The following is a 144179-nucleotide window of genomic DNA, read 5'->3' on the forward strand; positions in this document are numbered from 1 at the left end:
TGAGCCCTGACCCTGGCAGGGACCTGGCGATAAACACTAAGGCGGCTGTAATTGAGCCCCGACCCTGGCAGTGACCTGGCGATAAACACTAAGGCGGCTGTCACGGAGCCTAGACCCTTGCAGTGGCCAGGAGATAAACACTAAGGTGGCTGTCACTGAGGCCAAACACTTGCTGTGACCTGGCGATAAACACTAAGGCGGCTGTCATTGAGCCCAGACCGTTGCAGGGACCTGGCGACAAACACTAAGGCGGCTGTCATTGACCCCAGACCCTTGAAGTGACCTGGCGATAAACACTAAGTTGGCTGTCATTGAGCCCTGACCCAGGCAGTGACTTGGCGATAAACACTAAGGCAGCTGTCATTGAGCCCCGACCCTGGCAGGGACCTGGCGATAAACACTAAGGCGGCTGTCATTGAGCTCAGACCCTTGCAGTGACCTGGCGATAAACACTAAGGCGGCTGTCATTGAACCCAGACCCTTGCAGTGACCTGGCGATAAACAATAAGGCGGCTGTCATTGAGCCCAGACCCTTGCAGTGACCTGGCGATAAACAATAAGGCGGCTGTCATTGAGCCCAGACCCTTGCAGTGACCTGGCGATAAACACTAAGACGGCTGTCATTGAGCCCAGACCCTTGCAGTGACCTGGCGATAAACACTAAGGCGTCTGTTATTGAGCCCAGACCCTGGCAGTGACCTGGCGATAAACACTAAGGCACTGTCATTGAGCCCAGACCCTTGCTGTGACCTGACGATAAATACTAAGGCGGCTGTCATTGAGCCCTGACCCTGGCAGGGACCTGGCGATAAACACTAAGGCGGCTGTAATTGAGCCCCGACCCTGGCAGTGACTTGGCGATAAACACTAAGGCGGCTGTCACGGAGCCTAGACCCTTGCAGTGACCAGGAGATAAACACTAAGGGGGCTGTCACTGAGCCCAAACACTTGCTGTGACCTGACGATAAACACTAAGGCAGCTGTCACGGAGCCTAGACCCTTGCAGGGACCTGGCAACAAATACTAAGGCAGCTGTCATTGAGCCCCGACCCTGGCAGGGACTTGGCGATAAACACTAAGGCGGCTGTCATTGAGCTCAGGCCCTTGCAGTGACCTGGCGATAAACACTAAGGCGGCTGTCACGGTGCCCAGACCCTTGCAGTGACCTGGCGATAAACACTAAGGTGGCTGTCACGGAGCCCAGACCCTTGCAGTGACCAGGAGATAAACACTAAGGTGGCTGTCATTGAGCCCAGACCCTTGAAGGGACCAGGCGATAAACACTAAGGCGGCTGTCATTGAGCCCAGACCCTTGCTGTGACCAGGAGTAAAACACTAAGGCGGCTGTCACTGAGCCCCGACCCTTAGTGTTTATCGCCAGGTCCCTGCAAGGGTCTGGGTTCTGTGACGGCCGCCTTAGTGTTTATCGCCGGGTCTCTGCAAGGGTCTGGGCTCAATGACAGCCACCTTAGTGTTTATCGCCAGGTCCCTGCAAGTGTCTAGTCTAAATGACAGCCGCCTTAGTGTTTATTGCCTGGTTCCTGCCTGGGTCTGGGCTCAATGACAGCCGCCTTAGTGTTTATTGCCTGGTCCCTGCCAGGGTCGGGGCTCAATGACAGCTGCCTTAGTGTTTATCGCCAGGTCACTCAAAGGTCTGGGATCAATGACAGTGCCTTAGTGTTTTTCGCCCGGTCACTGCAAGGGTCTGGGCTTAATGACAGCCACCGTAGTGTTTATCGCCAGGTCCCTGCAAAGGTCATGGCTCTGTGACAGCTGCCTTAGTGTTTATCGCCAGGTCACTGCAAGGGTCAGGGCTTAGTGACAGCTGCCTTAGTGTTTATCGCCAGGTCACTGCAAGGGTCAGGGCTCAGTGACAGCCGCCTTAGTGTTTATCGCCAGGTAACTGCTAGGGTCAGGTTAAGATTTCAGCGTGACAAGATTGGCAATTTCCTTTTATGAACTATCTCCTTTCATTGTGCCACAAGGCTTGATTTTGCCCTTCATCTTCTTCACCATAGACAATAAAATGCTTGTTATACTTCTACAGAAGCGTGGACACTCAGTCCACCGTTGCAAGAAGGAGATGCACAAACTCGGCTGTGCATGGAAGGAACGTAGGTGAAACAGTGTTTGAAAATGTGCCTATCTGCCCATGTCAAATCCAAACTAATAAATACAAACCCAGAATCATAAGAGGAGATCCAGGAAACTTAAAGCATGATTTAGAGCTCGGTGGACGGGTTACTCCATCACAATGGTGACAGATTACAGTCTGCAGAATTATATATCCATTTGGGATTGATATAATTCGGCAGACGGGATTCCGTCATGCTTGTGACGGAGTAACCCGTCCACCGAGATCTAAATCAGACCCTAAGACCAACCCAAAGTCATTTGTTAATAGAATGAGAAAAATTGTGAAGTGCACACTACCCGCAATAGGACTCTTGGTGTGGGTATAAGGATCAAAATAGCTAACAAGTGGGTTTTGAGTATCTTCCTGCAGCTACAGAATGAGGACAAGAACCTTATTTTATGGGGAAAGGAATTCCAGACTAAGAAAGCCTCTCACCCTTAAATTAGAGCTTCTAGTGGGGACCTGAAGCATCTTTTCTTAGCTCCTCAGTGTGTGTTTTGGAAGCTCTAAACAGATCCTGTCTGCCAAGGACAGACAGAATCTTTTACAGCTTAACAGTTCAAGAAATGTCTGCGTAGGATATGCGGTCCCTCCTGCTTAGACCAGTAATCAACTGAATTGCTGCCTTTTGCCCTCTCTGTAGGCTCTGGGGCCCTCCTTTACTATCTTTTGATGCACTGCAGCGCAGCAAGCCTTCCTGCTGTGCTGCCGTGCGTCAAAATAAAAGGGCAAGAATGCGCCATTTCCTCAACTTAAAGCGCATTCCTGTCCTTCTCCTCTGTGTCAGCGCACAAACAACAGCCGTGCACCAATGCTGACACTCTAGCGCCATGGTGCATGGGTTCCTGTGTTGCAAGCATGATTGTTTATGTGCAGGCAGGGACATATTAATCATTAAAGGTGACTTGCTCCTTCTATGTGTGCTGAAGAATGCAGCACACAAAGGAAGAGCAAATAACGGGGAGAAATAAAATAATTTCTCCTTGTTGCACCATTCCAACGCCCCCCTGGGGAGGCGTAGGATTCTGATGCATTCCCAGGTGTACAACTCTTTGTAAATATGAAAAATGTTCAGGTTCCCTGGATGTTGCATGGGAACACCCACAGCAATGCCCATGGAACCGCCCCTTTCACGCAGAGTAATGTGTGAAAGGGGCCCATATTTACAAGGCCATGAAAAGTCATGCAGGGTGACTTTACATGGCCTTTTAAATATGGGCAGGCCCATTGCGTTGCTGGTGCATCAAAAAGTGACCCACTGGTGGGGCAATGGGCTTGTGAATGAGGCCTTGTATTTGCAAAGATGTGGGACAGATAGACCTTGTTAACTGTCTTCGGCAACCCACCACTTGAGCCTTTGAAAGGTAGGTTTCACCTCTTAATTCTTTTAAGGGTAGGTTTAACTCTGATGCACCACTCATCACTGGAGCAAATAAATTTGACCACATTGCACCTGTAAGGCTGATGGAACTGATTGCCTCTTGAAGAGAACGTACACTTTACAGCCCTAACCTGGGTTTTGTGTAGGTTCTTGATGGTCAGACAGGAAGCTACCAATTATCTCGGAAGGGAGGGGGTTGTGCTCCAGGAAGAAGATAGCAAACACAAGGAGCTGATGGACGGAGCGCTGAAACTTTTCAGACACTTACCCCTAGTCACAGATCTGGGTTGAATCCATCATCGTTCTTCAGCTCACTTCGTCACCCCAGTTCAGACCCAGCCATATGCAAATCAGTCTTGACCCGGTGCTTCATGGGAACAGTCCAGCCGAATTGCCAAACCAGGTCTTCCCTGGACCGGAAACAAGCATCCTGGGACCAGTTTCGGGGAAACACCCCTCATCAGCCAGGTTAGCTTGAATCCAGTGGCAAAGGGAGCAAGGGACCCAAGTCTGGGCATACCCTGCCAACTTAGGACGAACAAAGCAAACACAAAGAGATCGATCGACGGAGAGCTGAAACATTTCAGACACTCACCCCCAGTCAAAGATCTGGGTTGAATCCATCATTGTTCTTCAGCTCACTTTGCCAGCCCAGTTCAGACCCAGTCATATGCAAATCAGTCTGGCCCTGTGCCTCCTGGGAACAGTCTAGCCCGAACTGCCAAGCCAGGACTTCCCCTGGACCAGAAATAAGCATCCCGGGACCGGTTTCAGGGTAACACCCCTCACCAGCCAGCTATCTTGAATCCAGTGGCAAAGTGAGCAAGGGACCCATGTCTGGGCATACCCTACTGGTGCATCCTGCACCAGTCTAGCTAGAGAAATCGCCTTCCTCCTGAGAAGATGACGTAGCTTCTGAGCCACTGTTAAAAGGTACTATAGCAAAATTAAAGGCTTTCTTTGATGTGGTAGAATATTTATTCAAAAGACTGTTTCCACCCTCTCATCATATACCATTGCAGGAATACATTTAAAGAAAATATGCATGGTGCATTAATAGAAGGGTGAGCAGCAGTCTGTAGTGTATATTGTACCCAATTCGACAAAGTACAGTTTAGAATGTATGATCTAATTTCAGCTCTTTCATGCCCTCTTTGGCCAGCTCACTGAGTGCACAGACACACTCATCCAAATTCTAAATGTGTTTCCATCTAATTTTCAAGGATAATGATATGTGTTTTCAATATTGTGACACAGCAAAAGCTCACTAATATTACTGTAAATAATCTCTGTGACACCCTCCCATTTCTTATATGTGAAGTTCTATTCTGATCTAAAATAAACTTTTTATGGATATTGCATTAAATATAAACACAGCATTTCTCTGCATTATAGGCTCGCACACATCGCCCACATTATAAGTAAATTAAAGTGGGCTGTGTAGGCACTCTAGAAGAAGAAGCAACTCTGCTGGCACTTGACGCCAAAATGGCGATTGGCGATTGGGATTACTTGTTCGCAGTTCTTGGCCGCATCGGGTTCGGACCCAAATTTATGGGATGGGTCAAACTGTTATATGCACAACCCATGGCTCATGTTTCAGTGAACAATCATCACTCTACTTCTTGCCCCCTGTGCCGAGGAACAAGGCAAGGATGCCCGTTGTCACCGCTCCCTTTCGCCATGCTTTTGGAGCCGCTGGCGGTGTGGATAAGGGGAGACCTGGACATTAGAGGCCTTAGATGGACGACTTAGCACGAAGACTGCATATCGTTATATGCAGACAATATTGTGCTTTATCTTGCCTCACCGACGCGCTCATTGCACCGTGTACTCCATATTGTTCATATTTTCGGGGGCCCACTCTGGGTATCAAATAAATTGGTCGAAATCCCAGATGTATTCCCTTTGAGGACACCCGCCGCGGAGTCCTCGAGGATACGATATTCCGGTGGCCTCCCAAGGCTTTCGGTACTTAGGGATTTTTATCACTATCGATGCCACACTGTTTTTTGACCGGAACCTGTTAGGGCCGTTGCAGAGGTTTCGCTCAGACGTCAGGCATTGGAAAACACGCCCCCTTACCTTGTTGGGACACGCATCCTTATTTAAAATGCTCGTACTTCCACGCTTATTATACGGGTTACAAAACACTTCCATTCCGGTGCCCAAATCTTGCTTCTTGCAGATCGATGCTGCAATACAAGATTTATTATGGGACAACAGACCACCTCGCATTGCCATAGCCAAGCTTACGATGGGATCGTATGATGGGGGTATAGGTCTACCAGATCTACGCCTCTACTATCAGGCTTCACAATTGACAGCCATCAATCAATGGGTGTTTGGGCGACATGACGATCCCAGCTTTCACACTGACCACTGGTTGCTAGGGAAAGGAGGTTACAATAGAGCTCTGTACACGAACCACAGGAAATTGGGCTTGACCGGCCCTACAGCGCGTACGGTGGAAGTAGGGCACGGAGCGCAAAGGCGGATGGGCTGGCAGGGGCGCCTCACGAAAGCTACCCCTCTATGGGAACCTGATATCCTGGGACGGCTTAGCGCCTGTGCAGGATTTGATAAATGGAATATGTTAGGGATCTCAACAGTAAGCGATTTGTGGGTCAAGGGCAAGAAGGCGCCGTTCTCAGACCTCCAGACTAAATACCAGCTAGCACCGACGGACAAATTTTGCTACCTCCAAATCAGTCATGCCATTGACTCTGCCCTTCCTGGGGATACCCCCCTTCCGGACTCTTCTCCCCTGGAGGACCGTCTCTCTTACATATAGGAAGTTGATTAATAATCGAGTCGATCCAATGTTGAAGCTGAGGGCATCTTGGGAGGGTGACTTGGGAGAATTAGCTAATGAAGACTGGATAGCAGCGTTATCCTCACCTCGAGAGGTCGCCATCCCGATGCGACTTCGCCTGGTGCAGCTTAAAATTTTCCATCGAGTATACTTTGATGCCACCCTACTACACCGATTAGGTAGACGCCCTGATGCTCTCTGCCTCCGACACTGTAACCAAACGGGAACATTCCTGAATATGCTATGGGGCTGCCCTCACATACAGCAATACTGGATGGACGTGACCAGACAACTGACTAGGACATGTGACAAGTCCATCCTCCCATCTCCCACACTATGTCTTCTCAATATCTGGGAGGCAACGGACCTCTCGCAAGCCGAGCCAACATGGGCCACGATGGGGTGGAGCATAGCGAAACGAAATATATCTCAGAAGTGGAGCGTAGACACCTTACCGCTGCTGAGAGATTGGGCAAAAGATATAGACCATGCCATGGTCGCCGAAAAAACAGTTTATAAAGGCAGGTGATGTCCACGTAAATGGGATCACAAGTGGGGGCGTTGGAATAAGTATAGGGGGGAGATTTGTGTCTCTCCGACAGTTGAACTGAGGAGGGAAAGACTTCTGGTGTTGGAGGAGGAGGTGGATGAGACCGCGGCGCATTCTGTGGACAATCAGCACTAGTTATGCTTTGGTTGAATTTCCTGACCCGAGAACATGTAAGTGACCCACCCTGGATGATCTTGTCATTGTAGAATTATGCTACCATGGGCTTCTGCCGGATTAATGCAAAGTAAGATAATGCCGTACTCTCTTGAAAATCTTCTCATAAGCTGTCAATGTACTGTCTTTATTGCTGCTTTTGTTTCTAATAAAAACTGTTTAAAAAAAAATAGTGAATTAAAGAAAACAGTATTTAAAAGAAATTGTTAAAGAAATAATCAAGTTCATCAGGGCAAGATTCTCTGCGGGACACAGCTGGCTCCATGATGGACCCCCTCTGTCTGCCCGGTTTCCCAGGTCTATGTGTGATGTGCTGCATTTATTGAGCCTCCTGTCTTGGCTTACCCCACAGCTCACTGATGCAGGTGACCTCACACTCAGTCTCTACAGCTGTGGGGTGACATCTACTTCTAAGAGTGTTCTCCTCTCCTTGAGCCTCAGGTCCCTAGTCTTTCAATTCTATGTCAGGACCAGAGGCTCCGATTATGCTTCTCATTTTATTTGCTTTATTATGAACACCTTGTACTCCCTAACCATAGAGACTGAGTCCATATAACACCTAACCAAGGCACACACGTCCTCTTTCTTTGCTGCTCCGCAGCCAGTTAAGTGCCTTCTCCCTTACTACTTGTGTGCTTGTGGTGTATGGGTGAAGGGCACCGCGATATGTTTGTACATTAATGTGTGGGTTAAAGGATGTGTATTCACGGATTTTAGTATCAGTAATGCTGTGTTGACAATGCCTGCGCTTGGTTGTTCGGCGCTCTGGCGGGCTCGCTGCTGACGCGTACCTGAGCTGCATGGTACCGCAGCCCGAGCCCGCTCGCTCGCTTTTCCTCCGCTGTGCCGCCTCCGCTCGAGGCGCGATTCCAAAGGAGCGCGTCAGCCTCCCCGACCGGGCGCGCGTCGCCCACATCTCTGCATCAGTGGAGCGAGAGTATCGGGGCTCGGGGACGGCGCGTTAGTATCGCGCTGAGTCCTCTTTCCATTACTGGCGGGCGGCCGACTCCGCGCATGCGCGGTGGCCATTTTGAGGGCCAAAAGTTTCCTGCGATCATTTAGTAACGATCAGAGCGGGAAAGTCTCAAGATTTGAATAGTTGCAGCCCGTACAGTTGTGCCCCAGTGACGCCCTAGGTTGTTGATCCTACGGGCTGTATCTCTATCAGCATAGGCACTGCCTAGAGAGGCTCCTTTATACAGGCAAGCCCTCCCTCCACTCCTGAATTATTCTTTTGGCTGTTTCGCCTGGCTTGCCTGGGGTTGTGCCTCTCCCCCATACCCCTCAGTGATTATTCAAGCAGTTTCACGACTGTTTTGTCAGGTTTAATATGGCGGAATACTGCTTTGAGGAGGACGAGTATTATGAAGAGCCGTCCGGCTCCTTTGAGCAAGACCTTGTAGAGGCCCTGGACGTTGGTGTACAGCAGTCCCTGAATTCTGCCCTGGTGCGGGCTATTGCTCCTCTTAAGAGGCACCTCAATAAATACGCCATTCAGCAGGGGTGGCTACCGGCTGCGTCCGGACGCAAGAAGGCTAGAGAGGCCAAGATGGCCAATCCTCACGCAGAGGACTTTGCAAGGCTTTCTAAAGCTTTGGCCAATGATCACGCCTATGTCTCCACAGCGGATCATTCGGAAAATATACTTGGCGATCGAGGTGACACCTCACCCTCCCCCAACACCGACACGTACTCAGGTGAGGAGATATGCCCTAAGCCCGCAAAGAAGAAGCTAAGGAAAGAGCACCATGTAGAACCTTCGCCGCCCAAAGTGTTGACCTTTGAGCCGACGGACATCGTCCACCCCAACTCCACGGCGTGGCTCCCGCCGCGGGAAATGGCGGACTATGTCCAGTCCCATCTCCGCCAGCCTTTCAATAAGGAAGTCAGGGCCCGGCTGCGTTCAGAGTGTCCCAGACCGGATCTGGCAGCGCGGGTCGCGGACACTACAGAAGTAGACCCGACGATGCTTACGTACCTTAAAAAGTACGCACGGGACACTAAGAAAGGCATAGACCGTGCTTGGCGGTCCTGCCAAGATAAGTTATTGGACCTCTCAGGGCCCCTAACGAAAATCCTAGAGATGGGGTATCAGGCCAAGGAAACAGGGTCCCCGATAAGTCCGGATGCCCTCATTGTTTGGGCGCAAAGAGCGATGTGTCTGTTAGGCAACGCTAATTGCGCCATGTCCAGCGAAAGGAGACGCTCTATTCTCCTCAAGCTGGACCCTAAATTGCCAGAACTTTCCTCGTCAGAGGCAGGTCCGGTGGCTCAGGGTCTCCTCTTCGGCCAGCCGTTCTTAAAAGAGCTCACCAAGTTTGTGGCCACTTTTAGTGGTTTGGACAAGGCCCAGGAGTCGCTACGCAAAGCTTTTAAACCGGTTTTCACCAGGGTCGAGGTCGAGGGCGCTCGTTCGGCCGGGGACACAACCAAGGCGACCCCCGTGGCCAGCAGCACCACAGAGGTGAATACAATGACAATTCAAACAATCCAAACTTCTACCCGTCTCGGAGAGCCAGGAATCGGTTCCGCACGGGACGTTTTGGGGACAACCACGGAAACCACCAAGAGACAGGATCTGCAGGTGAGAATTATTCCATGTTCGGAAGTGGTTTTGGGGGGTCATGTCCAATTATTTCTGCAACAATGGTGCGCCCTCTCACAAGATCCTTGGATCTTGGAGACGGTGCAGGGGTACAAGCTAGAGATGTACAAGACACCGTCACAATCTCTCCGTTCCCCTCCCCTATGTTTTTCCCAACTAGATCAGAATTTTATCTCAGAGGAGATAAGTACCCTTCTGCAAAAGGGGGCGATTGCGATCACTCACTGTCATCCTCAGGGATTCCTCAGCAACATTTTCCTGGTCGAAAAGAAAGGGGGCGGGCCCAGGTTAGTCCTCAATCTCAAAGAGTTCAACGGGTGGATCGTCTACCGCCACTTCAAAATGGAGGCCGTCCACCTGTTACACGATCTATTGCAGGAAGGGGACTGGATGGTCCGGTTGAATCTAAAGGACGCGTATTTGTCCGTTCCCATCTACGCCCCGCATCGACGTTTCCTCCAGTTTCTCTGGCAGGGCGTGTGTTACGAATACACGGTCCTTCCCTTTGGTCTTTCGTCAGCACCCTGGTGCTTCACGAAACTCCTGCGACCTGTAGGGGAATCTCTGCGCGCGCGAGGGGTGCGTCTAATTGTCTACCTAGATGACATCATTCTCATGGCGCAGTCCCCTCAACTGGGGGTCACGCAATTAGAATGGGCCATCCTTCTTCTGCAGAGTTTGGGTTTTGTGGTGAATTCCCAGAAATTGGTCCTGATCCCGGTACAATCCATAGAGTTCCTGGGGTTCCAGGTGGACTCCCGCAGCTGCCAGCTTCTCCTACCCTCATACAAGATCAGAGCGATCAAGAGAGAGTTGAAATCGATTGTGAGCAGGCAGACTGTGTCCTTGAGGTCCATTGCCCGAGTAGTGGGGTTACTGGCCTCTTCGATCTAGGTAATCTTCCCAGGCCCCCTTCACTACCGTGCGCTTCAGCGCTTGAAGATTCAGCATCTCTGCAAAGGCCTCGGTTACGCCCAACAGATACCTCTTTCGGAGGACGCGAGGTGGGATATGTAGTGGTGGTTAGATCACATGGAGTCATGGAATGGGAGAGCCATCTTCGGCTCGAAACCCGAGGTGGTGATCGAGTCGGACGCCAGCCGGTGGGGCTGGGGAGCCCGCTGCGGTCTGATCTCAACAGGGGGACGATGGTCTTCGGAGGAGCTCTCCCTCCATATCAATTGCCTGGAGTTGCTAGCAGGGTCCTTCGCCATCCACAGTCTTTCCCCACAGAAGACGGATTGTTGCATCCTCTTACGAATGGACAACGTATCGGTGGTTCGATACTTGAACAAACTGGGAGGTACAAAGTCCTGTATTCTAGCGGAAATTGCCAAGGACTTTTGGCATTACTGCCTGCACCACAGACTGTCAGTGGTGGCGGAGTGTCTCCCGGGACGCAAGAACGAGGTGGCCGATTGGCACTCCCGTTACCTACGGGACTACAGCGACTGGAGGCTCCATTCCGGATGCTGAACCTCCTATGGGGTCCTTGTCAGTTGGACCTTTTTGCATTGAACAAACAGCTGCCGAGGTTTTACAGCTGGCGCCCAGATCTGGAGGCTCTGGCCTCAGACACGTTTCTCCATACGATATTCTGGTGGCCTCCCAAGGCTTTCGGTACTTAGGGATTTTTATCACTATCGATGCCACACTGTTTTTCACCGTAACCTGTTAGGGCCGTTGCATAGGTTTCGCTCAGACGTCAGGCATTGGAAAACACTCCCCCTTACCTTGTTGGGACACGCATCCTTATTTAAAATGCTCGTACTTACACGCTTATTATACGCGTTACAAAACACTTCCATTCCGGTGCCCAAATCTTGCTTCTTGCAGATCGATGCTGCAATACAAGATTTATTATGGGACAACAGACCACCTCGCATTGCCATGGCCAAGCTTACGATGGGATTGTATGATGGGGGTATAGGTCTACCGGATCTACGCCTCTACTATCAGGCTTCACAATTGACAGCCATCAATCAATGGGTGTTTGGGCGACATGACGATCCCAGCTTTCACACTGACCACTGGTTGCTAGGGAAAGGAGGTTACAATAGAGCTCTGTACACGAACCACAGAAAATTGGGCTTGACCGGCCCTACAGCGCGTACGGTGGAAGTGTGGCACGGAGCGCAAAGGCGGATGGGCTGGCAGGGGCGCCTCACGAAAGCTACCCCTCTATGGGAACCTGATATCCTGGGACGGCTTAGCGCCTGTGCAGGATTTGATAAATGGAATATGTTAGGGATCTCAACAGTAAGCGATTTGTGGGTCAAGGGCAAGAAGGCGCCGTTCTCAGACCTCCAGACTAAATACCAGCTAGCACCGACGGACAAATTTTGCTACCTCCAAATCAGTCATGCCATTGACTCTGCCCTTCCTGGGGATACCCCCCTTCCGGACTCTTCTCCCCTGGAGGACCGTCTCTCTTACATATAGGAAGTTGATTAATAATCGAGTCGATCCAATCTTGAAGCTGAGGGCATCTTGGGAGGGTGACTTGGGAGAATTAGCTAATGAAGACTGGATAGCAGCGTTATCCTCACCTCGAGAGGTCGCCATCCCGATGCGACTTCGCCTGGTGCAGCTTAAAATTCGCCATCGAGTATACTTTGATGCCACCCTACTACACCGATTAGGTAGACGCCCTGATGCTCTCTGCCTCCGACACTGTAACCAAACGGGAACATTCCTGAATATGCTATGGGGCTGCCCTCACATACAGCAATACTGGATGGACGTGACCAGACAACTGACTAGGACATGTGACAAGTCCATCCTTCCATCTCCCACACTATGTCTTCTCAATATCTGGGAGGCAACGGACCTCTCGCAAGCCGAGCCAACATGGGCCACGATGGGGTGGAGCATAGCGAAACGAAATATATCTCAGAAGTGGATCGTAGACACCTTACCGCTGCTGAGAGATTGGGCAAAAGATATAGACCATGCCATGGTCGCCGAAAAAACAGTTTATAAAGGCAGGGGATGTCCACGTAAATGGGATCACAAGTGGGGGCGTTGGAATAAGTATAGGGGGGAGATTTGTGTCTCTCCGACAGTTGAACTGAGGAGGGAAAGACTTCTGGTGTTGGAGGAGGAGGTGGATGAGACCACGGCGCATTCTGTGGACAATCAGCACTAGTTATGCTTTGGTTGAATTTCCTGACCCGAGAACATGTAAGTGACCCACCCTGGATGATCTTGTCATTGTAGAATTATGCTACCATGGGCTTCTGCCGGATTAATGCAAAGTAAGATAATGCCGTACTCTCTTGAAAATCTTCTCATAAGTTGTCAATGTACTGTCTTTATTGCTGCTTTTGTTTCTAATAAAAACTGTTTAAAAAAAAATAGTGAATTAAAGAAAACAGTATTTAAAAGAAATTGTTAAAGAAATAATCAAGTTAATCAGGGCAAGATTCTCTGCGGGACATAGCTGGCTCCATGATGGACCCCCTCTGTCTGCCCGGTTTCCCAGGTCTATGTGTGATGTGCTGCATTTATTGAGCCTCCTGTCTTGGCTTACCCCACAGCTCACTGATGCAGGTGACCTCACACTCAGTCTCTACAGCTGTGGGGTGACATCTACTTCTAAGAGTATTCTCCTCTCCTTGAGCCTCAGGTCCCTAGTCTTTCAATTCTATGTCAGGACCAGAGGCTCCGATTATGCTTCTCATTTTATTTGCTTTATTATGAACACCTTGTACTCCCTAACCATAGAGACTGAGTCCATATAACACCTAACCGAAGCACACACGTCCTCTTTCTTTGCTGCTCCGCAGCCAGTTAAGTGCCTTCTCCCTTACTACTTGTGTGCTTGTGGTGTATGGGTGAAGGGCACCGCGATATGTTTGTACATTAATGTGTGGGTTAAAGGATGTGTATTCACGGATTTTAATATCAGTAATGCTGTGTTGACATTGCCTGCGCTTGGTTGTTCGGCGCTCTGGCGGGCTCGCTGCTGACGCGTACCTGAGCTGGATGGTACCGCAGCCCGAGCCCGCTCGCTCGCTTTTCCTCCGCTGTGCCGCCTCCGCTCGAGGCGCGATTCCAAAGGAGCGCATCAGCCTCCCCGACCGGGCGCGCGTCACCCGCATCTCTGCATCAGTGGAGCGGGAGTATCGGGGCTCGGGGACGGCGCGTTAGTATCGCGCTGAGTCCTCTTTCCATTACTGGCGGGCGGCCGACTCCGCGCATGCGCGGTGGCCATTTTGAGGGCCAAAAGTTTCCTGCGATCATTTAGTAACGATCAGAGCGGGAAAGTCTCAAGATTTGAATAGTTGCAGCCCGTACAGTTGTGCCCCAGTGACGCCCTAGGTTGTTGATCCTACGGGCTGTATCTCTATCAGCATAGGCACTGCCTAGAGAGGCTCCTTTATACAGGCAAGCCCTCCCTCCACTCCTGAATTATTCTTTTGGCTGTTTCGCCTGGCTTGCCTGGGGTTGTGCCTCTCCCCCATACCCCTCAGTGATTATTCAAGCAGTTTCACGACTGTTTTGTCAGGTTTAATATGGCGGAATACTGCTTTGAGGAGGACGAATATTATGAAGAGCCGTCCGGCTCCTTTGAGCAAGACCTTGTAGAGGCCCTGGACGCTGGTGTACAGCAGTCCCTGAATTCTGCCCTGGTGCGGGCTATTGCTCCTCTTAAGAGGCACCTCAATAAATACGCCATTCAGCAGGGGTGGCTACCGGCTGCGTCCGGACGCAAGAAGGCTAGAGAGGCCAAGATGGCCAATCCTCACGCAGAGGACTTTGCAAGGCTTTCTAAAGCTTTGGCCAATGATCACGCCTATGTCTCCACAGCGGATCATTCGGAAAATATACTTGGCGATCAAGGTGACACCTCACCCTCCCCCAACACCGACACGTACTCAGGTGAGGAGATATGCCCTAAGCCCGCAAAGAAGAAGCTAAGGAAAGAGCACCATGTAGAACCTTCGCCGCCCAAAGTGTTGACCTTTGAGCCGACGGACATCGTCCACCCCAACTCCACGGCGTGGCTCCCGCCGCGGGAAATGGCGGACTATGTCCAGTCCCATCTCCGCCAGCCTTTCGATAAGGAAGTCAGGGCCCGGCTGCGTTCAGAGTGTCCCAGATCGGATCTGGCAGCGCGGGTCGCGGACACTACAGAAGTAGACCCGACGATGCTTACGTACCTTATAAAGTACGCACGGGACACTAAGAAAGGCATAGACCGTGCTTGGCGGTCCTGCCAAGATAAGTTATTGGACCTCTCAGGGCCCCTAACAAAAATCCTAGAGATGGGGTATCAGGCCAAGGAAACAGGGTCCCCGATAAGTCCGGATGCCCTCATTGTTTGGGCGCAAAGAGCGATGTGTCTGTTAGGCAACGCTAATTGCGCCATGTCCAGCGAAAGGAGACGCTCTATTCTCCTCAAGCTGGACCCTAAATTGCCAGAACTTTCCTCGTCAGAGGCAGGTCCGGTGGCTCAGGGTCTCCTCTTCAGCCAGCCGTTCTTAAAAGAGCTCACCAAGTTTGTGGCCACTTTTAGTGGTTTGGACAAGGCCCAGGAGTCGCTACGCAAAGCTTTTAAACCGGTTTTCACCAGGGTCGAGGTCGAGGGCGCTCGTTCGGCCGGGGACACAACCAAGGCGCCCCCCGTGGCCAGCAGCACCACAGAGGTGAATACAATGACAATTCAAACAATCCAAACTTCTACCCGTCTCGGAGAGCCAGGAATCGGTTCCGCACGGGACGTTTTGGGGACAACCACGGAAACCACCAAGAGACAGGATCTGCAGGTGAGAATTATTCCATGTTCGGAAGTGGTTTTGGGGGGTCATGTCCAATTATTTCTGCAACAATGGTGCGCCCTCTCACAAGATCCTTGGATCTTGGAGACGGTGCAGGGGTACAAGCTAGAGATGTACAAGACACCGTCACAATCTCTCCGTTCCCCTCCCCTATGTTTTTCCCAACTAGATCAGAATTTTATCTCAGAGGAGATAAGTACCCTTCTGCAAAAGGGGGCGATTGCGATCACTCACTGTCATCCTCAGGGATTCCTCAGCAACATTTTCCTGGTCGAAAAGAAAGGGGGCGGGTCCAGGTTAGTCCTCAATCTCAAAGAGTTCAACGGGTGGATCGTCTACCGCCACTTCAAAATGGAGGCCGTCCACCTGTTACACGATCTATTGCAGGAAGGGGACTGGATGGTCCGGTTGAATCTAAAGGACGCGTATTTGTCCGTTCCCATCTACGCCCCGCATCGACGTTTCCTCCAGTTTCTCTGGCAGGGCGTGTGTTACGAATACACGGTCCTTCCCTTTGGTCTTTCGTCAGCACCCTGGTGCTTCACGAAACTCCTGCGACCTGTAGGGGAATCTCTGCGCGCGCGAGGGGTGCGTCTAATTGTCTACCTAGATGACATCATTCTCATGGCGCAGTCCCCTCAACTGGGGGTCACGCAATTAGAATGGGCCATCCTCCTTCTGCAGAGTTTGGGTTTTGTGGTGAATTCCCAGAAATTGGTCCTGATCCCGGTACAATCCATAGAGTTCCTGGGGTTCCAGGTGGACTCCCGCAGCTGCCAGCTTCTCCTACCCTCATACAAGATCAGAGCGATCAAGAGAGAGTTGAAATCGATTGTGAGCAGGCAGACTGTGTCCTTGAGGTCCATTGCCCGAGTAGTGGGGTTACTGGCCTCTTCGATCTAGGTAATCTTCCCAGGCCCCCTTCACTACCGTGCGCTTCAGCGCTTGAAGATTCAGCATCTCTGCAAAGGCCTCGGTTACGCCCAACAGATACCTCTTTCGGAGGACGCGAGGTGGGATATGTAGTGGTGGTTAGATCACATGGAGTCATGGAATGGGAGAGCCATCTTTGGCTCGAAACCCGAGGTGGTGATCGAGTCGGACGCCAGCCGGTGGGGCTGGGGAGCCCGCTGCGGTCTGATCTCGACAGGGGGACGATGGTCTTCGGAGGAGCTCTCCCTCCATATCAATTGCCTGGAGTTGCTAGCAGGGTCCTTCGCCATCCACAGTCTTTCCCCACAGAAGACGGATTGTTGCATCCTCTTACGAATGGACAACGTATCGGCGGTTCGATACGTGAACAAACTGGGAGGTACAAAGTCCTGTATTCTAGCGGAAATTGCCAAGGACTTTTGGCATTACTGCCTGCACCACAGACTGTCAGTGGTGGCGGAGTGTCTCCCGGGACGCAAGAACGAGGTGGCCGATTGGCACTCCCGTTACCTACGGGACTACAGCGACTGGAGGCTCCATTCCGGATGCTGAACCTCCTATGGGGTCCTTGTCAGTTGGACCTTTTTGCATTGAACAAACAGCTACCGAGGTTTTACAGCTGGCGCCCAGATCTGGAGGCTCTGGCCTCAGACACGTTTCTCCAGACTTGGCCCGAACTACTTTGTTATGCGTTCCCACCCTTTGTCATGATTACCAGCGTCCTGACCCAGGCCAGGCGACAACGGGCGGAACTTTTGTTAATAACGCCTTTGTGGAGAGCGCAAGCATGGTTCCCGATGGTCTTGAGAATGTCTTGTGCTGTGCCGGTCCTTCTCCCTCACAGATGGAATCTGTTGCTGGACCCTCACAAGACTCCTCACCCTTTAATGGAAGAGGGCCAGCTACCACTAGTGGCGTGGCGAGTTTCCGGGACAGATGGCGCGTCCCTGGCCTTTCGGCAGACGCTGCTGAATTCATCAGCCAGGCATGGTCGTCCAATACCCATAAGCGGTATTCATCTGCATGGGGCAGATGGTGTAGCTGGTGTGTTCGACGGGATATCGATCCCACTTCAGCAGATGTCTCCGTGGTCTTAAATTTCTTAGCCTCTTTGGCTTCTGCGGGCTCTGCTTACAGGACAGTCAATACTTTTCGATCAGCGATTTCGGCAGGGCATGCTCAGCTGGAGGGCAAGCCTGTGGGTGAGCACCCCTTAGTTTGTAAGTTGCTTAGGGGTATTAGGATGGCTAAACCACCATGTTCAAAATGTTCATTCCTGTGGGACGTGTTAGTTGTTCTTCGGTTCCTAGAAGCTTGGCCGGCGAACAAGTATCTGTCGCGTAAGCAGCTTTCAGCCAAGTTGGCTATGCTTTTATGTCTAGTCTCTTGCAAGAGAGTTTCGGACATCAGAGCTCTAGATCTGGCTGGACGTCGTTTCTCCCCGGAAGGGGTCACTTTTACCATTACTAGACGTACCAAATGTAATTCTACCTCGGTATCCTATCCAGCGTTTCCAGAGAACCCCAAATTGTGTGTGATACAATGCCTAAAGGCGTACGAGGTGAGTACTTCTGAGTTCCGTTCTGACATGCAAGGTCAATTGTTTATTGCATTGCAAAAGCCTTTCAGGCCTGTGACTCCTGCTACCTTATCTAGATGGGTGCGTTGGCTCATGAATGAAGCGGGCATTGATATCTCTCAATTTGGTGCCCATTCCGTCCGAGGTGCAATGGCCTCCAAATCGTTTGTATTGGGAGTGAGCCTTTCTGACATCATGAATGCGGCCGATTGGTCAGCGGAATCTACCTTTAAGCCTTTCTATTACAAACGTATTGTGGATGTTGCATCTGTGGTGGTGGCTCGGCTTTAAACAAGCATAATCGGAGCCTCCGGTCCTGACATAGAATTAAAAATTTGCGAACAGTCGTGACAATAATTTTCAATTCTATTAAGGACAACGGAGGCGAGGATTATCCCACCCGACAGTTATGTTTGACTTATGTGGTTCATAGCAATGAAAGTACGAATAATGTATGTTTTATACTTGGTGATATTACGTGGATTTCTCCCCCCCCCCTATTGCATGAGTTTGCCGTGGGCACATAGGTCATGGATAACCGTTATTACGGGGTCTCTTTAATCTTCTTTTGTTTTCAGATTCCAATGGCAAGTGAAGCTCGCTCACCCTGGTTTCGGCCTATCATGGAGAGTGATCCTCTTCTGCGAAGGTGGTGTTGTCTCATCGGAGTTGTCATGCAGGAGTTGCTCCGTCGCACCCCAAGTTTTTCCTGTTGGTCTTCGGACTCGTTCGTTCATTGAAAGGTTTCATCAAGGCCTATATGCAAGAGAGTGTTAGGGAACAGTGTGGGACTTACTTGTTGCAGTTTCGCAAAGAAAGAGGACGTGTGTGCCTCGGTTAGGTGTTATAAGGACTCAGTCTCTATGGTTAGGGACTACGAGGTGTTAATGGGACTTGTAGTTCATTACATTAAGTTTAATTAAAAAAAAAGAACGTTTTTTATTGACTGCTATAATAAAGCAAAGAAAATGAGAAGCATAATCCTCGCCTCCGTTGTCCTTAATAGAATTGAAAATACTTGTCACGACTGTTCGCTAATTTTTAATTACTCTCGTGGTCCTTTATTTGTTTCTCCGACAATACGGTAAAGCACCATAAACTCAGACCACGAAGTATTATACCCTGCCTCGGTGCCGCTCTGCGCATGCGCTTCCAGTGAGCGTCCTCACAGGCATAGCCTCTCTCGGTGCCGCTACGCATGCGCTGATGGTAAACGTCGCCAAAGCCATCGCGTCCCTCGGTGCCGTGCTACGCATGCGCTGATGGTAAGTGTCCCCACACACATTGATTGCCTTGGTGCCGCTCTACGCATGCGCTCGTGGTGGACGTCCCGATAAGTGCGCATGCGCAGAGGACGACACGCTGCTTCATCCTCTCACCCTAGGGATATTGAGCCATTGTCCTCCTTTGGGGTCGCCCCTGTGGCAATCCCTTCAAGGCAGATATTCGACCCCTGCAGCCGATCACAGGAGAGCCGTCACACCAAAGACATGTCCTGGCTGGATGGAACCGAGGTGAGCTCTGTAAATGGGGGTGTTTGTTGGAGAAGAGCCCTGGTGTACCGACCGGCCTCAGGGGCGCCACTGGCTTCACTCCTAGGGCCCTGTTGGTTCCACTTCCCACCCCTCCCGTTTCACACCTCGCCCCCCCCCCCCCCTGCTGGTTCCACCTCCCTCCCCTCCTGTTTCACACCTCGCCCCCCACCCCTGCTGGTTTCACTTCCCTTCCTCCCGTTTCACATCCATCTTGGCCCACCCCTGCTGGTTTCACTTCCCATAGTCCCGTTTCACACCTCGCCCCCCACCCTTGCTGGTTTCAATTCCCATCACTCTTGTTTCAAATCTTGGCCCCCACCCCTGCAGACTGCTGGTTTCGCATCCCATCCCTCCCATATCATGCCTCGCCCCCCACCCCTGGTGGTTTCACTTCCCATCCCTCCCGTTTCACATTTCAACCCCTCCACCCCTGCTGATTTCACATCCCATCCCTCCCGTTTCACATCTTGACCTCCACCCCTGCTGGTTTCACCTCCCTCCCCGTTTCACATCTTGACCTCCACCCCTGCTGGTTTCACCTCCCTCCCCGTTTCACATCTTGACCTCCACCCCTGCTGGTTTCACCTCCCTCCCCTCCCCGTTTCACATCTTGACCCCCACCTTGTGCTGGTTTCACTTCCCACCCCTCCCGTTTCACATTTCAACCCCCCCCCCACCCCTGCTGATTTCACTTCCCATCCCTCCCGTTTCACATCTTGACCTCCACCCATGCTGGTTTCACCTCCCTCCCCGTTTCACATCTTGACCTCCACCCCTGCTGGTTTCACCTCCCTCCCCTCCCCGTTTCACATCTTGACCTCCACCCCTGCTGGTTTCACCTCCCTCCCCTCCCCGTTTCACATCTTGACCTCCACCCCTGCTGGTTTCACCTCCCTCCCCTCCCCGTTTCACATCTTGACCTCCACCCCTGCTGGTTTCACCTCCCTCCCCTCCCCGTTTCACATCTTGACCTCCACCCCTGCTGGTTTCACCTCCCTCCCCTCCCCGTTTCACATCTTGACCTCCACCCCTGCTGGTTTCACCTCCCTCCCCTCCCCGTTTCACATCTTGACCTCCACCCCTGCTGGTTTCACCTCCCTCCCCTCCCCGTTTCACATCTTGACCTCCACCCCTGCTGGTTTCACCTCCCTCCCCTCCCCGTTTCACATCTTGACCTCCACCCCTGCTGGTTTCACCTCCCTCCCCTCCCCGTTTCACATCTTGACCCCCACCCCTGCTGGTTTCACCTCCCTCCCCTCCCCGTTTCACATCTTGACCCCCACCCCTGCTGGTTTCACCTCCCTCCCCTCCCCGTTTCACATCTTGACCCCCACCCCTGCTGGTTTCACCTCCCTCCCCTCCCCGTTTCACATCTTGACCCCCACCCCTGCTGGTTTCACCTCCCTCCCCTCCCCGTTTCACATCTTGACCCCCACCCCTGCTGGTTTCACCTCCCTCCCCTTCCCGTTTCACATCTTAACCCCCACCCCTTCCGGTTTCACCTCCCTTCCCTTCTCACATCTCGGCCCCCACCCCTGCTGGCTGCCAGTTCCACTTGCCATCCCTCCTGTTTCACACCTCGGCCTCCACCCATATCATGCCTCGCCCCCCCACCCCTGGCGGTTTCACTTCCCATCCCTCTCGTTTCTCGTTTTTTTTGTTTGTGTTTGTCCTCATTTCACCATATAGCGTCTGCAAATGTAAGCAAGAAACCAACCTTCGATCTTGAGCGCCCCGAGTTTCTGCTATTGCATTGGCTGTAGGCCTAACCAGGCAAGCTTCTTCGTGTGAAACTTGGTGTAATCGTTGGACTTGGGGGCATTAGATCCAATCTAATTTCTTTGCCCCACTCTAGGAGCTGTGACCAGATGTTACACCCATTGTCATTCAGATGTCCGAAGTCCAAACGGGCCATACCCAGAGCGGCCCTCAACCAGTTCTCATAGAGCGGGGGCAATGGGTCCTTCCATAGCCTACAGATCTCCCTCCGGGCAATGAGGATCTGATACATTAGCAGGCCTTTTTGCATTACTGACAATATAGTCGCAGATTTGTTATCAACACCAAATATTACCACAAATGAATTCAAGTTAAAACTGACCTTAAAAATGGCACCAAGCGCGCGTTCCACATTCTGCCAAAACCCTTTTAGGACACCGCATTCAAAAAATATATGTAAATCGTGAGCCGGGGTGAAATCGCATCTAGGGCATTTTGGAGAAGAGAGGGGAGCAAATTTAGCTATTTTCTTGGGGGTATAGTATAACCTATTGATTACATAGAAATGGTTCTTCTTTAGCGAGGCGGGTTTAACCACCTTGATAACATCTGGAGGGAGGGTTCAAACAATTCTACGGCAGTGGTCTCCAAAGCTGACATGTTCCAAACTACATGTTGTGGGGGAAGAACTGTATCTTCAGCTTCCAGCATCTTCCTATACCAAAACCCGACCTCCTTTCCTTTTTTTTTTTTTTTTTTTTTTTTTTTAGGTCTCGCTCTCGAGGCCTATTGTCGCCGAGATGCCTCTCAAGGGAGACAGACCAGACTGGGGCACGCGCAGTGTTGGGGTTGTGGTGATTGCTGTCTGTGAACGCGCTTCACATGAACAGCATTTGCGCGTTGAGTGCTCCTCTCCGGAAGACCTGCTGGCACGCGCAGAGTGTTGTGATTTGTGATTGCTGTCTGTGAACGCGCTTCACATGAACAGCATTTGCGCATTGAGTGCTCCTCTCCGGAAGACCTGCTGAGTTAATTATAGGTCTGCAGCGTGGGGCGCCTGTCGGCATGCTGTGATAATGACCTTTTTTTCGCTTAGTTGCTTGGTCACTCTGCCCATAGACCGTGGAAATTCAACAGGTGTATTATCCTACGGATTTAGCACATCCTACAAAAATTCAAGAATTTTCCATTACCACTCAATTCTAAATTATGTCCATAGCCTAGATGTTTGTTTGGCCAAAGGCCACGTCGAGATGCCTCTCAAGGGAGACAGACCGGGGCACGCGCCGCAATTGGGGTCTGTGGACGCGCTTCTGAGACGCACACACCCCGCCGCTGCCGACCCCCCCCCCCCCCTCACCGCATCCGCGGCTGTCTAAGGAACGCGCACACACCTCGTACTGACTTGCTTCTGAAGGGAGACAGGAGATGGGCACGTGCAGGGCTGACTGGAGGTTGTGAACGCGCACGTACAGACACGTGATGTGCACATCTCCTGTCCCCCTTCCGTCCTCGCAAGCCTCATGCAATTTTTTTTTTTAATGCGCACGCACGCTCAAAGCTCGGCGCGCTTTACACGTACAGCATGCTCCACTTACCGGCTCCTGTACATTGGCGCTGCAGATCTGGACGATGCAGTTGAAACCCCGGGACGGGGAGCGCTGCGGGTCCAAGTGCCCGTACATGGCGGCAGTAGTGTCTTTTTCTCGCTGCTGTGAAGGCTTCCCAGGTGCTACCTCCTTCGATCCAATACAGTGATCTAACTTGCCCCGGTACTGCTCTCAAGCCCTCTCCACTGCTCCTAGTGTTAGGTCCGCTATATTCGGGTCTCTGAACCTGCCCCAACTGTCAGCTGTGTACTCAAACACCCATACCACACATGCGCCATGCGCAGAGCAAGGCACGCCTTACGGCGGGCGCACTTGATCCTTGCGTGCTACGTCACAAGGGCTTGTTGTCAATTGTGATGAGTAACCTGGGAGATGGAGTGGCCTTGCACATCTACAAGGCCTGGAGCTGCTGTCAGACGGTGACATGGGCAGAGACCCTCATGCAGCCTCCCTGCCAGGGTCCCACGGTCTGTTATGAGCCGGGTCAGCAGGGAGCGTTTAACCGCAGTGAACACAATGTGGAAAGACCGCCTCGGTTTAAGATTATACAAGCTCTGCTGTCCCTGACTGACTTCAGACCATCAAACAACAAAGGTTTACATCTAGCAGCAGCGGTTGGAGTACAGTCCACTGCCCCCCCCCCCCCCCCACCCCGTCACTCTCCTCCCAACCCGGCTGGGCCTCCACGGCCCTGGCATCTAACTAGCGCTCAGCCCTGCTCTAAGCGCTACATAAAAGATTTGGGGTGAAAGGAGTCGGGGGTTGGTGGCGGGGGGTTGTTGTATTATTCAAAGTAAAGAAAGCCTATTCTTTACATATTATCTTCTTTTGGGGAGTCGACACATGCTGTGTAATCCCCCAATGCCCCCACAATACACACGCACCGGCCCGTCACAAAAGTGAGTGGTTTCAGCCTCCGCCAGGGTGTACAGTAGCCCTGCTTGCGTCTCCTCGCGGGGGGCTCTCACTGCTCCCCCTCTTCTTCCTGAGTGACTCATTAGGGTCCGGAATGTGACAGCTCCTTTGTGCGTCTCTGATAGCAGAGGAGTAATCGCCAAACCGGAATGTGGTTGCACACTTAGACAATAGGTAGGCTGTTCCGTAACGAAATGGCAACCACATGACAGTGGAAGGATGAAAGGCTGTAACAGCCCTGCCAACATTAGGACCCGTGCCCTGTATTGTACGAAGCTCCTAGGCGACTTGTATCATGCTAAGATAAAGGCCAGTGGGAAGGAATCTAGGACCCTGCACGTGCGAGTCACCATACTACTTTTCAATACCCACGGGCATTTTATTAATACTCAACTCCCACGGGCCGCGAAACACTCTTTCCAAATTGCCTAGGCGCTTTACAAACGGTGCTGCAGAGCTACGCTCGCATAAAAGACAGAGCACTCGTTTTATGGACCTCCGAAGGATGAAAGGCAGAGTAGACCTCAGTGGGATTTGGACCTGAAACAGTGCAGATGTTGACAGCCACAGTGGTATCTCTAGAAGTGATTTCTAGGGGCTTGGGGACAGGGGAAGGAGATGCAACTGGCCACAAATATAATTGGTGGAGTCATCTATAATGGGCAATCGTGAGGGGTGCTTGTGCACATGTGTGTGTGTGTGTGTACACACATCTGTACTCATGCACATACAAAGTTATAGTAATCGCATTCACAAAACACTGTCCGTTACTGACTCATGTATTTCCTTAGTCACTGATTTACAGTGAGAGGTACTTGGACAACATGGGAAAGAACAGATTTAAATTGTTTTTCACCATCACTGATGCTAACACACCGAGTGCCAGCTGAAGTGCACAGCCTTTCAAAGCAACATTTGCATTCTGTAGCTTGTGCTCCAGTGAAAGTTTATATCACTGTCGCCTACTCAGGCTGACGAAACGACACTGGAAGCAACTGGAGCACACACGGAGAGTGAGCCAAAATCTGCAGACAAAGATGTTTAAATCCACACTAAGATGCGACCAGCAGCAAATCCGGAAGACCAAGCGCACAGCCCCCCAAGGCCGCATCAATGGCAGCACCAGCAAAAACAAGCTTTTGCAATGCAATAGGTCTCGCAGTTACCCGAGTTTAAGCTAATGGCATTATAAATGGCAATGCCTTTTATTTATGTTTTAAAAATAAAAGGCATTTCTATTTGCAATGTCAATAGCTCAAACTCGCATAAATGTGAGACCTATTGCATTGCAAATGCTTGTTTTTTATGAGATGTGTGTTCTGACATTGAAGCTCAATTTCCGCCTATGGAGGATTTCTCTGCAGTACACCAGGAGGCCAATTGCAAATATTTAAATCTGGAAAAAGGGTCTCCTATTTTTAGCCTTAACACCTCCCAGGGGTGAATCCCATCCGCGGATACAAGATCGGACCAAATCCGGATACCGACTTTCTTGATGGGCAATGCCAGGCTATCCTCTAAACAAGCAGGTAACCCCGGTGAATCCCAAATGGGAGCAAAATCAGAGTAATAGCCTATCCCCCATATTTTCCTGACCCTGTACCACAAATTCATGGATGCTTTTAGAACTTTCAGGCGAACCTTTTTGAAGAATCTGGGCGTGCCAAACTTATATAAGAAACCCTCTCCACCTCCCTCAAAAGCAACCATTTCACTTAAAATCTTCCCCCAGTTAGATTCCCCCCCGCCATACAGAGTGATACCCAAATATTTTTGAACTGAAAAGCAAAGGAGTACCAAAGTATGTCAGGAAGTGCAAGACCCCCTTTCTGAAGCTTGCGCCTTAATTTTTTCCATGAGAACCGAGCCGTTTTTTTGGACCAAATAAAACTTCCTATGTATTTTGCTTATGTCTCTATGTGGAAACTTGAGGGGGATGGTGCTAAAAAGGTAGGTCAACTTTGGCAAGATGACCATTTTTACCAAATTTACCCAACCATATATTGTAAGAGGCAAATTTGCCCATCTTAAAAACAAGCGATCAATCTCTCTAGACACCTTCTTTAGATTAATCTTAGGGATGTCCTCTAAGTTGTTTACTATTATTATTCCTAAGTATCTGAATTCTCTACTTATTTTACCCGCCCAATTGTCAACATTCCAAATCATTACATCTGTCTTGGAGGGATTTGCAAGGTACCCTGAATACGAGCCAAATTCTTCGAGAAGGGCTTCCACTCTTGGGAGGACCTCAGCAGGATTATCCGTATACAGCAGCAAGTCATTAGCGTCAAGGGCTAACTTGCTGCTATAGAGATGGACTCTGAACGGAACAATTAATTTGTCCAATCTAATTGCTTGGGCAAGGGGTTCTATGTATAAATCAAAGAGTAGGGGCGAGATGGGGCAACCCTGCCTCGTTCCCCTTGCAATATTGAAACTTGATGTAAAAATGCAGTTCAGTAAAAGCACTGCTGAGGCCCCCTGATAGCAGTTAATCAATGTCTGTATGAAGACTGGGCCCAAACCCATTACTCTTAATACCTCCCACAGGAAGACCCAACAGACACGGTTGAATGCCTTCGCTGCGTTTAATGCTGCCACAGCCAAAGGCATCACCCGCGTCACGGCCAAGTCAATAATACCAATCAGCTGCAGGGTCTGTTCCTGTATAAACCTCCCTGGAATTAATCCCTTTTGGTCCGTATTTACCAGCTGTGGAACGAGCTCGACCAATCTCCCTGCCAAGACGGACATAAAGATTTTATAATCGGCGTTGAGCAGGGAGATTGGCCTATATGAGTCGGCCTTGAGGGAATCTTTTCCTGGCTTTAGAATGAGGACAATCGTAGCTTCCTTCCACGATTTAGGTATTCTACCTTCTACACTATAAACACAGTTGAGTAGCTCACATAGCCTTGGAACCAATTCGTCCTGTAGGGCTTTATAAACTTCCCCTGGGAGGGCATCAGGCCCAGCAGCCTTGTTGTTCTTGATCTCTTTGATATGGGTTATTACCTCACTCTCTGTAATACGGGCATCCAAAGCTGCTTGACTACCCTCAGTTAAAACTGGTAATTGTTTGAGTCTCAGCCAATCTTGAATGCTCTCTGAACTGGGGGAGATCTCTTCCCTCTATAAATCCGAAAACAGAGAGAGGAGACTGTTTTGCATGTCTTCATGCTTACATGAGGTTTCTCCATTCTCATCTATAATTAATTCATTTGTATTGTTCTTGGCGCGATTTGCCCGCGCCTTCCAGGCCAGAAGGGCCCCTGCCTTTTCCCCATATTCAAAATGCTGCATGTTATGGGCAGACCACTGGGCTTTGATTTTTTGATTCGTGTTTCCCCCTATATTCCTGGCGGAGGCGATCAAGGTCTTTATTGATACGCGTCAGTTCTTCAATGGGTGGCTGAGGGATACTAAGCCTCACTTTCTCCAATATCTCTATCTCTTTTTCTAGCTTCTGAAACTCCAGTGACTCTTCCCTATTTTTGGAGCAGATCAGACTGTAGCTGCCCCCGAAGATTAGCCTTAAAAGCATTCCATACAAAGTCTAGGGAGGTCGAACCGATGTTATTGGCAAAAAAATCTGTAGTGGATGTTTTAAGTCAACTTATTAGATCAGGATCACAGAGCATTGCCCTCTTCAGAGTCCATCTGGAGTTTTCTGCAGAAGGAAATGGGAGCGTGGTCAGAGAGAATGCTTCGTAAGATAGAAATATCACCAACCCTCTCTAACCCCAGCTTGTCCTCTATTGTGAACAACATGTTCTGAAGAGCAGAAAAGCTCAATCCAACGATATTTAGCAAAGACAGTTTGGCACTCAGAATTACTCAGATGTGTCTCCTGAAGAAGACAGATCTGTGCAGAAGATTGTTCGAGATATTTAAGTACTAATCTTTACCTGCGTGGACACCTGAGCCCATTGATGTTCCATGATATTAGTTTAATTTTACTGCTCATTAAGGCTTTAAAGTCTGTCCATTTGGGGAGACAACATTCGTTATTCTATGGAAGGTGTAGTTTCTAACGCAAATCTGAGATTGAGGATATTTTTTTGATTTTCTCCCAATGCTCCCCCACCCTCCCACTGCCCCCCCCCCCGATCCTCCAGGCATAAGCCCTATGGGCGAGGTCCCCTTGATGCTATCAAAACAAAAATGATTGTATTAACCATAGTCCTGGCCTCTCTGAAATACCTGCGAGATACCATTGTAGAAATTGCTAAACTAAAATAAAACCTTCAAACCACCCATCCCTGATCTACACCTCACTCCCCCCACTAATTTTATCAATGAGAGCATCCACCTCCTCAGTCTGTCAGATGGTATACATGTTGTTGTTCCACATAATTCGGAGGGATGCCGGGAACCTTAATTGGGCCTTAGCCCCTAGTGAAGTCAAAACTGTCATCCTTTTACCCAGCTCCCACTGTTTTGTGGCAGTAGTATGTGAAATGTCGGACCTGATGGAAAATGAACTAGAAAAGGAACTACATTTTATCGAGCCAGCTTTCAGAACTGAGGATAGGATTTCTTTCTTTTAGCGAGTACGTTAAAAATTTTACCAGAATTGTGTCCTTTAAGAGAAAGATCACAAAGTTTTTGATATCCATCTCCCCCCCCCCCCCCCCCCCCCCCCCCAAGTCTTCAGGGACATTTAGTATTCTTAGATTGTTTTTTCGGGCGTGATTTTCGAGACGTTCAATATCATCCTTCAATTCCCGGTTCACTGTTGCTAACTTGTCCACTTCCACACATGAGCTAACTTGTCCACTTCCACACATGAGCTGTACAGGGCTTCCTTAATTTTTGGGATTTCAAGTTCCAAAACACCCGTTCTCCGAGTTACTACTTCGACGTTTTGAGCAAGTGCTTCACATGAGGACTGAATAGCTGCTTGGTTAGTTTTGGAGATGGTGAATCTTTTCCCTATATCATCCCTCAGAGCCATCAAGATATCTGCCAAAGATCCGGCCCCGTCGTAGAGGATGCATCCCTTTCGGGAAGATCTGATGTACCCGGCGTATGTGAAAGGCCCGGTAAGGCTGAAGGAGAGGGGCAGATGGGGGCTACAGAAGGGGCAACCAACCCCGCCAAGGCCATATCTTGCGAGGAGTCCGACCTGTTGCCTTGGTCGGGACTGCCGGGGAAACATGGCGGCTGGAAGCTAAACAGCCGCGGACGAGCTCCCCTTCGATACATACCTTTGGACCACCCATTGAACCCTGCAAGTGATTCTAGAAGCGAGAAATGGAAGTTTACCTCCCTGATCTTCGTCTTTAACTCTCCTCCACCCCCCCACTCTCCTTCGTGTGTCTTCAGTGCTACAAGCCCCTATAACTCTTCTTCTTTCCCCCCCCCCCCCCCCCCCCCCGTCGTATTCCTAAGTGAGACTGCAAAAGGTGATCACTTGCGTTTCTTTTCTTTCCTTCCCCCCCCCCAGTGGTTTCCACGGGTCGTCACTGAGGACGCGAATGGTGCTCGGCTGCACGGCAGAGTCCGCACCTGGGAGTACGGGGCGGAGGGCAGCAAACGGCTGGGGCTGAGAGCTCGGGAGCTGCTACAAGGTAGGAGAAGACCACCGATTTCCTAGTATAGAGCATGTTCTAAGGTACAATCAAAGCGAGTCCCTCGAGGTCCAGGGGCCCTGTTGGATGGAGCCAGGACTGTTAGACTCTTGGGTGGTCGCTCCTAGCAGTGTTGTTTATGCTCCTGTTGTTCAGCTGAATGAGAGTGATTTAAGAAAGACGGTGTGGTCTAACCAGCACGGGGGGCCCCGAAGCTGCATGGAAAATGTTAGCAGCCCCCAGTGTAGTGCCCCCTTCAGTATACAACGCAGCCTTAAAACAACTGTGTAGGTACACTCTCCGTAACAGGGTGGCTAAATTCAATGCAAACGTCGATCACTTCTCGCATTTCTCCTCCTGTTGCGGAGGTTAGAGCTACATCTAGGCAGCGTAAGGAGAGAAACGCAACGGAGTCTACACCAACGGGGGGTAAAGGGAAGGGAAGGGCCAAGAAAGTTCTATCTTCAACAGTCAGAGTAACTCTCTCCTGGAAGACCTTTTATAAGGTAATAGCTACCTCCTCTGACAAGGGATTAAACATAAAATCCAGCATGGCCACTCGGAGCATACAGACTGCTCAGTTGGAGACCCTAGTGCGTCAAGAAAGCAATTCTCCTCCTCCTTTGCCATCTGAGCCTTCGCCATCTGAGCATGAGACAATGGGGGGATAAATACACAGGTAGAGCAACCAGTCATTATTCATCCCGCTATCGACCTATCTAACAGGTATAAGGGCGTGGAGAGTCAAGGCAATCAAAGCCGTCCTTCTCGTTTCAAACCTCGTCCCACCCCATGCTGCTTTCACTTCCCTCCCATTTTACATCTCGGCCCCCACCCCAGCTGGCTGCCGGTTTCACTTCCCATCCCTCATGTTTCACACCTCGACACCCCCCCCCCCCCACCCCTACTGGTTTCTCTTCACATCCCTCCCGTATCATGCCTCGCCCCCCACCCCTGCTGGTTTCACTTTCCTCCCCTCCCATTTCACATCTCAGCGCACCACCCCTGCTGGCTACCGGATTTAAATCCCATCTCTCCTGTTTCACACCTCGGCCCCCACCCCTGCTGGTTCCACTTCCCATCCCTCCTGTTTCACACCTCGGCTCCTGCCCCTGCTGGTTTCACTTCCTATACCTCCCATTTCGCACCTCGGCCCCATCCCTAACGGTTTCATTTCCCATATGTCTCGTTTCACACCTCAGCCCCCACTCCTGCTGGTTTCCCTTCCCATCCCTCCCGTGTCACACCTTGACCCCCACCCCTGCTGGCTGCCAGCTTCACTTCCCTTCCTCCTGTTTCATGCCCCGGCCCCCACTCCTGCTGGTTTCACTTCCCATCCCTCCCGTTTCACACCTCTGGCCCCCTCCCCTGCTGGTTTCACTTCCCATCCCTCCCTTTTCACATTTCGACACCCCACGCTGGTTTCACTTCCCATCCCTCCCGTTTCACATTTCGACCCCCCCCCCCCCCCCCCCCCTCACCACTGCTGGTTACACTTCCCGTCCCTCCCGTTTCACACCTCGGGCCCCCACCCCTGCTGATTTTACTTCCCATCCCTCCCTTTTCACATTTCGACCCCCCCTTCCCACTGGTTTCACTTCCCATCCCTCCCGTTTCACATTTCGACCCCCCCCCCCCCCTATCACCACTGCTGGTTTCACTTCCCGTCCCTCCCGTTTCACACCTCGGGCCCCCACCCCTGCTGGTTTCACTTCCTGTCCCTCCCGTTTCACATTTCGACCCCCCCCCCCCGCACACCTGCTGGTTTCACCTCCCTCCCCTCCCCGTTTCACATCTCGGCCCGCACCCCTGCTGGCTGCCAGTTCCACTTGCCTTCCCTCCTGTTTCACACCTCGGCCCCCACCCCTGCTGCTTTTACTTCCCATCCCTCCCTTTTCACATTTCGACCCCCCCCCCGCTGGTTTCACTTCCCATCCCTCCCGTTTCACATTTCGACCCCCCCCCCCCCATCACCACTGCTGGTTTCACTTCCCGTCCCTCCCGTTTCACACCTCGGGCCCCCACCCCTGCTGGTTTCACTTCCTGTCCCTCCCGTTTCACATTTCGACCCCCCCCCCCCGCACACCTGCTGGTTTCACCTCCCTCCCCTCCCCGTTTCACATCTCGGCCCGCACCCCTGCTGGCTGCCAGTTCCACTTGCCTTCCCTCCTGTTTCACACCTCGGCCCCCACCCCTGCTGGTTCCACTTCCCATCCCTCCTGTTTCAAACCTCGGCTCCTGGCCCTGCTGGTTTTCACTTCCTATACCTCCCATTTCACACCTTGGCCCTATCCCTAACGGTTTCATTTCCCATATGTCTCGTTTCACACCTCTGGCCCCCTCCCCTGCTGGTTTCACTTCCCATCCCTCCCGTTTCACACCTCGGGCCCCCACCTCTGCTGGTTTCAATTCCCATCCCTCCCGTTTCACATTTCGACACCACCCCCACTGGTTTCACTTCCCATCCCTCCCGTTTCACATTTCGACCCCCCCCCCCCCCCACCTCACCACTGCTGGTTTCACTTCCCGTCCCTCCCGTTTTACATCTTCTTGGCCCCCACCCCTGCAGACTACTAGTTTCACTTCATTCCTCCTATTTCACACCTCGTTCCCCACCCCTGCTGCTTTCACTTCCCTCCCCTCCTGTTTCACACCTCGGCCCCCACCCCTGCTGGTTCCACTTCCCTCCCCTCCTGTTTCACACCTCCGCTCCCACCCCTGCTGGTTTCACTTCCCGTTTCACACCTCTGCCCCCATCTCTACCAGTTTCACTTCCCATGCGTCTTCTTTCACACCTCGCCCCCCACTCCTTCTGCTTTCACTTCCCGTCCCTCCCGTTTCCCACCTTGAACCCCACCCCTGCTGGCTGCCAGTTTCACTTCCCTTCCTCTTGTTTCACGCCCCAGCCCCCACCCTTGCTGGTTTCACTTCCCATCCCACCCGTTTCACACCTCGGCCCCCACCCTTACAGGCTGCTGGTTTCAATTCCCATCCCTCTCTTTTCACATCTCGGCCCCCACCCCTGCAGTCTGGTGGTTTCACATCCCATTCCTCCTATTTCACACCTCGGGCCCGACCCCTGCTGGCTTCACTTCCCATCCCTCCCGTTTCACACCTCAGATCCCCACCCCTGCTGGTTTCACTTCCCATCCCTCCCGTTTCACATCTCGACCCCCCCCCCCCCCCTGCTGGTTTCACTTCCCAACCCTTCCGTTTCACATCTTGACCCACCCCTGCTGGTTTCACTTCCCATCCCTCCCGTTTCACATCTCGACCCACCACCCCAACCCCTGCTGGTTTCACTTCCCATCCCTCCCGTTTCACATTTCAACACCACCCCCACTGGTTTCACTTCCCATCCCTCCCGTTTCACATTTCGACCCCCCCCCCCCACCTCACCACTGCTGGTTTCACTTCCCGTCCCTCTCATTTCAAACCTCGTTCCCCCACTCCTGCTGGTTTCACTTCCCTCCCCTCCCGTTTTACATCTTGGCCCCCACCCCTGCAGACTACTGGTTTCACTTCATTCCTCCTATTTCACACCTCGTCCCCCACCCCTGCTGCTTTCACTTCCCTCCCCTCCTGTTTCACACCTCCGCTCCCACCCCTGCTGGTTTCACTTCCCATTTCACACCTCTGCCCCCATCTCTACCAGTTTCAGTTCCCATGCGTCTTGTTTCACACCTCGGCCCCCACTCCTTCTGCTTTCACTTCCCATCCCTCCCGTTTTCCACCTTGAACCCCACCCCTGCTGGCTGCCAGTTTCACTTCCCTTCCTCTTGTTTCACGCCCCAGCCCCCACCCCTGCTGGTTTCACTTCCCATTTCACACCTCTGCCCCCATCTCTACCAGTTTCAGTTCCCATGCGTCTTGTTTCACACCTCGGCCCCCACTCCTTCTGCTTTCACTTCCCATCCCTTCCGTTTCACATCTCGACCCACCACCCCAACCCCTGCTGGTTTCACTTCCCATCCCTCCCGTTTCACATTTCGACACCACCCCCACTGGTTTCACTTCCCATCCCTCCCGTTTCACATTTCGACCCCCCCCCCCCCCACCTCACCACTGCTGGTTTCACTTCCCGTCCCTCTCATTTCAAACCTCGTTCCCCCACTCCTGCTGGTTTCACTTCCCTCCCCTCCCGTTTTACATCTTGGCCCCCACCCCTGCAGACTACTGGTTTCACTTCATTCCTCCTATTTCACACCTCGTCCCCCACCCCTGCTGGTTCCACTTCCCTCCCCTCCTGTTTCACACCTCGGCCCCCACCCCTGCTGGTTCCACTTCCCATCCCTCCTATTTCACACCTCCGCTCCCACCCCTGCTGGTTTCACTTCCCATTTCACACCTCTGCCCCCATCTCTACCAGTTTCAGTTCCCATGCGTCTTGTTTCACACCTCGCCCCCACTCCTTCTGCTTTCACTTCCCGTCCCTCCCGTTTCCCACCTTGAACCCCACCCCTGCTGGCTGCCAGTTTCACTTCCCTTCCTCTTGTTTCACGCCCCAGCCCCCACCCTTGCTGGTTTCACTTCCCATCCCACCCGTTTCACACCTCGGCCCCCACCCTTACAGGCTGCTGGTTTCAATTCCCATCCCTCTCTTTTTACATCTCGGCCCCCACCCCTGCAGTCTGGTGGTTTCACATCCCATTCCTCCTATTTCACACCTCGGGCCCGACCCCTGCTGGCTTCACTTCCCATCCCTCCCGTTTCACACCTCAGATCCCCCCCCTGCTGGTTTCACTTCCCATCCCTCCCGTTTCACATCTTGACCCACCCCTGCTGGTTTCACTTCCCATCCCTCCTGTTTCACATCTCGACCCCCCCCCTCCCTCCCCCAACCCCTGCGTGTTTCACTTCCCTTCCCGTTTCACATCTCGGCTCCTACCCCTCCTGGTTTCATTTCCCATATGTCCTGTTTCACATCTCGGCCCCCACCCCTGCTGGCTGCCAGTTCCACTGGCCATCCCTCCTATTTCACACCTCGGGCTCCACCCCTGCTGGTTTCACTTCCAATCCCTCTTGTTTCACATCTTGACCCCCCCCCCCCACCCCTGCTGGTTCCACTTCCCATCCCTCTTGTTTCACACCTCGGTTCCCACCCCTGCTGGTTTCACTCCCCATCCCTCCTGTTTCACACCTCGGCTCTCACCCCTGCTGGTTTCACTCCCCATCCCTCCTGTTTTACACCTCGGCTCCCACCCCTGCTGGTTTCACTCCCCATCCCTCCTGTTTCACACCTCTGCCCCCACTCCTGCTGCTTTCACTTCCCATCCCTTCCGTTTCCCACCTTGACCCCCCCCACCCGTGCTGGCTGCCGGTTTTACTTCCCTTCCTCCTGTTTCACACCCCAGCCCCCACCCCTGCTGGTTTCACTTCCCATCCTTCCTGTTTCACATCTGATGTGGACCATCAGATGATGGGATACAGTGATTATAGCCCGTAGTGTGAACAAATGTTTTTTGCTTTTGTAAAGCAGAGTCTATGCAGGAGGTAAAGACGGTGTGGACCACAATAGTGCCAGATTCCAAGGGCAAGAGGGCTAAGAACTTTGGCACGGTCCGAACCATCGAGAAATAAGTACCAGTAACTGACCTGATTTGTGGGTATAATGATAAATCCGAATCAAATTTGATACCATAATTTCTATTGTCAGCTGCGGGTAACGAAGGTTGAGCAAGATCCCTGGGCCACCATTCCAAGCTCTGAGAACAGGAGTATGTCCGTCTTGTCAGTATTGCATTTCAAATGCCTCTTTCATTCATTCGCTTACTTTGGTAAAACAGGCATTCTAGTTATGTTGTGTCCTAATAGATTTTTTTTTATCAAGTGAGAGAATTGATTTCCTGTGTATCATCTGCATATGATATCTCTGACTTCAAATAACTCAAGGCTGCTAAAGGCGCCATATAACCATTGAACAACAGAGGGCTCAGAGAAGACCCTGTGGAACTCTATAGTTCAATGTTTTATACTCTGAGCAAAGCGTGCTGTGTGACACTGCCTGTTTTGTTATTGCCAAGAAATGACTGCAACCATGGTAATGCAAGTCCGCAAATTCCCACATTTGCCATCTTTTGTGGAAGCAGGGCATGGTAAACCGTATTAAATGCCGCAGACAAATCTAAGAGACAGGGTGGTGGTGGTTTTCCAGGAAAGGCACAGTGGTAAGTCATTGAAAATCGGCATGAGGACGGCGCAGAGGAGCTTGTGTCCTTAGGCGTAGGCACAGTGTGGGCAAGGGAGCGAAGGTGCTTGCGAGTGGCTAGAGGGCATGGTAGTGGTGGTTTCCAGGTTGGTGGATGTTGGCCAAGAGGTCACAGTGGTTTCTAGTGTATTTTCTTTGTTGTCTTGAAGGGTTGCAAGAGTGGAGGGGGTTGAGTTTGGATGTGAAGTAGTTGTATACTGTGCTAATCTTGTTGCTGAAGTGGTGAGCAAGCCAAGAGCAGAGTTCCAGTAAGGGGGTGATGGTCGTAGAGCTAGCGGCAGGGGAGGTGAATTCACTGTGGAGAAGATTTCTTTCCAGTTGTTGGTACTGTTAATCCATCAGGGCGCTCTGTACATCTGAGTTGCTGGTGGTAGTGCCAAAGGGTTGATATGTAGGTTTGTCTGTTATGGGTATGATCCCATTGGCACTTCAGCTGTTTGTAATGATGTTTGGTAATTTGTAAGTCATCTGTCTACTAACATGCTTGAAGTCTGACTTTGAGCGGGACCATGGTGTCTCGGCAGGAAGTGATCCCATTGTTGAAGTTGCCGATGGGTCAGGAAAGGTCCTTCTTGATGCTGCAGGCGGTTGGTATGGAGTACTGCAGACCATAGTTGCTTGACAATTGTGTTCGAGGTGCGTTGGGTGGCCTTGGTGGGTGTGGTCCTCTGTTGAAGGGTTAGGTGTATGTCAAAACAGACAAGGCAGTGGTTGGTCCAGAAGAGGGGAGTGGTCTTCTCCACCATGATATTAGAGAAGTTGGTGAAGACAGGGTTGTGTAAATGTCCACTGGTCTGGGTGTGGACTTTCACTCGTTAAGTAAGTCCAAGTGTCTTCAGAACTTCTAGGAGTTTGGCGTTAGGGTTGGTGTGGTAATCCAAGTAGAAGTTGAGGTCACCAAGGAGGGTGAAGGAGCTAGAGATGAGCATGAATGGGGTTATGGTGTTTGCAATGGTGTTTCTGAAGTCGGCTCTTGGTCCGAGAGGCCAGGAGTAGGACTTCTCCTGGGTAGTGTTGCTCAAGAGGCTGAGTTTGAAAGCCAGATGTTTGAGTTGGTTGCAGGAGTTTGCCATAGTGACAGAGCAGTGGATTTTTTCCTTATAGATGGTTGTGATTCCTCCTTTTGGTTTGCTGGTTCTGTCCAGTCTTGTCATCTTGTAGCTGGGAGGGATGGGTGTTGCTATGTCTGGTGTGAAAGTAGGTTGAGCCAGGTGTCCATGACCGAGTAGGTCCGGGGAGAGGTCCTTCTGGAGGTCCCAGATTTCATTGCTGTGTGTGGTAAGCAAGTGGTGGTTGAGGAGTGCACGGGTGAGTGTTGCACATGGTAGTATCCTGTGAAACAAGTTTGCACGTATGGGCTGCGGGTAGAGGGGTGATGGGATGAGAGCTGGGAGAGGCGCAAGATAAGCAGCAGGCGGCACAGACGAATGCACTTCAGTGCTGGCCGAGGAAGCCTGGCTGCAGCGTGGGGGTGGGTGTCCAGGGTTATGAGCTTGGAGAGCTGAAGCAGACTAGCATCTTTGGCAGCGATGGGTGGGGAGGGGACCAGGAGTCCTGGCGCAGGGCAGAGATGGGAATAGAGGGGCTTGCCTTGGTGCCTCTTTGGTGTCCCTGCTGCGTATGACCATGCTGCAGCCACCATTAAGAAGGTCTGCGAGGAGAGAAGGAGATCTTGGTGAAGGTGGGGTACGAGCATGCAGCAGGAAAACGAAATAGGCGGGAAGCAGTAGCAGGAAGGGGCTTGTGACAGCACCGCACTGTAGGCAAAATGGAGCAAAAAAGGCTATAGAAGGTGAAAAGAGGTAAAGAAGGAGCGAAACAGGCTGAGTCTGAAAGAGGTTAAGAGAATAAAAGTGTGAAAAAGGAGGCAGAGTGCCAAAGTGAAAACGGAGGCAGAAAGATGTGGAAAGCGAGGCAACAGGAAAGCTGAAGTGAGAAATCTAGTAGAAAGCGGTTTGAGTGGTAAGAGTGAGAAAGACAAGACAAAAAAGAGCACAAAGTGAGACAAACCGAGGCAACAATAGCAAAAAGCGCGAAAGAAGCTAAGGTGAAAAGTTGCAAGAGAAAATGCAGAGCGCAAACAGACAAAAGGGAAACCGGATGCAAAACAAGAAACTGAGGGAGACTGGGGCTTCAGATTGATGCAGCAGAGCAGAAGCGGGGTCTCAAAATGTCAAGCCCGGTCCGAGGAGGAAGGCAGCAGGTAAGGCTTTCAAGTAGGGCCAGGCAGCGCTTTGAATAATATTTTTTACGTTTGCTGCGCTCTGGACCTCTGCTCTGCCTTTGATACAATATATGACCCTGCTTTAATTCATTGACCTCGGAGTGCAAGGCATTGCTCTACACTGACTCTCCTCATGTCTTTCCAAATGCTCTCACAAAACTGCCTCCCTCCATTCTTGACCTCCCCGTTTCCAAAGGTGCCACCAGCACTCTTACCTCATCTCCTTCCTAGATATCGCAAGTCCTTCAACTACATCTATGCTAATGTCCTCGGATAACCTTAAACTGGAAACTTTCTCAGACCTGCGCTCCCATGCCCTCTTCCTTCCAGTGGCTTTTGCATACCCACCTAAAACCCAGCTGTGCAGAATCAAAGATGAACACCCACTGAAGCTGGTCCACCCCACACCTTATGTCCTCCAGAACAAGGACCATCAACAGCATAATGAGGAACCCGGGGTGGGCCATGGACTCCGATCACTCCGGTCTTTCCCAGGAACAAACCTTCCTTCCCAATGAGCTTCATGAAACACATTTTACCACAGTTTAGTTACCTCAAAGGTTACAGGCCCTCATCGCATTGTCTCGCACTCATCACGTAAAGATATTATTATTTCTCGGAGCACCACATCTTTGTCGTTCACAGATATCTGTCCTCTGCTGCCTGGCAGCTGCATTCTGCATGTGCCAGAGAGGGACCTGGTATCTTTTACTTGTTAGCATCTGCCTACCATCACCCCTGCCATTTAGACTCTACTGGCTGCCTGTTGCCAGAGGCATCTACTTCAAGGCGCGCTCCATTAGCATCGGGGTATCAACAGCGCCTGCTGGATTTCCCTGCACCCCAGACTAGACACCTAACTCCCACGAAGGTCCTTCAGATCAGTACTGGCCCTGCTCCTGACCATCCCCAAGTTCAGAAACTCCTGCCTTGGTTGGACCTGGTTTGTAGTCCAAACAGCTAAGTTGTAGAATTCTCTTCCAGTATCAGAACCCTTGACAGACACATCGATTGCTGTGGGGCTTCCATGCACTAAGATTATCTAACAGCGAACACTTGTCCTACTGTCTGATGGTGAGTGCTCGAACCGTCGAGAGCAGTGGATATGATAGTATCAACAAGCGCACATTGGCAGCAACATTGCTAGCCCAGCTTTGTCCTTTACCCATGGCACGCAATGATTGTTACTTGGGTCATACTAGAACCACACAGCAGCACACTCTCCTAGTCCTGCATGGGAATCTGGATGACCACTTCCCAGATGGCACAGGAACATTCAGATTGCCACACCAGTGGTAAGAAGCTCTTTACAAATGTTTGAATACAAGTGACATTTTGTATCTGCAGCAGTAAGACCTGTCTGTGCCCATCCGTAGTGTGTGTCTGGTAGACAGACTGGACGTACAGTAGTGACATGTTTATCCCATGCTCGCATTGGCGCCTGTCTGATACTTCTGCTGTATTCTTATTTCTGCAGGATGGTGGAGTGCACCGCTACTCCTGGGACTTTGCTCATGTGAGCAAGCTAATGGGGGTTACAAATCTGTAATGAAGCCCCGGGCAGTGTGAATCATGGCACTCATTCCTCTACCATCACCGAGAACCTCAGTCCATCACGCTGAGGGCAGATAAAATCCTTGTTACAAAGAGTCCTCCGTCTAATGCACTCCAGCTTTTGGGGTCAGGAGTCCTCATGTGCTCCTTCCTGTATCCGATGTTACTGCAAGTAATCGGCAGAGCCTGTTTTTTTTTTTACCTACTTGTTGAAACAAGTCAGACATTTGGAATGCTTTAAATGGAGAGATGAATGCTATTGTGTGTATCACTTTGCTAACCGAGAACCTGCTGATTTGACAAAGCCATGCAGGCCTGAAGGGCACAGCTGGATGGCGCCTGATGCCCGACATCTGCAGTGTCATCATTCAGTGATCACCTCTTACACACCATAGACCAGCTAGTCTCCTCCTGTTAGGATTTACCAGCATGTCTGCGTCTCTGTATTTATTGAGGCTTCCGCCTACCCATGTTTGCTTGGAGTTCATCACTTGTGCGTACATAGCCTTTCTAGGGGGAAGAGTCTAGGCTCGGTGGGTGGTAGTGATAACCAATGGCTGATTTTATTTGAAATCGCACATGTGATGACAGTATATTATACTTTACTATATGCAGTAAGTAATGTAACTTTTTATATTTCAGGCTCAGATTATCGTTCAAGATGCCTCTGCCTATTTCTCTGACGAGGAGTGGAGGCTTCTACAGGAGTGGCAGAAAGAACTCTACGGGAATGTGATGAAGGAAATCCACCTCGCCCTGATGTCACTTGGTAATGTCCTTGTTATGTTGATTTAATATCGTGCACACATCGCCCCGGGAGGGGTATCTCGCCGCTAGGGCAGATCATAGGCATGAAAATAAGAACTGTAAGTAAAAATAACACTGTCTAAATTAGTTTTCTGAATTTCCTGTGGTCAGTACGCGTTCGGATGTGATATTCCAGCAAGAAGGGGCCAGATATGAGAGACCATCTCCCCAGTCTTATCAGGAAGCTTTTCAGTCTATGAGAAGCCCAGCATCACTGCAGTGGCCACCACGGGTTTGCGTCCAAGTAGGTCTTTGGTCTGTCCTAAAGATGAACAAGATCATATCTTCCTCTTTCTCCCAGTGATACGATTTGTTCAGGTGTACCCACTATCCGTGCTTAGAAGGCCATCGTGAAAGTGTGAGGGGTAGAAAGAAGGGGTGGGAAGTCACTGGCTGGAGGTGTCAATAGATCCGGTGATATGGATTCGTCTGGGGAACAAGACGGCTGCAGGCTTGCGATCGCCTCTATTGGTACATACATGTAGACAGCAAATAGACTGTAAATGATATTTCAGAAGTATCCGTGTGATGTGAACAGGTGGCTGTCACTCCTCATCAAAATGAAAGGCTTAACATGGAGTCAGTACCAAGTCTTTGGTCTCCTTAATTGTAGCTGCCACACATTTACCTGAATCAAGTGATATCATTTATAGGGCCACAGATAGGGGTATTTACGTACAAGTAATGCTCGTTCCAGAGGTGGAACAGCGCATTTTTTAATGCATGAGCAGCTGTATCAGTTCATTCAGTGTACAAAATAGTCAAATGCCAACACAGCGGCAACTAAACAGAAGCAATATTTCATTTTCTATGATGTAGTATCTTCATATAATTCGATAAATATTTTTTTTACATTTCCATGTATTGTGTTTATATTAAAAGAGAACTATACAAGTTCTGTAAATTACTGGTGAGTTATGGGGGATGTGATTGTATCAGATTCTAAATTTTAGGACACAATAAAATTGCATAAAACGTGTCAGGACCACAAGAACTTTGGAAACAAAACTAATCTTGTGCTGGTTGGTCACAAGCACAGGAACCGTGTGCAGAGGGTTTTTCCTGCCCCAGGTTACTGTGTTCTGCTGTAAATGCCCTGGATAGGGTGCATTTCTGATTATTTGGTGTGGGTGTGTGCACACAGTTGGGGCCCTGCACCACACCCTTAATCTAAGTGAATCTAGGGTCAGGTATAGGTTGTTTTTAAAAATGTACCACGGGTATTCATTTCTGAAAGTTCACATCTGTCAATTGTGAAATGAGCAGACGCTTCTCATCATTACTAAATAATGAATGTTTTACTTTATTGACAGGTCCACTTATTACCAGCACTGCAATTTCAGTAAGAGCGAAAGAGAAGCAAACGGTGTGTCCCACTGACAAGCAGGATCTTGTGGGAAGACACATTAATAACTGTGCCCTGAGTAAGTGGCATGGGCACGCGTTGTGACCTGACCGCTGTAGTTATCTTATTATATTTTACTAAATGCAGTTGAGAAGTAAGAACATTCTCTTTCTACCTCTGTTGTCAAATCCCCTTCTCACTCTGTCATTTGTTTGTTATCTTTGCTTTGTCTCTTTTTCATTCTTCTCTCCCTTCCCCATAAATCACCCTGCAGCATTGAGGATGTTCAGGAAATTCAACACTAAATCACAGCTAGAGACTGGCTTGGGTGAAACCCCTCCTCACAAATAGCCTCAAAAGCCTTCCTCCAAATGTGTTCGTCACTGATTTCCAGTTTGAGCGGTGGGAGTTTAGAGAGCCTGAGGGGGAGTTTAGTGCCCATTTGGTCATCCTCCTAATCAACACAAAGCTTTCACATAGCACGGTGACCAAGACTCAACAGCTCAGCACATGATCGAGTAGAGTCAGGTATTCTATAGAAAAGGAAAGGTTTTTGTTTCCTGAATGTTAACAAATTCCCCTTTTGTCACATGGGTAAGGAGGGAAGCCGTGCTTAATTTGAGAGGGTGGTTTCCGGTGCTCGACACCAACACTTAATTGTCAAAGCTGCCAAATGGTAGTGGTGTCTGTACGATTAACAGGTGACATAACAGTTGTTTATTAATTCAATATACATTAAAACCACTACATCAGTTTCCCAAGCCATTATTGTAGCTGTGGGGGCCTTGAACAGTCTGAAATACCACATTTGTAGCAGTGTCAGGGAACAAATAAATGGATCCAAAACACAAAAGGGCAGCAGAGAGACCTAAAAATACAGAAATGCCAGTAGAATAAAAGACCAGAGCTATCAGTAGAGAAACACTCTTGTAATGGGCCCATTTAGAGAAAGAAACACTCATGTAACAGGTTCCATGGAGAGAATTGAGAGAGCAAAAAGTATATAACGTGGTAACTAGACAGGAGAGACATAGGGGATCAAGTAACCAGGCATGTGGGGAGAAGGACAAGAGACTCCATGGGAAAGCAGGAACAAGGCACATGCGGTACCAACACCTGGGAGCAGGAATAGAAAGACACTCTTGAGGGAGGAACGGTGTCAACGACGAGCAGGTATAGAAGAACACGAAGGAGGAACCAGGCACAGGAGAGCAGGAATAGAGATGCCCAGGGTGGGATAAAAGACAGAGGAATTAGACAAACACTGGGGATGGGGAATATGAAATACAGAAGAGAAGGAAAAGGGAAAAAAAAAACTAGGGAAGGAAGAACCAGGGAGGAATAATGAACAAAGGAGTGCAGGGATAGAAAGAGATAGAAGGGAGAAACAAGGCACATGGAAGAACAGGAATTGAAAGAAATGGGAATTAGGAACAAGGCACATGGTAGAGCTGGCATAGAAAGACGGAGGAACAAGGCACATGGGGGAGCTGGCGTAGAAAGACACTGTAAGGAGGAACAAGGCACAATGGAGAACAGGAATAGAAAGATGAGGAAGAACAAGGCACTTGGGAGAGCAGGTATAGAAAGACGGGGGGAGGAGGAACTAAGGAGACCAGATATAGACACACAGAGGGAGGAACAAGTCATATAAAGGAAAGGGAGGAACAAGGCTTCCAGAAGAGCTGGAATAGAAAAAGCATGCACAAGGCACACATGAGAGAAGGAATGGAAAGACACGGGGAAGAAAGTAACGAGGCACGCAGGAGAGGATTAAAAGACGCCCTGGAAGGAGGAGGAACAAGGCATAACCAGGGGAAGGACTGTAGAGGGGATGAGTGAAAAAAAAAAAACCAAAGACTAACCAAGTGAAGGAACAGAAGCGTGAGGGAAGGCAAGAGACATGTTAGAATGAAAAGGTACATAAATATCTAGAAAAGAAAGAATAAAGGGCCATGCTGTGGAAGTAGAGAAAAAAAACAGGATAAGGGTTTCATGGCTTGGAAAGAAGGTAATGCACAAAGAAACAAATGTTAAAGCTGAGGTGAAATGCTGGTAAAAACAGGGCATGAAGTGATGAGACATGTACACAAAGACTCCTACTTACCAACACAAGATCACTTGAAGATATTTATAAGATCAGACGAACATTACCTCAATACGTGTGGGAGCGCAAGCATATAAATATTTGTGGCTAAAAACAGGTGGATAATCAAACCGGGTCAGTAGAATTCATAGTTTTGTCTTTACACAACAGGGGACTCTGGACCCAATCCCGAGAGGTTACTTGGCATCAAAAGGGAGGAAACGCCACTTCTGGAGGATCATCTGGACTCTGACACAAGAGAAATACAGAAGAGTCTCAGCGCAGGTGAAGAATTGTGGCTGTGAGATGTTGATATAAGCATTGCAAACACTCCTGTCCTGCTCCTATCATCTTTCCCCTACATCTCTCCAAACCGGATAGCATTTACCACCAAAATAATGGACATGACCAAAAATCTTAATTCCTAGAAACAAAGCGACTGTCCCTTCCATTATTACCTCTATGGGAGGAGGGGGCTGAGTGGCTTATTACTGGCGACCCAAGTGACTAGTGAGGCATGGTCGAAAGCGAATAGATGTCTGGGATGGATGCATAAAAACACACAAAACTGCTGTGGGTGGGCAGCTGCCTTAAGGAAATTGTGGTGATGTGAGGGTTCAACACATGGGATTGTATTATCTCCAGGGTGGGAGACTTGTTTGATGGAGTTGCCCTGATATCTTTTATGACCCTCCAAAGTGAATTTCATTTAAAGGACACGCATGGTTGCACATACTTGCAGCTTACATATGCCTGGAAAGCAGAAAACATCCCTGAAGATCTCCCAGAGTATGCACCCCTAGAAGGGAGACCCTCGATGGAGGACGTAACACAGAAGGCGGACTCCTCCGTATACAAGACCATTGATAACAATATACCGGACACTTTACTCCAACTGAAAAATAAATGGGAGAATAGTGTGGCGGAGCTAGACGATCTAGATTGCGCTAATGTTCCCACACGAGGTGGCGATCAAATCGAGGTTGCGACTCATCCAACTTAAATCTTTCACCGGATTTATTATGACAGAGCTCGCCTAATCATAGGAAGGGCGGCATCATCAGAATGTCGGGGTATCATGGGGAGAACTGTTCTCACACACTCTGGACATGCCTAACTATACGCTCTTACTGGCGAAAAGAAATCTGGGAACAGAGTACAGTAATAGGGATGACGTTGCCCGAAGACCCCAAGTACATACATTCAGGCAAACCCAGTGAGATTGACCTCCCACATATGACATTACTGTTTTTGGGCTTAATCATAGTGAAAAGGGCCTATCACGGGGGGTGTAATTTTCCTCTAGGACTGAAGGGAAAGCAAGTATGGATCTATATGGCAGCGAAAGAGCTCTGTAATAGATATGGGGTTGCCCGCGTAAAGTTTGCAATATATGAGGTAGCTGGATCAACCATTATGGACTTGAGCTGCAAGAAGGTGTTAATGGTATGTTCCAAACACAAACCACCTAATTTGTGTAACTTGATTTGTCATGCTTGCTGAATGGTTAAAGCCTTTCTATCTTCTCTTCTACTATCCTCATTGGTCGATGTGAAAACATTTGCAGTACTGATGCCCTTCTGCGCTCTATTTGTTTATATGTGGCTCTGGGTTGTGCTCCATTTGTTCTAACTTTCAAAACCAAGTAAAAATATATTTTAAAAAAAATCTTAATTAGACTTCCCACACAATGTTAGAAGGACATTGTAAGAAGCTGGGGCTCTGTATATGGTATGTCACTAGGCGATTAGACCGTGCAAAGAGTCCAGGGATTCCCCAAAAGTATACAGGGCTTAATGTAAAACCAAAAGTGCTCTATTAGTGGTAGTTGTAGTGATAGTGTGGGCGAGCAGTCTTAGGCCTAACACAGAGCAGTATAAGACATGTATTGCACAACCTTACCCGGCAATAGACACACGACTCAAAAAGACAAATAAGCTTTGTTTGTATTTTTTTTTTAAGACCAAGATCTTAGCAATGGGGTAGGTACATTTTGTTAACTCTTTTTATTGAACTTTGTTTAGTTGTACAGCATCTAATAGATTATAACAGCATTTATCACAACTTTCAGCGTACAGTATGCTTTCCAGAGGTCCGGTTAGACTACAAGTATCCCATTACAATCCAATGCCACTTCCCTCTAAAGCAGTCCTTCTGAATTTAGCTCTACCCATCTGACTGGTGAGGGAGACACATATAACATCTGTTAGACGGACCGGGAGGGTCGGCCGAGGACAAGGGGAGAGGTCTCCGGGGAGAGCCGTCTCCAGTGATCGTACAGATGAGTAACTTCCCCCCCACAGATACACACCACACAAGGATAGGATTTAACGTTCTTTATAGGCGATTTCTTAAGGTACGATGAAATGGTACAAGGAGGTCTGGACTCGGGGGTCCCCTCGATTCTAGTCTCTTGGTTTGGGAAAGGGGGTAGCGGGACAGTCTGGTTACCAATCTGGTAGCTGAGATGGTATGGTGGATAGCTCACAATCCTCGAGCTCGGTGTTCTAGCTTGGACGGGCCGCGGCAGCGCCAGCAGGTCCCGGTGAAGGTGGTCGTTACACGGTCCGCGGCAGCGCCAGCAGGTCCCGATGAAGGTGGTCGTTACACGGTCCGCGGCAGCGCCAGCAGGTCCCGACGAAGGTGGTCGTTACAACGGTCCGCGGCAGCGCCAGCAGGTCCCGACGAGGATGGATGATGCAGAAGGCCGCGGCAGCGCCAGCAGGCAGGACGATGATTCACAAGGCAGGGCTACGGCAGCGCCGGTAGTCCGTCAAGGCTGAGTTCTCTCGGTGTCTCTCGACTCCAGGATACAACTGCCTTCCTGCTCTGGAGCTGCCCTAGTTATAGGTCTGGCGCCCTTTGATGTCCGGACCCTCGCACTTGGAGGTCGGGGGGTCCGGGATGAGGGAGTTCAGACACCCAGCAGGGGGTGGAGCCAGCGCCCGGGGGAGCTGGAGGGCGATCGGCACCTGGCGGGGGAGAGCCATCGGCACTTCTTTCTCCCATTGACCTGCCAAGTGGTCCGTTCACCTCCTGGGTGGATGGTGGTGCCGGGCTGTCGGGGCCGGGCCAGGCCCAGGGTTAGGGTCGAGCTGAGGCCACGCGGCCTCGTGGCGCAGTGTCCAAGATGGCGGCTGATCCGGCCGGGGGAGCCGGTAGTGGTTCGGCCCCATGATACATGGATGTCCGGGGGCAGGAGTTCCGTCGGGAGACGGGGTGCGGGTTGCTCTTGGGGGTAACACCTAGGAGTCCGGGGCTTGGGCCGTGTCATGCGGGGAGGGAGCGAGCCCTTCATGTGGCCTGTCCAACATGCGTCCCCCCCCAGCTGAAGGCGGGGAGAGTCACCCATCCTCTTGGGGACTCTCCTCGTCGAGGCGGAAAAAGCGTGACAGGCCATCTGCGTTGGCGTGGTCTTGGCCCGGTCGATGTTCCACAGTGAAGTCCATCCCCTGCAGGGAGATGGACCAGCGCAATAGTTTTGGGTTTTCCCCCCGCATCTGCATTAGCCACTGCAGGGGTCGATGATCGGTTTGCACCCGGAAGTGGGTACCGAAGAGATAGGGCCGGAGCTTTTTGAGGGCCCACACCACTGCGAAGGCCTCCCTCTCGATTATGCTCCAGCGCTGTTCTCGGGCCAGGAGGCGTCTGCTGATGAAGGCCACCGGCTGGTCAAGACCCTCGGGGTTCAGCTGGGAGAGAACCGCCCCGATGCCGTGGTCGGAGGCGTCCGTTTGCACAATGAATTCCCGACTGTAATCGGGGGCCTGGAGCACAGGGGCGGTGCACAGGGCGGCTTTCAGCTTCTCGAAGGCCGCTTGACAGTCGGGGGTCCAGTTAATCTTCTTCGGTTGGTTTTTGGACGTGAGACCCGTGAGGGGCCCCACAATGCTGCCATAGTCCCTCACAAACCGCCGGTAGTAGCCGGTGAGTCCCAAGAAGGCTCGGACCTCGGTCTGCGTGACTGGGGGTTGCCAGGACTGGATGGCAGCGATTTTGAGTTGCAGAGGGGCCACCAGACCGCTTCCCACCTGGTGTCCGAGGTAGGTCACGGACCCCTGACCAATTTGGCACTTGCCGGCCTTGATTGTGAGGCCGGCCCGCTGGAGGGCCTGCAGGACCTCTCGGAGGTGGTCGGACCAGTGGCGGCTGTACACAGCGATATCGTCCAGGTAGGCGGCGCTGAACTCTTCGAGCCCCGCCAAGACCTGGTTCACTAGGCGCTGAAAAGTAGCTGGGGCATTCTTCATGCCGAAGGGCATGACCTTGAAGTGGTAGTGGCCATCGGGGGTAGAAAAGGCGGACCGTTCTTGGGCTCGGGGTGTGAGACCGATCTGCCAGTAGCCCGCTGTCAGGTCGAAGATGCTGAGGTAGCGGGCAGCCCCCATGCGGTCGATCAATTCATCCGCTCGGGGGATGGGATGAGCGTCGGTCCTGGTGACAGCATTCAAGCCCCGATAGTCGACGCAGAATCGGAGTTCAGGAGTGGTGCCGGGGGCAGCGGCTTTGGGGACCAGCACGACCGGGCTGGCCCAGGGGCTGTCCGAGGGCTCGATGACCCCGAGCGTGAGCATCTTGGACACTTCCTCTTGGATGCAGGCCCGCACCCGATCTGGTACGCGGTATGCCCGGTGTCTGATAGGGGGACTGTCCCCTGTGTCCACGTCGTGCAAGCACCAGGGGGTGACCCCTGGGGTGAGGGAAAACAGAGTAGCAAACTGCAGCAGGAGGTCCCGGCAGCCTTGGCGTTGCTCTGGGGTGAGGGCATCGGAGAGCCGGACCCCGTCCACGGAACCGTCTTTCTCCTGAGTCTTCAGGAGATCAGGGAGAGGCTCGGAGTCTTCTTCCGCCCCACTGTCTGTAGCCATCAGGAGGCTGAGTTCCGAGCGCACAAAGTGGGGTTTGAGTCTGTTGGTGTGGAGGACCCGGAGGGGGTTCCGGGGAGACTCCATATCGATGAGATAGGTGACGGGGCTCTTGCGTTCGACCACTTTGAAGGGCCCCGTCCACTTGTCCTGCAAGGCACATGGTTCGGTGGGGGACATCACCCACACTTGTTGACCAGGTTCGAATTCGACGGAGGAGGCATTTTGATCGTACCATTTTTTCATGTCCTCCTGACTGGCCTCAAGATTCGCTTTTGCCATTTCCCTGAATCGCCGGGTCTGATTGCGTAGTGCCAGGAGGTACTTGAAGACGTCTGGAGGGGTCCTTAGGGGGGCCATCTCCCAACCTTCTTTGACTAGGCTGAGGGGCCCTCGCACAGGGTGCCCGTACAACAGTTCGAAGGGGCTAAAACCGAGGGACTTCTGGGGAACTTCTCGATAGGCGAAGAGGAGGCACGGAAGTAGTACATCCCACTGGCGACGGAGGGGCTCTTCCAATCCCCCAATCATTCCCTTGAGCGTGCGGTTGAATCGCTCAACTAGTCCGTTTCCTTGAGGATGATAGGGGGTCGTGAATCGGTAGGTGACCCCGCACTGTTGCCAGAGGGACTTCATATATTTCGAGAAAGTTTGTGCCTCGGTCGCTGACGACTTCTCGGGGGAAGCCCACCCGGGAGAAGATCCCCATTAAGGCCCGGCCGACCACCGGAGCTGTTACAGTTCGCAGGGGCACAGCCTCGGGGTAGCGGGTGGCGTGGTCCACCAGTACCAGGATGAACCGATGTCCTTGTGCTGTGCGGGGGTCCAGGGGCCCCACAATGTCTATTCCCACCCTCTCGAACGGGGTGGTGACAACTGGGAAGGGTTGCAGAGGTGCTTTGAGCTTGCGGCCGCTCTTCCCGCTGGCCTGGCACGTGGGGCAGGACCGGCAGTGGTTGAGGACGTCGTTTCGCATCCTCGGCCAGAAAAAGTGGGTCACCAGGCGACTGTAGGTTTTGTCCTGGCCCAGGTGTCCCGCCAGAGGGACATCGTGGGCCAAATTTAGCAGGAAGTCTCTGAAACGGAGGGGCACCACCAGCACTCGACTGGCCCCTAATTCCGCGATTCTCTGTTCACTGTATAGCAGGTCGTTATCCCAATAGACCCAATGGGCTCCGTTGGAGTCCCCTGCGCTCTGGGCGATGGCTTGCTGGCGGAGTCCCTCGAGGGAGGGACAGGTCTTCTGCTCCTGGCAGAACTGTTCCTGGGTGGGCCCCCCTTCTTGACGCCACTGAGCCAGGCCGGGAAGGTCCTGGGGCTGGGCGACCCCTTCGGGGGTTTGCTCTGGGGGGTGGGTATGGTCGGTGTCCTCTACTGGAGCGATCGGGGGAGGAGGTGCAGGCCATTCTGGTTCTTCTGGTCGGGGGATGGCACGGGCGGCCATGGACCGGGTGGTTACGCACGCCCAGTCCGGGAGGCCCAGCATCCCCAGGTGCTCTCTTCTTTCGACGGCGGCCCACGGGGAACTCTCCAGATCATTCCCCAGGAGACAGTCCACGGGGGCATCATCCCGGACCGTCACCTTCAACATGCCGGAGACCCCTCCCCATTCGAAGGGGACGCAGGCCATCCGACATAGACTCTCGGAATTGTCGGCTGAGCGGACGGGGCAGAGAATATTCGGCAGGATCTGCTCTGGTTTTACCAGGTGACAGCGGACGGCCGTCCCACTGGCCCCTGTGTCACGTAGGGCTTCGGCCCGGCGCCCATTAATGTTTACCCACTGGCTATATTTTCTGGTGTTGGCGGGTAGGGGGGCCCGCGGGACCATGTCTTTTCCCCCTAGGCACGCTAGAACCATGGCGGCCGGTTCCCACTCTTGTTGGGCCTGCTCGTATTCTTCTTGTTCTTCGGAGATTTGTTCTCCCCCCAGGGCGGCGGCAGCTACCTGGCGGGGTTTTGGAGTTTGGTTCTGTGGACAGTTCGGGTCATTGGCGTAGTGGCCGACTCGCTGGCATCGGTGACACGTGACGTTGGCTCGGAACCCCGGGCGCATCGGGGGGTTGCCCCGGCTGGCCGGGGGCGGGGTGCTGGCAGCGGGAGCGGCCGGGACGGTGTCTCTCCCTCGCCCCTGGCCTCCTCCTCCTCCTCGGGGACGGTGCTGACCTTGGTTGTTCCGGTTCTGCTCGTGTGGCCCTCTCCGGCCCACTCGGGTGCTTTCCCACCGGTCAGCTTCGGCGGCGAGTTGCCGTGGGTCAGTCAATTTACTGTCGAGGAGGTGCTGCCTGAGCTCGACGAAGCAGTTGTTAGACAGGTGCTCCCACACCATGAGATTAAAAAGTTGCTCGTAGGTCGTTACGTGGCTTCCCTTGATCCAACCCTCGAAGGCTCGGCTGAAATAGTTGACATATTCCACCCATGTTGTACCCGGGATCCGGGTGCAGTCCCGAAACCTCTGGCGGTACATTTCGGGTGTGAGCCCATATCGGGTGAGGAGGGCAGCCTTCATGTGGTCATAGGATGACATCTGATGGTCTGGGAGCTGCAGTAGGGCATCGCGGCCTTCGTTGACGAACCTCCCCCATAGGCCGGCTCCCCAGTCACTTCGATCGATCCGGTGGGAGGTCATGGCGATCTCGTAGGCCTTGAACCACTGTTGTATGTCGTCCTCTCGGACATACTCTCGGACAACATCCTTGGGGATGTGGACCTTCTTTTCTGTCGCTCCCGGGGTGCGCGGTCGCTCGGGCACCTCCGGTTCTTTGTTCTGCTTCCGTAGTTCTATTTCTGCCAGTTTGCGCTCGTGTTCGAATGTTAGTCTTTTTTCTTCGAGCTCTCTCTGCCTCTGTTTTTCCTCCCGTTCTTCTCGGAGCCGCAGATGTTCTAGGTTCAGTTTTTGCTCGGCTAATTTTAGTTCACCGTCCATTTTGAGTCGTGCCATTTCTAACTCATGTAATCTGTTTTTTCCCTTTCTTGGATCTCTTCCTGCGAGAGGCCCGTTCCTCGCTCCTCGGGAGCCGTGGCGTTCCTCTCCGATGCTGCACTGTTTTGGTCTGGGGATCCGGCGACCCCGGTTTCTGCCCATGACTCAATGGCGTGCTTAAAATCGTCTTTGGTACTCAGGCCGGTGGTAGCAATGCCTAGTTCCATGCAGAATTGTTTCAGTTCACGATGGCTATACTCTTCCAATTTATCCATCTGGAATTTCTCGGTGGATCCGCTCTCTTTGGTTGACATCGTGGTTTTGTCGTGGGGTGATCTACTCTCTGTACGATTACGTGTTGATTCGGATCGCGCCGCTGGCCACCAATGTTAGACGGACCGGGAGGGTCGGCCGAGGACAAGGGGAGAGGTCTCCGGGGAGAGCCGTCTCCGGTGATCGTACAGATGAGTAACTTCCCCCCCACAGATACACACCACACAAGGATAGGATTTAACGTTCTTTATAGGCGATTTCTTAAGGTACGATGAAATGGTACAAGGAGGTCTGGACTCAGGGGTCCCCTCGATTCTAGTCTCTTGGTTTGGGAAAGGGGGTAGCGGGACAGTCTGGTTACCAATCTGGTAGCTGAGATGGTATGGTGGATAGCTCACAATCCTCGAGCTCGGTGTTCTAGCTTGGACGGGCCGCGGCAGCACCAGCAGGTCCCGGTGAAGGTGGTCGTTACACGGTCCGCGGCAGCGCCAGCAGGTCCCGATGAAGGTGGTCGTTACACGGTCCGCGGCAGCGCCAGCAGGTCCCGACGAAGGTGGTCGTTACAACGGTCCGCGGCAGCGCCAGCAGGTCCCGACGAAGGTGGTCGTTACAACGGTCCGCGGCAGCGCCAGCAGGTCCCGACGAGGATGGATGATGCAGAAGGCCGCGGCAGCGCCAGCAGGCAGGACGATGATTCACAAGGCAGGGCTACGGCAGCGCCGGTAGTCCGTCAAGGCTGAGTTCTTCTCGGTGTCTCTCGACTCCAGGATACAACTGCCTTCCTGCTCTGGAGCTGCCCTAGTTATAGGTCTGGCGCCCTTTGATGTCCGGACCCTCGCACTTGGAGGTCGGGGGGTCCGGGATGAGGGAGTCCAGACACCCAGCAGGGGGTGGAGCCAGCGCCCGGGGGAGCTGGAGGGCGATCGGCACCTGGCGGGGGAGAGCCATCGGCACTTCTTTCTCCCATTGACCTGCCAAGTGGTCCGTTCACCTCCTGGGTGGATGGTGGTGCCGGGCTGTCGGGGCCGGGCCAGGCCCAGGCCCAGGGTTAGGGTCGAGCTGAGGCCACGCGGCCTCGTGGCGCAGTGTCCAAGATGGCGACTGATCCGGCCGGGGGAGCCGGTAGTGGTTCGGCCCCATGATACATGGATGTCCGGGGGCAGGAGTTCCGTCGGGAGACGGGGTGCGGGTTGCTCTTGGGGGTAACACCTAGGAGTCCGGGGCTTGGGCCGTGTCATGCGGGGAGGGAGCGAGCCCTTCATGTGGCCTGTCCAACAACATCCCTATGTGCATTCCATTTACCCCATATCTGGTCCAACCTCTGCCTTCGTAGACCTTTTCGGCTATCATAGACCAGTCTGTCTCTTTCCCACTCCCCCAGCATTGGTGTCTTGCTGGTCCCCGTTTTCAAGCAATGATCCGCTTTGCAATTGTCACTCCCAAGGTGACCCAGAGCTGCTCCTTGCTGCTCAAGTCTGACGGTTCCCATATGTTAAGAAGACACAGTTTGGGTGTGGGTTGAAGGCCCCTCCCGCACACCTCTTGCATTTGAGACGTTATAAACTCCCAATATTGTTTAATAGCTGGGCATTCCCATAATATGTGGTAGAACGTACCCTCCTGTTCGCAAAGTCTTCTGCACTTAGAGTCCTCCTTCCTTCTGATTTTTGTTAGGGTGCCAAAGGAAAGGTAGGACCTGTGAAGTATTTTAATTTGGACTGGCTTAAGTCTTGATGATATGGCTAATTCACGTAGGGAGGCTAATGCTATCCTCCTCTTCTGGGGTCTCTTCATCTTTCTGCCAGAGCTTGGAAAAATGCAGGAGAGGGTCAGGCAAATTAAAGATTCGTTTTTGGTATGTCATGGAGCTTGCTCTTCGGCCCATATAGTTAGTCAGAAGTCTATGCTCCAGTGGGGACGTCTTGGGCAGGTCTATGTCTGGTCGGATGGCTGATGTAAGGGCATGTCTTATTTGTAAGTACCTGAAAGTTTCTGTAGCCGCCATATCATATTCTCGCTGTAAGTCTGAGCATGGGATTACCCCTCCCTTCGACCACAGGTCTCCCACCCTCGAGGTACCTAGGATGTCCCATTTTTCAAATCCCAGGCAGCTACTTAGCCTACTAAGTCTTTCTGCCTCCCATAGGGGCATAGCCTGGGTCACTCTATAATGCCATCCCAGCTTCTTGGTCACTGGGTGCTAAAGGGTGATCATGTGTTTTGGTGGGCCCGTCAGATTCTGTAGCCCCGGGACCCATGAGTAACCTGTCTATCTGGTATGCCGGCTCGTCATGCTGTCGGTGTACCCACTGGTTGATGACCACCAGTTGGGCTGCCCAGTAGTATGCCTGAATGTTAGGTAGTGCAATCCCACCATCGCACCATCCAGTTGTGAGTTTCTGTGTTGCTATTCACGGGGGCATCCCATCCCACAGTAGTGCTCTTACCTCGCTCTCAATTGTTTTAAAATAGGCGTCGGAGACCTTGAATGATGTGTTTTGTAGGGCATACAGGAACCGCCGCAATGCGAAAAACCAGTGTTGTATGTCACTATGTAAGCGTGTTAGGGTGCCTTGTAGGTTGCAGGTATAAAAGAAGTCCGGGTCCGCTGTGGCAAAGAGCCCTAAATACAGAAGCCCGCTGTTACCACCCCCGCCCGCAGTCCGATGGTAGCATTGGAGTTGGGCCGTGCAGAATAAATATTGTCTATTTGGACCAGTGTGTGGTATAACCTGAATTCTTTCCGAAGTTGGTGAAAATCTGCAGGACTCTATTAATGGAGGAATGCAGCGATGCGACATACAAGAGTACATCATCCGCATATAAGGAGATTCTATCCTTCAGCCCAGCGTAGTCCCCCAAATCAGTGGGTCTCTTCTGATCCAAGGGCTCAAGCAGAAGAGTGAAGATTAGTGGCGACAGGGTACAGCCCTTACGTGTCCCTCGTTTGAGAGGAAACGTGCTTGAGATATGGCCATTCACCACCACTTGTGCTAAATGATTTGTATACAGCAATTTGAGCCATACCAAATATTTTGGGCCAAATCCCATTTGTTCTAAGACTGCAAATTGAAAGCCACTAATGGTGTCCAAAACCATGCAGGCGTTTAGAGAGACTTTCACCACGTCTTCCTTAATCATACCTATTCTTCCCTACACTTCATGAAAGCGGCGCAAGTTTAGTGCTCTATTGCGCCCCAACATGAAGCCAGATTGGTCTACGTGGATCAATTTGTTGATGATGTGGAGCAGCCGAGGCGCCGGCAGTTTGACCAGAATTTTAGCCTCCGCATGAAGCAGTGAAATGGGCCAGTAATAGCTGCAGCACTCCACCGGTTTGCCCTGTTTGTATATTACTGCAATGGGGTCCAAGCTTTGATCTTTCAGCGAGATACCTTTTTGCCTACTTTCCGTATTGGATGCTGCGGAGCACAGAGGTTATTTTGTCCTCCGTTCGGTCGCGTTCTAGTGATCTATCTTCCAGTGCAAGGGGATGGTCTGCCAGTATTTCCCTAAAGTTGTCCACTGTGGTGGATGTAGTGGGAGAGTACAAGTGTGTGAAGTGGGTCACAGAAGCTTCTGCTTTCTCCTGCGGGTCCTTCAAAGTCTAACCTCAGTACGGCTACCCAACGGTCCGCCTGTTTGGGTCTCTCAAGCCAGGCTAGCAGTTTCCCAGCCCTGTCTCCCATCTCGTATATTTTGTGCTGTGTTGCTATGTATCTGGTCTTGGCTGCCACTAGGCTTTTATACTCTTGCTGCCTTATGTTTAGGGTGTGTCTGGCAGTTTTGTTGTCCATGTGCACGATGTTAGTCTCCTCGTCTAGTGTGTCTATCTCAGCTCTTCCAACGTCTTCTCCCCCCCCACCCCCCTTATATTTTTTGTGGCTTACTGTAAGCAAGAGAGCCTACCCTTTGATTACGGTTTTGAATGCTTTCCAGAAAAAATCTGCAGAGACTTGATCGATCATTCCTTTTCTTTGAAATAGAGATCCGTGTTCTGAATTATTCCCTTTCTTATGTGCAGGATTTTCAGATAAAAGGGATGTAGGGAAATCTTTTTCCGAACCGGTGGGGTGCCCAGAACATAGCAGGCACATATTGGGTAATGATCATAGATTCCCTGTGCCAGATGTCTCACCTCTCTAAAATTCGGCTCTCGGTCACCCAGTGCTAGCAAGTAGTATATTTGTGACAGGCTTTTGTGAGCTCCAGAATGGAATGCATATTGCAGTGATTGTGGATTACGTGCTCACCACACATCAGTGAGTCCCAAAGCCATTGGGAAGTCTGCAAGAACTGAATAAACACATGGGTGACTTGGGGGGATTGCGATCTTTCTGATCGCACAATACCGTATTCAGATCGCCATTAGGTAAGTTAAGTTTTACTTGCTAAAGTCTGGCAGGGTTAATTCAGAAGAGCTGGCGGGATGTGAGCTGACAGGATATTAATTGGTCTTCCTTCCAATGTGCCTGTTATGGCCGCATATCTGCCATGCACGTTCGTCCAGGTCTGTTTTTTAATAAAGGGAAAGTGCTTACGTAAAAGTATCCCCGTCCCTCTGGACCCCAAGGTAAACCCTGCATGTGCAATTAGTTGGTATCCCCATCTATCCAAGGCCTTGCGAGTGGTACCCACCAGGTGCGTTTCTGTGGTACTGTCAGTCATGGTTGGTTCGGTGAAGCCTATTTATTTCCTCACCATCTAATGGATCACTTTAAGGACAGAGGCCAAGTCAAGTCTCCCTTTAGCCGTCTTGTCCCGATCACACCTGCTGCCCTGGGATGCTATTGTCTGTTCCGTGGGTTGTGTCAATGCTACAAAGTAAGAACGGACGACCCCCCCCCCCCCCCCCCGCTAACTGAAGCAGAACTAAAACTCCCCCCAGTAACTTGTTTTTTGCACTTTCATGGCGCAGTCTGGAAAAAATGTGATTGTGCTGTTGTCGTACTGAAGGGGCGGAGCACTGCATGCGGTTTGCAATATGACGTCTCTGTCCCGGAAGTTGAAGACTCTGGCCAATATCGGGGGGGGGGGGGGTGGGTGGCTTCGGTCTTCCTCCCGGTACTCGATGGGCCTTTTTAATACAAAAATAGTTTGAAAGTCCTCGCGCAATAGGTGTTTTAAGACCAGTTCTCCCACAAATAGATCTGCTGCAGGCCCATTGCTCGCTCCGGGACTCTGATAATTCGGACATTGTTCTGCCTCGATCTGCCCTCGTAATTGTCTAATCATAAGTGTTTTGGTCGTGGCTTGCAGATCACTGACTTGTTGCTTGAGGATTGTTGTATCGGCCTTCAGACTTTGTGATGTGTCTTCCACATCCTTGACTCTTGCATCCATTTTACGCAAGTCTGCCCTAATTTTCAGTCATTACATAGTCCATTCACATTTCCAGAGAAATGTGTACATTGTTGAAAGCAGCCATGATATTGTGTTAAGTGACGTCCTCTTTTCCATTGTTGGTTGTGCCAGAGCTTGAGACCGATCCGCCGGGTCCCCAGTTGCTTGTTGGCCTTTTTGCCATGTATACGTATCCAGTTTAGTCTGGTGTGAGCCGCCCCTTCCCTTTCTGCCTGTCATATGCGCTTTCTACTGTGGGCTGACTGAGAGATGGAGACCACGTTGGCAGTCCACCAGGGTATTAACCCACCTGCCTTGTGGAAAGTCTGTTTTGTCTGGGTGCAACTCCTCCACCACCACACCTTATTGTTCCCGTTGAGGCACCACTTGTGGTTCAATCGCAAAGGCCGACGTTTGTTTCAGCGCTGCGGTGCTTGCGTCAATTCATGCCTGTCCGCCAAGGAGCCGTCTTGTACTTCTGGCACACTGTGCCGATCCGCAGGACCACTGTGTTGTATGGCATCCACTGGTGAGTGCTGTTGTCTATCCATGTGACCTGCCCTGCAAGCCCTGGCAGCGTCTTAGTTTGTACCCTTCACCCCCGGAGGATCATCTTTCCACCTTCCAGGGCTTTCTGCCGCCCTACCAACCTTCAGGGCACCCCGTCTGGGGTGACTTCCTCTCAGGGGGGCTCGTTTACTGGTGATCCTCTGTGGTCCACCACAGGTGCAGGTGGCCCCTCCCACTCCTTTTCATTGCCTTTTGTTTCTTGTCGGCTCATCCGGCTCTCAAATGCTGGGCCCAGCGCTGGTCATTGCTCCCCGTTGCACGTTTATGTTGTGTGGACTGCCTGACTCTCCCTTCACTTGCCTTCCTTGATTAGGCGGCCAGTGTATCTGGCCCAATTATAAACTGGCTTCTGCCGTATCGGACCAGGCTAGTTCAGTGCTGCTTCTACGGTCGGACGATGAGCCCTTGCCTGTTGCTTGTTGAGTGACCACTCTGCTAGTTTGCGTTGTGTTGGCAGGCTTTGCTCCATGTACCTGTGTGCGCTGCATTAGCTCCACCATTCAGTCTGTACTGGTGCAGTACTGCTCCGTCGCTGTGTCACTTCCCCAGCGGGTGGAGGCCAGGGGACAATAAGACGTCCCCCTCGGAGCTTTTTAGGCAGCCCCTCCCCATCTGCTGCAGTTTTCAGTCGGGCGTCGTGTCCTCACCACTCTGACCAGGATGCTTGCTCTCTCCAGCTGAGCCGGCAGCGACTTGAACACCGGTGGTTGTACCTCGTCAGTTCCACCCGTGGGGCTTTTGCATGCTCACTTCTGCGGGAATGCTCACAACTTTACTGCCTGGCTTTACCTCGCGGCCAGGCTCAGGTCCGATCCCGGCCTTTTCTACTCTAAGTTTTGTAATTTTGTTGTACGAGGCCGTATTGGTCACCAAAGTTTTTACTGAGGTTACAGCACCATTCATGTAGATTATTGAACGGATGGGACATAATGTTGGGTTGGGCAGGGGGGTCACCGGAGCCTCGCTAGTGTGCGGCCATCTTCGTTAGCTCCTTGCCACGCTCCCCGGGTAAGTACGCTTCTAAATATGAATACTTTTTCCTTGCAAAAATCTACACTTCAAACAATTTCTGCATAGTTCAATGTTATCCTATGGGGAAAATATTATCACAGTTAAACAGGCAAGTGTCATACTCCCAATTCCAGTCTTTGGGACCAAAGGTCAACAGGGGGCAAGGGTCAGGCAAGTACTAAAACTGCACCACCAGCCTCACAGGGGTGGCTGGGTTCAGAGGTCGAAATCTGAGTTCGTCCCGGTGCGTTTCAGTGGATAAGGGGGTGCTCTAAGCCACACTGCTTGAGGGTAAGTAGATTGGTTGCAAGGGCCAAGCTTTGGGGTTTAGGATAAGCACGGGGGGGGGGGGACAAAGCAGCACCAAACATATATTACCTGTGGCACGAAGGCAGGGGTGCCTCCCGACTTCAGAGTCTTCTTATTGAAGCCTTGTTGCGGTCAGGGGAGCCTCTGGATTCACACTGTAGGCGACCTGTGGAGGCCTGGCGAGGTCAGCCAACACTAGATTTGAGGTCAGTATTGCTGGGGAAACTTCACTGCACCGGTGAGCCGCTCAGACTCGGGCCGTGGGCGTCTGGTGCAGAGTGGGCAGGAGTCACGGTTCCAGCTGGATGGGGAGCACTTGGAGTAGTTTTCTTCTGGATATGTACGCTGTCCACGGGAGATGGAATCTTTTTTTGAAGGCATTAGTCCTCCCAAGATTTTCAGATGTCGCAGCCTGCAAGATAGGTCACAGGTTTGTCGAAGCTGGAGACAGACCTGTAGGGCTGGGGCCAAGACAGTTGTCTCGTTCCGTCTTCTCTGCAGGGATATTTTCTTTCCTCTTAGGTCATCGCAGATCTACTTTCCTGTCTGGGGAGCTTCCTAAATACTAAATTTAGTGGGTGTTTAAGGGGAGGAGTCGGTAAGGCCAATGGGCACCTTATCTGGGGTGACTACACCCACTATTAATCCACCCTTCTGTGGGATGGGGTATAGACCTAGCCCTGATTGGAGGCGTCCCCTTATCTTCAAGGTAGAGGAGACTGAAAAGGGTGCTTAACTTCGCCTCCTTCACCTGAGGGGTGGAGTTTACAAAGGTGGGCACAACTCCTAAGTTTTCCCATCCAATATATACAGCGAGTAGTAATCCATCCAAAGTGAGGCTGTAAACTGGGGGCTGCCACCTGCTGCTAGCAGCCAAGGCTGGGTGTCACATTACAAAGGTGGCAGGCCCCCCAGGGATCCAGAAACACATCTGTGTGTGGCATGCTGCCTAAAGCCAATCTGTGCCCACACCAGGATCGGTAGGCTTTCAATGGGCACCTCTGAGTACATGTTACAATAGATCCCACAGTGGCATCAGTGTGGCTTTATTGAGAGGAGTCGTTTGGTACCAAACTCTCTTGTGTTCCATGAAGCCATCATGGTGCTGTGGAACTCGAGTTGTTGAATTTCCAGCCAATGTACTCTCTATGGCTTCCCTGGCACATTGAATTTTAAGGAATAGACTCCAATGTTGTAGCGCCAGATCTGCTCCTGCAGATATACCCACACCTGGGATATAGTGCACTGCCTTAGGGCTGGTAAGGCCTGCTAGAGGGGTGACTTACCTATATTTTAGGCACTGCTAGCTGGCATGGCATACAGGGAATGTGCCATGTCCACTTTGTTTTTTTTCTTTGCGCCAGGCCATGCATGCTGCAGTGGCAGTCTACAGGGCCTAAGTGAGGGGCCCGTAGGGGACTCTCTTCAGTCCCAATGCCCTTGGTACCCAGGTAACCTTCACTAGGCACTTACAGGGGGCCTGAAGGGCCAACTGGGGCATCGTTTGTAGGGAAGAAGCATTAGCACAAGAGACCTGCTTGGCAGGGACACTGTGCACTACAATCGAAAACCACATCAAAACCAGGCAAAAAGTGGGGGGGCTAACCATGTAAAGAGTCACTTTCTCACAGACATGCTTATTCTAATTTATTTGGAAATGGTTGTGCCTTTTAACTACATAGGATCATCTGTAAAAACAGAGCATGTTGCCTCAAAAAAAGTATTCTGTGCGCATGTATGTACAATGCCCTGGAAAGTAAAGTGCCATTGTTCTTTAAATATGCTTGTTTTTGTTTTTCTTGTTACTGTAATCGCTGTATACAGTACATGCGGACGTGCCACCGTACAGACTGATTCGATGTGTAAACAACGCATACATTTGTGATGCTTTACATTTCAAACATCATCCACTTTTACAGGCTCCAATTGCGGGTCTTTAGCTGATATCTTTGTATACAGGTTTAAGCAATGAGCAAGTGAATAAAACCAGATATACAACTCTAAACAGTGCACTCCACTGCCTGGAACACTTACAATTAATCCCTGCGCCGTTGTATGTCCTACATCTATGGCCCACGTCTGCACCATAGCAGCCCGCCCAACTAGGACTACTCTAGTGTCCTGCGCTCACCAGTGTATTATGACCACGTCGCAGGTGGTGTGTTGCTCGGGGGCTGAATATATATCCTGGCAAAGAGCAAGCTGTTTGCTAGGAAGAAGGTGGGAAAGAGGGCGGGGGGGTAAACCAGCAGGTCTAAACTCCATATGCAGAAGCTATCATACCAAGCAGTCGCACGCTCCTCATTTATCTGTGGATTGTAGGTTAGTAGCTACTGCTCAGCCGGTATCCGCCACAGGTTCGTCCACCTGCGCCTCCAAGCGGTCACACATTTACAAATGCTTGTTTGTGCCACCGAAGGCTGGCCAGGTATGTATGGAATGATGAGTACTAAGGGAGAAGGGTTTCTGTGCTCATTCCAAGCAGCGCTGTTGCCCTCCACTGACCTTATTTTATCCTTAGCTGTGGGCCAGAGCCTGCTTACTGTGATATGTTTCAATAATGAATGCAAAGTCATTGACATAAATATACCAGGGCCATATCTTGGAAAGATTTATTTTCAAATTAAATCCTGTGTAAGCTTAATTTTGAAAGCAAAGATCAGCTGTCACCTTATTCTACATATTTTTCTTTTTACAAAACTGATTGTGAGTCGACCAAAGGCTGTGAATCACTGCCAATGTTAATTGATCCAGTTGATGAGGTAATAGAAAAGAGCAGCACGGACCTGAGCGCAGGTGAGTTGGGAACCGGGACTGTTGCAGACACCAATTAGAAACTGACTACTTTTCTAGGCTTTATTGGAGTTGAGCAGTTGGGGACGTCTTTAAGCTCAAATGTCTCTTCAGTTTTATTGCTGGCGTTTGACTAGCTTTTGTTTATGAAGAAGTCAGATGACCGTATTTCTTCATGTCTCCTTATCTGCGTGTCCCTGAAAAGATTTTCTTTTTGGCTTGCACAAGTTGATCAGCTCTCCTAGTATCTGTCAGCTCCTGCTTCGGTTACGTGATAGATCTGTACATCTTGATTCTTTCTCTCCATTCCTGCTGGATCGGATAAGATTTGTTGGTAGATCTGCTTGTGTTGATCAGATTCCTGAATGAGCAACAGCTCTTCATGGCTGAGTTACTTCCCCATGGTGATTACATTTCTGGTGGATATTTTTATCTACGTGCAATTTCCTCACCTCATGGCTGTCTCCATGTGCCAGACTGGATCCAGAACCCGGGGACTCGCAGTTCGATCCCCGGTGCCGGCAGCGGATGAGCCCAGCACCATGTGACTCTGGGCAATAGCTCGCGTAATCTTCCCGACGGGCCCCCAGCGCCTTGACACCTTCGGGTAATTGTTTGCGCTTTACAAATACTGGACATTTACGTCTGAACAAATGAGAAACAAATGCAATAGCGCCTCCAAGTCGGTGGGTGGCACCACTGCCTCTCTCGCAACTTCACCTGGGTATCGGACATGATGCATAAAGGCACCACACTGCGTGTTGATATCCGTTTAATTATCATTCATTTCTGCGCCCATAGAGGCATAAGAAAGTGTGACAGATTAAATTGCAGTTTTCTAAATCAAGTGTGGAACCTGCTTGTATCCCTAAATTTCACCCCACAGAGCAAGTAGGTGGTGAGGAATCTGTGGTTAGATAAAGTATCCACCAGAAAGAGTATTCCCGCAGGTAAATAACTATGCACTGATTACTAATTTGGCGGACTGGTTACTACAACACAAACGTGACGGATATCCCTTCTGGCAAATTGCAATTCAATTATATCCTGTGGAGCTAGTGATACTGCGGGTGGGATATCTGTCACTTTTGTGCCAGAGTATCCCATCCGCCAAACTCCTAATCGGGCCCTTATTCTTCTGGTGGAATCTTCTAACCATAGATCCCTCACTTCGGGAATCGATACAAAAGCAGTGCCCTCCAAAGAGGTAGGGCTGAGAAGTAGCCTTTTGACTAGTAAGACCTTCAGACCCAAATGCTCAACATGGCCTTCCATGAGTACTTGTGAATCGATGCAGCAGAGCCTGGGGAAAGTATAGATAGATGGCTACATGGAAGATGTCAGAAACTGGAAAGCCCTGCCCTAGGGCAGTATTCAAGTCTTTTTCTCTGGTGGAATGAGCTCAAAGGCCTTGGGGATTGTTCTTGACCAAGGTGTAGCACACCTTATTGGAGAAGACATTCCATAATGAAACGGTTCTCTTCTGAGTCGCCTTTTCTTTGTTTACTCTACTGTGCATGACAAGCAGCGGATCTTATAGATGGTATTCCTTACTCCTATTATTGTAGAAGCTATGGACACAGCTTGGATCTAGCTGAAAAAATAATGCGTGGAGCATCATGGACTACCCCACACGGAAAGGGGACATCACTTTTTGGAAGAAAAGACGCACGAGTCCGAAGCTCCAACATTCCAGGGAAGATGTTAGTATACAGAGGCTGATCTGCAGTACACTGTGACGTGCTGAAGTAATTGGAATGAGAAACACGTGTTTCTAGGTCTTAGAGTAGCGCTGTGAAGAGACTCGGAAGGAGCATGCATCAAGATTGTTGGAGCTGTATTGAGGTTCCACATATGGCACAGTGAAGTGCACCTTAAGTCCAAGTGCCTTTTATTTGTATGTCTTGGACTCCTCCAAAGCCGTATCACGGAAGGAACTGTCATCTTTTCAATCCACTAGTCTCCTGTTTAACTTAGTGGCCAGAAAAAATAGATTCCAGTCAAATTTGAGTGGCACTTTTAAGATGTTACCCGTGTCTTAAGTCATATCCTGTATTGATCCTGGTGGTACTGAATATGTGCATTAGTTCTGACAGAATTGAGAATCGGTCTCTATTCTTGTCCTTCTTAGGGACCAGAAAATACAGCGAGTAGTAATCCATTCACATCACCCTCTAGTATGAGCTGCATCGCCGCTTTGGTAGCAACATCAGCACTTCATCGGACAGATTGTTGGTGTGATTTGCTGACATCTTACTGTAAGCTGGGACAAATGCTGGGAGAAATTTCCGACAAAGGAAGGTGATAGCCAAATTGGACAATTTGAAGGGCCTCGAGGTCCAATGTGATGGAGCGACAGTATCGTAGACAGTGGTGGACTATGTTGCCTTCCAGCCTCAACGGATGATGGCAAATGAACTAAAGAGGTTTGGGAGTGATGCCAGGAGAAGGGAAGGATGAGGGCTGTTGCTGCTGTGGTTGTTCTTGTCTTTTTGTGCCACATCTCCACTGCGGCCATGAAATGTGGCACAGGCTGAGAGGATTGTTGCTGGCACTACATGAGACCCACATGTATCCTCTGAATCTACTGCTATTGCTGATAGAGCTGGTGAGTGGGTTGAAATGACCCCAGGAGCTGGCTGCAATGCTGTTTTAAATCTCTCTATGGCTGCATTGGCTTCCTTGCCAAAGTGCCTGGACCTAAGGTGGGCATCTTTGGCAGCTGGGCCACATTCCCTCCCCATGTCCTGTGAACTAACCATTCCAAAAGAGGCACATTCCTTTTGTATGGAGTCCCAAGGGTGAATCAAGGACAGACTCCTGGGATGTATCCGAGCCACCGGCGTTTTGCAAGTCAAGCTACAGGCCAGCATCTGTATTACGAGGAGGGACTAAGGTATCTGCCTCCTCATTGCGTGGAACATATTGGAGACCTTTTAATGCGTTTAAATCCTATCCAAAAAATGTCCTCCAGTCTCCAGAAGTAATGTTGTTCAGTGATAGGGACTGGTGGAAAACCCTCATCAGCTTGGGAATTAGCTTTGGTTATAGTGTATCCTGGCATTGCATTGGAAGAGCCCTTCCAGGAATTTACCTGGATCTGAAATCAGAACCTGGGATAGAGCTGGAACCAGTGTCCACAGAGCACCAAGCGATGAGGCCTGCAACAGAGGAGTTGAGGTGCAGCACAGGATCCGGTCGGGCCAGGGAGGGGCTGTTGGCAGAAGCTGAACTGGAGCACTGACAGGTCAGTGCAGTAAATGTAAATGGTGAAGTCAACAATGCCCTAAGAAATTGTTCCACATCGGTATCCATCTCAGACCCTGTTCCTAATCTGAAGTCGCAGTTAACGTTCAATGCTATGAGTGGCAATTGTGTGAACTCTCTCTGGAACAGGAGCATCTGGAACTTCTTGTGCTTCTTCTGTGACTTTTCTCTGATCTTGGCTTTCGACATTTTCTTTGACCTCTGTGATGAGGGCAACCTCGACCAAAATCGCCCTGCTTTTTATGTTCTGCGATGTAGACCTTAGTCTCACGTTCACTGATGGCCTTCGGGTGCATTAGGGAACGGTTGTCAAAGGACGTGGTATTGCTCTTGGTGCCAAAGCACCATAAGCAGCTGTTGTGGAGGTCCATAAATGACATCTGCTTTCAACATGTACGGCCCAGCTTGAATCTTGTCGTCCCCATGGTTGTGTCCCTATACACTGCCAGAACATGATTTTAAGAGATTTAGGGTGAAAAGAGGAACTGAGGTCTGCATGCTAGGGTGGCGCCTTTATGTGGCTCCATATTTATAAATCCAGTGATAGGATAGTGTCGCGACAGTGGCTGCGGAGCCACCTGTTGTGCCGGGCCTATTGCAAGAGCGTCCATATGCAGTCTGGTGCCTGGGGAGGGTCACAAGATGAGAAATCTGCAGTTAGAAGTATTCATCAGAAACAACTCTTTAACAGCCATGGGTAAGTAGTTCCACTCTTCCATCAGCCCATTAGAACATACTTTTACTTTAATTGCCACTTTTAATGTAGGCCTTTATATCACCCTCCTGTCATTTCTTATCCGTGTGAAAGTGTTAATATCGCCCAGTTTATTGATACAAGACTTTCCAACCCCGAAAGTATGAAATGCTGAGTTTGCTTTGCTGGGATTCGACCTGTGACCTGCAGATGTCAGTGGTACACATTAAGTCACTTATCCACACTGAAAATTGAGATCAGATCTCAGCGCTGTTAAGAGTTAAACTCCTTTCTTGAAATACACTCACTCACTCGCTCATTCACTCACACTCTCTCTCTCTCTCTCTCTCTCTCTCTCTCTCTCTCTCTCTCTCTCGCGGTCTTTCTTTACAGTATAGACTCTTGCTTAAATAATCAGCATGTCTCGTTTACTTTTGTTTTTATTTATATCACAGGGCAAGAGGAGATTCTTTTATTCTGCATAAAAGAAGAACCAGAGACCTATTACATTGATCATCTGAACAGTGTAAAAAAAGAATGCGTTGAAATCTCGCAGGGTGAGTAAAGACGCTCAGTTGCTTGGGATCAGAATTAATATATTCACAATAATGCACACGACTTGCATACTTTCAATATGTGTACTCCTTGTGGTGTCTTACATTTGTTAATGAAACAAGTTTTTACGTTAGTTTTTGCTGAGTGGAAGACTGTGCCAGTCTTATTTTGTTTGTAGTATGACCTATATGATCCCCTTAATGCGCTTGCTCTTCGTCTCCAGGCAAACGGGGGATAGAAAGAATGTAGGTTTGAAAGTGAGTGCACTAACATTATTGTAGTTTTCCTAGGAACAGATGACTCCTTTGGTTCTGTTACTGCTTCTGTAGCCTCCAGATCCCCTCTGGCAAAGGAGAGTCGCCCTGTAGTTTGGGGCGTAGCTTTGGGGAGGGTATCTTAGGTGTAATACTCCCAAATAAATGCATTCTTACCCCGGTAACTTGGTATAAGACCAGGCCGATCAACAATGAACAATATAGTCCACTTAAAATTACTGACTGACAAAACGTGAAAAGGGGCCTAGGATATATTTATTTATTTTGTTTATTTATGTAGTTTTATGTAGCGAGAACATGACCCACGAGGGTATCAGATCGCTTTACACATAAACAGGATGCAGGAGGTAAGCAAAACACACATTGATATGCAATACTAACCTGTAGTGGTGGTACGAGGATATGGGGTGAGGAACTATCTCGGGACCCAAAATAAAGAAACGGATACGTAACAAACTAAGGTGCCGCGCATAATAGGGCAATTATATAATAGTCATGGTCGATGCCCCAAGGACCTGTGAGCTAGGGTAGGTATTTGTTCATCAATTACAGCTTTACTTGTGCTTTGAAAGGCGCAATTGATGGATTCACTCAGATTTCAGAAGTAAGGGAGTTCCAAATTCATGGGGCAGCACCAGAGAAGGCCCGGTCATAGGTTTTCTTCTTCTCAAATTTCTGTGGTTTCAGAAGTAAAGATGTATTACTTTTTGAGGATCTAGCTCCGCCAGATAGATCCAGTTTTTGTGCAAGGTACCTGGGGGTGTTGGAGTGTAGGGCTTTGTGTGTCATGCCTGTAATTTTTGGTTGAATTCTTGCCTCAAGAGGGAGCCGGTGTAGAGATTTCATATCTGGTGTGATGTGGTTGTAGCGTTTGGATCCGGTAATGAGCCTCACAACTAAATTAAGTGAAGCCCTGAGGGAGGGTCAACTTTGATCTTTTGAAGGCCTGAAAGTGATGCATTTCCATACTCCAGCCTGGAGAAAACTAGGGTTTGAACCACTGGTAGTGGTAGTATTTATTTGTTGATTACTTAAAATCATTACAATCTGCAGAGTACACATACAAGATAAAATTAGATTAAGAATATAACATTCAAATAAAAAAGATTCATCTTCCCTTCATAATTGTTTTGCGGCTACAGTGTACAATTGTATCCAAGCAAGATCTACAACTAAGCCTCAACATAGTTCGTTTGGCTGCAAAGGATCAGCAAGCAAAAATAAAGTGCTTTGTGCTAGCAGCTATAGTTTACAGTATACAATACATTTCTCTAAGAAAAGCATTTAAAACCATGGAAGCTGCATAAATAAAAACGCCCGTAATAAAATTACATTTAGAGCAACATTAGCTATAAAGTGCAATTGTGCTAGTAAACGTTTAGCAGCGCAAACTACAGTGCCTTGTGCTAACAACTAAAGTTGTCAATATACCTTTTATTACTCTTAAACTTTAAAACAGTAAATGCATGAGAAAGAACCGACCATAGCAAAATTGCATTTGGAACGACATTAGCAATAATGTGCATTTGTGCTAATAGACTTTAGCAACAAAAAATAAAATGCTTTGTGCTGGCAACGTTAGTTTACAATATACCGTACATCGTTCTAGAGCAGGGGTACTCACAAACTTTCTCTCGGGGGCCAAATTTACAGTGTGGTTTGTGGCTGAGGGCCGTACCGGTGGAGGCGGGGGGAGGGGCGGGGCTAAAGCAAAAAAAAAATGTGACCATGAGGTTGAACACAGGTCCCTGCAGCAGACGCCTTCGTCCACTGAGCCACCAGACCCGGCAAACACACATCTCTCTCTCTCTCTCTCTCCCTCTCCCCCTCCCTACCCTCTCCCTCCCCCTCTCCCTCTCTCCCCGTCTCTCTCCCTGTCTCCCTCCCTCCGTCGCCCTCCTCTCTCTGTCTCCCTCCTCCCTCTGTCTCCCTCCTCCCTCTCTGTCTCCCTCCTCCCTCCCTGTCTCCCTCCTCCCTCTCTGTCTCCCTCCTCCCTCTCTGTCTCCCTCCTCCCTCTCTGTCTCCCTCCTCCCTCTCTGTCTCCCTCCTCCCTCTCTGTCTCCCTCCTCCCCCTCTGTCTCCCTCCTCCCCCTCTGTCTCCCTCCTCCCCCTCTGTCGCCTCCTCCCTCTGTCTCCCTCCCTGTCTCTCTCCCTCCCTCCCTCCATCTTCCTCCCTCCCTCCCTCTCCCTCCCTTCCTCCATCTCCCTCCATCTCCCTCCATCTCCCTCCCTTTGTCTCTCTCCCTCTCTCTTCCTCCATCTCCCTCACTCTCCCTCCCTCTGTCTCCCTCCCTCCCTCTGTCTCCCTCTCCCTCCCTCCGTCTCCCTCCATCTCCCTCCCAAAGAAAGAAAGGGGTCTGGGAGTTATTGGACCTCAGTTTATAATAAATGTGAGATAACGTGTGCCTTGGTGCTTTCACTGTATCCGGGAGACTCGAAATGGTGTCTGCATAAAGCAGACGATGTGAACGTGAAATCGAGCGCAGTTAACGGCGGCGTGTTCCAGGGTGACCAAGGGTGGTACACTTATAACATCCTGGGCTCCTCGCCCAGTTGACCGGGGGCGAGCGGTCCGTGTGACTACAATTGAATGGATGGACACGAAGACAAAGGCTGACCGAAGCGCGGGCTTCGGCTCCAACGTACATCATCCAACCGGAGGGTTCCCTTTTCTCCACAGCTCATTGGAGAGACAGCCTGCAGCCTCCAGTTGAGTAGCCAATCGTTGCACACTGCGGGCTATTTTCGAACGTGGGGCGGGAGCTTCAGCCAACCAGAGCAGCCCTCCGTCTTCGAGTGCATAATAGGGCTCTTGCCTGCCTGAACTCCATTCTTCCTCGCTCGTACACCGGTACGATGTCTGAAAGGTCCGCGGGCCGCCAAGGAAGGCTTGCCGGGCCGCTGGCGGTCCGCGGGCCGTACTATGAGTAACCCTGTTCTAGAGAATGCTTTATAACAATGTAAGCGAGAACAAAAGATAAGTCGTAGTAAAATCCAATTGTTCAAACCTCGGAGATGATGTGCGTTTCTGCTAAGCAGACTTGAACTGTTTTAGTTTAAAGGATGCCAGCACTACCCCTAATAACATTTAATAGTGATATAACAAACAGCAACAGTGCACTTGGGCTAGTAATCGAAATAAAGTACCATTCTACTAGCAAACCTTAGCAACTATGGTTTAAAGTAGACCGTGCATAACCCTAAGAATACATTACAGCATTATAACGGTTCATGTCGTAAATATCTTCACTTCAATTGTCAATATTACAAAGTTTCTTTTCAACTATAAATATAAACTTAACAAATCGGGAAATAAGACGGGCAGTGGCACCATTTAGACAGAAGATGATGGCGTTTCTACAAGATCTTACCCCCAATTCATTAAAAATAGACTTTAATATAGTTTTCCGCTCTTCTAACGATTTGGGGCATAAAGTTACTATATGCATTAAGGTTTCCTCACAAGAACCACATAACCTACACAATTTAGGAGGCCACTTGTTTTCCCATTTTGGTAGTCCATCTTTAATCGGATATCTCCCGAACCGTAGTAACATAAATTTATACTTAATTGAGGGTTTTAAATGGAACAGCAAATATGGTTGGCGTGCCAATTTACCAAAAGAATTTGCAATTGACCATGAGTGTTTTTTTTCCTAAGTTAATCTTTATCTATTATAGTCGACAATAAAATAGCTGATTGGTTAATTGATTTTTTTTTTTTGTGGATTTTTTTATAAACCACTTTACTCCTGATTTCGTCTTCTAGGTTTGGACAATCAAAAGTACGTAGACCCTCATTTAGATATGTTTGCCGGCTACTCGCGTATTCGCTTCTCATCATCTCATGCCAACACTGGTTTGCAAGGGAACCCTCTCCAGCACGAGACAATGACCATAAGGTTTTTAAAAATGTGGATTGTCGGGCCAATGTTTGTCTTTTTAGGCCAAATTGTAGTCTTATATTGGCACGGCTAATATATCTGGGAATCCTAAAAACTGATTTATATGTTCTTATTTCAGTGTCGTCAAGGGTTTTCGCGTCTTTGACTTGAAGTCCTTGAAGGGGGAGAAAGGGTTTAATGTCCCTTAGGATGCTCATTTGGAAGTTCGCTCCTCTGGCAGCTGCGCTGATGTGTCCCTGCATGTTGAAATTCTTGTCGAGTGTTCTCCCTAGTGATTTCATGGAGTCAATGACCTGTGGTATGCAATTGAGGGCTACTAGATTTTTCAACCATTCTGCAATGTGTAGTGAGGGTTTGGGGGTGAAATTAAGATGAATTCTGTTTTGAGGGTGTTGAGTTTGAGGTGATTGCTGGTCAGCCAATTCTGAGTCTTTTTATAAAGTTGCATTAAGAAAACTTATATTTTTCAGGAAAGGATATTTTAAGGTAAAGTTGGGTGTCCGCGTACATGTGGTGCTTGATGTTAGATGCTTTCAGAATTTCAGTTAATGGTTCCATGAACAGGTTGACGAGAGTGGGTGATAGCAAGGAACCCTGCGGAACACCTAGTGTGACAGGTGTGGGGTTTGATAGGGAGTGGTTGATTTTTATTATTTGGGATCGATTGTTGGGGAATGAGGCGAACCAGTCTAGGACAGGACCAGAAAGTCCCATCCTACGTTCCAGTAAATTAAGAAGGCTGTCTGGTTTGACCGTATCGCATGCTGATGAGAGGTTGAGGAGGATTAGGAGGCAGGATTCATTATGATCAAGCAATTGCAGCACGTCATCCATCATGTGAGTAATGGCCGATTCAGTGCTGCGGCCCTGACCGAAGCCAGAATGGTGTTGGTCTAGGACCTGGAAGTTATCAATGTGATTGCATAGTTGAGCGTGGACGCATTTTCCAAGGAGCTTTAAAAGCGTCAGGAAATCGGAGATATGGTGCTAGTTATTTAGGTCAGTCTGATCTGCCGTGGGTTTCTTGAGAATGAGGGATCTGTCCAGATTTGAGGCAGTCTGGTATAGAACCTTGCAGTAATGATGCATTTACTATTTTGGTCCAAAGTGGGAGAAGCCAGGTTTTAATCTCCTTGAAGTTTCGCGGGGAGCTGGTCACTGAAGTAGTTGGAAGCTTTCAGTGTTGATAGGATTTTTAGAATGGTAGTTTCATCCACGGATTTGAATGAACTCCACAAGGCATTATTTTTGGGGGTGATGCTGGACGCTCTGACCCCAAGGGTGGAGGGTGGGGGAGGGGGCTGATGTGTGAAAGCACCAGGAGGAGAGACAAGTCAGAACGTATCACTTTCAAACTTTCCTGTCTTTCCATGGAAGAAAGGGGCCATTTCTTCAGTTAGGTAGCAAGGTAGATCCAGATAGAGGGTTGGGTGGCCTCTTAGATTGTGATTTGACAAGTTCAAACCGTTTTTTAGGTCAGTTCCTGGCATTGTCTAATTGATTCCTGAAGAAGTTAGCTTTAGCAGTATGAATGAGTTTGTTGTAGATACTTCTCTGCTGTGATCTTAGGGGCTTGAGGTGATCAAGAGTGGGGGAGATTCAGTCTTAAATTGCGTCTATCCGTGTTTAGGCTGCCATTAAACCAAGGCTTTTTTTGTGGGCACTCTTTTTAGCTGCAGAGGTGCCATATCGTCTAAAATGTTTGTCATTGAATTGCAATAATGATCTGTAAGGTTCTGGACATCTGACATGTCCTCCGGAGAGTTTAGCATGTGGTTTCTAACCGATGTTAGTTTGTGCAGGTTTGTGTTTCTAATGTTCCTTTTCCAGTGACTCAGTTTTTTAATTTGTGCCTTTACTGAGAAACATCCTAATTTTAAGACTTTCGGTATTCACAGAAGGCATTTAGGAGTCCTAAAGTTAGGACTCCTAACTTCTGTGAATACCGAAATGAGTAAGTGCCTTCTGTGAATACCAAAATTGTAGTAAGTTTAGGATTTTGTCTTAAGTTAGTTCTGTGAATCGGGCCCATCTAATCTGATGTCATATAAAGGGGGCATGAGGATGTCAAAAATTGGTGTGGCGGAAACATTCAACCATGTTTCAGTCAGAACTATGAGGTCGAGCTCATGCGTAAGGACAAGGTCTGCGATATCTGCTGTGTGTGTAGAAGCCAAACGACAATTGAGTAACATACGCTTCAGTTGTGGTATGAAGCCAATGAAGGACTCGTGTGTGTGATGGGAATTTGCATAAGGCTGAACTTGTTTATTAGTCTATTATTAGGCCTAGGTTCTCTGTATGGAGTGGTGAAATGGCCTGAATTTGACCAAGGCGGTATGGGGTGTAAAGTTTTGTATGAGGAGGAGGGAATAGATCTCGTTGTCAGAGTAGCGATCACCCTATAGGGCCGGCTGAGGGTATTCGGATAGGAAGTGGTTATCCAGGATAGATGGGGAGGTGTAGAAGAAGACGAAGAAGTAGTAGTAGAGACCCCTAGAGGGGAAGGAGGAGAGCTCAATCTAGAGCGATTGGTGTAAGTGAGGGGCGGGGTGTATATTCTTGCCAGGAGGCTTGTTGGTACAACAATAGTTGGCTAGATCAGAGGCGATCGATAGTAGGCACTGCCTGTTGGCCTTGAGTTGCTGAAGCTCTCCAGAGAGATCTTAGTCAGTTTGGAGCTAAGGGGGGGTGTTGGAACAGGAGGGCGAAATGGGGGGGGGCAAAGGGCCTAGAGAAGAGGGAGTGCTACGGTGTCTGCAGTTGAGGGGTGGTTGGGAAGGGAGGGCTCTGGGAGTGGAGCAGGGGATAGCTGAGGATCCAGGATAGCTGACCCAGAGAACGGGTTTCTTGAGCCGGTTGTTAGACAATGGAGGGGAGATGAACCCGGTTGCTGGTCAGATTTGGGGGTTCCCCATTAGCAAGTGATATCCTTAGAGCCACCGGTAGAGTAGTAGGAGCATCTGTGTAGACATTGTGGGTATGTTTAGCAGATGGCGACAGAAATGGGGTGCAGGTGTTGATTTAGTGGCAGCGTGATTCAGTGTTCTCTGCATCCAGGGAGGGGAGAGGGATCATTGATTTATGATGACCCATGTGGAGAGACTCAAGGATGTTGTTGGGTAGGCTATCCAGAGAGGCGGGCATTGGGGTGTAGACAAGCCAATGGGTGGGTGGAGAAGAAACCTCTAGAGCAGTAAGAGATGACTGCAGGGTTAGGCTGGGTGTGAGTCACAAGAGCAGTTTTATTAATCAACGTATTTTTGATAAGTGGGAATATTTTGTCAAGACGTTCTAGGTTGCACTAAGATACTTGGAAGAGGATAGATTTGTTATAGATGGAGATGGTTGCCTCTGCTCAGCAAGCGATTGTGGGAGCTGTTGAGAGACTAAGCCCATGTTTTTTTTTTGGTAGATGTGGTGATCAGAGTGTATGGTTAACCTCCATTGGGTACGTCTAGTAGTGTAGAAGATAAGGTTACTAATGGTCTCTCCCTTTTTTGAGCAGAAGTAGGGGTCTGAAAGAAGGGTTTCTGGGTGAGACTTAAGGGACCTGTGTGAGAATTTCTTGGCAGCGTTCTTGGATAGATTAGGGGGGTATATGATAGTGTACGCATTAAAGCCAGCTGGAATCAGTTCGGAGTCACATGTGGTTCTTGGGAAGTGATCCATAGCACAGAGTCTAGAGACCAGACTTGAAGAAGAGAGAAACCAAGGGTATCAGACACTCCTAATGTGTGTGAGAGGAGAAGTGAGGTCCCACTCCCGGCACCAGGGCAACATAAGCAGTCCAAAAAAAGATTCACCATATACATCCAAAGAACTTCAGATCCGTACGCTTTAGGAGAGCAGGCAGGGTGTGATACATCTGTGAATCTTCAAGCGCGGACCCTCCGGTCCCCTCTCCAGGCTCAGGGAAAGATGACGGGTAACTACCGTACAGGTTGGCTGATCTCGACTGTCCAGAGAACAGGCCCCCCCCCCTCTTATGACTCCGCGCTCAGCGTGGAAATGACTTGCTGGAGGTTGGCGAATGTAGTGGTGCAAGCACGATATGCCAGCTGCCACGAAGATGGTCACCTCGTACTGGTATATCCCGTGAAGGAGGGTCGCAGACGAGAAAGATGGGATCCGCAGTGCAGCGAAGTACATCTGTTCCTCAGTCTGCAAGCTGCATCCGAAGGTAAGTGGGTGTGGGTCGGGGTGCCCTTCCAATGAGTGCAAGAGACCAGCTACATCAAGGATATTCACCAGATAGATGATCCCAAGCCTGGAGCCTCTTACAGGCCCCGACAGTCCGGCGGCCATCTTTATTGCTTGGTATACAAGCGTTGTCGACTTTTCACCGGCTTTAGGCAAAGTGAAACAAATAAGGTTATGGGAAAAACTCTGTCAATGGGGCATTGATCAAACATTGCTACATTTCCTATTTATGCTGCATGAAAACACCCAGCTCCAAATTAAGTTGGCAAATAATACTCTTTCTCCAAGGATGACCGCCAACAAATGCCTGAAGCAAGGATGCATTTTAGCCCCTTTGCTTTTCCAATTGTATATATCCGATTTAACCTAATAATTGGATCACCCAGGTGGTCTCGCTCCTAAACTGGGAAAACAGCCCATAAATACTGAGGGGCATATTTATGAAGGTTTTTGATCGCCCTTGCAGAGCAACGCATGGCCGACGCATAACCAAAGTCTGATTCATCAAGACCGGCAAGGCCACTTTGTGTGGCCCTGCGTGGCTTGATAAATTCAGAGTAACGCAACGCAGTGCAAACCACTGCATTGCATTACTTTGTCCCAGGGAGGCGTTCCATGGGTGGAGCGTGGGTGTTCCCACGCATCCACTCATGTTTTGGCGCATTCCCAGTTACCAACACTGGGAAACTGGGTCAAAATGCTAGGAGAAGTATCTTTGCAGCACCCGAAGAAAGAGGAAAAAGCCTCAAAGTATTGTTTTTGTGCAGGAAAGGAGTGGCTGATATTGAGGGTGGAGTTCTTTTAGAGATTATCGGCTGTTTGCTAGGACTTGCGTCATCTGCGCAATCTCGGAGGCCCTGCGACTGATCGGCTTTCGGGTCGTCCCAGACAGTCTGTGGTAGAGTGACCTGTGCTTTCTTGGTAATTGTTCTATCAGCCAGCTCTTTATCTATTTTATTCATATTGGACTACTGCAATTCTCTGTTCTCCGCGTTAAAACTCCATATGACTGTATGGCTGTAATTTGAGTAGTAGCACAGTACATTTTTGGTGCAGTCATCCCAGCAGATGACAAACTTTGACAGTGGTAGGTTTTGAAAGGTGTGCCTGTCTCAGGTTTCCAAGAGTATTAATGGCAATAAAACATACAAAAGGTGATGGGACAAGTGCTTGCAAATAGTCTAACCACAAGTAGTCCCTTGGGTAGCCTTCTAGCCATTGTTTTACGCCCATGGTTTCTCTAGACAGCGGGCCTGATTCAGGGTTTAGCAGACCGAGTAAAAGCACACGGTGGTGGAGGGCTTTACGTCCGGCACCCTGAATTGAATCTGCTCGCCCACCCTGCCTAATCTCCAAACATTGACAAGAGCCAATGTCATGGAAGCTTTTGTCATTGAAGAAAAAGTTTGACTTTCCGCCAAACATGACCGCTAGCAGTCATACTTTTCCTAAAACAAATACCCAAAGCTTGAGTTTGATTTTGAGAAAAAAAATAAAAAAAATAAACTAATGACCACCACACCATGGACAATCTCTCCGAAGGTGTTCGATAATTTTCTTTTTTAAATGTCTTTTTATTGGACAGCTGCTGGTACACCTTTACAATAATACAGAGACAGGGTGATTTCAGCGGTGGCGAAGAGAAGAGAGCCACTTATCACATACAACAGAGTGTTACAGCATCTCATTTCCTAGTCCCACTTGTGCTTGTATCCCTCCATAAGGCCATGAAGTTGTCTTCCGACTTAGTAATTTGAATACCCAGCTACTTGAATTCTTCCCGTTGGGGCCAGGGCCACACATTCGGATGTAAGGGGCAGGAGCACTCCGGCCAGAGGGAATACTAATGACTTGTCCCAGTTTATCTGGTAGCCGGAGTAGCTGGCAAAGAGCTGGAATATGTGCATGAGTATGGCTGGGTTAATGGCCATAAAGTAATACGTTGTCAGCATACAAAGAATATGTTCCTCCCAGCCGCCCCTAATATCTATACCGTAAACCAAAGGATCACCGTGCACCCACACTACCAGCGGCTCCAGTGCCATCACAAAAATCCTAGGGGAGAGTGGACACCCCTGTTGTGTCCCCTTGTGTAGCATGAATGGTCTGGACACTGTCCCATTTAACTGGACTCTTGCCAGCGGGTCGCAGTACAGGAGACCGACCCACGCGAAAAAAGTGGTCTGAAGCCCAGTCTGGTTAGAACCGCGAAGAGGTATGGCCATTCGATACTGTTAAATTCCATTCGAGCAACTAATGAGTACCGCTGCTGCCTCTGATGTTCGGGCTGCTGATTCATGCATAACTCAGTGTAGGCACCGGAGGATCAGCCTCGTGCTTCAGTGCGGCATGAATTCTGACTGGTCAGGGTAGACTATTGTAGAGCGTATCAGATGTATCTGGTTTGCTAGAATCTTCACTATAACCTCAGCTTCAAAATTAAGTAGGGAGATGGGAATGTATGAGCTACACAGTGCCGTTCTCAGGTCTTCCAGCAGTCTCCTGTCTTTTAGCGCTTCTTGGAACATATTTAGCATCGGCTGGGCCACTTTATCTGCTACTCACTTGTAGAGTTCAGCAGGTAGTCCATTCGGCCAGCTGCCTTTCCAGACTGTAGATCTCGGATGGCCCCCGCTATTTCTTTGACTGTCGGATCCTTATCCATGTCCTCCCTATCGTCCTTCGTTAGTTCCGTGAGTCTGAGGTCTTTTAGCAGTTTGGCGCAGTCGTCTCCAGTTCGAACTGTGACTGATTGGTACACTGTCACATAGTAAGTTGCAAAGGTTTCAGCAATTGCCTTACCTGACTTTTCCAAGGAGCCGTCAGGCTTCTGTATTTCTAGAACCCAATTTCGGTCTCTGTCTCTCCTCTCTAACCATGTTATCAACTTGTTTGCCTTATCTACCACATGATATAGCCGTCTGTGCGTGGCTATTGCATCGGACCTAGCAGCATTTTGCCAGCTCTTTGAATTTGCTTTGCCGTAGCCAGTTTGTGGCCGATGGCGGGGTTCGATGTCCCCACTCGTCCTATTTGTTTCTTGAGTACCACTATCTCCTGTTCTAACTTTTCATATTGAGCGTATTGTTCTTTTCTTTTGCCCCCGGCCAGTGACTGAACATGGCCCTTAACTACCACTTTAAGTGCTTCCCACAGGGTGCAATGGGATCTAATGGAACCCGTATTTTCTTCAAAATATTGTTCTGTTTTTTCCCCTGAATTTGTCCGCAAACTCTCTGTTCTTAAAGTGCCAGGGTTGCACACGTGGTGGGAGAGTATATTCCCGAGTGGAGCTCTAGAGCACCACCTCTACTGGTGAGCGGTCCAATATGCCCCAGGCTCTATGTTGCGCATCCCTGAATAGCCTCACATGCATACATTTGGTAAATATGTACTCTAGGCGGAACCCACTACTGTGAGCCACCGAAATGTGTGTGTATTGCCTAGTGTTCGGGTTGGGTATCCTCCAAAGGTCTTAGTCCTATCGCCTCTGAAAATTCTCGCAGTGGTTCCTGCCCAGTGGCTGTACCTGTCGTCTCTATCCACATCTGGCAACATCGTGGTTTGTGGCGTTCATGTCCCCACCCTGAATTAGGATTCGTTGGGGCATTTCAAGCAATGTTTTGTTGAGCTCCGGAAGAGTCTCAGCATGGAGTTTCTGCGGTACGTAAATAGAACAAATATCAAGAGTTCGGCCCTCCCATGTCCTGGGTGGCCCGGCATGAAGGAGATCGCATTTTTTGCAAGAATCTCCACACCGCTGGAGCACGATGTGAATCCCTTGTGGGCCAGTAGAGTGTAGCCAAATTGATTGAGTGCTAAATAATTATTACCTCGCAGATGCGTCTCCTGTAACAGTACGAGGTTGGGGCTTGTCGACGTAAGTACTGTAGAACCATGGTACACTTGATTTTATGAACTAAGCCATTGATATTCTACGTCAGGTCTGGCAACGTGGTTGTGGATCGGAACGCCATTACTAGTTTCTGGTAAACTGCAGCCCCCCCCTTAAAACTGCCCTCTCCCACCCCCTCTGCCTCTATATGTCCAGGTTTTATGTACCGTGCATTTTGGTGTTTCCAATGCTGTATCAAACATTTTGTGAATCTTACATAACAAAGAAATGCAAAAACATTTCCCCATTGCTAACACCCCCCCCCCCACCCTGCCACCCTGCCACCCTGTACATCTAAAACTACCCACTGACCCAATATGCAGAGCACCTGTCGCCCAAACTTAATCATCACTACTTAATGGGGTTGGTTGGCTCTGCCTCCTTTGTTTAAATGGTGGCCCTCCTGCTCCCCCCCTCACTTGGTTAATATTTTAGCGTGTGTCCCAGCTTATGTACCTTTTTTGAAGTTGTCACTTACGTATCCCGTGATTGGAAACCAGTTCTTAGCTGGTTGCTCACCATTGTCCTTCCGGCCTGGTTTCCCATGTGATTTTGAATTCTCGTTATCAGGTTCAATATTACCCCCCTCCCCCCACCCCACCAACCCTGTACTTGTCAGCTGTATGTGTGCCAAGAGGACATCCTCCGGAGGAGGGTCAGTTATCCGTTGTGTGGTCTTGCATTTTGCTGGGTGGTCCATTGTCCAAGTCCCTGCGCTGTCGCCAGTCTCGCTCCTGGTGCCTTAGTGGCCCGGCTGCTCTTCCTCCTTTGAGCCAGTTCCACACTTCTTCCGGTGTTGTGAAGTACCATGACTTGCCATTGCGCTCCTTAACCTCGTTGATGGTTTGTCGTTGGTGCTGTACTAAAAGGGTAAAATTCGTAAAGAACCTAATTGTTGCATTCTGGTGGTAAAGGTCTCTCTGTGTGCGAGCAGTCTGTGGAATACCGTCCCGATCGCAATAGTTTAGTACTCCGCTGTCCTTCTCAATCCAAATAACTGATTAATATCCACCACTCAAACTACTTTCATATTTCACTATACTAATTCACCACTAATCCTTTATGGGTTCCAGAGTAGCATGCTGCTCGCCGAAAAAGCGCTTTGACGCCTCATCAGGGGTAGTAAGTGCTATATAAATGCAATTACAATACAAGAATTATGATGGTTCTGGGAGGGCCCCCTGGTTTTGGTTGGGGCTCAGGTGCTCTGTGGGCCCGTTCAATGGAGAAGAAATTGGAAAGGCACTTGGGCTTCAGCTGGTTAATGATTAGGTCCTCTAGCAAGAGGTCCACTGAGGGACCCTCCATCCCCTCTGGTACCCCCCACCACCCTGCGGGCCCTCCCCTCTTGGCCCTCCAACTTTGCGGCCATTATTTTGTGTTGCTGTGATACTTGTTGTTCTCTTCCTTCCAGTTTTCGAGTGGTAGATTGGATATTACTAATGTTCGTTTCTGCGATTGCGACTTTCTCCGAGGTTTTATTCATGTCTGCCCGGATGAGGTTTACCTTTATGGTGACTGTCTATTTTAGACTCCAGGGTCACTCTGAGATCAAGAATCGCCTTCATTATGGCCCCTAGCAAGGGCTCCATTGTTTCTTGGCTCCCAGCCGTTGCTGCCCCTTCCGCCGTCATTTGCCTGGGCACAGCATATTTATTTGGTTTATAGGTCTGGGGTGTGGGCTCCTCCATTGGTCTTATTGTGGCTTTTTTTTATTGGAGGAGGGGTTTGTGTGTTTGCCCCCGCAATTGTTTGGAGAGCACAGATGTTGCTGCCCCTCTGAGTCAGACTCTCGTGGGTCACCTCCCCTTGCTTGTCTATCACTACCAGTGTGTCTCTTTTTGCACAGTGCTGCAAGCGGGATAATGCTCCCTGAGTGCCCGTCTTCTATTTCTCCAATATTTGCTTTCTGCAAAGACCTGGTTCAACGGGTTCTGGCACCCTCCTCGCTGGCCACTGTGCTCCCACTTCTCAGTGAATTTCAGTGCAGTGTGTCTGCTGTTGCCGCTGCTCTTATCTATGTGTTGTCCACCGGTGCCTCCCACCCCCACCGTCCTCAATTGCGATCCTTGTTTTTTTCTTGTCTGTATCGCACCAATGCTGGCCGGGCAAGGCCTAAGGGCATGTGTGGCCAGCCCTCTCACTTTGCGCCAGGCCCCACACGGGGCATTCAAACTTTTCAGTTTCCTCCGGAGCCTGTCGCAGTACATCTTTGCCCCTTTCTCTGTTACTTTGCTCCACAACGGTGAGAAGGGAAGTCGCAGTCCCAGTAGCGGCCCGAACTGTGCCACCAGTGTTCCACCACCCTCCCCCCTGAGAGAGTGGGAGGGGGGCGCTAGTGCTCATAGTGCTAGTCCAATTGAGATGGGAGCCCACCCCACCAGTCTCCCTGCAGGTCAGGGCTCCATCCTTTGTCGACAATCTCACCCCTCTCTCCCATGCTCTTCCTATCAACGGGCAGGAGGAGAGGCCACACTCTCAGCCGTGCATCCAAGCTGCGCCGTGATGTCCCATTCGCGTTTACCTCCAAGGGGGGGGGGGAGAGGGGGGCGCACGAGTGCTCCCAATCTTAGCCGACTGCAGGGGAAAGCCCACTGCACCTGACTCAGTGCAGGACCGGGCTCAACTCGTTGTAGCCAGCCTCATTCTCCGGAGCTCAGGTCTCGGCCTCTGGGACCACCCACTGCAGTCCGGCACATGTCTGCACAGGCCGTGGCGCTCTCAGCAGCCAAGGATCACTGTCCCTTTGTCGACTGTTTCTTGTGCACGTTCTTCACTATTGGAACACCCCGCAGTGCCCTATACAGCAGTGCAGGGCAGATAGCTGGAGGATGGGTGCGAGAGGGTCCTCACCTAGCTCTCAGATTACGTCACCATCTTGGCTCGGTGTAGGATAATTTATTCTTTCTGTTTTTTTACTGTCCCTCTGTTGGAAACCGGGCGACCGGGTTAGCAGTCAACAGGTTCCCAGCACAATGGTAGCTTCGCTCGAGCGGTCGGGGGTCAGGCACCGTGTTAAGCGTACGTCACACCCTCACAATAACCATGCGTTCATCCATTCCAAAAACGACTACACCGTAAAAATTATGAAAGAAAGTAGTTTGTCTTTATCTTATTTTGTCTTAGTTGCAGGTTTCAAAACATACATACAATACCATAAGACTTTTCTTGAAAATAGCAGGTCAAATAAATAATACCACAGTGGGGTTTCAATAAATAGGATCAGGTCATAAATAAACACGGAATAAATATAGGTGCAATAAATACAGATGGCAAATAAATACAGTCAGGCAATAGTACAGTGCAGGAATAAATTAGTGGAAGACAATAAATAAAGCACCCTCAATAACTTAAATAACACCATCAATGACAATTACAGTTCACAACCCTTTCACGAGGTAGTTTGGTTTTACTTCGCCCAAGTACAGCTTGTGGTCATTTGGATGACATGGGGGGTGTCCCACCTAGGTTGGTCAAGGCTGGGCCTGAACTGAGGTAGAATAGGGGTAACCTAAGGATCTGGCTCTCCCAAAATACACAACCCCTCACAGAGGTCACTGCACCAGTCTCAGTTCACCCCTGGCACTCCCAGGCTGGTTCTAACACCCCTCTAGCCCCTAGAATGGTCTTTTAGGGCTCCACGGGGCCTCAGACGCCCCCTCTACCACTTACTGCCCTTTTCACGATGATCGGCTCCGCTCGGCGCCGGGTCGACGTCGCTGGGCGGCTCCGGTTCGATGTCGCTGGGCGGCCTCGGCTCGGTGTCGCTGGGCGGCCTCGGCTCGGTGTCGCTGGGCGGCCTCGGCTCGGTGTCGCTGGGCGGCCTCGGCTCGGTGTCGCTGGGCGGCCTCGGCTCGGTGTCGCTGGGCGGCCTCGGCTCGGTGTCGCTGGGCTGCTCCGGCTCGGTGTCGCCTTCCGGCGTCGCAGGGTCACGGTCTCCCCGCTTCCGGGTGTCTCCGGAGTGCGACCTCCACTCCCGACCTCCGGCGCGCTTCACCTCGATCTCCGACGACTCCGGAGTGCGATCTCCACTCCCGACCTCCTGCGCGCTTCACCTTGGTTTCCGGCGACTCCGGAGGGCGGACTTCACTCCCCCGTCGACGCCTCACCTCGACCTCAGGTGACTTCCTACTCGACCTCCGGTGACTCTCCACGACCTCCGTCGGCGCCCTCAACTCGACCTCTGGCGGCTCCGGGTACGACGTCTGCTTTCTGTCAGTGCCGCTTCTCCACCTCGGGCTCCAGGTCTCCAGGCTTCTCGACGTCAGGACTCCAGGAAGACACTGCTGTACAGGTCAGGAACTTGCTGTTCTTCCTTTGTAAGGCCTGTTCCAAATGTTCAGGTCCTTAAGATGGTTTTCCTGGTCTTGGTCCCACACAGGGCTCTAGGCTGGGCTTGGTCAGTAGGGACTAGCATCAAGGGTGGGTTTCTGGACCCCACTCCAAGCACTGGTTTCCACCCCTGCTGCCTTACTCCTTCCTCCTTCTGAATCTCTGTCCTCTCTCCTCTCTCCTCTCCAGTCAGGTGCCAACTACCAACTGCCTCCCTGAGATGGCCTCCCAACATTCTAAACTGCCTCCCTCTGTCCCAGGGTTCTAGAATGTTGCAGAAGGTTCTAGAAACCTCTAGTGTGTTCTGGCTATTTCTCAGGTGACAATGGGTGGCCACCATTTTGTGTCTCAGGCCCTCAGACAGAAGTTCCAGGGGTAGGGAAAATGGCTCCCTGACCCTGCATCAACACTAAAAAGTCTGGTGGTTCCCAAAAAGGAAAAATTATTATAGGGTATGAGGCAGAAGTGGGACAAAATAAATAATGATGAGGAGGGACCACCCAAAGGGCTGACAGGTCTAACACGCGTCCCCCCCCAGCTGAAAGTGGGGAGAGCTACCCAACCCCTTGGGAGTTCTCATCACTAAGGCGGAAATACCTTGAGAGACCGTCTGCATTGGCGTGGTCCACTCCAGGCTGATGTTCCACCTGAAAGTCCATTCCCTGTAGGGAGATAGACCACCTTAGCAACTTGGGATTCTCCCCCTTCATCTGCATCAGCCAACGAAGGGGTTGGTGGTCGGTCTGAACTAGGAAGTGCAAGCCAAACCGGTATGGCCGCAACTTCTTCAGAGCCCATACCACGGCAAAGGCTTCACGCTCTATTGCACTCCACTTCTGTTCCCTGGGAAGTAGTCTCCGGGATAGGAAGACCACGGGTTGATCCAGACCCTCTTCATTGAGCTGCGATAACACTGCCCCAATGCCATGTTCCGATGCATCCGTCTGGACAATGAACTCCTTGGAAAAATCTGGGGCCCTTAAGACTGGGGCCTCGCACATGGCTTGCTTCAGTTTCACAAAGGCCTGCTGACAAGCCTCCGTCCAGACTACCCGTCGAGGTTGCATCTTGGACGTAAGCTCCGTGAGGGGGGCCACAATGGTACCATACCCCTTCATGAAGCGGCGGTAGTATCCTGTGAGGCCCAGAAAAGCTCGGACCTCAGTCTGAGTCTTGGGGGGGTTCCCAGGCCATAATAGCCTCGATTTTCGCCTGTAGGGGTTGCACCGCTCCCCTACCCACCAAGTGTCCAAGGTACACTACCGACCCCTGCCCGATCTGGCATTTACTGGCCTTGATCGTTAACCCAGCTTGTTTCAGGGCCTGGAGAACAGTTTGCAGGTGACGCAAGTGATCCTCCCAGCTGTTACTGAAGACTGCAATGTCGTCCAGATAAGCAGCAGAGAAACTCTCCATTCCGGCAAGGATCTGGTTCACCAGACGCTGAAACGTGGCAGGGGCGTTCTTAAGCCCAAAGGGCATCACGCAGAACTGGTAGTGGCCCTTGGGCATGGAGAAGGCTGACCTTTCCTTAGCTCCATCAGTCGGAGAGATCTGCCAGTACCCGGATGTAAGGTCAAAGGTACTCCAATATTGGGCAGCTCCCAGCCGGTCAATCAGTTCATCCGCCCTCGGGATCGGATGAGCATCAGTCTTGGTTACTGAATTCAGTCCCCGGTAGTCCACACAGAACCTCAGTTCCGGTTGGGCACCCGGTGGTGCAGCTTTTGGTACTAGTACCACCGGACTGGACCAGGGGCTGCTGGAAGGTTCAATCACTCCTAGCTCCAGCATCTTAGTGACTTCACTGTGAATGCTGGCCTTCACCTTGTCTGTCATCCGGTAGATCTTTGACTTCACAGGTGGGCTGTCTCCTGTGTCCACGTCATGGACGCACAGGTGAGTCCTACCCGGAACAAGGGAGAACAACAAAGAGTACTGCCCCAGGACCTGGCGGCAGTCCTCCTGCTGTTCAGGAGTTAGGGACGGGGAGAGAATCACTCCCTCCACCAACCCATCCTTCTCTTGAGACGCAAATAAGTCGGGGAGAGGCTCGCTTTCCACGTCCTCTGCTCCGTCAGTCACCATCAGCAATATGACTTCAGGCCTCTCATGGTGGGGTTTGAGGCGGTTGGCATGCAGCACCCGTAGGGGCTGACGAGGGGTCTTCAGGTCCACCAAGTAGGTAGCCTTACCCTTCTTCTCCAACACCTCAAAGGGTCCTGACCAGCGATCCTGGAGGGCGCTAAGCTCTCCTGGTTCAATCACCCACACCTTCTGGCCAGGCTCCAACTCCACCGGGTGAGCATTGTGGTCATACCACGCCTTCATCACTGCTTGGCTGGCTTCCAAGTTGTCGGAAGCTTGTTTCCACAACTTAGCCATTTGGCTCCGGAAGGCCAGCATGTAGCTCACCACGTCCTGGGGAAGCTTTCTGGGAGTTCTTTCCCATCCGTCTCTCACCAGGCTGAGAGGTCCACGCACAGGGTGCCCATACAAAAGCTCGAAGGGGCTGAAGCCCACTCCCTTCTGTGGCACTTCCCTGTAGGAAAACAATAGACAGGGTAGGAGGACGTCCCATTTCCTCCGCAGGCTTTCAGGCAGACCTCTGATCATGCCTTTCAAGGTCTTATTGAACCTCTCCACCAGACCATTGGTCTGGGGGTGGTAAGGAGTGGTGAACCGGTAGGTCACTCCACACTCCTTCCACATCGCCCGCATGTATGCTGACATGAAGTTGGTCCCCCTGTCGGACACAACTTCCTTGGGAAAACCCACTCGGGTAAAGATTCCCATCAGAGCCCTAGCCACAACAGGTGCGGTAATGGTCCTCAGAGGTATTGCCTCTGGGTATCGTGTGGCATGATCCACCAAAACCAGGATAAACCTGTGACCAGCTGTAGTAGGCGGATCTAATGGACCCACAATGTCGATGCCCACCCTTTCAAAGGGGGTGCTAACGACAGGAAGTGGTTCCAGGGGAGCTTTCAGCTTCACCCCTGTTTTCCCACTGGCTTGACAAGACACGCACGTCCGGCAGTAGGTGTCGGACGACACTTTCATCTGAGGCCAATAAAAGTGTGGGACAAGCCGGGCAAAGGTCTTGTCTTGCCCCAGGTGTCCTGCCAAGGGGATCTCATGAGCCAATTCCAGAAGGAAGGCTCGGTAACGTTGAGGGACAACCAAGGCCCGTGACGATCCGTGCATGGGTGCCTTGGGTTCACTGTAGAGGAGGCCATCCTCCCAGTAAATATTATAGTTCCCCTCAACGTTCCCTGCTGCCTGGGCTTCGGCCTGTCGCCTCAGTCCCTCAAGGGTAGGACACTCCTTCTGGCCCCTGCAGAATTCCTCCCTGGTCGGCCCTCCCTCCACGTGCCACTCGGCCGGGATGGGTAGGTTCTCCAGTTTGGTAACATCCCCCTCCGCGGACTCCTGGTCCACCACCTCCGGTGGCCTATCCGTCACACGGGGCGCGGATGCCAAGGCAGGCTCCTCCTGTCCTCGGTTCTTCCCTTGATTGGCTGCCGGCGGTGCCTTTGTTCCAGGCTCCCGCCTAAACGAACTCCCCCTCCGGGTAGTCGCAGACCTGGTGCTGACACAGGCCCAGTCAGGTGTACCCAGCATCTCAGCATGAGTCCGGTATTCCACCTCCTTCCAAGCATTATGCTCCATGTCATTCCCCAGCAGACAATCGACTGGCACGGCAGGGCTTACGGCAACTCGAAGTGACCCTGCAACCCCTTCCCATTCAAATGGAACCTCGGCCACCGGATAGTGGCCCATTTTGCCATCCGCCATCGCGGCAGGGTGGAGTACATGGGGAATCACCTGCTCTGGAGACACCAGTTGGCTACGTACCATAGTCATACTGGCTCCTGTGTCTCTCAGAGCCTCCCCTCTTTGGCCATTGATGGTGACCCATTGCCCATACTTTGTGGTATTTGCGGGCACCTGGATCTTAGGAACCATCTCCCGTTCTCCCAGGGACACTAAAGTGACACCCGCCCACTCCCTTCCCTTATCTAAAGGCATCTCCTCCCCAAGCACTACACTAGCTACTCCGGGGGCCTTTCCTCCAATGGGAGGGGGTGGTCTTTTCGGGCACTTCACATCTCCCTTATAGTGTCCGACACCACCGCACTCGTAGCAATGGACAACCCTTGGCTGCTGACTCTGGCCAGGATTAGGGTTTCTGGGTGGGTTAGCCCTAGGGGTGAATCCTGTTCCTTTCCCTTGAAAATTATTTTGGGGGCCTTTAGAGAACTCTGCTTTCTTTTCCCCTCCCTCTTTCTTCTGGGGGGTGCCCTGTCCGGTCTTTTGAGAGTCCCCTCCAGTCCCCCTTGTGGACACCCGGGTACTAGCCCAAATGTCCGCCTCCTCAGCAAGCTTCCGGGGATTGGTCAGCTTGCTATCCACCAGGTGTTGACGCAGTTCAGGGAAACATTTTTTGAGCAGGTGTTCCTTCAACATCAAATCAAACAACCCCTCGTAGTCCCTCACCTCACTGCCTTGTATCCAACCCTCTAATGCCTTCTTTGCATAGTCCAGGAAATCCACCCAATTCTGTGTGCCCAGTTTGTGGCTACCCCGGAACTTCTGTCTGTACTTCTCGGGTGTTAGTCCAAACTTTCTTACGAGCGCCACTTTCATGGTGGGGTAGTGGGTCTGCTCATCCTGCTCCAGGGCCAATAATGTATCCCTGCCAGCTGGAGGCATGTATTTATACAATCCCCCTCCCCAATACTTCTCTGGAACCCCATGGGCTCTTAACGAGACCTCATAGGCCGCTAGCCACTTGGCGATATCATCCCCTGCACTATAGCTAGCTACTATGTCTTTTGGCAGATAGGGTTTGGGTTCCCTGGTGATTTCTTTGTCTTTGCTGCCACCATTAGGAACAGTTTGTGCCCCGACTCGTAGGATCTGGAGATCTATCTCCTTGAGCCTCAACTCGTGAGCCATCCTCTGTTCCTCCTTCTCTTTCTCCAGCTCCGCCAACTTCCATGTGAGCTGTCTTTTCTCCCTCCGGTCAGTTAATTCTACTTCTGATAAGCCGCCACTAGAGACACTGCTGCCCTTCCTTGAAAGTGTTCTGGGCCCCTCTACTAGGATCCCCACCTCAGGTTGGTACAAACCAGCCCCCTCGCGGTCAGTCTCTCCATCCCTGTCCTCCTTTTCAGCCTTACTTTCTCGTCGTGCCTCCCCCCAAGCCCTCAAGCTGGTTTGGAGCTCACCCTTCTTTGCACCTTGGGGACAAAACACCCCCTCTCGCTCACAAAACTCCCTGAGTTGGGCCACAGTGTAGGTTTCCACATCCTCCAACACAAACTCCATTTTGCCCACTCAGGATAGAAGACAGTTGCTTACAGAAGCTATGCAGGGGGGTACCTTTTGTAATACCTCCTCCCACCACCAGAAGTAAATTTGGAAAAAACAAAGCTCAAAATTAGGAAGTCCGCTTGGAGAAAACTCCCGGTGTAGGCCTATGGACTACCCAAAGTTATTGTCGAGTGGACGCAAGCACAGCTCAATCCCACCACTGAACACCAATTTTATGTTGGAAACCGGGCGACCGGGTTAGCAGTCACCAGGTTCCCAGCACAATGGTAGCTTGGCTCGAGCGGTCGGGGGTCAGGCACCGTGTTAAGCGTACGTCACACCCTCACAATAACCATGCGTTCATCCGTTCCAAAAACGACTCTACACCGTAAAAATTATGAAAGAAAGTAGTTTGTCTTTATCTTATTTTCTCTTAGTTGCAGGTTTCAAAACATACATACAATACCATAAGACTTTTCTTGAAAATAGCAGGTCAAATAAATAATACCACAGTGGGGTTTCAATAAATAGGATCAGGTCATAAATAAACACGGAATAAATATAGGTGCAATAAATACAGATGGCAAATAAATACAGCCAGGCAATAGATACAGTGCAGGAATAAATTAGTGGAAGACAATAAATAAAGCACCCTCAATAACTTAAATAACACCATCAATGACAATTACAGTTCACAACCCTTTCACGAGGTAGTTTGGTTTTACTTCGCCCAAGTACAGCTTGTGGTCATTTGGATGACATGGGGGGTGTCCCACCTAGGTTGGTCAAGGCTGGGCCTGAACTGAGGTAGAATAGGGGTAACCTAAGGATCTGGCTCTCCCAAAATACACAACCCCTCACAGAGGTCACTGCACCAGTCTCAGTTCACCCCTGGCACTCCCAGGCTGGTTCTAACACCCCTCTAGCCCCTAGAATGGTCTTTTAGGGCTCCACGGGGCCTCAGACGCCCCCTCTACCACTTACTGCCCTTTTCACGATGATCGGCTCCGCTCGGCGCCGGGTCGACGTCGCTGGGCGGCTCCGGTTCGATGTCGCTGGGCGGCTCCGGTTCGATGTCGCTGGGCGGCCTCGGTTCGGTGTCGCTGGGCGGCCTCGGTTCGGTGTCGCTGGGCGGCCTCGGTTCGGTGTCGCTGGGCGGCCTCGGTTCGGTGTCGCTGGGCGGCCTCGGTTCGGTGTCGCTGGGCGGCCTCGGTTCGGTGTCGCTGGGCGGCCTCGGCTCGATGTCGCTGGGCGGCCTCGGCTCGATGTCGCTGGGCGGCCTCGGCTCGATGTCGCTGGGCGGCCTCTGCTCGATGTCGCTGGGCGGCCTCGGCTCGATGTCGCCTTCCGGCGTCGCAGGGTCACGGTCTCCCCGCTTCCGGGTGTCTCCGGAGTGCGACCTCCACTCCCGACCTCCGGCGCGCTTCACCTCGATCTCCGGCGACTCCGGAGGGCGGACTTCACTCCCCCGTTGACGCCTCACCTCGACCTCAGGTGACTTCCTACTCGACCTCCGGTGACTCTCCACGACCTCCGTCGGCGCCCTCAACTCGACCTCTGGCGGCTCCGGGTACGACGTCTGCTTTCTGTCAGTGCCGCTTCTCCACCTCGGGCTCCAGGTCTCCAGGCTTCTCGACGTCAGGACTCCAGGAGGACACTGCTGTACAGGTCAGGAACTTGCTGTTCTTCCTTTGTAAGGCCTGTTCCAAATGTTCAGGTCCTTAAGATGGTTTTCCTGGTCTTGGTCCCACACAGGGCTCTAGGCTGGGCTTGGTCAGTAGGGACTAGCATCAAGGGTGGGTTTCTGGACCCCACTCCAAGCACTGGTTTCCACCCCTGCTGCCTTACTCCTTCCTCCTTCTGAATCTCTGTCCTCTCTCTCCTCTCCAGTCAGGTGCCAACTGCCAACTACCAACTGCCTCCCTGAGATGGCCTCCCAACATTCTAAACTGCCTCCCTCTGTCCCAGGGTTCTAGAATGTTGCAGAAGGTTCTAGAAACCTCTAGTGTGTTCTGGCTATTTCTCAGGTGACAATGGGTGGCCACCATGTTGTGTCTCAGGCCCTCAGACAGAAGTTCCAGGGGTAGGGAAAATGGCTCCCTGACCCTGCATCAACACTAAAAAGTCTGGTGGTTCCCAAAAAGGAAAAATTATAATAGGGTATGAGGCAGAAGTGGGACAAAATAAATAATGATGAGGAGGGACCACCCAAAGGGCTGACAGGTCTAACACCCTCTCTGCCAGAATATGCCTGGCCTTGATGGACAGTAAAAATAACAAAAAGCCCATTCGTTCATCCACTCTAAATAGGGTGGACAGCCAGATGGCTTACCTGTGATGGCACCTACTCCATTGGAGGACTTTTTACACCGATAGAGTACATTTTACTCCTTTGGCATAAAACCTGTGGTGCACCCAACTCAATATCCGGCAGACAGACCTAGAGCATGGCGGCATGGGTACTTGGTCACCTTTGCATTATGGTGCAAGGGTGTCTGTGTTAGCGCTAGACAGAACACCGTGCACCAACACATGGAGAGCACAGAAATGCTCCATATCTGTGTAAATATGGAGCATTTCTGCTCTCTCCTTTTCACACAATGCAGCAAGTTCCTTTGCTGTGCAGCATTGGTTGAAATAATAGTAAATGTACCCCAAAATGTTTGGAAAGTCATCTTACCACTCCTCTTCGAACAACCATCATCACTGTAGCAATCACACATTCACTTGTCTCTTTTTTTCAGAATGTATTTCTTTCTGGAATATGAATATCAAAAGGAACAAATCCTAACGTACTTAGAACAAATCATGTATCTGGGAAAAACTGTGCATCCAGAATACCTTGATAACTATATATGACTTAAACTTCTGTTTCTTCCACTATAGTCAAAGTTTATATTTTAATGTTCGGTTTTGAAACAAGTTTACGCATATAAAAATTAGTTTCAAGTGAAGTACTTTTTATTTACAGATGTTACTAAGGCTAGAAGCGTAATAACTGACTATTTTTTTAATCCAACAGATGATGAATGCATTAAATCAGAAAATGAAGCTACCGAGTTTGTACCTTGTACAAAGACAACAGTGCAGGACATATGTTCATTATGGACAGTTAACACCGAGGCTCTTCAGACCCCACCAAGGCAAAGACATTCTAATCTACGACTGCCGTCAGGAAGCTACTGGGAAGAAAGAGAACCAAATACTCCTCAATGTGAAAGTGGTTTCAGCACTTCTAAAGATTTCAGTTTAAAAAGAGAAAGGCCCAGACTAGAAATGTCACAGAAGCCTTACCAAACTAAGAGTAATTTGAGGAATTCACTGTTTAGTCAAGGTCTTCCAAACGCACAGCAAAACCAGGCTTTGTGTACTGAATTTGACACAAAAAACAGTCATGAAGGAAAACTTCTTAATCTTGCAGAACAAAAGTCCACCGCTAGGGGACATTCATGTACTGAGTGTGGGAAATCCTTTCCTTATAAGGCTCAACTTTTTAAGCACTACACAACACATACAGGTAAAAAACCTCATGTTTGTGAATTTTACTATAAATGTTTCAGTCGCAAATACCATGTGAAAAGACACATGAGAATGCATACTGGAGAGAAACCATATGAATGTGGTGAATGTGGGAAAAGATTTACTTGGAAAGAAAGTTGTAATCTGCATGAAACAAAGCATCTTGGAGAGGTGTCACGTACAAGAAAAATCCAGAAGGAGTAGAATGACTAATTTAGAAGTTAGTAAATACTTAAACGGTGATGATAAAAGAATAGTTACAACAATTCATGTTGATATTGGAGGTAGTGCTCTGAGGAGGACAAAGTGTCAGTTAATAAGGTTACCAGAAATGGTTTTTATCTTTCCTGGAGTAGAAATATTTCCTGAAATTCCTGGTATGTATGAAAGTAATACTACATCTACCTTTTGTTTTCCCAAAATGTTTCTAGCAGCCATTTGCTGTCTGGTGAAATTGGTGATAAGGACCTTGTGCTGATCTGTTTACACTAGCTTTTCTTCAACATCTCCAGACACTTTTGAATGTATGTGGTATTTGTAGAGCGCAAACCTGACAAAAAACCCAAACTGGTAGACCAGGTCACCTCAAGGTGGGACTACCCCAGACTGGTCTCAGCCTAGTTGGGCATCGTCCGTGAGGTATAGCTTGTTTCCCCTGTCACATTGAGCATGGGACCCTCATCGAGGCCTGGTCATTGCAATCCGAGCGTGTGTTGAGGAAAACAGGCTTATCAGACAAAGTAAAATACCATTCTGATATAGTCCACGTTTGGCATGGACAGCTCGATATTCGCCGACCTGGTAGCTATTGAGTGTTCATAGCCTGACTCCCAAGCATAATCTTTACCTCTGAAATTCTAGCAACATTAGATTTAGGATCTCGCAGTGTAGGGTGTGAGCAAGCTTCCATTTTAGCCTGAACACCTGTGCGTCATTGTCATAAGGCTAGCCATATATACAGCGATGCCACATAGGAGTTCTCTGAAATGCTGTCTGTGCACAGTTTTCTTTCCTGAGCAGGAGTGGTATAGGTGTCACTAGCTGCCAAAATCTTGTGCTATTTGTAGCACCTGTCAAATCTTTACACTTTTGTCTGTGTGGGTTTCACACATTACATTGAGCTCTATGTTTTGGGACTGTCTCAGAATTGTACTGGAACATGGGATTTAATGATCAAAATAGAGGCCTGACTCTACCAATATTGTCAATTTACATACCATTTTAAGAAGTACAGGATGCACATCCTAAATTGTGTTGCGTCGCACAAGCACCTCTGGAAAGTTTAGGAAATGCGGGTCATACTCTCCCAAATCAACTCTAGAAAAATAAAAATAGCTACACTTCAGTTTTACGATAACAGTGGACGAGAGAGGGTAGACATGCCACGATACTCCAAGGATTAGTCGTGTGGAGGTGATTTCTCTGCCAAAGTTTTATATGAACCACTCAATATTTATGGTGCTTTCCTGCTCTCGCCCTCACATGAGGGAGAGGTGTGGTGCAGCGAGCGGCTGACTCCAGAGTGCGGAGCTTACGGTTTAATCGCCGGAGTCAGCTCAACTCTGCATCATATGACTCTGGGCAATAGCTCATTTAATCTCCCCTACGGCCCGCAGCGCCTTGAAACCTTAAGTGATGATACGTTTGCACTTCACGAGTGAGTTATCATAACCATAGATGTTAAAATAATCAATGACGCTCTTTGCATAATGGACAGCAGTGACTCTTGTCTCCTTGTCATTCAAGACAGTCAAGCACTTCTCCCAACTCAGAATCCTATAAGATTGTACGAGAATTAAAGGCATGCACTAGACTGGTTCCAGGCATACCTATCGAACCGATCCCAGCGTATTAATCTCTCTAATTCCCCCCTCTAACTCCATGTTGCTGCAACAAAGATTACCACAATGCTCTATCCTGTCATCCGCACTATTCAATAACTACACAAACCCCTCTGTTCTCTCCTACGAAGTTCAAAGACTTCCTTCTCGAAGCGGATGACGCCCAGCTTGACTTGCAAATCAGCTCCACCGAAGGCTTTACAAACCTTTCAAGATCCCTCATGGTCCTTCAATCATGGATGTCGATCCATCACCTCAAACTCGACACCCAGAAAACAGCTTTCCTTCTATTCTCCCAAAATTACTTCAACCCCCCCTGACACGGCCTGGGTAGCCACCTCAAAACTGATTGACTGTAATCCAGTGCTAGTAGGCTAAATCCTATGCTTCACCTTGGACACTAACATTAATCTTTGCACTCCTATTAACACCATAGGTAAGAATGCCCACCTCCAAATCAGACCTCTCGGAGGGATCAGGCCATGAACTCCTGCAGAGTTTTAAGACAGTCGTTGCTTCTCTTAAAACCCTACTTTTGCAACTCTCATTTAACAGGCATTACCCAAATCTACCATGCCCCTCTAAAGGCAGCCTTAAACTCTGCGGTACGTTTAGTATCCGGAGAGAAACAATCACATAATCCCTATCCTAATTTCACTTACGGAATCCATTTGTATTATCTGGAACCCATATTGTTTACCCTCCCCTGTGATACTCTGTGATGACAGGGCCTGAAGAGATTTGAGGAAGTTTAATACTCTTAGGTAACCTAATGTGCCCTATGAAAAAGATAACGCAAGGCCTGCTCTAGGACACCTCATGTGACGAGCATTCTGCTCGCTTGCACAGCAACAGTCCCGTACATTTATGGCCACATTGATGCTTAGACCAAGAGTCTGCACTTGATTTGGACCGGTATTGTGCAAATACTGTCTGCTGACGCACACGCAGTTGGCATGCGGGAATCCCACCAGCTGCCATACTGCATCATGGATATAACACGAGATGTTACTCTGCTCTGATTGCTTATACGCCTGATGATTATGTAATTATTGTATCTTCTGACCAGTCACGTACCATGTATTTGTCCATAATAATGAAGAAATCCTGTCTTTTGTGTACTTTAATTGGATATGCATCAAACACGCCTTTGTGGTTTTCATATATTATCTACTGGCGGTCGCCAGTAGATAGTTATAGTTAGGACCGAGTTCCCATACCAAATCTGAAAATTCTATTTTGAATAACTTTGGCGCCGGTTGACTTATCTTCGTGAAATTTTCAAAACTAATGGGGCGCTCCGCTCAGCTCCTACCCTGAAAGTCTCGGGGTGATTCGTCAAGCGGGGGCTGGGAAAAAAGGGGGGGCCCAAAACGCGTTTTCCCCATGCATTTTCCCATAGTACCTTTAGTCGAAGGTACAGCCCGAACGGCTGAACAGACTTACTTGAAATTTGGCAAAGAGGTAGTCCTCAGGTCAGGCATGTGCCTTTTGCATATATGGTGTCAATCTGTTCAGTAGTTCCTTAGAAAATTGCAGTTAAAAGTACATAAATATCTATATGCGCGCACCGTGCGCGCACGGGGCGCGCACCAAATGTCCGCGAGCATAATTCTGATTGGTGGTTAGATGTCAGTCAACATTCCAATCGGTCGAAATCAGGAAGTGTCGGACGCCATTTTGTGTGTGACAGTGAAAAAGAAAGGTGGAGAACGTGAAAAGGGGGCAGGGTAGAGAGTACCTGACCCCCTAGCCTTTGTCAGGGGGTCCCTGAAGGACCCCGAAGGGTGAAAAAAACATTTTATTTTTTTCAAAAAATCGCGGGGTGCGCGCACCCCCCAGCCGCCATTTTGAGTTTTAGAGGCAGAAGAGAGCTAAAAACACAAGTGGAGAACGTGAAAAGGGGGCAGGGTAGAGAGTCCCTGACCCCCTAGACCTTCTCAGGGGGTCCCTAAAGGACCTCGTAAATAAAAAAGTAAAAAAACATTTTGTTTAATTAAAAAAATAGCCGGTGCGCGCACCGTGAAAAACCCTTTAAAATGTTTTTTTTTTTTTTTTTTTAAGGGTTTATAAGTTTATAGAAGATATTAACTATGCTGTTCAACTTTATCCAAATTCAAAAAAAAGAGCTGGGCCATTCCATATTACAGGATACAGTCAATCTATAACTATATACATAGGTAGTTTATTGTAAAATAAATATATTAAAAATATAATAATACATGCATAAATTAGCATTTAAAAAACCTTACAAATTCACTAAAAAAATCATAGGTTTCACACATGTTATAGTTAGCTGGACATTTCACTCGTACAAAACCATTGACATTCCCCCGTTATAGTTAGTTCAGCTAACTATAACTCGCACGACCGCAATCTACTGCTGATGATGTCACATATTACATCACTCATGACCTGGTCAGTGACATCTCAAATGACATCACTGATGACATCATCCAGTGAATATGTGTCTTTCTGAAAAATAAATATTTTTTATATATGTATATCTAAAGGTTAATGGAAGAATAAATGGGTAAATAAGTGTCTAAATGGATGTTTTTTTTGGTAAAATTAATTGTATAACTGACTTATTAACAGTATCTTAGTGAATACAAGTATTATTGAGTAATGTTTAAATATTTAAATATCTGTATCAGTGTCTCACTTTGTGTATAAGTGGCTGCATGAGTTGGTGAGTAGTTACACGAGTGTGTATATGGGTTATTAGTTCGTTTTTAGAGTATCAGTATGAGTGTCTGTATGGTTCAGTGGGGGATGTTACTTAGCGTATAGATGCATGAATGAGTGACTCACTGTTTGTATGTGTTTTGAAGACAGTATATGAGCAGGACAGTATGGGTGGATGAGTGTGTGTATGGGTGAGTAAGAGAGTGAATGACTGTCTCAATAGTGTCTTTATGAGTAAGTCCATATGTTTTAAACTAGTATATGTGAGTATTGATGTATATAAGTGAGGATATATGAGAGTGAGAGATTGGAAGAGTTCCTGTATAAATAAGTATGTGTTTCTATAAGTGATTGTTTAAGAGAGGAAGTATGTGTACATTTCTGTAAAAGTAAGTGTAGTGGTGTGTGTATAGCTGTATATGCAAGTAAATGGATGTTTATTTGCATGTGTGAGTATGTGTGTGAGTAACTCTATGTATGAGTGTAGGTGTGTAACAGGATGTATAGGTGTATGAGTACATATGATGACTGAGTACATGTATGAGTGACTATATAGAATGTTGACGAATGAGTAGATGCGTATGTAGATTTTGGAATTACTGAATAGGTTGTTCTAACCGGTATTGGTATCTCTATAGTTTTCAAAACTTTAGTTTGTATTTTTCAATGTGTGAATCAAAGTTTATATTAGGATAAGAGGAGGTCTGCCACTCTTACACAAGGATGATGTCATCAGTGATGTCATTTGAGATGTCATGAGTGATGTCACTGACCATGTCATGAGTGATGTAATATGTGACGTCATCAGCAGTGTATTGCGGGCGCGCGAGTTATAGTTAGCTGAACTAACTATAACGGGGGAATTTCAATGGTTTTGTACGAGTGAAATGTCCAGCTAACTATAACATGTGTGAAACCTTTGGTTTTTTTCAGTGAATTTACAAGGTTTTTTAAATGCTAATTCCTAACTATAACGTGTGTGAAACCTATGGTTTTTTTCAGTGAATTTGCAAGGTTTTTTAAATGCTAATTCCTAACTATAACGTGTGTGAAACCTATGGTTTTTTCTGTGAATATATATATATATATATCTGAACAAAAGTTCCCCAATTAGACATTGTGCTGCATATCCCTTTATCTCCATGCACGCATATAAACTCCCTATGAACTTAGACAGCATCTGTGTCTCTTTATATTAGAGGTTCTACACACTCCACTTACTCACCACTGAAGCAAGAACCAATTATAAACTGGCCAGCATCATCCACCAAACCTTTCACCATGAATCAGTAAACTACCTCGCAAATAAACTCACCTCTCCAGTAGCTCCCTCCCCCCCCGAAGCTGAAATTCCCAATGTCTGAAAACTCCGACCTTCAAAAAGTCTATTACTCCAAAGCAATCCTTCTGTGTGCCTACCCCCAAATTCTGGAACACCATCCCACCTGTGATCAGGTCCAACCCCTCCCATCAGATTACAGAATAAACTGTTTAGGGGAGATTCAAAAATCATCTATAGCAAACTCTGGTAGAAAAACAATTCTGAGTGACTCGCCAAATTAAAATGGATAAGTAGAAAAGTTGTAGAGACCGATAAGACTCGGTACAATATAATATACTTGCCGACATGTAGAAGATATTATAACAACTATTCGTATGGGAAAGGAGAAAGAAAATCGAAAAAAAAATTTAAATTGTCATTCATACTGTCTCAATGTTTTATTAAAACGATGAGAATTTGGGACAAAAATATTTTTCAAAAATAAAACTTATGAAACATTAACATGCTTAGAAATCAATTACACGCTTTAAAAAACTGTTGTCTCCATAAAACTAGAGACCTGTTACGTATCTGCATACTGTTCAACCTGCTACTTTGTTCTACGTACTAAACTGTGGGTGGCATAGATGTGCCCCAGATGCACATGTTGGATTTACTGATTCATCCGTCACCCTCCTTGGAAATACAATTAGCCTTGGTTTTCCCCACTCCTACTGGTCTTAGTTATTAAACACATTTTTCTTAAGATTGTCTATAGTAACTATACACAGTTACTTCACAAATAAGCTATTCATCTCTCACATTCAAGTCCAGTTTTTATGGACACAGCAGATGCTAAGATCACAGAGGATTTGAAATCAAACATTGCCAAATTCAACTAGACCAAAGCCTCTAACCAGGCCTACTCTGTAATGTATTACTTTGCTCTTCTTGTGGATATTAGTTTTTCTGTAAACTAGCTATTCTTTTGGAAAGCTTTAAAATATCATTGTATTTCTATGCCATTCTTAAATCCCGGACTAGTTTATTGCCTCTGCCAGGCTGTTTACTCTCTTTTTCTATTTTTATTTAGGATTGATACTGGTACATTGCTTATATACTTCATATTAATTTTTAACTTACTGGAAAAAGTGCAAATTATTTATTGTATTTATATGGTCGTTTCAGTTCCTTTTGTACAGCAGACGATTTTTTTTATTTACCAGATTCCATGACGTACCATTACACCTATTTTCATGTTACCTCAAAAGGCATCGTCTCCATATTCTATTATGGCTCTTGTCTCAGAAGCTCTCATTTGTGTTGTCTTTTACAAAAGTCATATTATTACTTAGATTTGGTCTTTAATTGGAGCTCTCACATTGCACATTTGTAATGCTGGTATACACCTTGCTTTGGGCCTGGTGCCGTTAGTGCTGCGTTTGCACTGTAAGAGAGTAACGGCCCAAGTCACCCAGTTGGCTTCCGGCTATGCGTAGCAGCAGCCTCACTTGCTTCCTTTCTCTTATGTGCGTGTCCACGGTGTGATTCTGGTACGTGAATATTGCTCTATGGATAGCACATGGTTGTTCATTGGTACATGTAACTTCTTCCCCCCAAAAAATGCAGTTCCAAAGTCAGATGCTAAATTTCAAATAAATAAAGCTGGGACTTTTAAGGAAGGCGCCCACAAGCCGTGAGCCGGATTGCCTCTAGTCCAATCACATTGAACATCCTTCCTAGGATCTTTTTATTTACCAGATTCCATAACGCACCGTTACATCGTTGGCTCTTACTGAGGTAAACTGCAATAATGTCAGGAAACCATGTGGTAACTGTAAGAGAAGGTGTAAAGGGAAAATCCTTGAAACTCTCTGAAATGGCACCGGGAGATGTTCTCCAGAACTATTGATTCTGTCTAAATTGTAGCAGATATTTGTGATCCGTCATTGACTTTGGGCTGTTGGCCTCCCTTTAGTAGATACTGGTGACATTGTACAACAAACGTGAATTGCATGGTATTTTTACTGAAAATTTGTGATGCTTTTCTTAATTTACTGAAGCGTTTGGACATTCATTTATGTTTGTTTTGCCCCGTGGGGAAAAAGTAAACTCCAATGAAAACGAAAACAGATCTGGCCAATCCTAAAGTGGAGGCATTTCACTGCGACGTGAACAGTCAGGGCAGGGGAGCAGATAAGCATTGCCTGGAACCTGACTCAGGTCATCTTTTAGCAGTTTGGCGCAGTCGTCTCCAGTTCGAACTGTGACTGATTGGTACACTGTCTCACAGTAAGTTGCAAAGGTTTCATCAATTGCCTTACCAGACTTTTCCAAGGAGCCGTCAGGCTTCTGTATTTCTAGAACCCAATTTCAGTCTCTGTCTCTCCTCTCTAACCATGTTATCAACTTGTTTGCCTTATCTACCGCATGATCTAGCCGTCTGTGCGTGGCTATTGCATCGGACCTAGCAGCATTTTGCCAGCTCTTTGAATTTGCTTTGCGGTAGCCAGTTTGTGGCCGATGGCGGGGTTCGATGTCCCCACTCGTTCTATTTGTTTCTTGAGTACCACTATCTCCTGTTCATGTCCCCACCCTGAATTAGGATTCGTTGGGGCATGTCAAGCAATGTTTTGTTGAGCTCCGGAAGAGTCTCAGCATGGAGTTTCTGCGGTACGTAAATAGAACAAATATCAAGAGTTCGGCCCTCCCATGTCCTGGGTGGCCCGGCATGAAGGAGATCGCATTTTTTGCTAGAATCTCCACACCGCTGGAGCACAATGTGAATCCCTTGTGGGCCAGTAGAGTGTAGCCAAATTGATTGAGTGCTAAATAATTATTACCTCACAGATGCGTCTCCTGTAACAGTACGAGGTTGGGGCTTGTTGACGTAAGTGGTACACTTGATTTTATGAACTAAGCCATTGATGTTCCACGTCAGGACTGGCAATGTGGTTGTGGATCGGAACGCCATTACTAGTTTCTGGTAAACGGCAGCCCCCCTTAAAAACGCCCTCTTCGCCCCCGCCTCTCTATGTCCAGGTTTTATGTACCTTGCATTTTGGTCTTTCCAATGCTGCATCAAACATTTTGCGAATCTTACATAACAAAGAAATGCAAAAACATTTCCCCGTTGCTAACACCCCCCCCCACCCTGCCACCCTGTACTTCTAAAACTACCCACTGCCCCAATATGAGGAGCACCTGTCGCCCAAATTTAATCATCCCTACTTAATGGGGTTGGTTGGCTCTGCCTCCTTTGTTTAAATGGTGGCCCTCCTGCTCCCCCCACTTGTTTAATATTTTAGCGTGTGTCCCAGCTTATGTACCTTTTTGAAGTTGTTACTTACACATCACGTGATTGGAAACCAGTTCTTAGCTGGTTGCTCACCATTCTCTTTCCGGCCTGGTTTCCCATGTGATTTTGAATCATCGTTCTCGTTATAAGGTTCAATATTACCCCCCTCCCCCCACCCCACCAACCCTGTACTTGTCAGCTGGATATGTGCCAAGAGGACATCCGTTATCCGTTGTGTGGTCTTGCATTTTGCTGGGTGGTCCATTGTCCAAGTCCCTGCGCTGTCGCCGGTCTCGCTCCTGGTGCCTTAGTGGCCCGGCTGCTCTTCCTCCTTTGAGCCAGTTCCACACTTCTTCCGGTGTTGTGAAGTACCATGACTTGCCATTGTGCTCCTTAACGTCGTTGATGGTTTGTCGTTGGTGCTGTACTAACGGGGTAAAATCCGTAAAGAACCTAATCGTTGCATTCCGGTGGTACAGGTCTCCCTGTGTGCGAGCAGTCTGTGGAATACTGTCCCGATCGCGATAGGTTAGTACCCCGCTATCCTTCTCAATCCAAATAACTGATTAATATCCACCACTCTAATTACTTTCATATTTCACTATACTAATTCACCACTAATCCTTTATGGGTTCCAGAGTAGCGTGCTACTCGCCGAAAAAAGTGCTTTGACGCCACGTCAGGGGTAGTAAGTGCTATATAAATTACAATACAAAAACTATGATGGTTCTAGGAGGGGCACCTGGTTTTGGTTGGGGCTCAGGTGCTCTGTGGGCCCGTTCAATGGAGAAGAAATTGGAAAGGCACTTGGGCTTCAGCTGGTTAATGATTAGGTCCTCTAGCAAGAGGTCCATTAAGGGACCCTCCATTCCCTCGGGTACCCCCACCACCCTGCGGGCCCTCCCCTCTTGGCCCTCCAACTTTGCGGCCATTATTTTGTGTTGCTGTGATAGTCGTTATTCTCGTTCTTCCAGTTTTCGAGTGGTAGATTGGATATTACTAATGTTCGTTTCTGCGATTGCGACTTTCTCCGAGGTTTTATTCATGTCTGCCCGGATGAGGTTTACCTTTATGGTGACTCTGTCTATTTTAGACTCCAGGGTCACTCTGAGATCAAGAATTGCCTTCATTATGGCCCCTAGCAAGGGCTCCATTGTTTCTTGGCTCCCAGACGTTGCTGCCCCTTCCGCTGTCATTTGCTTGGGCACAGCATATTTATTCGGTTTATAGGTCTGGGGTGTGGGCACCCCCCTTTGGTCGTATTGTGGCTGTTTTTTTGGGGGGAAGGGGGTTTGTTTGTTTGCCCCGCTATTGTTTTGAGAGCACGGATGTTGCTGCCCCTCTGCGTCAGTCTCTCGTGGGTCACCTCCCCTTGCTTGTCTATCACTACGAGCGTGTCTCTTTTCGCACAGTGCTGCAAGCGGGATAATGATCCCTGAGTGCCCGTCTTCTATTTCTCCAATATTTGCTTTCTGCAAAGGCCTGGTTCAACGGGTTCTGGCACCCTCCTCGCTGGCCACTGTGTTCCCACTTCTCAGTGAATTTCAGTGCAGTGTGTCTGCTGTTGCCGCTGCTCTTATCTATGTGTTGTCCACCGGTGCCTCCCACCCCCACGGTCCTCAATTGCGATCCTTGTTTTTTTCTTGTCTGTATCGCACCAATGCTGGCCGGGCAAGGCCTAAGGGCGTGTGTGGCCAGCCCTCTCACTTTGCTCCAGGCCCCACACGGGGCATTCAGACTTTTCGGATTCCTCCGGAGCCTGTCGCAGTACATCTTTGCCCCTTTCTCTGTTGCTTTGCCCCACGACGGTGAGAAGGGAAGTCGCAGTCCCAGTAGCGGCCCGGACTGTGCCACCAGTGTTCCACCCCCCTCCCCCCTGAGAGAGTGGGAGGGGGGCGCTAGTGCTCATAGTGCTAGTCCAATTGAGACGGGAGCCCACCCCACCAGTCTCCCTGCAGGTCAGGGCTCAATCCTTTGTCGACAATCTCACCCCTCTCTCCCATGCTCTTCCTATCAACGGGCAGGAGAGGCCACAGTCCCAGCCGTGCATCCGAGCTGCGCCGTGATGTCCCATTCGCCTTTACCTCCAAAGGGGGAAGGGAGAGGGGGCACACGGGTGCTCCCAATCTTAGCCGACTGCAGGGGAGAGCCCACAGCACCTGACTCAGTGCAGGACCGGGCTCAACTCGTTGTAGCCAGCCTCATTCTCCGGAGCTCAGGTCTCGGCCTCTGGGACCACCCACTGCAGTCCGGCACATGTCTGCACAGGCCGTGGCGCTCTCAGCAGCCAAGGATCACTGTCCCTTTGTTGACTCTGTTTCTTGTGCACATTCTTCACTATTGGAACACCCCGCAGTGCCCTATACAGCAGTGCAGGGTAGATAGCTGGAGGATGGGTGCAAGAGGGTCCTCACCTAGCTCTCAGATTACGTCACCATCTTGGCTCGGTGTAGGATAATTTATTCTTTCTGTTTTTTTACTGTCCCTCTCTGCCAGAATATGCCTGGCCTTGATGGACAGTAAAAATAACAAAAAGCCCATTCGTTCATCCACTCTAAATAGGGTGGACAGCCAGATGGCTTACCTGTGATGGCACCTACTCCATTGGAGGACTTTTTACACCGATAGAGTAAATTTTACTTCTTTGGCATAAAACCTGTGGTGCACCCAACTCAATATCCGGCAGACAGACCTAGAGCATGGCGGCATGGGTACTTGGTCACCTTTGCATTATGGTGCAAGGGGGTCTGTGTTAGCGCTAGACAGAACACAGTGCACCAACACATGGAGAGCACAGAAATGCTCCATATCTTTGTAAATATGGAGCATTTCTGCTCTCTCCTTTTCACACAATGCAGCAAGTTCCTTTGCTGTGCAGCATTGGTTGAAATAATAGTAAATGTACCCCAAAATGTTTGGAAAGTCATCTTACCACTCCTCTTCGAACAACCATCATCACTGTAGCAATCACACATTCACTTGTCTCTTTTTTTCAGAATGTATTTCTTTCTGGAATATGAATATCAAAAGGAAAAAAATCCTAACTTACTTAGAACAAATCATGTATCTGGGAAAAACTGTGCATCCAGAATACCTTGATAACTATATATGACTTAAACTTCTGTTTCTTCCACTATAGTCAAAGTTCATATTTTAATGTTCTGTTTTGAAACAAGTTTACTCGTATAAAAAGAGTTTCAAGTGAAGTACTTTTTATTTACAGATGTTACTAAGGCTTGAAGCATAATAACGGACTATTGTTTTAATCCAACAGATGATGAACGCATTAAATCAGAAAATGAAGCTACAGAGTTTGTACCTTGTACAAAGACAACAGTGCAGGACATATGTTCATTATGGACAGTTAACACCGAGGCTCTTCAGACCCCACCAAGGCAAAGACATTCTAATCTACGATTGCCGTCAGGAAGCTACTGGGAAGAAAGAGAACCAAATATTCCTCAATGTGAAAGTGGTTTCAGCACTTCTAAAGATTTCAGTTTAAACCGAGGAAGGCCCAGACAAGAAATGTCACAGAAGCCTTACCAAACTAAGAGTAATTTGAGGAATTCACTGTTTTGTCAAGGTCTTTCAAACGTACAGCAAAACCAGGCTTTGTGTACTGAATTTGACACAAAAAACAGTCATGAAGGAAAACTTCTTAAACTTACAGAACAAAAGTCCACCGCTAGGGGACATTCATGTACTGAGTGTGGGAAATCCTTTCCTTATAAGGCTCAACTTTTTAAGCACTACACAACACATACAGGTAAAAAACCTCATGTTTGTGAATTTTGCTATAAAAGTTTCAGTCGCAAATACCATGTGAAAAGACACATGAGAATGCATACTGGAGAGAAACCATATGAATGTGGTGAATGTGGGGAAAGATTTACTTGGAAAGAAAGTTGTAATCTGCATGAAGCAAAGCATGTTGGAGAGGTGTCACGTACAAGAAAAATCCAGAAGGAGTAGAATGACTAATTTAGAAGTTAGTAAATACTTAAACAGTGATGATAAAAGAATAGTTACAACAATTCATGTTGATATTGGAGGTAGTGCTCTGAGGAGGACAAAATGTTTTTCTTTCCTGGAGTAGAAATATTTCCTGAAATTTCTGGTAAGTATGAAAGTAATACTGCATCTACCCTTTGTTTTCCCGAAATGTTTCTAGCAGCCATTTGCTGTCTGGTGAAATTGGTGATAAGGACCTTGTGCTGATCTGTTTACACTAGCGTTTCTTCAACATCTCCAGACACTTTTGCATGTATATGGTATTTGTAGAGCGCAAACCTGACAAAAAACCCAAACTGGTAGACCAGGTCCCCTCAAGGTGGGAATACAAGCAACCCCAGACTGGTCTCAGCCAAGTTGGGCCTCGTCAGTGAGGTATAGCTTGAGTTCTGTGTCACAGTGAGCATGGGACCCTCATCTAGGCCTGGTCATTGCAATCCGAGCGTGTGTTGAGGAAAACAGGCTTATCGGACAAAGTAAAATACCATTCTGATATAGTCCACGTTTGGCATGGACAGCTCGATATTAGTCTACCTGGAAACTATTGAGTGTTCATAGCCTGACTCCCAAGCACAATCTTTACCTCTGAAATACTAGCAACATGCTTAGAAATAAGATTTAGGATCTCGCAGTGTAGGGTGTGAGCAAGCTTCCATTTTAGCCTGCACACCTGTGCGTCATTGTCATACGCCTAGCCATATATACAGCGATGCCACATAGGAGTTGTCTGAAATGCTGTCTGTGCACAGTTTTCTTTCCTGAGCAGGAGTGGTATAGTTGTCACTAGCTGCCAAAATCTTGTGCTATTTGTAGCACCTCTCAAATTTTTAAACTTATCTGTGGGGGTTTCACACATTACATTGAGCGCCATGTTTTGGGACTGTCTCAGAATTGTACTGGAAAATGGGATTTAATGATCTAAATGGAGGCCTGACTCGACCAATATTGTCAATTTACATACCATTTTAAGAAGTACAGGATGCACATTCCTAAATTGTGTTGCGTCGCACAAGCACCTCTGGAAAGTTTAGGAAATACGGGTCATATTCTCCCAAATCAACTCTAGAAAAATAAAAATAGCTACACTTCAGTTTTACGATAACAGTGGAGGAGAGAGGGTAGACATGCCAAGATGCTGCAAGGATTAGTCATGTGGAGGTGATGTCTCTGCCAAAGTTTTATATAAACCACTCCGTGTTTATGGTGCTTTCCTGCTCTCCCTCACATGAGGGAGAGCTGTGGTGCAGCGAGCGGCTGACTCCAGTGCGCGGAACTCACGGTTTAATCGCCGGAGTCAGCTCAACTCTGCATCATGTGACTCTGGGCAATAGCTCATTTAATCTCCCCTACGGCCCGCAGTGCCTTGAAACCTTAAGGGATGATATGTTCGCGCTTCATGCGTGAGTTATCATAACCATAGATGTTAAAATAATCAATGACGCTCTTTGCATAATGGAGAGCAGTGACTCCTGTCTCCTTGTCATTCAAGACAGTCAAGCACTTCTCCCTACTCGGAATCATAGAAGATTGTACGAGAATTAAAGGCATGCACTAGACTGGTTCCAGGCATACCTTTCGAACCGATCCCAGCGTATTAATCTCTCTAATTCCCCCCTCTAACTCCATGCTGCTGCAACAAAGAGTACCACAATGCTCTATCCTGTCATCCGCACTATTCAATAACTACACAAACCCTCCTGTTCTCTCCTACGAAGTTCAAAGACTTCCTTCTCGAAGCGGATGACGCCCAGCTTGACTTGCAAATCTGCTCTACCGAAGGCTCAACAAACCTTTCAAGATCCCTCATGGACCTTCAATCCTGGATGTCGATCCATCACCTCAAACTCGACACCCAGAAAACAGCTTTCCTTCTATTCTCCCAAAATTACTTCAACCCTCCTGCCACGGCCTGGGTAGCCACCTCAAAACTGCTTGACTGTAATCCAGTGCTAGTAGGGAAAGCTAAATCCTATGCTTCACCTTGGACGCTAACATTAATCTTTGCACTCCTATTAACACCATAGGTAAGAATGCCCACCTCCAAATCAGACGTCTCAGAGGGATCAGGCCATAAACTCCTGCAGAGGTTTAAGACAGTCGTTGCTTCTCTAAAAACCCTACTTTTGCAACTCTCATTTAACAGGCATTACCAAAATCTACCATGCCCCTCTAAAGGCAGCCTTAAACTCTGCGGTACGTTTAGTATCCGGAGAGAAACAATCACATAATCCCTATCCTAATTTCACTTACGGAATCCATTTGTATTATCTGGAACCCATATTGTTTACCCTCCCCTGTGATACTCTGTGATGACAGGGCCTGAAGAGATTTGCGGAAGTTTAATACTCTTGGGTAACCTAATGTGCCCGCGAAAAAGCTTACAACACAAGGCCTGCTCTGGAACACCTCACGTGACGAGCATTCTGCTCGCTTGCGCAGCAACAGTCACGTACATTCATGGCCACATTGATGCTTAGACCAAGAGTCTGCACTTGATTGGACCGGTATTGTGGAAATACTGTCTGCTGGCGCACACGCGTTGGCATGCGGGAATCCCACCTGCTGCCATACTGCATCATGGATATAGCACGAGATGTTACTCTGCTCTGATTGGTTATACGCCTGATGATTATGTAATTATTGTATATTCTGACCAGTCACGTACCATGTATTTGTCCATAATAATGAAGAAATCCTGCCTTTTGTATACTTTAATTGGATATGCATCAAACACGCCTTTATATAAGGCTGAACAAAAGTTCCCCAATTAGACATTGTGCTGCATATCCCTTTATCTCCATGCACGCATATAAACTGCCTATGAACTTTGACAGCATCTGTGTCTCTTTATATTAGAGGTTCTACACACTCAACTGGCTCACCATTGAAGCAAGAACCAATTATAAACTGGCCAGCATCATCCACCAAACCTTTCACAATGAATCAGCAAACTACCTCGCAAATAAACTCACCCCCTCCAGTAGCTCCCTCCCTCCCCCCGAAGCTGAAATTCGCAATGTCTGAAAACTCCGACCTTCAAAAAGTCTAGAACTCCAAAGCAATCCTTCTGTGTGCCTGCCCCCAAAATCTGGAACACCATCCCACCTGTGATCAGGTCCAACCCCTCCCATCAGATTACAGAATAAACTGTTTAGGGGAGGTTCAAAAATCATCTATAGCAAACTGGGGTAGAAAAACAATTCTGAGTGACTCGCCAAATTAAAATGGATAAGTAGAAAAGTTGTAGAGACCAGTAAGACTCGGTGCGATATAATATACTTGCCGACATGTATAAGTTTTTATAACAACTATTCGTATGGAAAGAGGAGAAAGAAAATCGGAAAAAAATATTAAAATTGTCATTCATACGGTCTCAAGTTTGTATTAAATCAATGAGAATTTGGGACAAAAATAAAACTTATGAAACATGAACAAGCTTAGAAATCAATTACTCGCTTTAAAAAACTGTTGAGTCTCCATAAAACTAGAGACCTGTTACGTATCTGCATACTGTTCAACCTGCTACTTTGTTCTACGTACTAAACTGTGGGTGGCATAGATGTGCCCCAGATGCACATGTTGGATTTACTGATTCATCCGGCACCCTCCTTGGAAATACAATTAGCCTTGGTTTTCCCCACTCCTACTGGTCTTTGTTATTAAACACATTTTTCTTAAGATTGTCTATAGTAACTATACACAGTTACTTCACAAATAAGCTATTCATCTCTCACATTCAAGTCCAGTTTTTATGGATATAGCAGATGCTAAGATCACAGATGATTTGAAATCAAACATTGCCAAATTCAACTAGACCAAAGCCTCTAACCAGGCCGACCCTGTAATGTATGACTTTGCTCTTCTTGTGGATATTAGTTTTTCTGTAAACTGGCTATTCGTTTGGAAAGCTTTAAAATATCATTGTATTTCTACGCCATTCTTAAATACCGGACTAGTTTATTGCCTCTGCCAGGCTGTTTACTCTCTTTTTCTAGTTTATTTAGGATTGACACTGGTACATTGCTTATATACTTCATATTAATTTTTCACTTACAGGAAAAAGTGTAAATAATTTATTGTATTGTATTTATTTGGTCGTTTCAGTTCCTTTTCTACAGCAGACTATTACCTATGGGTTTGATTGTAATTTTGAACTTTATAAAATAAATATACATTAAGTATGCTGTTTTCCATGACGCACAGTTTTGTTATTGGTACCAATTTACATAATGCTTGTTTACCACATTTTTCAGTTTTCTGTAATTTATTGTGAGCTGCTGTAACCCATTTCTCTACTTGCTAGGATTTTTTATTTACCAGATTCCATAACGTACCATTACACCTATTTTCATGTTACCTCAAAAGGCATCTTCTCCATATTCTATTATGGCTCTTGTCTCAGAAGCTCTCATTTGTGTTGTCTTCTACAAAAGTCATAATATTTCTTAGACTTGGTCTTTCATTGGAGCTCTCACATTGCACATTTTTAATGCTGGTATACACCTTGCTTTGGGCCTGGTGCCGTTAGTGCTGCGTTTGCACTGTACGAGAGCGTGTCCATGGTGTGATTCTGGTGCGTGAATATTGCTCTATGGATAGCACATGGTTGTTCATTGGTACATAGAACGTCTTCCCCCCAAAAAATGCAGTTCCAAAGTCAGATACCAAATTTCAAATAAATAAAGCTGGGACCTTTAAGGAAGGCGCCCACAAGCTATGAGCCGGATTGCCTCTAGTCCGATCACATTGAACGTCCTTCCTAGGATCTTTTTATTTACCAGATTCCATAACGCACCGTTACATCTTTGGCTCTTACGGAGGTAAACTGCAATAATGTCAGGAAACCATGTGGTAACTGTAAGAGAAGGTGTACAGGGAAAATCCTTGAAACTCACTGAAATGGCACCGGGAGATGTTCTCCAGAACTATTGATTGTCTAAATTGTAGCAGATATTTGTGATCCGTCATTGACTTTGGGCTGTTGGCCTCCCTTTAGTAGATACTGGTGACATTGTACAACAAACATGAATTGCATGGTGTTTTTACTGAAAATTTGTGATGCTCTTCTTAATTTACTGAAGCTTTCGGACATTCATTTATGTTTGTTTTGCCCCGTGGGGAAAATGTAGACTCCAGTGAAAACGAAACAGAACTGGCCAATCCTAAAGTGGAGGCATTTCACTGCGACGTGCACAGTCAGGACAGGGGAGCAGATAAACATTGCCTGGAACCTGACTCCGAGGTCATCATAGCTCCTGACGATTTTTCTGATGAAGACCCTTAAGATCGAAACGATTATGCTGAGTAGATAATGGAGTACATAGAGAAACCTAATACAGGCAAAACATGTGTGGCGCGAAATGTGAAAGCATCATTTGTGGTTGCACAAGAATCACCTGACAAGATGGTCGTATTACACCCCCACCGATTGTTAGGCTAACACACACTGCTTGTTTGTTTACTTTCATTTTGTACGCTCAAAAGCGGCATTATTGGGGAAGCTAAAGAACTCCAGGATACGAAGTAGGTAAGACGATTTATTCTCATTAACAGGTCCTCCCATCAAACTACTACTGGGTCTTAAGAGTCTCAGAGAACCCTCTCAACAATCTAACTTGCACTCCCTTGGGTTCTAGAAGTTCGATGGGGCATGGAACTATGATACAAAGGTGGGGGAAACAGCTGGGAAATACCAACTACACAGTTTACTGAAAAGGCTAAATAAGGAAGTAAATGTATACATAAACAGAAATTACAACAACCGTGTTAAAGAACCAGAGTGGGTAGACGTAAAAAGAGATCATTTCAACTGTAAGAGGATTTTGGCGCACCCTTTAGGGGCCTCCTACACCATACAGATTGTCTCATCCAAGGCTTGAAGAAATTGAAGCGCGTCACACAAATCCGATGGAGATCCATTGGTCCCCCTTGCTGGCCACACCAACTTCAAAACAAGCAGCCTCATTTACAAACCACACTCACAAAGATTTAGCAGAGGGGTCCTAAGGAAATGTTTTAAGAACTACACAGGATTATATCCCCAATATTCTACATGAAAAAATAAACAAATTCTGGGGTCTAATATAAAAGTGAAAAAAAGACACTGACTTAGCTGTGGGATGATCCCTTTTAAGGACTAAATCCCTCACCCACCAAAGGTGGCACTTTTCATCATTTGGGATTCTCCTCTCAGAGGAAAAACCTAGTTCCTCTGAGGGCTACTACCCCCTCTCTGAGAGGGAGGAGCACAGGAATGTTTTGATGCCTACTCTGCATGTATATTCTAAATCCACCAAATGAGACAACTGGTGAAAGTGAGGACGCAGCTCAAAAAAATATAAATGTGAGGGAAGTGATGATAAAACTAGCTAGAGAGCACGATAAATGCTTTATTAGTATGTTCTTGCTGCCAGGATTAAAAACAGTGCAACTGCGGTATGGATTTAACCCGCATGTGTGTGATGAAATGTACTGGTCAACATGTTTCAGCCGTAAGAGCCTAAAATTTAGGCCAGGCTTTCGTCAGTACCTATAAAATGCTGCTGCTTAAAGTGATGTGTGAAATAACAAATTGAAAATAAAATACGGAACTATCGATGCTGTTGATTCCTCTTCTTGGAAAGGTGACTGTACTTGATAGGAACAGAACCATGAGTACATGAGATACAATCAGTGACTTGTACCACACGGAGAGGTAAAAAAACAAATGGATAGATCAAAAAGCACTCAATGTAAATAGGATCAACGAATTCCTCTATTTTTTACATGTTAAATTGAATATTTACTTGTGCAATGTATAAACAAAAAACAAATTATATAAATGCTTACCCGCAATAGCTGGGTAGATAGCTTCACCTCAACCTGGCAACAGCTCAGGGAAGGAGGCACCGCTCTTTGAAGAGGTAATTAAAGGTGCCTATGTCAGCAACACGGTTTCCTAAAACCACAAGTCAAAATACGAAAAAGCTGACCCAGGTCATGAAAGGAAGAGAAACAATTCCTGAGGAAAACCCATGCAAATTTACAAATGTAAGGAAAAAAGATCTAGTTCCACAGTCAACTGTGCATTACGATGTAAAAGTGTACTGCTGGAACTGGACAAGTTTTAAAAGAAACACATAATGGTGTCCACAAGGGAGTGAACATGGCAAACCATTGAGATATACTCGGAACACTAGAGCAGGTGATAACCAGAGTTCCAAATAATATGGTATCTTATGATTTAATGCCAGAGTTACTGCGGCCTAATCACAAAAGGGCATAATCATGATATCCCACAAGGACACCCTCTTATGAGTGGAAAGGGTGTAGTATTTGAAAAAGTGCTGCCTGCTGCACACTCTGCTTGTTAAAACAACCCTATCAGACATGGACGGGGTGTAGTATTAGCAGCTTTACTGCTTGCTGCACGTTATGTCTATCAAGGGGACCACTCTTAGTCATGATACTGCATAAGCGACGTTCATACACTTAGAACAGAGTGAACCACATGTTAAGAAATATAAACCATATATACGCGAGCTGTTCGCTGTGATGTTAACAACGCAGAAGGAGTTTCACCTTGCCGAGTAAATAGGACACAATAGGATTTAGTCATCCACCTAAGCAACCGACAACTGAGCACGGATGAGCTGGCCCTCTTGAACAAAGGACTGGGCTTTGTACCTTCACACAAAGGGAATATCTTTGTGATTAGGCAAGAACTAGCCTAATTCTTTCAGAAAATTCGCCTGAATTTCTTTTTTAGAGACAAAACGCAGGAAAACATTGAGGAGACTCGTACCAATACAGGGCTCAAGAATAAGTGCACCTTCAATCCGCCTTCACATAAGATTCCTCCGCAAGTGTTGACCTTTGAGAAAGCTGTTATGACTCAGGTCACCACTATCTGCGAGAGTTTCGAGAGACAGTACCCGAATCTGACAAGGCAGTTACAACGAGCAATGAAAACATTGGCAAGTGACACTTCCATCACGATCAAGCCAGCGGACAAGGGTGGTGCCATTGTCGTAATGGACACCTCAGCGTACCATACTGAATGTCTAAGACAACTTGGCAATGTCCGCTTTTGCAAAATCCTCAAAGAAGACCCCACGAAAAGGTTACAGAATGAGATCAAGACATTGGTAGATGAGGCAAGTTCGAATGGTTGGATAACCACACAAAGAAGCTTCTTTCTTGGTCAAAGCACATCCAGTTATCCCATATTTTTAGGCACTGCCTAAGGTGCACAAGGAACAAAGACCACCACCAGGCCGTCCGATCATATCCGGTTTGGGATCTCTTTTGGAACCTTTCCCTACATTTGTGTACCATTTCCTGAGACCATTAGCTACGGAGATGCCGACGTATCTCAAAGACACTAAAGACATCCTACGTTTGGTGGAAGAGACTCCTTTTGATATCAGCAGGGATTACCTGGTATCTTTCGATGTGGAGTTGTTGTATTCGTGTATTCCCCAAGATAAGACACAGACATACAAACTCTGTTGGAGAACAGAGCTTTGGACACCATTACTCCGGTACAGTTCATCATGTGCCTGTATAGCCATTAAAGAAAATTTCTTTCAGTATGAGAATCAGTTATTCCTACAAACATCAGGTACTTTAATAGGGAGCGTTTTTGCCCCAAGCCTGGCTAATCTTTACGTGCATCTGTTTGAACAGAATCATATACTTTGTAATGACAATCCATATAAAGACCAGATACTTTTATGGAAACGATATATCGATGACGTGCTGGTTGTCTGGAGCGGCACACCCACCTCTATCACTGAATTTCAGACATGGTTGAACAGCAGGAATGATTTCCTCAAATTCACTTGCGACTATAGCAACGTGAGTTTACCCTTTTTGGACGTTCACATTTTTCCTACAGGAGGCGGCCTGGGCACCGAACTGTATAGAAAATCCATGGCCAGGAACTCGCTTTTGTCTTACAAAAACTATTATCCCAAAGTTCTCTGTGATAATTTGCCATTCGGGCAATTTTTACGAATCAGGAGGAATTGTTCCTCAGCCTCTAAATATCAAGTACATGCCCAGAATTTGGCACTCCAACTTGATGCGAGAAACTATCCAAAAAGGTTGGTGAAAAGGTCGATGAAACGTGCAGCCAACAACAACAGGGAAGCACTCATTGAGCCCAACGGGCCGAAAGAAGCTAACCCTTGACTTACGTGCGTGAATACCTTTTGCAGTTTTTCGAATAAAATAAAAAAAAGTATTCTTGCAAATTGGAAAATCTTAAATATTGGGAACACCCCTCTACCACGACCTTTGTTTGCATTTAAACGCAGCACTAACATTAAAGACCAGCTAGTACATATATGTCCACGCTCTACAAAGGCAGGGCACCAAAACACTCTCTGGAACCTACCTGCTCTCAAAGGCCTTTTTCCATGTGGCATGTGTGCAGCTTGTCCCCAACCAGAACACACAGTGTCCATAGATATTGGGACCACTAAACCTTGGATATTGTCCCAGCATACTAATTGCATCAGCGACAGGCTGATTTATCTGATTACTTGCCCTTGTAGGTTGCGTTACGTGGGCATGACTACTTGGAAGGTAAAGATTTGCATCTTAGAACATAAAAGCACCATCTGTTGTAGAAAAGCTGCCACTAAACTGACCAATCACTTCTTAGAAGTCAACCATTCTCCAGAAAACCTTAAATGGATGGTGCTTGAAAAACCATACATCCCAGCCCATGTCACAGACCTCTCTTCATTCTTGTTCAGGCGTGAACAACGATGGGTACATAGACTCAACAGTGATAATGTGGGTTTGAATGATGAGATCCCGTGGGTTTCTCTGTAAGCAATAGTTAAAAAGAGTAGCCCTCTTTGTCTACCTCACGTACAGAATTGTTAACATGACATTTAGTTCAGTAGCAATTATGCTCTGCAGTCTGCCTACCCTTCCCTTAATGAGCAGTTTATAATCATCATGACTTTCGATGCCTTTGGTATGGCGATTACCAGCACACATACCATCCATCTTAACATACTTTGAGGGGGCCATGCAGATTAATCTGGCATGAACCAACACTTTTCAGTGTCCAGTGAGTTTATGGCCTGCTAGCCTGCAGAGCAGGTATTTGTGTGGGCCGATCGCTAAAGATGACCAGTTCTATCTTGAACAAATTTGTCGTATTTCGTGAGAAGCGGTCCTACGAACCCTTTCGAGACCATTCCTCCAAGGATGACAATTTCATCAATACAAACAAGTTAGCATAACCTGCTTATGACAGTTCCCAGCAGACTGTCTATTAAACGCATGCGCAATGAATCGGCAAACCGCCGTGTTTGAGATTCCAGTCCCTACTAATAAACTACATTTCCCGGCGGGGTATGTTTGGCACGCGCGACCGATTAGCAGAAAGTTCTGCGCATGCGCGATGACACCTAGGTTCTAAGCGAACCACACACCGGGGTTGAGTTATTCAATTATTTAGCCTTATTTAGGAGCGATTCGGCGACGCGATCCTCACCTCCGGTCACAGGCTCTTTCAGCGTGAGGTACCGACGGAGAGGTGAGTGTCGCGCCGTGGGGGCTTTGTTTGACTCTGCAGTCTGTTTCAGTGTGTCCCCTGGTTTTTCCAGCCCCTGTTGTGTCCTATTTACTCGGCATGGTGAAACTCCTTCTGCGTTGTTAACATCACCGCGTACAGCTCGTGTATATATGGTTTATATTTCTGAACAAGCGGTTCACTCTGTTCTAAGTGTACGAACGTTGCTTATACAGTAGCAAGACTAAGAGTGGTCCCCTTGATAGACATAACGTGCAGCAAGCAGTACGGCTGCTAATAGTACACCCCGTCCATGTCTGATAGGGTTGTTTTAGCAAACACATCGTACAGCAGGCAGCACTGTTTCAAATACTACACCCTTTCCACTCGTAAGAGGGCGTCCTTGTGGAATATCATGATTATGCCCTTTTGTGATTACGCCACAGTAACTTTGGCGTTAAATCATAAGATACCATATTATTTGGAACTCTGGTTGTCACCTGCTCTAGTGTTCCAAGTATATCTCAATGGTTTGCCATGTTCACTCCCTTGTGGACACCATTATGTGTTTCTTTTAAAACTTGTCCAGTTCCAGCAGTACACTTTTACATCGTAATGCACAGTTGACTGTGGAACTAAATCTATTTTCCTTAAATTTGTGAATTTGCGTGGGTTTTCCTCAGGAATTGGTTCTCTTCCTTTCATGACCTGGGTCAGCTTTTTCTTATTTTGACTTCTGGTTTTAAGAAACAGTGTTGCTGACATAGGCACCTTTAATTACCTCTTTAGAGAGCGGTGCCTCCTTTCCTGAGCTGTTGCCAGGTTGAGGTGAAGCTATCTACCCAGCTATTGCAGGTAAGCATTTATATAATTTGTTTTTTGTTTATACATTGCACAAGTAAATATTCAATTTAACATGTAAAAAATAGAGGAATTCGTGACATTGTGTGTTTTTTGATCTATCCATTAGTTTTTTGATCTCTGTGTGTGGTACAAATCACTGATTGTATCTCATGTACTCATGGTTCTGTTCCTATCAGGTACAGTCACCTTTCCAAGAAGAGGAATCAACAGCATCAATGGTTCCGTACCGCGGGGGCATGGCCCGGACCTGCGCCAGCTCTCTCGGACGCTTCTCCAGCTTCCTCTACGGGAGCGGGAGACTCCGAGTGAGCTGTGGGTGATGCTGGAATCAGGCGAGCAGAAGGGCCAAGATGGGTCCTCCGTACGCCCCAGAGATCCCGTTGAGGGTCTGCGAGGCTCTGCCACATGGGGGGGATTGGCAGTGACTGCTTAGTTGGAGGAAATGGGGGTCTCCACTATTGGAGATCTCTATGAGGATGGTGTGCTTTTACCTTACCAGGACCTCTTGGAACGGTTCGAACTACCCCTCAGGACTTTCTTTTACATGCTGCCGTGACGGCAGCTATCCGGAAGCACTGGAAGAGGGGGATGGAGGAACCCCCGACCTCTCTCCCCTGTCAATATGTGGTATATGCAGTAGGGACAATTAAAGCGGTAACCTGCCTATACAGGTGTCTTACTCAGGTGCTTAGGTCCCCTTTGGAGAGGCTATGGACCAAATGGGAGGTGGACCTTGGGATGCCTATTGAGGAGAGACCGTGGGAGGATCTGATGGAGCGGGCGTGGAAATGCTCTAGAAATGCGAGATTTCAGCTGATACAATTTTATGTCTTCCATAGGGCGTACCTCACCCCGCACAAAATCAACAAATTTTTTGGATCCCGCACTACCTGCCCCGCTGTAAATTGGAGAATGCCACGTTTTTGCATATGTTTTGGGAGTGCCCATTGTTACATGAGTATTGGGGGGAGGTAACGGCTAAACTGGGTGACATAACAGATAGGAGCATTGATCAGACCCCGGGTTTTTGCTTAATTCACTGGTTTCCCCACACTGCCCGTAACAAGGTGACTAGTAAATTTATTGACTTGGGACTAGTCCTAGCTAAGCGAGAAATCACCAGTCATTGGAAAGCCGCCACGGCACCGAATGCTGCGCGATGGCTGCGAGAATTTACAAAGTGGGCCGACTGCGAGGGGACTCTCAGACTTCAAATGGCCCAGAGAGCCGATAATGACAAAGTTTTGACTGCAGCCAGAGCACGGGTGGCGTTGGTGGACCTGCTTAAGACACCGACAGCTGCCATTGACTGATCTCCTTCACGACAACACTAGTACACACGCATGGCTGAATCGCCCTTCCTGAGCGGGTGGCGGGGCTGGAGGGTAGCGGGTATTGAGTGGTAACTCCCGTTCGTTCGTCCCCTGACAGTGTGATACCAGTGGTCCAATCAGCGGGGCTCATCATTAATACTGAAAGTTAGCGGATGGAGCGACATGTCTGACAGTGGGGGGGGAGTTGGAGGGACTGGGGGTGGGCAGAGGGTGTTTTGTTAACTTATCTATTGCGGAGGCTTGCAGCGAGGCCTCGTAGGACACTTTTGAACTGGATCCTCCGGATGGGACTATAGACCGTGCCTAACCTGACACTGCTGACGATGTGCGGGTTTGCAGGACCTAGAGGGGGAATAGGGGTAGGGGGAGTGATGCTCCTTCCAGGTGCCTTTGATTTTGCATGTGCAGGATGAGATCTCAGAATGGAGGGTTTAAGGAATGACCCTGTCTTATGATGTTGATGGTAGAGGGATATTGATGCAACAGAATTTGTTCGGGAGGCCTTGACAGGAGCTCTAGAGAACGTGACTTATTTAGGCACGGCCCATCTCGCATTAGTCATTGTTGTGCTTACTGTCATGTCGTAATAAAACTGCAATAAAGTTTGTTTAAAAAAAAAAAATCAATGGTTCCGTATTTTATTTTCAATTTGTTATTTCACACATCACTTTAAGCAGCAGCAGCATCTTATAGGTACTGACGAAAGCCTGGCCTAAATTTTAGGCTCTTACGGCTGAAACATGTTGACCAGTACATTTCATCACACACATGCGGGCTAAATCCATACCGCATGTGCACTGTTTTTAATCCTGGCAGCAAGAACATACTAATAAAGCATTTATCGTGCTCTCTAGCTAGTTTTATCATCACTTCCCTCACATTAATATTTTTTTGAGCTGCGTCCTCACTTTCACCAGTTGTCTCATTTGGTGGATTTAGAATATCCATGCAGAGTAGACATCAAAACATACCTGTGCTCCTCCCTCTCAGAGAGGAGGTTGTAGCCCTCAGAGGAACTAGGTTTTTCCTCTGAGAGGAGAATCCCAAATGATGAAGCATGCCACCTTTGGTGGGTGAGGGATTTCGTCCTTAAAAGGTCTGGGAGATATAGTCAGTGGCATCATTTACAAAGCCATCACAACCAGCATCCCACATATCTTGCAGACAGGCTCACTATCTCTAGTGGTGAAGTGTAAAAGAGACAACAAGATAGTGCTCCAGCGGAAAGGGCAAATTTACATATTCTCCCTATGTCACAGACTCGTCATCACACTAACTCATCCATACACTCATTCATTGGTTGGGCCCATAAAACCAACACGCACTCGTCTTAATCGAATCTGTACACAGGAGAAAAAGCGCTGGACATGTGGGTACCTTTTTACCTATCCGGATTAACATTTCTTTACATTATACACATTATATACATTGGCACCTGTAGAATCCTGACCTTAACATCAAGGCACACCACCACCTGGTCAACGGACCAATTAGTTGGACTGATTGATGGTGATTTAGAACCAGCTAAAACACAATTAAAGCCTAGGAAACATTTGATTAATCTTCAGTACTCAATTAAAGAATCACAAACTCATTTCTTATTAATCCAAATTTTGTTTATAATGTTACTTTACTCTGCATTTTGCATTTAGGCACTACAGAATATAACATAATTCGGTTTATTTCAAGAAGAAATCAAATCTTTAGAACATAAGCATAAATTTAGAATTTCGTTCTATTTACCAAATATCAAAGTTGGCGACCCTCCGATCACATAGATGTAATATTCAGAGTCTCTGCTACAATCTCCAGGATAAACTGTCCAACCCACAGCAATAATCAAACCATCAGATTAAATAATTTTCCCAAAATTAAAGAAACCCAAGGTAAACCATGGAAATCTTCATCAGCTCAACGTAGACCCAACGCCAAATACGATCAACCCAGAGAACCCCCCCTTTGGGCGAATGAGGGATTTTTATACCTTTTTCCCTCTTACTTCAGATCAAGATGCAACAATTTTAGGGGTAGAAACTGTTCTGATTGGTCAGTTCAATTTGTAATTTCTTAAAATGTTCACATGACCCACGAGTTTTCCATGAGACTTGGCATAGCAAAGCGCAAAAATGTCCTGTATCCTTCGGTTCACAGGCGAAAGTTCCGAAGTAATAATAAGCCATTGTTCCCTTGGTAGTTCACACCGCTCATCACTTGGCAACCCTCCATGCTCCTATCCTTGACGAGGAACACGATGGTACAAGGGCTGAGGTCACTTGGAGATCTCCAGAGCCATCCGATTCTGTGCAGTAGTCATCGCGCTCACATGACGGCGGCACCACAGGAGCTCCATTTTAAGTCCTGCAGCCTAGCAGGCCTGAATGCCAACTTAAGCAAAAACAGACCTAACAGTAATTAGAATATAGAAATCAAGATTCTAATGTTTAATCCCAATGTTTATTAGTATTTTCCTACCTTGTAGCAGCATTTAAAGCAATAATACTAACAATTCTGCATTGCTGAAAGCACAAACCATCACAAAGCAACACGAATCATGCAGTTCTCTATTTGACCACAAAAAAGTTAGTTTGCGTACCACAGTTAATTAATGAGTTGTTCTGCCATGCAATTTAGCATTTTAATCCCATGTGTATCTTGTGTTTATCAAGGTGTAAGGGTTGGTTAATACTTTTTCACTTCAACCTAATTAGTACGAGTTAATACTTGAATGATTATGTAATTAATTTCATGCAAAATAGAGGAGGTATACAACATTTTGTTTTACCTGCTCCATCAATAGCATCCTTTTTCTATCTGTGAACCCAGGATCTAGAACAACATCCCCGTATCCATCAGGACTGCCGTAACATTGCTCCAATTTAGGAAAGAGTTAAAGACTCACTTCTTTCAAGAACACTACATCACAGAGTATAACCGTCCACACCCTAGCATCCTCTCTTCAAGTTTCAAGTTTCAAGCATCCTCTCTTACTACTCATTACCCATATGCTTATCTTTTACAATAAACAGCACTCTCATGCCTTATGGGCACGTTCATGCTATAGAAATACTATATACATACATACATACGAAGAGATCCCTTCGTTCTCGTCACGTCATTTTGTAGGGATGCAAATCAAGTGCTTGTACCATCCTAAATGATTAACTTCCTCCTACAATCGCACATGTGTGGATGCTGGGTTGGTTCTCAATTTATCACCTTTTTTAGGATTTAGGAGGGCCCATTTACCAGCACTAATAGGCACCATGATAAGGAGTTGTAAATAGTTGCTTCTACAGGCAAGGTTGGTTGCATGCATATGGAGGCCAGAAAATACCCTTTAAGTGAATCTTAATGCAAAACAAAACATACTCTGTATAAAAAAAAAGCTGAATGAACCTATTGGTTTTTCAGCTGATGCTGTTTTTCTGTTTCTAGTCTTGGTGAGGCGTAAAGGGGTTATTTAACTTTTTGAAACAGAAAGTCTGTAGCCCCACTTGTATTGCAGACTCAGATGCATAAGTGTTGATTGCATACACACTGTTGAAGGTCGTTGCATACTTCCGTTCCCTCCTGTTGATTGATTTGCACACTGTCCCCTGTCCTTTGGCAGCGTAGCTGATCAATGTCTTCAAAAGGTGTTAACATTCGTAAGAAGAGGAGTAGGCATCACAGGACAACCGGACGAGGGGATGGACATTGTCAGGAGCATATATTAAATATCAACAAGAAACTGTTCTGTGACAGAATAATGACCTCAAAATATTGTGATACTTTCAGAAAAAACATTAAGGAACAAAATACCACATTTACACCTTTAAAGTAAAAGAATATTAACTACAAAAATAACATGCATCAAAATATCAACATTGCACATATATAAAATGCTATATACATATGGTCAGCGTCGTAAGCAAAGGCATTTTTTGCTGAAACACGTTCACACTGTGAGCCTGTAGCTCCTACACTACCTAGCACAATAAATGATTGGAGCTGCTGTTGGAGTACCGTGCTCAGTTAGGTTTTTGGAACTAAAAAAAAAAAAAGACATTTAACAGTTATAAATAGCAGAGCTTATTACTTGCAGCCCTGCTATGTATTGCGCTTATGACCTCACATATTACATCACTTATGGCAAGTCCTATGACGATGTATGACATCACTGATAATCTCAAATGACATCACTGTTGACATCATCCAATGAGTGTGTTAGTCTGTTTTATAGTTTACAGAGTGGCGGGTAACTACCATAGTACTTCCCTACCTAATTGAGTATTTACAAAATGGATGTCCTTCTAATGCATCATAGCTGTGTAAAGCTAATGAACATGTTATAAATCTTTGCATTGAAGAGAAACCCTGTGTGCAGGTAACGGTTGATGACTTGTGTTCTGCATGTTCACACACGTTTTCTGGCTCTGAAGAAAAAGTCTGCAACAGAGCAAAGATTCTACATACTAAGGGGCCGATTCCGATCCTTGAAATACGCTGTACAAATTGTGGTATGGAGTGTTTTCCCCATACAACTCGTACTTGTATGGATTCCCCTACAACCTAGGAAGTACGATCCGTACAAATAGACGCTCTCCATACAAATTGTAAAAAAGACCATACAACTCGTAAATACAAGCGATTCCGATTCGGATTGCCCTGCACGTGACGTTCACATGTATTCCCGGCAGCAGTTTACAACCCGTCAAGTACGATTCGTACAAACGGCACTCCGTACGGCTCTTTTTTTTACAGGAGCCAAAAAGTGCCGGGAAAACGTACGCCCCGAAAACAGTACGAGACGGACCCCCCATGTACGTGTCGTACACCCCATAAATACAGGGGTACGGTGCGTACCGATGACACGGAAAGTGGGGTACGGTGCGTATATATGCGCTGAAGGGGTACTGGTCGTGTACGCACCGTACAAGCACCGTACCCCAAAATCGCTTGTGTATGCACCGTACCCCAAAATCGCGTATGTACGGTGCGTACATGTGCGATGTTGGAGTACGCTCCATACACACGCCTCGCATGTGGGGGGACCCCAGTACGCCTCATACCCCTATATGACCCGTACCCCGGTACTAGTCAAACCCCCCAGAACGAGTCATACCAGGGTACGAGGCGTATAGGGGTTCGCTTCGTAGCCCGGTACGAGTATTTCCCCGTATATAGGCCATTTTCCATACAAATCGCATGCTGACAACCCGGTACGAATCGTACTTGACGGGTTGTACAGCCTTTTTACAAATTGTATGGTCTTGTTTACAAGTCCGTGTCGTACAGCTTTTCCCGATCCGATTTGTAAGGATCGGGCTGATCTGTATGTATTTTTCCCGCACAAATCGTACTACACAGGTTGGAAGGGACTTGTACGATTTGTATGGAAAAAAATACGGATCCGATTTGTATGTAAAATAAAAGTCCAGGATCAAGAATCGGCCCCTAAGTATTGTAAGCAGCCTTCAGTTATTAGATCGAATCGTTTAAACATGACAATTCAACGTAAAGTTTTCACCACAGACCCCAGGAAGTATGATCTCTAGCAACTTCAGACCTTGGTTATTTTAAGTGAATAGTATCTTTTTTGCCAAGGTTTGCAGAGTGTACACTGTTCTTAGTAGATACTTTTTAATACTCTGTGGTGTATTTCTTCTGAAAGTTTTACTGTCTGCAAACAGTGTGATACAGAGTAAACTCTCTCCGTAAGTGAACGTTGTTTACAATACACGCTTTTCTACTCAAATCAACTTAATTTCTCAATGCAGATTTGGTGACCGTGAGGGGTTGGGTACAGATAAAAGCTGTCCGCAAAAAGGCATTCCTTTTGGAACAGACATTGAGTATTTTGAGGAACGGGGGTTTCTCTGAACAGTTGTATACATATTGAACACCGTGTGCAATGAGGGTTTCCCATGTATCTGTGGTTGATTGTTAATGCGAACCAGGCACCCCGTGTTGCACATAACACATGCTTTCTAAAACTAAGAGAGTTGTATCTGTGATGGCATTAATGATGCTTTATATTATTCTGAGCTATTTTGTAATTACTCTCAGGCCTTTAATGCAATACTTGTTTATACAGTAATGTGTACAGAAGACGCTTGGGTGATGTCATCAATGATGTCATTTGAGATGTCTTGAGTGATGTAATATGTGAGGTCATATGTAGTGCATGGTGGGTGCGCGAGTTATAGTTAGCTCTGCTAACTATAACTGGTGAATTTCTGTGGTGTTTTTTTTAGCTCAAAATGTTAATGTTGCCTCTGACATATTCACCTAACTATAACGTTACTTTAAACTTTGTTTTTTTCAGTGAATTACATTTTTTAATGTAAAGTAATATTTTATTACCATACGTAAAGCCAACCAAACTGTGTAGCCCCCTTCCCCGTGCCCGATTAGGCCCTGGGACCCCCATCCCCAGGGCCTTCAAAATTTAAAACGGAAGAAGACCATGTTACCCTCCTCACTGTGCCTCATTAGGCCTTTGGTACCCCATCTCCAAGGGACTTTTTTTTTTTTAAAGGGAAGGGGGGGCCCTACCCAAGCCACATTAGGCCCTTGGGATGGCATCTCCTAGGGCCATTTTTAGGTCGAACCTAGGCAGAGCATGCGCTGTTTTCAAAGACATGCTGTACTCACTCTGTGGGCTTACAGCCCACCAATTGCCATTTTATTCCTCACTTTGGTTGTCCTTCAAAAAGGTTTCCTCACTAGTGGTTAATCCTTCTTCTTTGTTCAGCCTTGTTGTCATCTGTATTCTCCCACTCGCTCAGTTTTGAGTTCTATTGCGGTATATTGTCCCTGCCCCAATACACGCCTGTTATCGCGCTTAAGTTGAATCCATGAAAGAAAAGTTGAGCACAATGCATTTAACAATAATAAAGCAATTCCTACCCCAGTGCGGCACCGTCTCTAACCATAGTTTTTTTTCAAATGCAACCCCGATACACGCTTGTTATTGTGCTTGAGATAAATACATTTAAAGAAAAGTGAAGCAAAATGCTTTTTTCCAAAAATGTAAAATGATATTTTAAACGGGCACACACTGTACATTTTTCACTAGAAAACAAATCTTTTTTCTAATGCTTTGTGAATCGTGTGTACGTGATGGAGCAGGTAAAGCAACATTTGGTATACCACCTCTATTTTTGCATGAAATATTAATTAGGTAATCATTCTAAATATTAACTTGCACTAATTGCGTGGAGAGGTATAATTAATCAACAAAGTGCACCTTAATAAACACGAGATTCACGTGGGACTAAAATGCTAATTGCATGGCAACTAAATAAATGATTAACTGTGGTACGCAAACTAACTTTAGGATGCGTTGAAATAGAGAATTGCATGATTCATGTTGCTTTTGTGATGGTTTGTGCTTCCAGTGCTGCAGAATGGTGAGTATTATTGCTTTGAATGTTGCTACAAGCTAGGAAAATACTAATATATATTGGGATTAGTGCGGGTTTAACATTAGAATCTTCATTTCTATATATTAATTACTGCTTTGTTTGTTTTTGCCTAAGTTGGCATTCTGGCCTATTAGGCCTCAGTACTTAAAATGGAGTTCGGAAGTGGCCACCATCATGTGAGCGCGATGTCTACTGCGCAGACTCGGATGGCTCTGAAGATCTCCAAGCGCCCTCCGACAAGAACCGAGATGTTCCTTGTCAAGGATAGGAACATGGAGGACTGCCAGGATAAGAACTAGTGTGAATGACCGATGGACAATGAGAGACCTGTACAAGAAAGCTTACATGTTGTTACTTCGAACTTTTGCCTGTGAAACTACCAAAAAGAATACAATTGAGAAATGTCATGCCCGGTCTCATGGAAAACAGGCAAACATGGGAATACTGACGAGACTTGCAGGTTTTGCCAATCAGAACACTTTTCTATCCCTAAATTGCTGCGCATCATCCTAAAGTAAGGAAGGAAAAGGGTATAAAAGAGAGGGATTTGGAAGAGGGGGTGGTATTATCATTTTCGCTGTCGGAGGCTGTTGGTGGGGAGAGTCGATTTGCGGGATTATTGGTTCGTTGGCGCGATCGCATGGTCCCTTGGCTAAATTGTGGGGACTGCGTCATGCTGAAGGAGATTTCCTTGACTTACCTGGGTTTTCTTTGATTATAAAAGGACGATTCCATCTGAAGGGATTTTGATTATTGCTGTGGGTTGACGGGTTCTTCTGGAGGTGGTCGTCAATATTCACATTTAGGTAAATATTAGTGTTATGTCAATTTATGTTCAAGGTCAAAGATTGGAATTCGCTCAATAGAAACAAGGTTTGAACTGTAATCCTGAATATGCCAACACAGAGTGAACTAATTAACTTTGAATAATGAGAAATGAGTTTGTGATTTTTTAATTAGGCATTGAGAGTTAACAGAAAGGTTCCGAAGCTTTAAATGTGTTTTAGCTGGTTCTAAATCACCATCAACCAGTCCAACTAATTGGTCCATCGACCAAGTGGAGGAGTGCCTTGATGCTAAAGTTAGGGTTCTATAGGTGCAGGTGTATATAATGTATGTAATGTAAAGGAATTATTCTCGATAGGTAACAAGGTACCCCCACATGTCCAGTGCTTCTCTTCCTCCTGTGTGTAGCCTAGAGTAAGACGTGTGAGTGTTGGCGTTATGGGCCCCACCAATGAATGCGTGTGTGAATGAATAAGTGTGATAACGTGTCTGTGACGCAGGTAGGGTATGTAAATTTGCCCTTTTCCACTGGAGCAGACGCATTTTGGAAACTTAGGGGCATATCAGCAAGCAGTCGATAAAAAATTATCGCTGCTTTTGCATCCGTTTTCGGATGAAAAGCGGCGATAATTTTATTGCCTGATCAGCAAGGTCACGCTGTCGCGTTTGCCTTATCGCCATTTCCCTTAACACCCATCTCTCTCCCCAGGATAACGAGAGAAATGTCGCTAAACGACATTTCTCCTATTATCAAGCCTCACGCAAAGCAGCATAGCGACAAGAAAAGTAGGTATAACCACTGTCATCGCTACTTTCCTTACGCCTGCTTTGAAACTGACTTAGCCATGATATCCTATGGAAGGTGGATACCATGGCTAAGTATGTGAGGCCCTATCAGCAAGCTATCGCCAAAAGTTGTGTGATTATCGCTGGATGTCCAGCGATAATCGCACATTTGGCAGCTTGCGCTCTGAATTTTATCGCTTTGGAGATAAGCGTTGCTAATAGCACGCTATCTCAGCGATAAAATTCAGAGTTGGCCGGCGATAATTATCCTCACGCTAAGAGCGCTGAGCGATAATTATCGCCGGCCCTTGCTGATATGCCCCTTATTTGTTTTTTTTTTCTTTCTCTGTCTCTGAGTGCGGTTTTTCTTTTTCGGAGTTTTATATAGCGAGAACTTGACCCAAAGGTATCAGAGTGCTTTACATGAGCACCATTTGCATTACAGACGTAAATAATCCTTTTGCTAGGCACGGGGGTACAAGTGATTTGTCCAGAATCACAGGATTTTGAGCGTCCCTTGCCTAATCTGGTCCCCCAGCTACGAGGTCGGCCACTCTAGCCATTAGACTACATCCTCTCCCCGAATTATTGTTTTTTTAGTATCCCGGTTACACAGTAACTTTGAAGGATGGAGTCATGAACCTTTTACAAACTTTCTGTCATTTTGTTTCTTTCTTCTCGTAAAGTAGTTTTCCAATCTGGCAATTTTAACGCTGATCCGCGGCGCTTTGGGATGGCTGCATTCGGAAGCAGTACCAGTGTATTCTTTTAATCAGCACATCGTAAACTAAAATCAACCCAGAGATGGCAAGCACCCATTTTGCATATGGAGGAGTAGCACGGTGCACATCAGGACATTTTGTAAGCGCAAGCTCGCTTTCATTCCTTGGTCCCTGTAAACGTGTAATTTGTAGTCCCGTTCTGTCAACTTTCCTGCAGCTGCCAGGGAGCGGCGCACCAGACAGGATCCGCGTCTCACCTTTGCCTCAGTTCTGGTTGTACATTGGAGTGCACTCCACCCCGTCCTCCAGCTTTCTATTATTACCAGAGCAGACGAAAGGCCTGGTTTTCAGGCCCATAATGATTCCCTTACGCAGCCGGAAGCCTCCTCTGTCTGTGTTCAATTAAGAGACAGTTCAGCGGGTTAATGTGCCTGCTGCCAAGAAAGTATGTGCAATCTGCAGGTCAGGAGTTGTGCATATCCCGCCGGGCGATTTGCCTTACTTTTCATTCAGAGTTGGGTGACCATAGTACCACTTTAGGGGGTGGGGTTCCTCCCCCTTTTTAGTGAATTCCAGCCCCATGGGTGGGCTCTCTGGGGCCTATAATGACTCGGGATAGGGGTACTTGCAGCCCCGCCCTTATTAAATGCGGCCCCAGGGTGGGCTCCCCGGGGCCAACAATGGCTCGGGGAGGGGGACGCACGCCCCTCCTCATATCTGATGAATGGGGTCCCAGGGAATGGGGTTCTCAGGCCTGAACGTGGCTCTGGGAGGGAAGCCACATACCCCATATTAATGATTAGGGCCCCGGGGGATGGGGTCACCAGGGTTGAGTATGGATCAGGGAGAGGGGTGCCCCCCTCCGTTTAATTACACAACACCGGCAGCCCTTGCTCCCATTTTCCCCCCGAATTTGCAGGAGTCCCAATTGGGCCCTGGCAGATACAGCCATTTTTATTTTTATTTTGGCCCTGGGAGCTCCCTCTGGGCCCCCCAATGGGTCGCAGGAGGGCAGGGTATCCTTACCCTATTCCCATATATCTTTTTTTATTACAAGTTCAGGATAGATGACTAAGTCCCCAGGTCCTGTAATGACTGTCAGCAATATTTTTCAAATATTGCTGGCAGCCAGTTCAAATTGGCCCAAGGGAACTAAACGTTACTGGGCAGATTGGGACACTCCATTTTTATACACACATAAACTGGACAGTGGACCAACTTGCCTACGATAGGCAACAAACTCAGAAATTATACCAATATATTATCCAAAACAAAGTAATCACGTGTGCAAACTTCAACAGTACCCACTGTCCAAGGGTACCACCCTTTCACTCAAGGTCAAACGTATGTATAAATTATATTAAAGTTGCACCACTTTCCAATTGTATATAGTCAATTAGTCCATATTAAGTCCATCTGGTGATTAAATTTCCTTCTTTATTGTTTTCTTATTCTTTTTAAATGAAACACAGCCAACGCGTTTCGTTCTGAAAACAAAACTTCTTCAGGGCATTTATAGTTTCAACGGAATGAGTGTGTAATACTTGAGGTAATATAATCCTTATTCCCAAATTGAAGTAATAATGATGTGCTCCTATCTCTTGCAAATTTAATTTGTCGTTTCCTAACCAAAAGTCGATTTTAAATCCCAGGTGTAATGTCGTGATATGATAGTCACTCTCAAATTCTCAAGTCCATATCTACATCGGATCCATCAAAAACCGTACCTTACACGGGGGCCCGTGCGCCCGGCTCAGAGTCACGTCGTGTTGAAACACGCCAGTACTTAGTAGTTTATTCAGGAAACTATAAATGCCCTGAAGAAGTTCTGTTTTCAGAACGAAACGCGTTGGCTGTGTTTCATTTAAAAAGAAGAATAAAAAAACAATAAAGAAGGAAATTTAATCACCAGATGGACTTAATATGGACTAATTGACTATATACAATTGGAAAGTGGTGCAACTTTAATATAATTTATACACTCCATTTTTATATTCATCCTCCTGCAAGAGACTCTTGAACCTCCCACAAACCCAACCATCCAGATATACAAATATTTTGTAACCTTAAAGTAAAAGAAAAAGTGCCTGAATGGATTTACACCAAATCACAACAAGCATTAAAAATGTAATAGGTCTCGCCTTTCATTAAGTTAAAGCCGTTTGCTTTGCTATACAAAACCATTAGCAAAGCAAATGGTTTTAACTTAATCAAAGGCGAGACCTATTGCATTTTCAATGCTTGCTCTTTTCGTGTAACTCTCCCATGTCCTCTCCCCCTACAACCCTTGCCAAACATCACTTCTACCTGCACCTGCGACTATCCTTAGTGAGGGCCGAGCAGCCTTAATCTGCTCTGTAAAGCGTTGTCCGCCCGGTAGCACCCCTTGTCGTTCATATGCTCTACGGAGCTAGTTGTTTCTTTACATCAGAGCTCTTGCCTCCTCCTACTCCACTTCTTTTAGTTGCACCCACCTTCTTAACCCCCAACCGCGTGACTCCGCTTTGGGATCAAATGGATTTCGTCCTTGTCTTTCATGCACCTGTCTAATGTTCCTCCTATCGTAGCTGTGCTGGCAGCTTCTTGCACCCTCCTCCTTGCCCTGACTCCTTCAGATGGATGTGGGTCTGTGCTGTGCATGCCAACCTCTTCCAAATTTGGCTGCATTCAATTGTGCCTTCATCACTGGGGCGCACAGCAGTGGTGTGTCAGCAGTGAAGTGCACAACAATAGTGTGTCAGCAGCAGTGGTGTGCACAGCAGTGGTGTGTCAGCAGTGGTGTGTCAGCAGTGAGGCGCACAGCAGTGGCATGTCAGCAGTGGGGTGTCCGCAGTGGTGTGTCAGCAGTGAAGTGCACAGCAGTGAGGCGCACAGCAGTGGCATGTCAGCAGTGGTGTGTCAGCAGCGGCATCAGCAGTGATGTGTCAGCAGCAGTGTGTCAGTAGCAGCAGGTCAGCAGCAGCAGGTCAGCAGCGGTGTGTCAGCAGCTGCGTGTTAGCAGCGGTGTGTCAGCAGCGGCGTGTCAGCAGCGGTGTGACAGCTGCATGTCAGCAGCGGTGTGTCAGCAGCGACGTGTCAGCAGCTGCATGTCAGCAGCGGCGTGTTAGCAGTGGTGTGTCAGCATCGTGTCAGCATCGTGTCAGCAGCGTCGTTTCAGCAGCGTCGTGTCAGCAGTGGTGTGTCAGCAGCGGCATCAGCAGCGATGTGTCAACAGTGGGTTGTCAGCGGCGGTGTGTCAGCAGCGATGTGTCAGCAGTTGTGTGCCAGCAGTGATGTGTCCGCAGTGATGTGTCAGCAGCGGTGTGTCAGCAGCGGCATGTCAGCAGCGGTGTGTTAGCGGCGGCATGTCAACAGTGGTGTGTCAGCGGCAGCATGTCAACTGTGTCGTGTCAGCAGCGGCGTGTCAGCAGCGGCGTGTCAGCAGTGATGTATCAGCAGCGGTGTGTCATGTCCGCAGCGATGTGTCAGCAGCGATGTGTTAGCAGCGACGTGTCAGCAGTGGCGTGTCAGCAGTGGCGTGTCAGCAGCGGCGTGTCAGCAGCGGCATGTCAGCAGCGGTGTGTCAGCAGTGGTGTGCCAGCAGTGGTGTCAGCAGCGGCGTGTCAGCAGCGGCGTGTCAGCAGTGGTGTGCCAGCAGTGGTGTCAGCAATGGTGTCAGCAGCGGCATGTCAGCAGCGGTGTGTCAGCAGTGGTGTGTCAGCAGGGGCGTGTCAGCAGCGGCGTGTCAGCAGGGGCGTGTCAGCAGAGGTGTGTCAGCAGTGGTGTGTCAGCAGTGGACTCTGCCTTCTGATACCAGAGAGCACGTACTATGCACACAACTGTTGTGTTGGTGGCGCAGTACAGCAGCATAAAGAATAGTAGGGCAGTGTGAACAGCACAACAATTAACAGGTTGGCCTATTCAGGCCAGTGCACAATAAGAGATCAACAGCACTGCGGATGTTTGTATGACTGTCTGCCCCTATGCGGCATGGACCCTGCCACTATCATACGTGGGGGTGGCGGGAATTGTGCTACCTTGCTGTGGGCGGGGTCTCCTGTCTTTCTAGGAAGTGTAGTAAAACATGGCAGTGATCAGCAACCGAACCCCCCTCAACCGGTGAGATCAAAGTTCTCCTCCACAGGACTGATAAAGTGCCAACAAGATGTCCAAGGGTAGGATCAGATGGGGTGTTTCAATCGTGTTAAACAAAAAATGTACTAAGTACGGAACAACAAGGTTGTAACAAAGGCTCCTGAGGCATGGGGGCTTCCAACACTTCAGTGGGCCCCCATTCAGTCAAAGGTCAATCCATATCTTTAAGATATGAGATTTTGAGGGTTCCCTCTTCACATTCTAAAGGGGGGGCCCAACATTTTGCATTATGTCTCTGCTTAAGGAGCGCTACAGAGAGGAAAGGCTGTTTTATATTTCTTTCAAGGCTAACAAGCACCAGGCATTCAATCCTGAGCTAGGAACCAAGTGAGACTGAGACAGCGATTCAACTTATGATGACGCCTGTGCAGGGAGCAAAGCAGAGACCCAACAAAGAAATGCATGTGCATTCTACAACTCCTAGGCAGCATCTAACACATGGGTACTCACAAACTTTCTCTCGGGGGGCCAAATTTACAGTGTGGTTTGTGGCCGAGGGCCGCACAGGTGGGGGCGGGGTCAGAGAGGGAGGGGCGGGGCTAAAGCAAAAATAAATTGTGACCATGAGGTTGAACACAGGTCCCTGCAGCAGATGCCTTCGTCCACTGAGCCACCAGACCCGGCATACACAGATCTCTCTCTCTCTCTCCCTCTCCCCCTCCCTCTCTCTCCCTCTCCCTCCCCTTCCCTCTCTCCCCCTGTCTCTTTCCCCCGTCTCTATCCCCCTGTCTCTCTCCCTGTCTCTCCCCTTGTCTCTCTCCCTCCGTTGCCCTCTCTCTCTCTCCGTACGTCTCCCTCCCTCCGTCTCCCTCCCTGTCTCCCTCCCTCTCCCTCTGTGTCTCTCCCTCCGTCTCTCTCCATCTCCCTCCCTCCGTCTCCCTCCAGCTCTCTCTCTCCCTCCATCTCTCTCCCTCCGTCTCCCTCCCTCCGTCTCCCTCCTACCCTCTGTCTCCCTCCATCTCCCTCCCTCCCTCTCCCTCCCTCTCCCTCGGTCTCCCTTTGTCTCCCTCTGTCTCCCTCCCTCCCTGTCTCCCTCCGTCTCCCTGCCTCCCTCTCTCTCCCTCCCTCTCCCTCCCTCCCCCTCCTTCCGTCCCCCTCCATCTCCCTCCCTCCGTCTCCCTCCCTCTGTCTCCCTCCCTCCGTCTCTCTCTCTCTCTGTCTCCCTCCCTCTATCTCTCCCTGTCTCTCTCCCTCCCTCTGTCTCCCTCCCTCTCCCTCTGTCTCCCTCTCCCCGTCACCCTCTGTCATCTCACCCATGTGTGTGTCAGCCCTCAGCCTGGGCTGAGACAGCTTCCCTGCGCGCACACACAGCCGCCCTGAGACAGCTTCCCAGCACTCACACACAGCCGCACCCGAGTACTTCACAGGTCTTTAAAAGACCATTTACATGTTAAAAAAGCTTTGTTGTATTTCACCTCTTAGGCCCCTGCATCTCCACTTTGACAATCACTGGAATCCCCCGGCCCCCACAGAGCAGAGTCTGAGTCCGGGCTGCTGCCCCTGGCAGTGTTTACACTATTTAATTTTGTTTTAAAACACATGTAAGATGTCTGCAAGGTCCGCGGGCCGCTGAGGAAGGCTTGCCGGGCCGCCGCCGGCCCGCGGGCCGTACTATGAGTAACTCTGATCTAACACAAAACTTACAGGAAAATTGCATTACATTAAGTACTATGTAAGTGCAAAGGAATTCTGAAAGTGCAAAGTAATTCTACTTACAATAGCAGCACTTGGAGTTTGCAACCTTCAATAACCGGATAAACGTGAACGCAAAACTACACATACACAGGAAAAGACTCACATCCAGCAATGATAAACAGGTGAGAGCAGTCCCAGATAAATTAACAAAGAATGCTAATTCTAAAGCCTGCACAGAAGACAAAAGACTGAAGGCCAGATTTACAACTTCTGGCGCATCTCTGCAAATCAGCAGGGATGCGCCAGAACAGATGCGTCACGTAATCCCCCCCTTGCGCCACCACAGATGTGTCGCATTTACAATGCGGCGCACCATGGTGCAAGGAGGGGAAGATGCGTGATGCATCTTGTGGCGTACGCCCGGCGCATTGCTGGAGTCGGTCGCAAGCGTGACGCAACTCCTGCAATGCACAGGGGCCGCCCATACTTAACGTGGTGCGTCACTCCTTACGTCTGCTTCAAGCAGGCGTAAGGATTTGAGACAGCGGCGTCATAAAACTGAATCAGTGAAATCTTGTAGATTTCACTGCGTCAGATTTACGGGGCTTTCCTGCGAGGGAACGCCCACCCTGCGACAGACGCCCACATGAAATCTGATGCAGGCTTCATGTGGCGCAGGGCTTTACAACGTGACGCATCTGCCTAGATACGTCACGTTGTAAATAAGTCGCAACGTGGCGCATGGTTTACACCGCCGCGTCACAAAAGTGATGCAACGGCAGCGTAAAAGTGTCGCAAGGGGCTTGTAAATCTGCCCCTTAATTCTCTGGAGTATTTACACAAATAGTGTAAATAGATGGTACACTTTTCAATGCCCCTTTTAAATGAAGAAGAAATCAGGCTTCCATCTTGGTGTTGACTTCAGATAAAGTTGCAGAGTTGTGAATGATGGTTTTTCAGACGCATTTTATTTATAGATATTGTGACCAGAAAACTGATGTGTGGAACAGGCTGGACAGGTGATTACTGAATCTGGAAGAAGTAGTTTGGGGATGCGGGACTTAAAGTGTCACTGTATCAACACCAATGTTGCGTTATCGACTCGGAAGGAGATGAGATGGCAGCTGTCAAAAGACTGAACGCTTGGAAAATAATCAATGTGGCATCTTGGAAAAAATTAAATCCGTGGAATTGCTTTTACCGACAGGGGGCAATCTGATCAGAAAATATTTTTTACTTAGACCATATGTATAAACATTACAAGCCGGGCATTTGTAATTACAAACCAATTATATAAAACTGTTGGAGCAGCAAAAGAAAAAATAATTGAAGTTCGTCCACTTAGAGGAAGTCCCTCGCTTACATTTAGTGAACAAATAACGCTTTAGAAATCCTTCGTCAAAGTAAATGTCCTAAGCTCCCAGAAATCGATACCACCTCGAAGTCCACACAGATGTTAAGAGGATAGCAATTCATCAGATGCTGAGCATTTTAGTAAAGACTTTAAATGGTAGTATATACTACATGCATTAAAGTCTAACAGACGGACAGAAGATGTGCACGCGGGGACTGACTTTACAGGTGGCGAAAAAAAAAAGTTCCCAGAGTATCACGCCGCCAGTAAAGCATCCAATCCCCGTGTGCACATCTTCCGTCTCTTCTGTCACCCCGCGTGCACGCTTTGGAATCCGTATCGACTCCAAAAGGCCCTCGTCATGGCGAGAGCAGCGCATGCGCGCTGCTAACGCCAGATGAGACCTAAAAAGCACCATCATTCAGCCGTTTTTTTGCTGCAGCTCTTCTCTAAGAAATCTATGGAAAATACATGGGAATTTTGCAATTTGGGAACACGCTTTTTTCTGAGCCCCCGCTTGACAGATAATCCCAAAACCTTTTGTGCACAAATTAGTCAGAAAATTGCATGTTTTTGAAAAGTTTTCTGGAGATTCGTCAAAAAGGGCCAGATTTATCAGCAAAACAAAAAAGGCATCTACAATGGAAATGCTAACCTAACTATAAAAAAGAAAAAAGAAAATAAAAAAGAAGTGCAGGTTCCAGGCGGGCTAGGCCCCAGGAGAGGCGACATATGTGTTTTTTATGGGGAGGGGGAATGTGTGGCCCCCCTCCCTGAGCCGCTTTCAGCCTCGGGGACCCTTTCCCTCTGGGCCTGAAGTATTTTTTAAACGGAGGGGGGTGTAAAGCTCATTTGTGAGTAACGTTGGTGTACAACATCGCTAAAAACCATTGGCAAAACCAATAGCTCCTAATGGAGAGACATACTGGCTTTGCCAATGCTTTTTGTTGCTTAGCAACAAGGCTGTGCATGCAATTGCCTGCCAACAATACTCATTATTATCCAAAACTGAGTCTCTTCTAAAAAGCTACTTAAAGCCTTCCTGTTTGACTAACCTGTTGGCTCTCACTATGACGCATCCCTTGAGCTTCCTTTATACTTGCCTTTGCGCCATGAAGCCTTTTTGGTGTACAAGAGCTTTATCGAGAAATAACTGAGTGAAAGATGCACATTATCCAAATAACATATTTCTGATGCCCTACAGCAGTCTACAAAGAAAGAGGGATTGAGACTGAATATCATCACATTTTCAAAATCTGAGCTTTGGAACCATGGACTCCTCTCCGTCTTAAGAATGATTAGGGGACAGCGTACAAACTGTGCTTTTGATTGTATTGATGAATTAGTTTTACCTGGTTTTGTTCAGCATGTCAGGTCCTTTCACAAGCAGCGGATCATCCTGATAAAATGTCTACAAATAAATGAAATATCAAATGGATTTGCACAGTTGATCAATTTACGTGGAGTCCCTGTCTATCTACATTTTTTGTTTATCATTCTGCCCCCGTATGCCCACATCATGGCCCTGGTTGACAAAGGTAACTAACTTACACTTTTGAGTAAGTCTGCTACTTTTCAATATTCACAACTCAAGAGTAAGTTACTACAAAAAAAAAAAAATAGCAGTAAGTCCAGCGCTACACGAGTCCGACCACTGATACCACAACTCCCTCCCATAGAAAATAAGGGAGGTAGGGACTTAAAATAACTCCCCCTAGCAAATAATGTTAAATTATTTAAAATAGTTAACAGTATAAATAAATATAAATTACATTAAAAAAATTATATATACTTAGTACATATTTAATATTTAATTATTAAATATTTTAATAAGCTATTTTGAATTTAAAAACTAATGTAACATTGCATTAATTTTAATCAGTTCTGTACATCACTTGTAATCATTATCAACGCACATTAAAAAGCATATTTTTTCTTTAGGTGAAAAATATTTTTTTATTTAAATTAATATATTTCCATTAATTAGTTTCAAAATTTATTTTTTATGCTGTAGCATTTTTTAAATGTTTCTACATTTAAACGAAATATATAAAACAAATTAACATTAATATGTAACATTAAAAATATGTTTAAATATTTGTTTTCGAGTTAATCACATTTAAAACAAATTCTCTCTGGAGTCTTTCTATGGCAAAATTTAGGGAAAATTGAAGAAATGTATTTAGTTCGATAAAAACATTTTAGATTCGGCATCTTTTTTACATTAAAAGTGATGACTAGTAATAATTATAACTACACTAAAATTAAAGTGTGAACTTAATCAAAAGTGTAAGTTACCTTTGTGAACCTGGCCCTGTGTGTTGATCATTCCCCCCAGTAAGCCTTTATTACCGGTCACAATGCCCTAATGTGCTCACATCTCTAGTTTCAAATTGCCTCAGAATGCCCACATTTCCAGTTCCCTTGACGCCCTGTATGCCCACATTACCAGTTCCCCTGACGCCCCAGTATGCCCACATTGCCAGTTCCCTTGACACCCCAGTATGCCCACATTGCCAGTTCCCTTGACACCCCAGTATGCCCACATTTCCAGTTCCCTTGACGCCCCAGTATGCCCACATTACCAGTTCCCCTGACGCGCCAGTATGCCCACATTGCCAGTTCCCTTGACACCCCAGTATGCCCACATTACCAGTTCCCTTGAGGCCCCAGTATACCCACATTGCCAGTTCCCTGATGCCCCAGTATGCCCATATTGCCAGTCTCCTTGACTCCCCAGTATGCCCACATTACCAGTTCCCTTGAGGCCCCAGTATGCCCACATTGCCAGTTCCCTTGATGCCCCAGTATGCCCACATTGCCAGTTTCCTCGACGCCCCAGTATGCCCACATTCCCAGTTTTCTCAACGCCCTGTATGCCCACATTTCCAGTTCCCTTGATGCCCAAGTATGCCCACATTTCCAGTTCCCTTGACACCCCAGTATGCCCACATTGCCAGTCTCCTTGACTCCCCAGTATGCCCACATTACCAGTTCCCTTGAGGCCCCAGTATGCCCACATTGCCAGTTTACTTGATGCCCCAGTATTCCCATATTACCCATTTTTTCACAATGCCTTAGTATATTCACAGTTTTGCTAATCGTATAGTCCTGTGGCGGTCGTGGGTTGCGTACCTGCACATCCTGGTCATGAGGATTCTGTCACAGACCGGAATGGGTTTTCTTGCGCAGGAGCATCTTTAATACTGCAGATGTGGTTAATATTTTGCGTATATGTTTGGGTGTAAGTAGTATCATTTGGAGTGTGTAGGGATCTTGACCACTTTGGGTCTGTGTCCTCTTGAGGCATTAGTCTGCGCATTGAACAGCTTTAGGCCAGTGTCCATACTTTCACATTACACGTTTCCAGTTCCCCTAATTATCTTAGTCTGTTGAAAAAACCAGTTTCCATAACTCTCGAGAATGTGCACGTCCTGGTCGATAATGCCCAGGTATACCTACAACGATGGTACCAATAATGAACCAGTAAGCAAATTTCACCATTTATACAATGCCAAAATGAACGCATTCTCCTACAAATGTAAGTAATAAGTTGACCCTACAGCTCGTCTGTTTTGTATCATCATTCTCTAAGACCTGACCTCCTGCACGCCTTCCTGAACGATCGCGCACATTCACCTACCAGTCTCTCACTTCTCATATCTGATGTCCCCCTGATCCCGTAAGCTTCATAAAACAACCCTGAACGCAAAGGTAAATTTGAATGTTTGGCTTCTGGTCCTTCTGCTCTGGGGGGTGCTTGCTGCCTCTTGGTGCCCCCCTAGATCCTACGAGACACAAGACCCTGGTGAGGGTATGGTTATAAGCTAGTCTAAAAAAGGAAGAAAAGGGGAGGACTGGGAGCAAATAAAAGTCCATTGCCCATGTGCCAAAGCTATAGGCAAATTAAGGCTGGGGGTCACTGTTTATAAGAAGAAAGTATGGATAGGTCAGTAGGGGGGACAGTTAACAAGACTGTTTCCTGTTGCCTTCACACATCCCTAGGGATGTCATGCCACATCATCAGGCGGGTGATCCACGTTGGGCTGGTGCTGCAGTGCCCTACGGGTCCCCCTAAGGGTCACGTTGACGGAGATCTTTTTAGTTTTGGTTGCCGTCGGATGAGTGCGAGGGTGTCCTAGGTAGGGTGATCAGTGAGGTTTTGTGATAGTGAGATAAAACTGGCTAGGGCATGTCAGTTTGACTTTATTCTGTCGACTCCCCTGTCAGGTATAAAAACGCTAGTGCTACCTACAGGGTCTGCGATGTTCCCAAGGAGCTAGTGAAATGAGGTGTGGGTCGACATGTTTCGCGCAAGATCTGCTGTGCTTCTTCAGGACCGTAATTCATAGTGAGAAAAACTGCCCCACTTGCAATTACCAAAAATTAGGTCCCCATATTGCGGGTGGTACCAGTTATTTTTTGCGGTAAAAATGAGTGTCCCACCGACAAGAGAAAGGGAGATAAAAAGACAAATAATCATAACAATTGTGATTAATTCATTTTATGTCTAGCACAGTCATCCTTGTGTACCAGACAAAGCCCCCAAGTGCGTGCCAGGGTCTGGCCCTGCTGGCGATAATGACATGTGTATATATTTTGCATATATTGCACACAGTTTGTATTTTATTCATGAATAAAGCGTAAAAATGTTTTGCTGGTAAATCCTGATGTTCATGCATCAATTGTCAAGTATGTTACATGCTCATGGTAACTGTAATTAAATGCACGGTAGGTACTGCTGGTTTTCATGCATCTATTCACCAAAGTGATTCATGCCCTGTATAGCATGCTACAATACGTTCATGCCATTGTGCATAATGGGTGTTGCTGGTTTGTAACCGTGCCCTTCTTAGTGCCCCCAAAGACCTGATTAACATAGCCTTACCAGGGTAGTGATCAGCTATGCCCCATCGGTCAGAGCAAGGAACGTGCACTCTATGCGGGCTGCAAGAAGAGCACCGGGACAGGGTAAAAGGTTAGAGAAGAAGGGACCAGTCTGGGTAGGGTGACCAACTGGCATGGGTGCAAATTCAGGACGGTAAGTTTAAAAATTCAGGATAGAGGGTCAAAATTCAGGACAAAAATTCAGGAAAGAAGGTCAAAATTCAGGTCACAACTTTGTGAAAAAAAGGTACGTTTTACAGACACGCCAAAGGAAGTTGCGCAATACTATAATAGTAAGTAAACAGACAACCACTTAAGTACAAGTCAAAATAAATTTATATGAGGTTGAGACAATCGTGCACTTCGCGTTTATTTGGTATGCGTGCAGCTTTGAGCAACTGTGCAGGTCTTTTTGTGGAATTTCATATGATAATTTACATCCTGTCATCCATTAACCTTATCGATGCTCAGGACGGCTCCCGGCCGTCATGAGTCACGGTAGTCGTGTGCGCATGACGGCTGGGAGCTGTCCGACCGTTGCCGCTCCACCCACGCAAGGCTAATTCCCCGCCTGTGCGGGCGAATTAATTGGCGGGCAGAGTTTGGACGGCTTCCGGTCGTCCTGGGTACACGCCCACCGTGATTTATGACGGCCGGGAGCCGTCCTGAGTACCTGAGCGCCCTGCCCAGCCCCGCCCCCGTCGCATCGCGGCAGAATTTGCAGAATGTGGAAGGAGTTAGTTCATCCATCCATCTGTGTGCCCATCCATATACAAACCTTTTCAATCATTTGCAAACCTATCCATTATCTGTCCTTCCATCCACCCTTTCACTCATCCATCCATCATCCATCCATCCACCCTTTTACCGAATCTATCCTTTCACTCACCATCCACTCTTCAACCCATTCAACCAATCACTCATCCATCCAACCATTTACCCTTTCACCCAAGCCATCCTTTCACTCATCCATCCAATCTTCCACCCATCCATCCATTCACTCATCCATCCAACCATTTACCCTTTTACCCATCAACCCATCCTTTCACTTACTCATCTATCCATCCACCCAGTCACTCATCTGTCTATCCAGCTCTCCACCTTCCCTTTCACTCATTATGCATTCTTTCACTCATCCATGCTTTCACTCATCCATCCATCCTCCCTTTCTCTCGCCATGCCCCTATCACTTAGCCACCCATCCTTTCAGCCACACTTTAAACATACACCCACCCACACATCCATCCACCCATCTAGTTGCAGACAGAAGAGGCTCATCAACAACTTCACCCTCGCTGTAGTTCCTAAAGCAAGGGGTGGGGTGGGTTGGGGGAGGGTTCACTATGCCCCTGCACATAGGCAATCTGAAAACTTGGAAGTCACGAGTCATGCATGATGCAAAGTGCCAGGACGTGAGGTGATTGTGACATGGTGTTGTTTCCAGGGCTTTACGTGGGATAAAAAAACTGGGGGTCTCTCCAGGGGGTGTGTCTGATTTAATTAAGTGCTTGGCTTAAAACACCTAAGCTAAAAATATGTGCTGAGCATAGTGCGCCGCCCGACTGGTATTTTGCTGTTTCTGTCATTGCATCCAGTAACATTGGACCTCCAACAAGCCACGAGTATTGGCTTTGTCAATGGATGTTAGTTGCATAAAATCAATAAAAAAAGCAGCAACTCTGGCTTTGTTGTAAATAATATTAACAATGCGTCAGCTCTGAAATGATGAGACTGTGAAAGAACCATAGGATCTTCTTAACTTTTTTACTTTACACACTGTCATTGTGGTACTTCTCTTCTACATATTCTTTTTGTTTGCCTGCTTGGTGTAACTTTTCCTTCTGCTGCAATAGTGTTTTGGAAGAATGCCTGGTAAAGAAAAGGGTCTGGGTCATGGTAATCCTACAGTTTGTGTGCTGTGGTCCCCTTCAGTGCACCAGGGACCCATTTGAAACAAGAGCTAATCCCAATTCCTCATTTTGGAGGTCAAAACGTCAAAATTGAATGAAGTGCAACATGTCACCCGAAAAATGTTGTATCCCGTGTCACTGGTGTTTACTAAATGCTCAGCTCACAACACCTAGATTTGTGTGAGAATCAAAATGGGATTCCAAGTTATGAAATTTCAAGTCAGCCTTGTACTTCTGTAGGCTATCTGGACTAGTGTTCAATGTCACGCTCCATACCACCGCCTATGAGGAGTCTTAAATGTAAATGTCTTCCATCTAACCATAAGGGAATGCCCTGCCCCAGAGGGAGATTGGAGGAGGCCCCCCACATGCTTCCACAGCCCAGACTGGCCCATTGTCATTCTGTATGCAACAATCAGCCGCATTCAGAGTGACAATGGGTGGGGTGGGGCTGCTCTTGTGCTTCACAGAAGAGTGAGAGGCGCCCCATCAAGGAGCCGAGGCCTCTCACAGGGAACACTTCTGTTTCCTGCAAGGCCCAAAATTACGGACAAAAGGCGTCCGTGAAAAGGATCCTCACGGACAACGGACGTGAGGTCCAATTTACGGACGGTTGGTCACCCTAAGTCTGGGGGTCGGGCCGTCAATGGTGACTCCTTATATCCACGCAGAGTCTATAGCTCAGCAGAGCTCTCTTTAGATGCACATACCCCGTCCACTCTTGCCCAGCTCTAGGAAGAATGTAAGGGGTGTGTTACTTTTGACGGCGTCGTCGCCAAGGTTCATTGGAAGATATGCACCACACACGTGCGGCGGACATGTTGAAGTGGGGTATAATCGTACATTTCTCCCTCTAGTTCTTTAACTGATTGTCAGTGTTTCCCAGTTTTTTCGGGGGAGTCAGAATTAGTATGTGTGGTACCAACGAATTGGAGATACTGCCACCACCAAAGAACACAAATACTTACTTGTGTACAGTGGTTAAAGCATGAGGTAAAGGAAGTATGCACCGTACAGGTGTAGCGGTGAATATAGCTAAATTTGGCCAGACTTAAAAATACTCTTGATTCTCGCAGTTCGATGATGATCTTCTCTGTCCAAAGTACACAGCCATGCTGGACTGGTGGCAGAGGCCTGTTGTTTAATTACATGCTAAAGTGACATGTGTGGATGTGGGCGTGACCATGATGAGTGGTCAGATCACAGGGATGCTGCCGTCAATACCGGTCACAAATGCTTATTCGTGTGTGGAGTGGAGGATTAGTTTGTCTCGAATGCCTGGGTGTTGCTGTGAGGTCACGAAAAGAAAGACAGACTGTTGATGGGTGTGTCTTCTAAACCGGGGGGTGCTCAGTATTTCATCATTTAAGCCCTGTTTATGTGTGTCAAGGTGGAACACCCAAGGTTCTCTTTTAAACAGTGTCATTGTCAACCACATGGGCTTGGCTTCCAGGTCTGTCCATCTTGAATCGTCTGGTGAATGTCTTAACTCATTGAAGTGCTTGCACATCGGATGGTGCTCCTATGTTCCCTCATTCTGGTTTTGATGCTCTTGGTTGTCATCCCCACGTAGTGGAGGTTGCATGGTTAAGTGGTGAGGTAAACACAGTTCTTGGTGTTACAGTTGGTATGTTGTCTGTGCATACATGTGAAATCATTGACCAGTTTAATCTTCTTTGAGTGTGTGGTAAGGGGACAGACGCTGCAGGATCCACATGGGTAGTGCCCAGTCACTGGGGGTAGAGCCCGGAGAGTAGACTGTGTTGGATCTTTTCTAGATTGTGGTCTAGTGTGTACCAGATGATCTTTTAAATTCTGCGTCCTCTTTTCAATGCGAATCGTGGGCGTGCCAGGTGCAGCCAGCCTGTGTATAAGATGTCCCAGGGTTTTACTATGATGTTTTGATCTTGTTGGACTGGGGTGTGATGGTGGTCACAAAAGTGATGATGTTGTCCACGGTCTCATTTTTGTTTCAAGCAGGGCTTCACGGTTGTTGTTGCAGGCCCTCTTCTCAGCTCATCTGCTCAGGTACCCTCCCTCTTGCACCACAAATGATGGAGGAGAAGACTGAAGGCATCTGTTGCCAATCACTCTCTAATGCAGAGTCAAGGACACACTCCGTATTTACCATGCCGCACAAAAGCCAAAGACATGAACAGAGGTCAACATCAAAATATACGCTGCAGTTGTTCTAGTGTGGTCAAAAACCACTGCCACTACATTCTGTTAAGGAATTTTCTACGGTTGATCGCAACAAACAAAACACACTAGTAGCACAAACAAATGGGGCATGACCACTTATCAGAGCACCTTCTGGAAAAGTGTTCAAAGCCTCAGGTAGTTAAGGAGTTGCAAAGACACAGACAGTCAGCACACACCTCACCTTTATAATGACTCATAACATTTGCTGCTGGGGTTTCCAAAGTCGAGAAACCAAGAAGAAGAAAAAGCAAGATGCATTTTTAAGGGATACAACCCCTCACTGTGACCAGCATCTTGAAATGAGCTACTCGCCAGCAATCTCAAGTGTCCCTAATACTCTGCAAGTATAGACTCCTTTTCTGAGGATAGATTGTGCTAGCACAATTTACCTAGCTACGGTTCTCCTGACAAGATGAACTGTTGCAGAGGTTTCCAAAGCTACCAATCAAACATTGATCACCGTCCCACTGGCTAACAGAGGAATAATGCTCGACTTGTGAAGGTGAACCCTGGTCTATACACAATAAAATAATATCAAAAACAGCAAGTATAGGTTAAAGAATTCAGCTAGTTCAGAAGACTGTAGTACATCAGAGGTCACATGAAACAGAACTTCAACCTGGTCACAGATGGCGCTGACCTCCAAATGAGGGCAAGTAATGGACACGATGGAGAGGAAAGTGCAAGAGCATTCGACATAGAGGAGGGAAAGCGAGTCAGAGAGCAGCAAGGATGGCAGAAGAGCAAAGAGACGAGAGGGCATCTGAGCGGACGGAAGACTAGGAACGACAGACAAAACAGACAGTGATGTGGGCCTGTAAGAAGGCACAAAAGTATTAAAAAGCAGTCACAATTTGATAAACAGACATCAAGCAACAGGTGAAGAAAATCTCAAGGTAAATGCACCTGAAGAAAACAAGTAGCAATTGTTAGTCAAGTAAAATTACGTAGAGA

The 144179-nt window shown here is 48.1% G+C and overlaps 1 protein-coding gene across 1 annotated transcript; it reads left to right on the forward strand.

The window, feature by feature from the left end:
- Positions 1-19308: 19308 nt before the first annotated feature.
- LOC146813464 (uncharacterized) lies at positions 19309-108885 on the forward strand. The gene is made up of 7 exons (XM_085620231.1): positions 19309-19471; positions 39941-40067; positions 41419-41529; positions 43708-43821; positions 66040-66141; positions 91091-91585; positions 103950-108885. Exons 1-7 carry the CDS (start codon positions 19448-19450, stop codon positions 104648-104650), a joined length of 1674 nt encoding a protein of 557 aa, XP_085476357.1. The 5' UTR covers positions 19309-19447; the 3' UTR covers positions 104651-108885.
- The last annotated feature ends 35294 nt before the right edge of the window (positions 108886-144179 follow it).

The sequence above is a fragment of the Triturus cristatus genome, chromosome 7 (genome assembly GCF_964204655.1).
Source record: "Triturus cristatus chromosome 7, aTriCri1.1, whole genome shotgun sequence".
In the NCBI taxonomy this organism is placed as follows: Eukaryota; Metazoa; Chordata; class Amphibia; order Caudata; family Salamandridae; genus Triturus; species Triturus cristatus.

Bases quoted from the DNA above. Each gene is read 5' to 3' on its own strand.
- LOC146813464 (XM_085620231.1), top strand. From the start codon at position 19,448: ATGTCCTGGCTGGATGGAACCGAG. The intron at 41,530-43,707 runs GTAAGTGGCATG...TTTACACAACAG, and splicing joins CATTAATAACTGTGCCCTGA to GGGACTCTGGACCCAATCCC. The intron at 43,822-66,039 runs GTGAAGAATTGT...TTTATATCACAG, and splicing joins ACAGAAGAGTCTCAGCGCAG to GGCAAGAGGAGATTCTTTTA.